The sequence below is a fragment of the Cetorhinus maximus genome, chromosome 19 (assembly GCF_964194155.1).
Source record: "Cetorhinus maximus chromosome 19, sCetMax3.hap1.1, whole genome shotgun sequence".
NCBI lineage: Eukaryota > Metazoa > Chordata > Chondrichthyes > Lamniformes > Cetorhinidae > Cetorhinus > Cetorhinus maximus.
Window position 1 is genome coordinate 38,669,821 of NC_135897.1, and position 114,059 is coordinate 38,783,879.

The 114,059-nt window shown below is 40.7% G+C and overlaps 2 protein-coding genes and 1 pseudogene across 4 annotated transcripts; 2 read left to right on the forward strand and 1 right to left on the reverse strand.

Annotated features, from left to right (window-relative positions):
• The first annotated feature begins 13,936 nt into the window (after positions 1 to 13,936).
• Positions 13,937 to 14,629, forward strand: LOC144694175 (NADH dehydrogenase [ubiquinone] 1 beta subcomplex subunit 8, mitochondrial pseudogene; annotated as a pseudogene).
• Positions 14,630 to 15,739: 1,110 nt separating this feature from the next.
• Positions 15,740 to 87,757, forward strand: gfm1 (G elongation factor, mitochondrial 1). Its single transcript, XM_078563749.1, has 18 exons — positions 15,740 to 15,905; positions 21,392 to 21,544; positions 23,492 to 23,624; positions 27,625 to 27,829; positions 35,069 to 35,185; positions 37,505 to 37,655; positions 38,023 to 38,177; positions 39,182 to 39,266; positions 42,304 to 42,441; positions 46,093 to 46,194; positions 48,924 to 48,980; positions 49,774 to 49,911; positions 64,813 to 64,895; positions 82,271 to 82,433; positions 84,141 to 84,285; positions 85,235 to 85,395; positions 86,352 to 86,405; positions 86,697 to 87,757. Exons 1-18 carry the CDS (start codon positions 15,831 to 15,833, stop codon positions 86,826 to 86,828), a joined length of 2,247 nt encoding a protein of 748 aa, XP_078419875.1. The 5' UTR covers positions 15,740 to 15,830; the 3' UTR covers positions 86,829 to 87,757.
• Positions 69,125 to 107,308, reverse strand: lxn (latexin). 3 transcript variants are annotated; one of them, XM_078563753.1, is made up of 7 exons: positions 107,223 to 107,308; positions 78,841 to 78,950; positions 71,079 to 71,147; positions 70,625 to 70,793; positions 70,359 to 70,495; positions 70,205 to 70,267; positions 69,125 to 70,081 (listed from the first exon to the last, which is right to left on the reverse strand). In XM_078563753.1, the coding sequence occupies exons 1-7, from the start codon at positions 107,239 to 107,241 to the stop codon at positions 69,494 to 69,496; spliced, it is 1,155 nt and encodes a 384-aa protein (XP_078419879.1). In that variant the 5' UTR covers positions 107,242 to 107,308; the 3' UTR covers positions 69,125 to 69,493. The 3 variants fall into 3 exon arrangements, with proteins under 3 accessions (XP_078419879.1, XP_078419880.1, XP_078419878.1); XM_078563754.1 differs by lacking the exon at positions 78,841 to 78,950; XM_078563752.1 differs by lacking the exon at positions 107,223 to 107,308 and having other exon boundaries at positions 78,841 to 80,107.
• Positions 107,309 to 114,059: the final 6,751 nt, after the last annotated feature.

Below are 114,059 nucleotides of genomic sequence, written 5' to 3' on the forward strand. Positions count from 1 at the left end.
TTTTGCTTTCAATCTTCCCTGCTTCCCTTTTTTGTTGTGTTCCTTGGAAAACTGCATGTTCCTCAGGAACTTGGAATCAACTCCTTTCAGGGGTTCAAATCGGTAAGAATTGAACTTTTTGATCCGTGTCCTATGCCACTTGCTGGACTGATTGTGGTTGGTGTGATTCTTGGACTTGTCCATGACTCTCAACTGATTGGATTCTTTGAAATTTATACCACACAGGTCTGATTGTACAAACTTGCATGTCACTCAACAAGAATCAGGTGTTCAGCTGCAAGAGGGGCCCAGACCTCAATTTATTTAAAAGGCCAGGCACCCAACTTGCAGATAAAGTCATTTTTAAGAACTTCTGCCTTTGTAATTGCTGAAAGGGTTGTGGAATACTGATGGAGGTGTGATGAGTTCCTGGATTTGGCAGCAAGTGTTGCTGCATTTTCATAGGGAGGGCAGAAGAATAGGTGACCAATCCACACAAAGGCTGCAACGTGTATGGCGACTCAGCACGCATGCCATCTGCTTTCCCTTTATGCCATCCCACCAAAGTCCTCATTGGAGTCCGCCATAGAAGGATGGTCTGTGACTTCACCCTCAGGTGAGCTGGGAAATGAACCATTCACAGAATTCTCCAGTCTCTGGGCACCTGACCCGAGATCAAAAATCTGTGCTAAAGTATCCACCTTGGCCAAGTTTTAACACTTGCTTCTGAGTTAGAAAGTATCAAGCTCTGGCCTCACACCAGAAAAATGAGCATACGCCTAGACTGACAGTACTGACAGAGCACTGCATCATCAATGATGGTGTCTTGGAATTTCAAATCAATAAAATAGCGAACAATAGCTCATCCTCCAGTAAATTAATCTACTTTGCTGATGCTTAATCTAATGGCACAGATTTTGTAGGCAACAATGAAGTGACAGCCTTCACCCATGACCTCTGGTGCTAAGCCAAGGGGAACTTGAGGCATCCAGCAAAAGTGCTATCATCAAGCAGGCTAAGCAACCAATCAAATTAAAGTATTCTCAGGCTGGAAACCAGAAAGTAAAATGCACTGAACTTCTTTTAATTAAAAAGTTTAGAGAGCAAAATAAATGATTGGAACAAACACATGGAACTTATTTAGAAGTGGAAATATCATAAACTCTAAAAACAAAATAAAAATGTGATCATTTTTTTATCATCATGGAAGAATTTGACATCCCACAAGTATAACCTTACTTTGTCAGGGACAGTGAGGCTGTCTTAACAGCAATTTTGAATTTACTATGCCGTTAAAATCCCATTTACACCTAATTCACAAAGGCACACTCGATCCTGCAAAATCCTCCTCACTAACATCTGAGAACCTGTGCCAAAATTAGGAGAACTGTCCCACAGATTGAGCAAGCAACAGCTTGATATTCTCATACTCACAGAATAATACCTCACAGCCAGTGACCCAGGCTCCTCCATCATTATCCCTAGGTATGTTCTGTCTCACTGGCAGGACAGACCCATCAGAGGTGTGAGCATAGCTGTATACTGACAGAAAAGAATGGCCCTGGAAGACCTCAACATTGACTCCAGACCCTGTGAATATTCATGGCATCAGGTCAAACATGAGCATGGAAACCTACTGATCATCACCTACTACTCACCCTCAACTGATGAATCAGTGCTGCAACATGTTGAACATTGCTTGGAAGAAGCATTAATGGTAGCAGGGTCACAAAAGTTCTCTGGTTTGGAGACTTCAATGTCCATCAGCAAGATTGGCTTGGTAGCACCATTACTGACAGATGGCAGAGTCCAGAAGAACATATCTTGATTTTCCAAGCTACCCGCCCTGTACTACCTTTATCCCATACTTCATTATCAGGGTCACCCCCTTTGCACCCACAACCACCACCCACTGCCCCCCTCCTCCATCTCGCCCCCAGTCTTCATCCCTTTTGCCTATCTTTTCTAAAAGTCAAGTAGCCTGGAATGTTTTGTCCCAACATTGGTCCTTCTGCAATCACATCTCCGTAATGGCTATTAGATCAAATTCATTAATTTCCATCTCCGCTATAAATTCATCCTTTTTTTGTGAATGTTTCACACATTCAGATATAATGCCTTTGACTTTATCTGTTTTCCCCTAATGTCACTTTGAAAGAACAGACTGGATATTTACATTTGTACATTCACAATCACGTACTTTTTTCACTACTGTTATCCTAGTTGTTATGGAAACTTGCAACTCATGATTTTGATGCCAAAATATTTTGCTGGAGCTTAGGGAAATCTGGTTTCACAGGAGGATTTGGGAGTCAGGGAATTCAGCACAGTGAGGGAGTAGGTATTAATTTGGTCTTTTCCAAAACAAGGAATGGCCTGAGAAGGAGCAAGAGACAGCAAGACCTCCGAGCTGAATTGCAAGAGTCATAAGTAAGCAGGTAAGTGATTGTTTGGCAAGACTGAAGGTTTTTTAAATCTAAGCTAGTACCAGGGAGATATTAGTACTCTATTAAATTCATTGCTTAACTATTTAAACTACTTAATTTAACTACAAATTATCATTGAATGGTCTTTCTAAACTTGAAACTCTAATTAGTTAAACCAAATACAATAAAGATGCCAGGGCTGGTGAGGTGTTGGAACTGTAGCACTTGGGAGCTGGTACGCACTAGTGTGATCCATTTGCAACAATACCTGCAGTAAGTGCCTGCAGCTCGAGGAACTTCAGCTCAGAGTTGATTAACAGGAGTCTGACGTGCATCAGAGATGGGGAAATGTACCTGAACACTTTGGTCCAGGAGGCAGTCACACTCTTTAGATTGGTTACTTGAGATTTGGTCGGTGGTCAGTGACAGGAGGGTATGACTACAAGTGAGGCAGGTATGGGGTTTCAGAAGGTAGTACTAGAGGAACCTCCGCCCTTGCCATTGTCTCAACAGGTTTGAAGTTCTTGCAGCTTGTGTAGACGAGAACTGAGAGGAGCAGAGAGGATGAGTAAACTGACTGCAGCATGGTGGTATACGGGGCAAATTCAAATGGGGAGAATAAAAGGGATGAGGTACTGTTCTCTGCAGCCGGCAGTTTGAATTCTGAAGGCTGTTTGCCTGCGCAGTGTCAGGGTTAAGGACATGTCCTCAGGAATGGAAAGGAACTTGGAATGGGAGAACAAGGATCCAGTTGGTGTGGACCACTTATGTATCAACAGCATAGATAAAACTAAGAGGTTCTACTAAGGGAGTATGAGCAGCTTTAGGCAAAATTAAAAAGCGGAACCACAAAGGTTACCACCTGAGCCATGAGCAAACTGGCATAGGATAAATAAGATCAAAGAGTTGAGTACATGGCTCAAAGGTTGGTGTGGGAGAAATGGGTTTTAATTCATGGGACACTGGCACCAGTACTGGGAAAATCGGAGCTATGCTGTTGGATGACCTTGACTTGAACTATGCTGGAACCAGGGTCCTGGCGAATCGGAAACTAGAGCTGTACAGAGGGTTTTAAACTAAATAGAGGTGGGGAGCATTCATGTGAGGGGAGATTTAGAAAGTTACTGAGAAAGGACAAGGCAATAGTGCAGGGTAGTGATATGGGTAATGACAACCGGAGTGAGATAGGAATGGACAAAGCATACAAACTTGAGAGTGCATCAGAAAATAGGGTCAGAGAAGGAGAAAACTATAAAAAGACAATTAAAGTGCTAAAGATAAGTTTGAAGCACTTGCTTCAACTTTCAGCCATAAATGCCAAGTGGATGATCCATCTCAGCCTCCTCCAGAGGTCCCCAGCATCACAAATGCCAGTCTTCAGCCAATTCTATTCACTCATGATATCAAGAAATGGCTGAAGACACAGGATATTGTAAAGGCTATGGGCCCTGACAATATTCCAACAATAGTACTGAAGATTTGTGCTCAGAACTTGCGGCGTCCCTAGCCAATACAGCTACAACACTGGTAACTACCCAGCAAGGTGGAAAATTGCCCAGGTATGTCCTGTACACAAAAAGCAGAACAAATCCAACCCGGCAAATTACTGCCCCATCAGTCTACTCTTGCCCATCAGTAAAGTAATGGAAGGGGTAATCAACAATACTATCAAGTGGCATTTGCTTAGCAATAACCTGATCACTGACACTCAGTTTGGGTTCTGCCAGGGCCATTCAGCTCCTGACCTCATTACATCCTTGGTTCAAACATGGACAAAAGAGCTGAACTCTTTTGTGGTGAGGTGAGAGTGGCTGCCCTTGATATCAAGGCCACATTTGACCGAGTGTGGCATCAAGGAGCCCTAGCAAAACTGCAGTCAATGGGAATCGGGGAAAACTCTCTGCTGTTTGGAGTCATACCTAGCACAAAGGAAGATGGTTGTGGTTGTTGGAGGTCAGTCATCTCAGCTCCAGGACATCACTACAAGAGTTCCTCAGGGTATTGGCCTAGGCCCGACAATCTTCATCAATGATCTTTCCTCAACCATAAGGTCAGAAATGGGAATGTTTGCTGATGATTGCACAATGTTCAGTACCATTTGTAACTCCTCAGATACCGTCCATGTCCAAATGCAGTAAGATCTGGGCAACATCTAGGCTTGTGCTGACAAGTGGCAAATAACATTCACGCCACACAAGTGCCAGGCAATGACCATCTCCAACAAGACAGAATCTAACCATCGCCCCTTAATGTTCAATGGCATTACCAATGATGAATCTACCACTATCAATATCCTGGGGGTTACCATTGACCAGAAACTGAACTGGACTAGCCATATAAATGCTGTGGCTATAAGAGCTGGGAATCCTGTGGCGATGAGTAACTCACCTCCTGACTCTCCAAAGCATGTCCACCATCTACAAGGCACAAGTAAGGAGTATGATGGAATACTCCCCACTTGCCTGGATGAGTTCAGCTCCAACAACACTGAAGAAGCTTGACACTGTTCAGGACAAAGCAACTTGCTTGATTGGCACCCCATCGACAAATATTCACTCTCCACCACCGACGAACAGTGGCAGCAGTGTGTACCATCTACAAGATGCACTGCAGAAACTCACCAAGGCTCCTTAGCCAGCACCTTCCAAACCCATGACCACTACCATCTAGAAGGACAAAGGCAGTAGGTGCATGGGAACACCACCACCTGGAAGTTCCCCTCCAAGTCACTCACCATCCTGACTTGGAAATATATCGCCGTTCCTTCATTGTCACTGGGTCAAAATCCTGGAATCCTTTGGCACCTGTGGTGCGTAACTCACCTCCTTACTCCCCAAAGCCTGTCCACAATCTACAAGGCACAAGTCAGGAATGTGATTGAATACTCTCCACTTGCCTGGATGAGCAACAAAACTCCAGAAGCTCGACACCATGCAGGACAAAGCAGCCCGGTTGATTAGCACCCCATCCATAAACATTCACTTGCTCCACCATCGACGCACAGTAGCAGCAGTGTGTACCATCTACAAGATGCACAGTAGCAACTCATCAAGGCTTCTTAGATGGCACCTTCCAAACCCACAACCACTATCATCTAAAAGGACAAGGGAAGCAGACACATGGAAACACCACCATCTGGAAGTTCTTCCAGCCACTCACCATCCTGACTTGGAAATATGTCACCGTTACTTCACTGTCACTCGGTCAAAATCCTGGATCTGGCTCTAACAGCACTGTGGGTGCACCTACACCACATGGACAGCAGCAGTTCAAGAAGGCAGCTCACCACCACCTTCTCAAGGACAATTAGGGATGGGCAATAAATGGATGGCTGGATGCTAACTGGAGTCAGGCCCACTGCCCCCAGAAATGGTGTGGAGGCAGCACAGGGCCACTGAGTGCTGCACTGGGCTGAAAGGCCCACCTTGGTGCTCTGGGACTTTGGTCCAGTTAAAATAAAAACAGTAAAGCCCTCTGCCCCTCACACCTCGTACCCTCTTAGATCTCCTCAATCCCCCCACACATGCCAACCCTTTCCCCCTACCCTCCCCATGGCCTCTCATATCCTCCAGGCCACCTCATGCTACTCTACCTACCCCCATGGGTCTTAATACCCTCCATGCCATCTTAGTGCCAACTCATGCCAACCCATGACGCTCACTAATCTCCATAGTTCTTTATAGTCCCTGTGGCAACATAGTGTCAACTCATGTCAACCCATGACCCTACACTCATCTCCATAGTCCTTTATTGCCCCTATGGCACTTTAGTGCCAACTTATGCCAACACATGCCCCCACCCACCACCGTTTGCCCTTACACCCTCCACCGTTTGCCCTTACACCCTCCATGCCAATTCATCCAGTATCCACTATGGACAGATATCAGGAGCTATGCTGAAATAAAATAAAGTTCTAAGTATCTATTACAGACTTCAAAATATCATAGAATCACAGAATTTTACTGGCACAGAAGGAGGCCATTTGGCCCATCGTGTCTGCACCGGCCCTCTAAATGAGCAATATGACCTATTGCCATTGCCCTACCTTTTTCCCATAACCCTGCACATTGTTTCTATTCAAATAATCATCTCATGCCCTCTTGAATGCCTCGATTGAACCTGTCTCCACCACACTTCCAGGCAGCGCATTCCAGGCCCAAACCACTCTTGTGTGAAAAGTTTTTTCTCACCACATTTGCTTCCTTTGCAAATCACTTTAAATCCGTGCCCTCTCATTCTCAATTCTTTTACGAGCGGGAACAGCTTTTCCCTATCTACTCTGTCCAGTCCCCTCATGATTTTGAACATCTCTATCAAATCTCCTCAGCCTTCTCTCTCCAAGGAGAACAGTCCTAACCTCTAAAATCTGTCTTCATAACTGAAGTTTCTCACCCATGGAACCATTCTTATAAATCTCTTCTGCAATCTCTCCAATGTGTTCACATCCTTCCTGTAATGTGATGCCCAGAACTGAATACAATACTCCAGCTGAGGTCTAATAAGTGTCTTATATGAATTCAGCATGACCTCCTTGCTCTTACATTCTATGCCCCTATTATAAAGCCCAGGATACTATATACTTTATTAACTGCTCTCTCCACCTGTCCTGCCATCTTCAGTGATCTATACACATATACATCAAGGCCTTTCTGCTCCTGCACCCCCTTCAAAATTTCACCCCTTCTTTCATATTGTCTGTCCATGTTCTTCCTATCAAAATGCAACACCTCACATTTCTCAGCCTTGAAATTCATCTGCCACCTATCTGCCCACTCCACCAACTTGTCTGTGTCCTTCTGAAGTTCTTCACTGTCCTCCTTGCAGTTTACTACACTCCCAAGCTTTGTATCATCCGCAAACTTTGAAATTGTCCCCTGCACACCAAGATCTAGATCATTAATATATATCAGGAAAAGCAAGGGTCCCAATACCGACCCCTGGGGAACTCTACTACAAGCCTTCCTCCAGCTTGAAAAATATCCATTCACCATTACTCTCTGCTTCCTATTTTTCAGCCAATGTTGTATCCACGTTGCTACTGTCCCTTTTATTCCATGAACAATAACTTTTCTCACAAGTCTGTTGTGTGGCACTTATTAAATGTATTTCCATCCATTGTTTTATCTCCACCTTTTAGCCTATTTTGATACCCCCCCCCACCCCACCCCCACTAGGGCTACCTGTCCCTTGCTTGTCCTGCTTTCTACCCTTAATGTCCCCATTAGCACATTTCTTAGCTAATATCACCACTGTCAACACCTCTTTGTCCTTTTGTCTATGACATCTTTTGGCAATCTCTACCTATCACTGACCCTCTATCCAGCTCTACCTTGTCCCACCCCCCCTTAAACCAGCTTATATTTCACCTCTTTTCTATTTTTCCTTAGTTCTGATGAAGACTCATTTGGACTCGAAACGTCAACTGTATCCCTCCCCGCAGATGCTGTCAGACCTGCTGAGTTTTTCCAGGTATTTTTGTTTTTGTTCTAGATTTCCAGCATCCGCAGTATTTTGCTTTTGCCTTTTGAAAGTCCATGTACACCACATCAACAGCATCACTCTCATTGACCTTTTCTATTACCTCTTCAAAAGACTTCAAAACCAAGTTAGTTAAACATGATTTCCCCTTTAGAAATCCATGCTGGCTCTTCCTTATCAACCCATATTTTTCATGTGACTACTAACTCTATCCCGAATAATTGTTTCCAGATCTATATCTATATCTAAAATAAATCTAATTGAGAAAACCCCATTCAATACATTTAAATCCCTTATAAAGCAAGCATTTGTGTTCATAGTCCCACATCAAACTCAGCTAATCACTTAGAAACACTTGGAGCTGAAAATGAAACTGTGAATTTACAGGCCTCAATGTGATAATGATAGGTTGTGGAAGCAGTCAAGCAGTACACATCCTATAATGATAACCTTTAGGCTGAGATAAGTAGACATCCGTTGAAATTGTAAGCACTGACTTTTTTTCAACTGAGAGTCACAGCAGCATCTTCTTCTAATATTTAAAGGGAAGGGGGTTTAAATGATTTGACAGCTTGATGGCTCCACAGACCTTGTCCACCTTTTATGTGCATTGATGTCTACTATTAAAGATCCCTCTTCAAAAGGTATCTGACCTCTCCAAAGAACTCCAGTAGGTTTAGACCTATTGCTCAAATTTGTAAAGCCCACAAGTTGTGTTTCAGAAACAAAAATTGCTTTTGAATGAAGGCAGCTGCACTTTTATAGTGCTACAAAAATACAAATGGCAACTCCAGAAGGTGCAGAGTCAAGTTGGGATACGTGAATGAGGGAAAAAGACACAAATGATGAGAACTGGGAAACAAAAATCGGAGAGGGAAAGGAGAAAAGCAGAACCAGAAATACTTTGAAGAGTTGCACAGGTGACTTGAGTTCAATATCAACATGTGCTTCAGGGAGACAAAAACAAAATACTGTGGATGCTGAAAATCTATAGCAAAAAACAGAAAATGTTGGAAATACTCAACAGGTCAGGTGGCATCTGTGGAGAGAGAAACAGCAACAATTACAGGTTGATGATCTTTTGTCAGACCTGGAAAAAGTAATAGATGTAATGGGTTTCAAGGAAATACATAGGCAGGGAAAGTGGGAAAGGTGAAAAATACAAAAGGGAAGTCTATGAAGAGGTGGAAAGCAGGATAGATAAATGATGGAAGTGATGATGCTGCAAGGTGTTGTAGGATGTTGGATACTTTTCAGTAAGTCTTAATTACGTCTTCGTAGTCTTAAGTAATTCATAAATACTTACAGTTAACCTACAAGAACTACGTACATATGTGCAGTAAAGGGTTCAAGGTAGGAGCTGTCTTCCCGCTTGCTTGTGCACACGGTTCTGTCCAACACTAGACTGACCCTTAGGTGCAGGTCATGTGTTCTCTTCCATCGCTGTGTGGGCAGTACTGCACTCTGCCCCACGTTAACCCTATATGTGCCAGACCCTTATACTACACCTCCCCCAAGTCTTTATCCAATGTATTTCAAGTTATTCGAGTTTGCCCATGTATTTATATTATTACTACCCCATCTCCGCCTTTCATGTCTCTGAATTCATAGGTTCAGATAGTCTGAAGGCCTTATAACTCTTCCATATCACATTTGCACTGCTGTTGGATGAGTGGTAGGTTTTGCTGCAATTAAACACCATCCAGGTATCCTTTCATCCTCTTTTTCCATCCCTTGGTACTGAACCACTCTTTTATCGATTTAGCAGTTATGGTGATAGGTCGTTGTTGATTTATCCCATTTTTCCAGGATGAATGAACCCTGTGTGCATCTCCGTAGCATTTTTCCTCTTCTTTTATCATGTGACTCACTGTGATGCATATGGAAGTGCACAACTCAACAATAGAACCATCATTCCCACGTGTTTCACAATTTTAGTCAAATTTTTGATTACTTTCTTCTTTTCCAGTTGTTTTTTTCAGCTTATGAATATTTTCAATGAGCTCAGCAACAACTCTGCCAAGTTAAGTTGTTTTTGTCTCAGAGTTACCTGCGGAACTCTTACATAAGTTCAGTGACTTCGCCTGGCATTCACCTCTTTTTGGAATCTTTCTGCCATGGTCACTGACTGCTCCTTTGACTCTTTCGATTCATTTGGTATATCTTCAATTTGTTCCGTAGAATTCACATTTTCTGCTTTTAAAGTCTGGATTTGCTCTTCCACACTGCGCATTCCATCCTTCATGTTGTTCAGATTGGACCGAAGCTCAAGAAGTTCATCAGTTTTGGTTGTTAATTCTGCTTTTAAGCAACTGTTCTGATTCATCAGCAAATCCTTCTCCATTTCCCAGCATTTTGCATGATGCGCACGAGAGACTTGTGATGCTTGAAGTTCATCAAGTTTTAATTGAAGATCCATTTTTGTTGAATTTGTTTCTACAAGTTCATCATCTAAGCATTTCAATTCCACTTTCAAGTATTCTAATTCCTGTGAGCAACATTCCATTGTTTTCATTAGTTTTTGTTTTTCCTTATCAAATGCATCTTTTACACGTGAAAGTTGATTCCCTACACTGATCAGTTTTTCCTTGGCAGAGTATAATTTCTCTGTGCTATCGTGTAAGCTCGTGTTCTGTAACTGTGCTTCTGCTAACTGTTTTTGAGACTCCTCACACTCTTTCTCTTGCCATTATAGTTTCTTGATTTTCATCTCTTCATAAATCTCCTTGGAAATGTAATGTTTTTCTCAGTTTCTTCCAAGGGTCCAACCATTTTCTTCAGTTCTGTAGTCTCTTTCTTGTACCTCTGTGATACCTCAGAAATGTGTATGTTCAGATCTTGGTTCATTGATGACTTTAGTGTCTCATGGGTTTCCAAGAGTATGTACTCAGCTTGAATTTGAGTTTCCAATCTTCCAATTCAGTCCTGATTCTCCAAGCTTATTTCATTTTCCTTCTGCAGGGTTTGTTTATTTTGGGTTTTATCAAATAGTTTTCCTTCATTCAACGCCAGCTGCTCACTTGCACTGTCAACTGCTGTTGCAGTTCAGGTAAGGTGTCGGGATTTCTAAAAAAACTATGGGAAAAATTTTCCCCATGTTGTGGGGGATGTGCGGGAGCGGGCGCAGATGGGCACGCCTCTGATTGGCGCCCCCAATCGGGAGCGTGCCGCCATTTTATGTGGGCGTCCAATTAAGGCCCGCCCAGCTTGACGTCCGCCAGGAAACGTTTTGCGCTCCCTGTGCGGGCCGGGGGGGGGAATTCCCTCAGCCGGGAGTGCGCTCTTTCGCGCATGCGCGTGATAGAGCCCACAGATCTCCCTGAGGCTATGTGCTGCCTCAGGGAGATCGGCTCCAATTTAAAGTTTGCAACACAAATGATAGAAAAATTTTCCTGACATGTGCTCTTATGTGACACTGTCACTTGAGTTGGGACATGTCCATAACTTTTATTGAAACCTTTATAAAAAATTTAAATACCCTCATGAAACCTCATCCCGCCCGTGGATGAGGTTTCATGCTTTCTCTGAAGCCTGCCAGGGCTCCCGGCCTGCCCGCCAACCTTAAGGTTGGACGGGCAGGTCCATTAATTACTTTAATTAGTTTCTCAGTGGCCTCAGTAGGCCGTTGACAGGTCGGCAGGCGCGCAGCTGACTCGGCTGCGCCCCCGCCGACCTGAAAATGGAAATGATGCGTGGTGATGTCGGGAGTTCCATCTGACGTCATTTCACGTCATTTTATGCGTTGGCGAGCAGGCCCCGCCCCTGCTCGCCAACCGGAAGATCCTGCCCTATATTTTTAAGACTTCTGGAAAGTATCCTGGCTCTCTGGCCCCCTCACGTGGTTTACTTGTGTATTGCCTTAATTTCTTTCACTGCTTTATGGGGGTTTTTCTGTGTCTTTTTTTAAGCTCTGCGCACCCACAAATAGAAGATTAAAATATTCGTCAACGACCTTTCATATTTCATCAAGGCTGGTTGAGGATTCATCAATTCACTGCATTAGGATTACTTCATCAGCAAGTTTACCAAACCAGTATAAAAGGGTATTAATTGGGACTTTTTCTGACTCGCTACTTAGAGCTGAGGTACATTAGTAGTTGAAAAATTCTCTTCTCCAGGACACACAATTTTCCATTAGGTTTGGCCCTTGGATGAGTTCAAACTGATCTGGTAAGTTGGATTTTTGATCCATGGTTAAAAATTTTAATGTGCAGGTTCATCTTTAAGAAGCTTCTGAAATTCAAGGTCGCATTGCTGTTTGTTTGAAGACAAAGGGTTTACTGCGCTTACCAGTTTCGGCAGGCTCCTAGCATTGAAAAGTTTTAAACAATGGCTGCTTGGATCGACTGGCTGCAGACTTCTCTGTTTCAGCGCTATGCTTTAGGGTCATGAAAGTGTCGAATCCTGGCCTTTGCTGGTCTTTAAAGCTGATTCTCTAGTCATGATTCTTCCAAATTACCTTTTTTTTCCTCATTTGGGAGTGAGCTTAGACACCGTGTTCAGACACTGACTCAGGAATCGTTTTTTTCTGATGGAGTTATTTTTTTAAATGGCAATTTCTGACCACTGAACTATTTGAAAGTTTCTTAGGACTTGCTGTGTCCTGGAATTTACAAGTTTTAGCTCACCCCTGCTAGGTCTGCTGACTCTGCACTCTGGGAATTTAAGCTCGACGTCTAAGAGATCCTATGGAGTTTTCTGCTGCAGTGAGGAATTTTAAATTTCTGCCTTCAGAGTCCAAGCCTTTCTTTGGCGCTTTTCCCTGGTGATTTTCCTCTGCGCATCGGCTTCTCAAGCTTTTCTTCAGGTCAGAATGCTTCTTCAAAATTTTCTTTAGTCTTGCAGGATTTTAGTTTTCCTCTGCATTTTTTGCGAGGATTTGGGTTTTTCCATTCACTGCTGCCATGTTGTGGAGTGTTGGATACTGTTCATTAAGTCTTAATGTAGTCTTGAGCTCTGAAGAAAAGTCATACGGACTCAAATATTTAACTCTGTTTCTCTCTCCACAGATACTGCCAGACCTGCTGAATTTTGCCAGTGTTTTCTGTTTTATTTCAGATTTCCAGTATTTTGCTTTTATTTTCATAGTCTTAAGTAGGTTAACTGTATGTATTTATTAACTACAGAAACTATGTACATATACACCAGCTGTGGCTCAGTTCATAGCACCCTCACCTTTGAGTCAGAAGGTTGTGGGTTCATGTCCCACTCCCGGAAAAAAAAAAGTCAAGAACTGTGAATGTACTCGAAAGAGTTACACAGTAAAGTGTTCAAGCTAGGAGCTGTCTCCATGCTTGCTTGTACAAACAGTTCTGTCCAACACTAGATGGACCCCTTGGTGGGGACATGTGTTCTCTTACATCACTGTGTGGGCGGTACTGTACTCAGTCCCACATCGACCCTACATGTTCCAGACCCTTGTACTACACAAGGCAAAAGGGGATGGTAGTGTGAGAAATAAGAAAACAAGATGATCTGGAGGTTTAGTAAATGGGAACAGCAGAATCATTGCCAACAGCTGCTGTCAAAAAAAGGAACAGATCTTGTTATCTACAATTGTTGAACTCAATATCAAGTACTGAAGGCTGTAAAGTGTTTCATCTAAAGATTGGGCCGGGATTTTCCGTGCCTGCTGGCGTCGGGCATGTTCAGTTGCTTGAGCGGACAATAAGGCGAGAAGGACAAAAATCAGTTTTAAGACATCGTGAAATCAGTTTGTGATCATCTGCTCCGCCCACCAATGGTGAGCCACGTTTCCCGTCATCAGATGTTGAGAACCTCATTGTAACACATCTGCATATTATTCTAAGCCCAGCCCACAGAAATTGTTCCCCCCTCACCACACTGGACCATCTGCCTACGTTGGCATGATTGCTCGCCGACGTGTTTCACAGCAGCATATAAAAGGTGAGCACTTGGTGGACTGCACTTTGAGGGGAACTCTGAGGTAAGTGCACAGCAACGTTACAGACCGAAGTTGAGGTGTGTTTTGTGGGGTGGGGTGGGGGGGGGGCAAGGGCTGCCCTGTGGTTGAAGGTAGCACACAAGCAGTGGGCCGAGGCGAGATGGCGGTGAGTGGCTCTTGGCTGCGCTCCTTTAGCAGGGGTGTAAGGAAGAGCCTGCAGCCGCCGGGGAGTTCGGCCTGTGTGAGGGCTGCCTCCAGTATTTCTAAGGACATGCTGCCGGGTCCGTATCCCAGAACACCAGAGGAAAGAGCGAAAGCAGCTAAGAAGTACAATATGAGGGTGTAAGATTATGAGCCTTATCCTAATGATGGAATGGGATTTGGTGACTACTCAAAACTACCGGATCGGTCGCAGCAAGAGCGAGATCCGTGGTACACCTGGGATGAGCCTGACCTGCGAAGAAACTGGGGTGAACCGATGCACTGGGATTTTGACATGTTCATTAGGAATCGTGTGGACACCTCTCCAAGCCCTGTGGACTGGAGTACTATGGTCTAAACCTTGGGTGGCTTTGTAGGCTTGATGCTGTTCATGTTCTTCGTTGGAGAGGTATTTCCTTCATATCAGCCCATGGCTCCTAAAGAGTATCCCTACAATAATCTGTACCTGGAGAATGGAGGAGCACCTGACAAAGAGCAGCCAGAAGTGCACAATTATAAAATATGACCAGTTTTCCTTGTCTGATTGTAAGGTGCAGATCATTTTGGAAATAGTCTCTTATTCTGTACAGTGAATAATTTAAGGTATGAATAATAAAATGATTGCCATCCTAAAAAAAAAGTAGCACACAAGCTTGTGCGAGGTGGGGCGGGGAGGTGGGCGAGGGAAGCGGCCACGCATTAGGGCAACCTTGTACAAAGTAACCATTCCTCTGCTGAGATAGTTCAGGTGCAGCCAAATTGATATGATTGGAGTCAGGCTCTAGCTTCTCTGCCCACTCAAGCCACGCAGAGGCATCAAAGTGTCACCAAGTGCTCCAGAGCTTTTCACCCCTTGGGCACAGACTACAAAGTAATGAGCATTTTAGTGGACTGCAGAACAGTTGGAGCTCGGCTTGGCACATTGTACCTTGCGAAAGCTGGCCGTGGAGCAGTCACTGGTGGAGATGCTTACAACCCCTGGCAATGTCATCATCCCAGTTTGGACCAGTCTCCCCCATGGTTCAAGCTAACAGTGCAGCCTTGCAGCGCATGTTAGGAGAATGCCTGTGCCTGAGCTGAGAGCACAGAATGCAGTCCAGTGGGCAAAGCTGCTGCCAATCAGTCGGGTAGAGTGGGGCGGAGGTGGTTAGGGTTTCGGGCAGCCATGCAACACACTAATATCTGGCTATGCAAGTGGTGGCCAGCATTCTCTGGGATGTGTTAAGAGGCCTTCAGACTTAACCAAGACAGGTTCTTAGTACACCTATGCTAACCCACGCATCTCTCTCTTTCGTTCTGCAGAAAGAGTACATCAGGATCATAAAGCCTGGTGACCTAGCTCTATGCCTTTTGGCTTACAGAGAGTGAAGACAACGGAGAAGAGAGCGACTGAGGTACTTGGCTGCGCAGAGGGAGGAGCAGTACCCTCTGGAAGAAGGGGCAGCTAGAGCACCCACACACATCACTGAAGAGCCACAGCGAGCTGTCCATAGGCTCTGAGAAAGGGGAAAGTGGGGCTGCGCTGTGTGGGACACGGAACTACTGCAGCTGGCAGGGGGCGCACTGTTTGGAGACAGAGAGGTACTCCGGCCGGCAGGGGACGCACACTGTGGAGACAGGGAAGCACTCCGGCCGGCAGGGGGCGCACTCGTGGAGACAGGGAGGTACTCCGGCCGGCAGGGGGTGCACTCTGTGGAGACAGGGAGGTACTCTGGCCGGCAGGGGGTGCACTCTGTGGAGTTTCTGGGGCCTCGGCCTGTCCAGGGGACCATCTTTCCGGTGCCGAGTGTCTGACCTTTCCCAGCGACTGGAGCCGGCGAGGGCGAGAGGAAGCGGCTGCCATGTATCTGCTCAAAGCGACCCTGATATTGGCTCAGGAGTCGGTGCGGGACGCGGCTTCCCTCAGGGTCCGACAGGTGAGATGGGCCCCACTGTGGGCCGGGGGCAGTGAGCGGGTTGTCACCCGGCCGGAGCCGGCACCTCTGTGCGGGGGAAGGGGCTGAGTGCAGCCCGGGGCGGGGATGCCGCTGTGTCGCTGCTCACGGGCGGCACGGCTCTGTCGGCTGGTCCCTATATCGGGATAAACCGTGTCTCGAAGGGAAGATTATGAAGGATTCTTCACCCCGGGGTTAATATGGATCCGGTGCTTACTGGGGGTTCCCAGTAATGTGATTCCTATCGACCGGCTCCCGGGCTCCTCTGGTTCCTGGTGGAACCTGCTTTTCCTTTCCTCCTTTTTCGGACCCTTTTTGTTCTCGTTCCCAGGCATCGATGTGTGGCCAGGAGGTGGTTTCACAAGACAAGTGGGCTCTGCTGAACTGCCCAACTGACTGAGTTATTCATATCCCAGAATTGAAAGTTTCAAAGGACAATTTGATCGTGAGAAATATTACAATAAATATTGAACATGTGCAACATTTACATTAGCTGTAGTGGGGGGGGGGGGGAGGTTACCGATTACCAATCGGAACAGGAACCTTTCCCCCCCATCTCTGGTCCCTAATACTCAAAACTGGAAGAAAGAATTTGCATTTATATAATGTCTTTCACAATATCGCGATGCCCTAAAACAAATGAGGCATTTGAAGTCTAGTCTCTGTTTCGATGCAATATCCCAGCACTGATCAGCTGATTCGGGATAAACTAGGGATTGAATCATGTTTGAGATGGCTCAGCGAGGTGAGAGTTGCTGAACCACTGGGAAAGCATGTCTTTGCTGTTTTTTAAAAAAAAAAATCTGACTATTTTGGAATTAGTTTGTACTAGTTCTGGCTTGCTTAGGCCTTAAACTCTGGAATTCCCTCCCTAAACTTTTCTACTTCTCCCTCCCCTCCTTTTAAGGTGGTACTCAAGACCATTTTTGACCAAGCTTTTGGTCACCTGGTCCTAATGTCTCATGTAGCTTCAATGTCAAATTTTGTTTTGTGAAGTGCTTTAAGATGTTTTGCGGCATCAAACATACTTTATAAATGCAAGTTATTAAAGTACTGACTTGGTTGTTTGTATAGAATTAACTTGTGTTCCTTAGTAGCAAAGCTACCTGGAAAAAAAGATTCACACCAGTAATGTATTTTGGCTGCACCATAAACACAGCTGGTGTACACCCCATCAAAAATAGAGACATTTCATGTTCTTTAAAACATTGTCATACTCCTTTCCATGATCACTGCAACTGGTGGGATATTCAACTCTTCAGCCATTTGAACCTCACTTGCGGTTGGAGGCTGTCTGATACATTTTGAGGATGATTTTTGCTTTTCTGTTGCAAGAAAATGGCCCCAGAAATAAACTGCAGCCCTCTGCACATTGAATCGCCACAACCTTTCTGTTGTTCCCTGTCAGGGCTGTTCCTCTATAGCAGGGGCCTGCAGCTTGCATGTTTTTTGTCTGTTCCTTTTATTTACTAACTTCTGTCAAATTATTTAAACAATTTCAATTTTTTTGATTCATTCATGGGATGTGGGCATCGCTGGCTAGGCCAGCATTTATTCCCATCCCTAATTGCCCTTGTTCTTTGAAGAGTCAACCACATTGGGCCAGGCCAGGTAAGGATGACAGATTTCCTTCCCTAAAGGACATTCATGAACCAGATGGGTTTTTACAACAATTGACAATGGTTTCATGCTCATCATCAGACTTTTAATTCCAGATTTTTATTGAATTCAAATTTCACTATGGTGGGATTTGAACCCAAGCCCCCAGAACATTACCCTGGGACTCTGGAATACCAGTCCAGTGACAATACCACCATGCCACCACCTCCCCTAAATAGCCTTAACCATTCACACAATTTCCCTTGACAAACTCCATCTCAGTTTGTTACTGAATTAAGCGTACCACACACCTGATGTAATATGCTATTGTATTGTAATGGAAAAAAAGTTAAACAGGAAAGGAGTAACACTTGGTAAATAATAATACAGTTTTTAGTGATTTAAGAAAACTTATTAAAAATAGGGGTCTCTTTTCAATCAGCTCAACATGTTGACAGATGTTATAATACCCGGAGAGGCCGATAACTTTTACAAAGAAATTAGAACTTCTCATGACTGAAAGGGTTACATGACAACATTTCAAGTTTGAAGACTTTTACTGTAGTGAACAAACTAAAAGCAACACTGACTAAATCCTATTTCAGTAAGCAATTTATACTCTAAAATACTGAAAAAAATTCCCCATGACTGAAAATCCCTCTCTATAGTTATATTTGATGCTGTCTCTTAAGTGTACACTTCATTCTCCAGGAACCAGTCCAAGGTTATTCTCAGCTCCTCATTTTACCAGTTGGATAACTTCTAATCCCCGAACTGACTTTCATGGTGAGGATTAACCTAGAGATCCCTTCCTTGAGGCAAAGCTAGGCAAATCTTCCAGCTTTATTTGAACTCTCACGAGATTAGTCTCTTCATTCCGTGCGTGAGCTCCCAACCACATTCTGCGTGGTGACTAGTAGACACTGGCTGCCTCTATCTCTCTTTCTCTGTCTCTCAGATTCTTGCAGACTGACTTCCCTGTGAAGTTCAGGAAAACCCACAACCCGTTCACATTGGCTTTCTATGGACTTTTCCCTCTCAAAGCCTGTCTCCATGGCAATGTGAATCACATGGGACTTGTAACCAAGTAGGTATGCTAATCAGCTGTCCTTTAGACCCCACAACTCCTTTTTTTAAAAAATTAATTGAAAATTTAAAATTTAACCATTTACTAAACTCCTATTGTTTTTTGTCTGGTATGTGGTCGTCATGGTCCTGGACTTGTTGATAAGGCTGGAGGCAAAACTGTTAGCAAACTCCCTTATGCTAACTACTTACAAGGTGGTCTCTATAGGAAGCTCTACATGGAACTATCTCTCCTAATGCTCTTATCATAAGATCTTACGTCACAGATGAAGTAGACATTTATTTACATATTTAACGTTAACACTTTACCGAAGGGCCTCTTCTGCCTTGTGTGATTCTGTGAACATAAACCTGACATTCCTAACATCTCCCTGGGACATGGAGACTAACAGTCTGTCCACTGTTGGCACAGCTGCTCTGGTCATTGTTTAGGTGCACCTTCTTCCTGGTAAGACAGTTGGGCCTCCTTTTAACCTTTAACAACCAAGCCACCCATGCTTGTTGCTGGGCAGAATTCAGATCAGGTCACATGACCTGCATTCCTCCATTTTACCCTGAATTAAAGAGAGTGTCCCAAAATATAACAATGTTACAAACTTGATATTTATGAAAATCAGTGTTACCATGTTACCTATTACCATATCTGAGTCTCCATACTGAGTGAAGGAAATCTCACACGTGAGTTTCTGTTCGCCTGATATGGAGTGTAGCTCTCCTGTAAGGGTCGTGTCACACACCTAAATGTAGAGTGCTTGGGCAAGCCAAGGCCCAGCCGTTCCTGGGTGTGCACGAAGGTGCTCCTGGAATTCAGCTACCTAAAATCATACACCCACCAGCACACATTACAAGTAAGCTTCCAGATGCTCCTGAAATTGCAATCCCAGTAACTGGTCCACTCTCTAGGTTTCACAATTAGCCCTGACGGTTAACAGTTAATAATAGTGGGGCAGCGATGACGTACTGGTTTTGTCGCTGGACTAGTAATCCAGGGTAATGCTCTGGGGACCCGGGTTCGAATTTGAATTCAATAAAAATCTGGAATTATAAGTCTAATGATAACCACGAAGCCATTGTTGTAAAAAAAAACCATCTGGTTCACTAATGCTCTTTAGAGAAGGAAATCTGCTGCCCATACCTGGTCTGACTTACATGTAACTCCGGACACACGACAATGTGGTTGACCTTTTTTTAAAAAAAAATTCCCTCTGGACAAGGGCAATTAGGGATGGGCAGTAAATGCTGGCCGAGCCAATGACGCCCACATCCCATGATCAAATAAAAAAAAAGAAAAGAATGTCCTGTAATACTGTGGACCTTTTTGGCTCAGGTTATTGATTTTCAAGTCTGCCACAAAGGCTTGCAATATTTCATCAACAGGGATGTTATCTTGGAGCCATAGGTTCCAGAGGCTCCTCATGAATAGTGCCAGCACCTTCCTGACCATTCCATTCAAGGGCAGAGCTTGAGATATGAAACTTCAGGACTATCTTCTTGCTTCGCTGCAACTCAAACTTGGTAGGCACCAGTGACCTTTTGTGGGAATTTTTGAGTAGGGGGTTAGGCCTTTTAACCTCTCAAGCCTGTTTCCTTTATTCAGTGAGACCATGGCTTTTGCGGCCTAACTTCATATACGCACCTTTGCCCAATATCACTTAATACTTTTAATTAGCAAAACATCTATCACTCTCTGATTTAAAATTAACAATTGATCTAACATCACTTACTGTTTGCAGCAGACAGTTCCAAATTTCTACCCTTTTGTGTCTAGAAGTGTTTCCTGATTTCAGTCCTGAAAGGTCTGGCTCTAATTTTTAGACTGTGCTTCCTAGTCCTAGATTCCCATACTAAAGGACATTGTTTCTTTCTATCAATTCCCCTTAATATCCTGAAAACCTTGATAAAATCTTACATTTTCCCTGGATGTTAGAAAGTTATGTTTTCCCTACTTCTCATTTAACCCTTAGAGTCCAGGCATCATTCTGGTAAATCTGTGCTGCAATCCCATGATAATGCCAGTATGACCTTCCTCAGATGTGATGTCCAGAACTGCTCACAATAAATCTGATAATTATAATGATGTTCTTCTGGTTCACTGTACTTTATGCATGTATATCTTTACAGAATTACACTTGTTGAAAAGTTCTGTCAGTGAAATGACTGCTGACCTCTGGCTTGATCATTGCACTGGTCATATTCTGATGATCAAAGGCCCATCACTATAAGGATTATCCGTTAAGGCACTTTTAAAAAATCACATGACTATCTATTTGTTATCTTTAATTGTTTTGTCATTAACTCGGTTTTAGTAAAATTTTACTTGTGCTTTTATTTACATTTCTCTTTGTTTCCTTGATCCTAAAATGGGATTGCATATCCTCAAGACAGTTTTCCTTAAATGCAAGTAAGGGGAGGGGTACCTACTGCATGGGTACTGTTTGGATTGGATTGACAACAAGGGTGTGTGTAGAGCTGCTGCCATTCACTCAGTACTTTGATTCCACTAAATACTGCTTTGAGGTAGCAGAATGAGATCTGCAAATCTCTGTATAGGGAAGCTGAAATGGAAAGGTCGTAGAGGACGTATCAGTAACTCATCATCCATAATGTTTTACCTTAGAGATTGGACTTGCATATTTCTTTTTGAATTTCAAACCATATTACCAGCATACAAGACCTTAAAAGGCAACAACAATTGAACAGAGAACCTGAGTAATTCAAAGAAGGTGCAAAATCATCTTTCACTGTTCAGTAACAATCAATATTTCTTCAATATTTTCTTTTAGGTTCTTAAAAACATCTGTCGGCAATGTTCATCTGGAATCTTACCTAACAAAATGATTCGGAATATAGGAATCTCTGCACACATTGACTCTGGGAAAACCACACTGACAGAAAGAGTTCTATATTACACAGGAAGAATAGCAGAAATGCATGAGGTACTGTGAATTTTATTTTGAAATGTTCAGATATATATAAAATATTTCTTAATCTGATGAATAACCAAGTTCCAGACAGTTCAAAAAGAAAGTTGAAGCTATTATGGCACAAAAGTAATTACAGGTTGAGTCGAGTACATAAAAGGTACTTTTGACGTGAAATTTCATCAGAAAAACTATTACAAGTTTCACTTTTTTCACCAGACTAATTCCTGTAAATCAATTAAGTTTGTTTGTTCTATTACAAAGCAATAAGCACTAAATTTTGCAGCCTTTCTCTTCTGTGACGTCATTTTAAAGCCTGACAGGTGAGACATGTTTGCTGGTTTCCAAATAAGTGTGAAATAATCCTGGAACCTCACTTGTGTGCTGTAAAAATAAATAATTTTAGGTGGATCATATTTGCTTGTTTGATCAAAAACAAGAAGCTGGTACTTAAGAGATCTCTGAAAAAATGATATGCTGCAATTTGTTAGCTTGTCTTGTAATGAATAATATTCTTTGGAACCCCACTCAATTATTACAAAATCAAGTGTCTCTGTGTTGTCATCGAACTTTGTCGTAAGTATATTCTCCCTGCTGTGAGAGTCACACATTCACTGTTCCTGGACACATATATGACATTTTCCTTTTTATGGTCCAAGGGCGTAATGCTGCTGTTATGACTCCATTCAGATTTGTTGCTGTTTGCACAAGGACAATCATCAGTTAATAGTGCCCTTCACAAGAAGCTACAGACAAGAAAACTCCCTAATATAGCTTGATCAGTAATGTAATATTTTCCCACGATCACATAAGCTTCAGCAAGTACCTCACATAATGCCATTGAGATAAAATTGACACAGCAGCACTTTAATTTTATCTTTTTTAACCGTTAAGGTAATTAAATTTGAAAGAAGTCTAACCCTAAGTTAGCAAGGCTTGTAAATAGCTTTATTTTCCCTCCTTGGAGCTTTTATTTTCTTAGCAATCCCTGATAATTGTTTTTTTAATTACCAACAGCAGAGAATGACAGTTCCGCACAACAGTCATTTATGGCAGCAGCAAAAATGCATGTAAATCCACATTTGTCAACTGGGACACAAATCTTTAATACATAACTACTTAACTACTGCCTGGCTACTCGATGGAGTTTAGAAGGATGAGGGGGCGATCTGACTGAAACTTACAGAATACTGAAAGGCCTGGATAGAGTGGACGTGGGGAAGATGTTTCCATTAGTAGGAGAGACTAGGACCCGAGGGCACAGCCTCAGAGTAAAGGGAAGACCTTTTAGAACAGAGGTGAGGAGAAACTTCTTTAGTCAGAGAGTGGTGAATCTATGGAATTCATTGCCACAGAAGGCTGTGGAGGCCAGGTCATTGAGTGTATTTAAGACCGAGATAGATAGGTTCTTGATTGGTAAGGGGAGAAGGCGGGAGAATGGGGTTGAGAAACTTATCAGCCATGATTGAATGGTGGAGCAGACTCGATGGGCTGAATGGCCTAATTTCTGCTCCTATGTCTTCTGGTCTTATGACTGCGCATCTGACTCTTATAGTAAGGAGAGCGCTCTGTATATGCTTGCATATGTGAACAGCTCCCCTTTTAACTGGTAAATTGTGATTGCATTGAAAATGTGGAAGAGAGCACCTACTTTCTTTAGATATGTAATGAGCTCTGCTTCATTTGAGATAGTATCCTTGAGAACCAATGGACTTCATCAGCACTTGTTAAACCTATACTAAAGTCCACAATGGTGTTCTAGGAAAACTCACCACATCATTCAAATGTCTGATTGAAACATAACTCAAATGTACCATAACCAACTTGTGTAAAGGCAAATTTTCTGGATTACAGATACAGCCAAAATCCAACCATTAATTCAGAATGAAGGTCATTTATAATACAGTCTTTAATTCATTAACTCTTCTGTGTTAAAGAGATTGTGTTGCTTCGAATTGGCAGGTGAAAGGAAAGGATGGTGTGGGTGCCATAATGGATTCTATGGAACTGGAGCGACAGCGAGGAATCACTATCCAGTCTGCAGCTACATACACAGTATGGAATAAAAGGAATATCAATATAATTGATACACCAGGTGATGTCTGAGACGAGGATTGATAACCTTTAAATGATCAAGTTGGAGCAGATTTGAATACATTGGAAGGAGAAAGAATGAAAGTAGGAATTTAATGATATGAGAAAATAATTGTGAAGAAGAGTGAAGGACAGTGAGAGATCTACAGTCATTTCTTTGGTACATTATGGAATATCTTCCCCGCTAAAAATATATATTTTTTTTTAGTCATGGTTTGGGCTTTGTTGCTTAAAATCTCTCCCATGGCTCCTCTTCTCCTGAAGACAGCATTTTGTAACGGGATGCACTGTTACGCCCAAATGACATCTTCATGTGTGAGCTTCTTGTAAGTGTCAGTGTGCATCAGTTTCCACATGTGCGCTGACAGCACCAAACTCTGCTCACCACCACCCCTCTTGACTCCACCGCTGCCTCTAAATTTATCGGACTTTTATCTGACATCCAGCATTGGATGAGCAGAAATTTCCTCCAATTAAATATTGAGAAGATCAAAGCCATTTTATTTGTTCCCATCATAATCTGTTCACTGACTCCATTCCTCTTCCTGGCAACTGTCTGAGGCTGAACCAGACTGTTGCGCAACCTTGGTGTATTACTGATCCTGAGATGAGCTTCTGACCACACATCTGTGCCATCACTAAGACTGCCCATTTCCACCTCATTAACATTGTCTGACTCTGCTCTTGGATCAGTTCATGTGCTGCTGAAATCCTCAGCCATGCCTTGCTACCTCTAGACTTTACAATTACAGTGCACACATGACTGATCTTTCACATTCTACTCTCCATAATGTAGAAGTCATCAAAACTCTGCAGCCCATGTCCTTAATTAGCACCAAGACCTGTTTATCCATCACTCCTGTGCTCACTACATTGACTCTGTTAAAGAATGCCTTGATTTTAAAATTCTCATCCTTGTTTTTAAACCTCCGTGAGCACACCTCGTCCTAACTCTATGACCTCTTCCAGCCTCATGGCCTTCAGAGATATCTTCTATTTCTGGCCTCTTGAGCATCCCTGGTTTGAATTACTATTGTTGTTTGTGCTCTGAAATTTCCTCTTTAAACCGCTGTACCTCCTCTTTTAAGATACACCTCAATTTCTAGTTGTTTGACCAAACTTTTGGTCATCTGCCTTAATATCTCCATAAGTGGCTTTGTGTCAAATTTATTTTATAATGCTGCTATAGTGTGTCTTGGAATGTTTCATTATGTTGACTGTGCTAAAAATAATCCATTATAATTTTACTATGGCAATGTTTACAGGCGAGATTAATTTAGTTCTCTCATCCACACACGTATCATTCCACGAATGTCATTGGAGATGAGAACCTGTTCTGTTTTCTCCCTGGGGGTTAAGCAGAAGTTCTACAGTTAGACTCTCCTTTATTTGAGACAAATTAATTCACTATAGAATAGAAATTGAATTTGGTACCTTTCTTGTTTGTTGGAAGGACACCATGCTGTGTGTTTACATATAGAGCTTTCAAGGTAATGTTAAAAACCTGCAAAAGTTGCTGATAATGAATGGTTATTGAAGTATCAGCAAAAAGAATTGTTTTCTTGTAAACATTTTACTTCCTCTTATTCATTGAACAATGGAATTGAACAAGTGAATTGGCAGAAATTTGTATTTATGTAGCACCTTTAACATAGTAAAATAAACCAAGGAGCTTCACAGGATCATCAAATAAAATTTGACACTGAGTCACATCAGGAGATATTAGGAAAGATGACCAAAAGCTTGATCAGGGAAATCAATTTTAAGGATTGTTTAAAAGGAGAGAGAGAGTTAGAGACTGGAGAAGTTTAGGGAGTTAATCCAGAGTTTAGGGCCTTGCCAAGGCCAGCTGACGGCATGGCCACCAATGGTGGAGCGAATAAAATCAGGGCTACACAAGAGACCAGAATTGGGGGAGCAGAGAGAACTTAGAAGCTTGTAAGGCTGGAGGAGATTGCAGAGATGTGGATAGGAAACGCTGTGGAGGGATTTAATCACAAGAATGAAGATTTTAAAATCCAGGCATTGTTAGATTGGGAGTTAGTGTAGGTCAGCAAGCATGTGGGTGATGAGCAATTGGGACTTGATGAGAGTTAGGATATGGACTGCAGATATTTGGATGAGCTAGTGGTTTCTGGAGGGTGGAAGATGGATCATTTAATTTTTTTACTCCTTTATATCTTGAGATTATTCCAGAAGCACTTGAATTATTTCTATTACAGTTAATCTGATTTGTGTGGAAAATGCACACAGAAATATTTGTGGAATTGTATTCAGCATAAAACGTGTATGCAAGATACTGTAGTGAAAGAGGGAAGTCTGATGATTTAAAACTAGCTTCTTTTACCTGTGAACAATGCCGCAGGAAATTAGGTATTTAGAGCATACTCTGTGACACTTAGCATGGCTCCAGCCACAGTTGGGAAGTACAGCATAGAATAGAGCACTGAAGACTGGGGGAGGGCTAGCAAATGGGTTAGTGAATGTTATAATTAAAATCATTGTCCCTCAATAATTTATACTTGTTATGGTTTATTTTCAGGCAACTAATTTTTAACTAACCCCCCTGCTCCAGAATAGTGGAATAAATGTATTCATTCAGTGCAAACATAGATCCATTGCCTACAGTTGTTGCTCTTTATGCTTCAAAGGACACTGAAGCAATACCCACCACTGTGTGTCAGTGACATAAAAACTGCTTGCTCATGTGGCTTAGTACAAGGCTTAACTGTAAAAAAAATTATTTGTCAGAAAATGTAGCTTTTTTTTAAAAGTACCAGTACTTTCTGTTTGCAAGTCTCCCTTTCCCCATCCCAGGTCCTAAAGTTAGTTGTCTGGAACACCGTTCATGATGTTGTAAACCACCAGAATGACAATGGTACATTGTAGAAACTGTAGTCTGCTAACTGGATGAGCCTCCTTATTTGCAAAGTAGATGATGCATGCCGTGAAACAGAGGAGGATTAAACTCTAGGCTGCAAGAAGAATTGGAGAAAGCTCAAGACAGTTTATTGATTCTATTAATTTATTATGTTAGACATTTTATTTTTAGTTTTGTATCTTTGGGTTGCTAAGAAAACAAGATGGTTCCTGGATCATTTCCTGCTTTTCTATCTGTTGAGTATTATTTAAATAAATAAATATTCGTGAAATATGATTTTCTTTTTCATGCAGATATTTAAGCTAGTCTGAAAGGTGTGAGGGTCAGTGTGTTATAGGTTTTGCACATATAATATTTGTGGTTGCATACTAGATTCAAGACTTGATTATACTGATGTGTATATATAATGAAGAAATGTGGATGATTTCTTTTTGGATCTATGCATACATTGCATAAAGCTTTATATCTGCATACATTTTATGTACAAACATATCACAACTAGTTTCACAATACAATGTATATCACAACGCTCAGTGCAATTGACTGTTGAGAAGTAGCCTGTTTTAGTTTGGGAATGCATCGACAATAGGTGAGAGAGGCTGTAATGAGAATAGTTTTGTTACTTTAAGTTTTCTGGTAATTAGTTCATTAGCTGTTTGTGGTGTTTTCCTGTGGAAGTCTAACTTTTCAAGAGTAAGTTATTGGTTATAAAACACTGGGACATCGTGACGATGTGTTATGGTGCTATATAAATGTTCACTCGTTCCTCTTTCTCAAATGGCGCACACAATGATTAAAACATGAACTGCCAGCCATCAAGTTACATGATTTTTGGATATGGAATTTCTTACTTCATTGCAGGCTTGCTGCCATTTGCATCCTACCCATTTTATTGTACCTCATGCTCATCTACCTAAGTTGAATGTTGTTTCAAATGAGTAATTTCATAAATTGATATTTGCATTTCTATATTTCTACATTTTTTTAGACATTATCAATTTGCTTGCGTTGTTTTCATTTTTCTCCACAGTACAGAATGTCAAAAATGGTGTGCTCTAGGCACGCTTGTACCACAGATGTTCTTGATCATTAAACACACTATTGTTTGCTGCTTTTACAGGACATGTTGATTTTACAATAGAGGTGGAGCGTGCACTACGAGTGTTGGATGGAGCTGTTCTGGTTTTATGTTCTGTCGGTGGAGTTCAGTGCCAGACAATGACTGTAAACAGACAGATGAAGCGTTACAATGTTCCATTTCTTACATTCATAAATAAATTGGACAGATTGGGAGCTAATCCTAATCGAGCTCTTCAACAAATAAGGTTTGTGCTATAATGTGAAAAACTTTGACAAACTGACTACTTAAATTTCTTATATTGTGATTTTTCACATGAACACTAGTATTTTCTATTTTCTGCCACTTCCTCCTGAACCTTCAGTTTCAGGCCAATATTTAAGTTGGGGGTGTGGGTAGATTATGTGTTGGGGGGATGTGCGGGGGGAAACACGACATGCGGTTTTGTGTGGCATTTGATACACATGGTTAGGCAGCAAGCTTGAGCACTGACTGTTTATCATGCATCATTTGATTTTTGCAGAGGCCTGCAGTAAACTAAGTTTGTACTTTATGGAGATGAGATATATATTGAATATTTGTATCCCGTGCTCAGACTTGGAAACTGACCATTTGGGGGGGGTCATGAGAAGCCATGGGGCTACTGGCACCCACAGAACTGTAAGGAATAAAGGAATGAACGATGTTAAGCTCCAATGGTTGGTTGGAACTGAAGACCAAAACCAAGACGGACTCCTTCAGATAGAGTTTAATTACTGGTCTTAAAACTCTCCATAGACAAAACAAAAACAGAATTACCTGGAAAAACTCAGCAGGTCTGGCAGCATGCTGAGTTTTTCCAGGTAATTCTGTTTTTGTTTTGGATTTCCAGCATCCGCAGTAGTTTTTTGTTTTTATCTCCATAGACAAAACTTGTCTAACCTGTTATCTCTTTTTAACAACCAAAATGGGTACTAAGCTTGTTAACTAATAATTAGCAATTGAGCTCCTTTAACTGTTTCCTTCCCCAACAAACTAGAGACGATGGGTAGATGAACACAGCACAGTGCAGGGAGACAAGATACAATATCCAGGGTGTGTGTACCACACTGGCAGCTATGTGTATCATCTACACACTGGCAGCAGTGTGTACCACCTACACACTGGCAGCAGTGTGTACCATCTACAAGATAGATTGTAACAACTCAACAAGGCTCCTTCCACAGCACCTTCCAATCCCACGACCTCCACCGTCTAGAAGAACAAGGGCTGCAGATGCATGGGAACACCACCACCTGCAAGTTCCTCTCCAAGCCACACACCATCCTGACTTGGAACTATATTCCCATTCCTTCACTGTCGCTGGGTCAAAATCCTGGAACTCCCTTCCTAACAGTACTATAGGTGTATCTACACCACATGGACTGCAGTGGTTCAAGAAGGCAGCTCACCACCACCTTGTTGGGCAATTAGGGATGGTTAATAAATGCTGGCCTTGCCAGTGTTGCCCACACCCTGTGAAAGAAAGAAGAAAAGGAAATAGGATATGGTTTTGATGCTGCAGTTTCACATATAATGAATCACTGATTTTGACCAGGTTGCTAGGGAAGTGCTGAGTGTAGGCTACATACGAACATATGAATTAGGAGCAGGAGTAGGCCACTCAGCCCCTGAAGCCTGCTCCGCCATTCAATAAGAACATGGCTGATCTGATTTTAACTTCATATTCCTGCCTACCCCCAATAATCTTTCACCCCCTTGCTTACAAAGAATCTACCTACCTCTGCCTTAAAGATATTCAAGGACTCTGCTTCAACAACCTTTTGAGGAAGAGAATTCCAAAGTGTCTCAACCTCCTGAGAGAATTTTTTTTCCTCATCTCTGTCCTAAATGGGCGCCCCTTATTTTGAAACAGTGACCCCCTAGTTCTAGATTCTCCCACAAGAGGAAATATCCTTTCCACATTCACCCTGTCAAGTCCCGTCAGGATCTTATATGTTTCAATCAAGCAGCATCTTACTGTTCTAAACTCCAGGGGATACAAGCCTAGCCAGTCCAGCCTTTCCTCTTAAGATAACCCGCCCAGTCCTGGTTTTAATCTAATAAACCTTCTCTGAACTGCTTCTAATGCATTTACATCTTTCCTTAAATGAGGAGGCCAATACTGTACACAGCACTCCAGATGTGGTCTCACCAATGCCCTGTATAACTGAAGCATAGCCTCCCTACTCTTGTATTCAATTCCTTTGCAAGAAATGATAACATTCTATTAGCTTTACTAATTACTTGCTGCACCTGTATGCTAACCTTTTGCGATTCATGCATTAGGGCACCCAGATTCCTCTGCATCTCAAGAGCTCTGCAAACTCTCGGCGTTTAGATAATATGCCTTTTTTTTTCATTCTTCCTGCCAAAATGGACAACCACATTTTCCTAAATATACTCCATTTGCCAGATCTTTGTCCACTCACCTAACATATCTATATCCTTTTGTAACCTCCTTATGCCCTCTTCACAGTTTACTTTCCTACCGGTCTTTGTGTCATCAACAAAGTTAGCAACTACACCATTGGTCCCTTCATCCAAATCATTTATATAAATTGTAAAGAGTTGAGACCTCAGCACTGATCCCTGTGGTACACCGCTCATCATGTCCTGCCAACCAGATGGGCTAGGTTTATTTCCCATAATGAAGACCAGACAAGCCACAAATAAATCAATATATGAAAACATCATGTCAAAATAAGAGTAAGCTTCTTATGTGGGTGGGGGTGGGGATATGGAATAATTTGAACATATATGAAATTTTGTACCACTTAAAGCATTGTCTTCAATAAATCACACGATGTAAATAAAGGCAGCCCGTAGGCCCATTTGATCTCGCCCTTTTGTTGAGATATTTGGACAGTGGAAAGGGTAAAGCAAAGATTTACTAATATAGTGCCAGAAATGGTATGTTCTGATTAGCTTTTTTAATAACCATATCAACTTGAGGTGCTGCCTTTGATGTTCTATGAGCCTGTATTAAGTTCCTCTATCCTTCCATAGAATTGAGCCTGCTCCCACTTACCGTATAATTACAGCTGTTATTTGTTTTACTGAAATGCATCACCTCACTGCTTATTCACTATATTATGACTATTTATTTTGGTTTGTAAAGCATTAACTATACCTCCTAATTTGGTATTTCAATACCATTCCCTCTAGGCCTATATCCAATGATTGATAGACGCAATGAACTACCCAAGAACAGAACCCTAAGGGACACCAGTCCCTGTTTTCAACCACTTAAAAAAAAATTGTCCTTTATTCCTATCTCTGCTTTCTCCATTCTGGCCAATTTTTAATCCAGTTTGCTCACCTCCCCATAATTCCATGCACCTTTAAATTTCCCTCGCAATTTTGCACTTTACCAGAGGCTTTACTGAAGTCCATGTATGCTTCATTGACTGCTTTTCTCACATCTACCCTACCATATCTGTTATCTACAGAAAGAATTCTTATGGTTTGTCAAGCCTAATTGTTCCTTTTGAAATCTGCGCTGGCTACTTAAAACTAATTTTCCTTTATCTAGATATGTGGTAATCTCATTCTTAAGTGTAGACTAAAAATTTTCCATGCCACATATGTTAAACTAACGATTACTCAATTAGATTCATCTCCCTTTTTAAAATGGGCATGAAACTGGCTTCTTTACAGACCTCCAGCACCCATCCACACCCAGTGGAGCGCCAAAATATCATTTTAAGCCATTTGCAATATCTTAATTCCTCAGCACACCAGGATATACCCTGAAATGCTGGCACTTTGTCTTCCATTAGCTTACAAAAATGTACATTTTCCCCTTCTCCTCAGCCACCTCACGCTTAGTAACTTCAAAATTAATTTCTTCTCTAATATCCTCTTTGGTAAAGATCAATGCAAAATACTTGTAAAGAACCTTAATTTTTTGATCATCCTCTGTATAGTGACAATCCTCTTCTCTTGATGGGTGGGGGAGAGTGTCTCATTTCACTTCTAACAAGGAAGGAGTCTTGCACACACTTTAAGAATTCCTTTTCCTTTTCTCCATTCACTCACTCTTTGTCCTAATCGATGTGGATCACTCCCAGAACAATAATTTTGTTATTTTATTCCTAGTCATTTCTCTTATCTGTGTGAAGATTTCATTTTTGATTTCCTTTCCACAATCTGGAGATCTGAATAGACTTCTAATATAAAGTAGTAGACTTTACTACTTTTTATTATCTTTGAACTCCAATCTTAATGATTCTTGTCTACATCGATCCTCTCTGGAGCATGTAATGTCTCTTTAAACAATATTGCTACCCCACGTCCTTTATCTTTTCTACTGCTCCTAAGCATGTTCTATCCAGATATGTTTATTTTCCATTTTTGTCCAGTTTGCAACCAAATCTCTGTTCATGCTGTTCATCTAAGTTTCTGCCACTAGGTGGCAGGTTGAGACATCCAAAATTGCCTCTAATATATGTGGCTGTTCAATACGCAACAGAGCTGCAAGTTGTATGACCAGTTAATTATTCTATGGGCATAATTTGATAGCTATGTAGTACGTTAATAAAATTTTACACTTAAGGGGTTGTTTCATTGAGAGCAGTTTCATAAGAATATGTCTTCTTTGTTTCTTCATTTGCCTTCTGAAGGAAATAAGAATTTCAGTTCCACAGGTGGTATCAAATAACTGTCCTTTATTTCCATACTTTGGGCTATTTTGAACCTCTGGATCAATGCAGTTAAGCCCAGTCCTTCCAGCAGAATTCACTAGCTAGCAGTCAGAAGCAGGTGTTGTAGTCCTATTTCTTTTATTTTCCTTCTGCCTCTTTTGGGATACCCTTCCTTCAGAATACCATGAAGTCATTGCCCAGCTTACCTCAGACCCAGAACCTGTTTGTATGGAGACAGTGCACTGCAATTACCTGCCGAATCATGAGGGCCATGAAACATTTGTGAACCCATCTTCTTTGGGGTATTTTTAAACCAGTATTTCTGAAATTTTGGTGTCTGAATGGTAGAGGAAATTCTATAAACTTCCTGTACTTTGTTTTGCTGTTCAATTTTCACTTAATGTTAGTGTTTGAAGCCTATTGCAAGAAATAAGAAGTCCCGAAATGATTCACAATGAATGGATAGATGGGCAAACTGACCATGACACCATGGTGCAAGAAGCCATTCGAAGTGGAGAGATTGTAAATGAGTGTGGTAGTGATGGGGGATATTGCAGTCAGGGGGATAGATACTGTTTTCTACAGCTGTCGCTGAGAATTCTAAAGGTTATGTTGCCTGCCCAGTGACAGGGCTAGAGACATCTCCTCGCAGCTGGAGACTAACTTGGAGTGGGAGCAGGAGGACCCAATTGTCGTGGTCTAAGTAGGAACCATAATACATTTGAATAAGCTTGAAAGTAACATACTTGTCGAAAACAAAAATCTTAAACTTAATCATTGCCAATTACATAGGCCTGAGGGAGACACTGGCTAAGGTTGCTTGGGTAAATAGACTAAAATATATGTCTGTAAATAGTGGGAAACTTTTAAAGGAATGATTCAAAATTTTCATCCAAAATACATTCCAATGAAAAACAAAAACTCAGCAAGAAAGATTCACTCTTGGCTTACTGGGCAAGTTAGGATAGTATTAGGTTAAAAGAAGAGGATTATAATGTTTCAAAGCATAGTAATAAGCCTGAAGATTGGGAGACCAGCAAAGGGCAACCAAAAAGTTGACAAAAACAGAAAAAAATAGTAGAGAGTAAACTAACTAGGAATATAAAAATGGATTGTAAAGACAGGAGAAATATCATGGGGAATTAAGACTAGAGACGTTGAACAAATAATATTTTGTGTGCGAAATAGAGTAACAAGGTGCTAATAAGAGTGAGGAACTTGAAATAATTCATGTCAGCAAAAAAAAAATGATTGGAGAAACCCAAGGGACTAAAAACCGGCAAATCTCCAGGATATGATCGCCCACCTTCTAGAGTTCCAAAAGAAGTAGATGCAGAGATAAGAGGTGCACTGGTTAAGATTTTCCAAAATTCCCCAGATTCGAGAATGGTGTCAGTGGACTGAAAGTTAGCTAACTTAACACCGCTATTCAGGAAAGGAAAGAGAGAGAAAACGGAACTACAGGCCAGTTAGCCTGATACCAGATGTAAAGGATAATGCAGGAATCTATTGTTGAGGAACTTTAACAAAGCACTTAGAAAATCATAGTGTGATCAGACAGAGCTCACATTATGAAAGGGAAATCATGTTTGACAAATATGAGTTTTTTGAGGATGTAACTTGTAGGGTAGATAAAGGTGAACCAGTAGATGTAGTATACTTATATTTCCAAAATGTCTTCGATAAGATGCTTCACAATAAGTTAATATGCAAAATAAGGGCTCATGAAGTTGGGGATAATATATCAGCATAGATGGGGGATTGGTTAATGGCAGGAAGCAGAGAGAATGGATAAACAAGTTATTTCAAAGTTGGCAAACTGTAATTAATGGAGTACCACAATGATCAGTGCTGGGGCTTCAGCTATTTAAAATGCAAATAATGGTTTAGATGAAGACACTGAAAGCAATGTATCCAAGTTTACTGTCAATACAAAGCTAGGTGGGAATGTAAGCTGTGAGGGCACAAAGAAACTTCAAAGAGATAAAAAGACAGGTGAAATGAGTGGGCAACAAGGTGGCAGAGAAGTGTAATGTGGGGATGTGTGAGGTTATTCACTTTGGTAAGAAAAGTGAATTTAAATGTTAACATTCAGAGAGACTTGGGTGTAACTCATGTATGGAGGACACCAAAAAGCTAGCATGCAGGTACAGCAAGCAACTAGGAAATGACATGTTGGCCTTTATTGCAAGAGGACTGGTGTACAAGAACAAGGAAGTTTTGCTACAATTCTACCAGGCTTTGTTGAGACACCTGGAGTAATGCACTGTTTTGGTTTCCATATTTAAGGAAGGATATACGTGCCTTGGAGACAGTGCAACAGAAATTCGCTAAATTGGTTCCTATGATGAGACACTGAGGAAACTGGACCTCAACTCTCTGGAGTTTAGAAGAATGTGAGGCAATCTTATTGAAACATACAAGATTTTGAAGGGGCTTGACAGAGTAGACTCTGAGAGGTTGTTTCCCTGGCTAGGGAATCTAAAGTGCAGGGGCACAGCCTCAGTGTAAGGAATCAATCATTTAGGCCTGAGATGAGAAATTTCTTCACTTATGGTTGTGAATCTTTGGAATTCTCTACTCCAGAGTGTGGTGAATGCGCCAAAGTTGAGTATGTTCAAGGCTGGGATAAATAGATTTTTGATCTGTCATGGAATCAAAGGGTATGGAGAGTGGGTGGGAAAGTGAAGTTGAGGAAGAAGATCAGCATGATTACTGAAAGGTAGAGCAGGCTCGAGGGCAATATGGTCTTCTACTGCTCTTGCTTCCTCATTCTCATTAACGAAGCAAAAATGAAAATAAACTTATTTTTTCAATTACAGATCAAAACTCAACCATAATACAGCATTTGTCCAAATTCCAATTGGCCTTGAAGGAAACCTTAAGGGAATTATTGACCTCATAGAGGAGCGTGCAATTTACTTTGATGGCCAATTCGGGTAAGAATATTTTTTAAATGTTCTGGAGAACCCCTGCTGGTTCAGATATATTTTAGATATCTAACCTCTGGAGATGTGTAAGTAAAGTCTTTGTATAAGTAATTCCAACCCTGTATAAATACCGGAACGGTAGTAGTAACATTTGGTTCATAAAATTACAATCTCTAAATAAACTGCCCTTCATTTTTAAGGTCGTTGGGAATTTTGCAGCTTTCTTGACTCCATAGGCCAAATGGTGTATTTTTTTTAACCTCAGTGTTAGGTTTGGCCATTATTCCTTAAAGAAGAAGCTTGAATGAAGTTTGAACTGAATGCCCAAAATTAAGTGATATGGGCTAGGCTAACTGCCTCCTGCAGTCTAACCGTTGACTTGTATATGTTTGCCATGATTATTTTGCTTCTATACCCTATTTTAAAAAGCAAGGGCCCCATAAATCTAGCTACTTTTCTGCTCCTATTTGAAACAGCACCATTTATCACAGATTTTGAGCCTGAGTTGGGTTCCACTTCAACAGATTCCCCCCCCCATGCACACATCTTGAATCTCCTATGATCAGCAGTTTACTTCTACTTAATATCTAGTTATCTGTTTGTGTGACATTTGGTGATAATGAAAACTCCTTGTTATGTGAACTGGCTAATGTAATCTTGGATGTGCCACGTCAAGCATTTCTCCTACATTCTGAAAGGTTAGCTGATGAACTTTTTAGCACGCAAGGGTAAATATAAATCAATTTATTTTTCATATGCAAATGAATAATGTAACAATTAGTGTTTTGCAACTTACTTTGTGACAAAAAATAAACAAGGGTGTCTCAGAATCTCTGTCAGCTTTCTCATTGAATTTAGTAAACTTTATAATTGAGGCCCCTCGTGTTAATGGCTCCCTCACGAAATCCTGCAGACTGATCCCAGACTGTGGCTTCCCTGTACAGCTGAGGAACAAGAAAGCACAAGGTTTTTCTTCCCACAGCTCTCCATGTTGAAGAGTTAGCCAAGTGAGCTGCCAATGAAGACAGTTACCACCCTTTCAGGAGTTGATTACAGTCGGTCAGCCCCACGTTGAGTATATATGAAGGCAGCTCCTACATATGCTATGAATTGTGATGAAACTCAAGTACTTACTTTAGTTTGAAGTTCAGAGGTTGAGAACTCCTGTTCAGGACGAACCTCGGGCCTCTTTTGCATGTGCCGGAAATGGCCACACATGCACAGTTTTTTTTTTAATATTCTTCAGGCCTGTACAGAAGAAAAGAAATGGCACGTAAAGGCAGGTCCGACGACCTGATGCGGAGCACCAATATCTTGTAGGTGTGCCAGGGAGCAGAACACAGGAGGGGGACAGGGAGATGGTTCCAAACTCCTTTTATTCTTCCTCCCAAAGTTGATCATCTCACATTTCTCCACAATAAATTTTACTCAATATATCTGATCAATTTGCTAACCTGTTAGTTGTGCTCCTGTCTCTCACATTTAACCAAGCACCCTATTTCCTTCCTGTCTCCAAATCAAAGTTTTTGATTTTGATATGCTCCTGTGAAGTGCCTTGAATGTTTGTTAAATATGCTATATAAATGCAAGTTTTTGTTGTATGCTCTATGGCCAAGTCCAGATTATGCACATAAAAATACTGTGTATTGAAAAGAGAAATGGTTCTAATATTGATTTCTGGGAGATGCCACTGATCACATCCCTCTGTTCTGAAAAAACATCTATTAATTATTACGTGCTATCTTTAGCTAACATCCCCTGGAATGTTTCTCTTTAATGCCATATCTAATTTTATCAACACACCTCTTGCTTGATACTTTACCAGACACCTTCTGAAAATCCATGCACACAATATTCACTGCATTTACTTTATCAATGTACTCTATTATTTTCTCCATTACATTTGTCAGACATGACTTGCCTTTTACAAATCTGTAATGACTGTTTGAGTGTATTAATTTTGTCCTATTTTATGTCCTGTAGACATTTACACACTACTGATATTAGGCAGACTGATCTTTAGTCACCTAGTTTATCCTCTTTAAATACAGGTGATATACCTTCAACCTTCCAATCCTCAGCTATAACATCCTTATCCAAGGCCTCCTGAAAGATTATGGTCAGAGTGCGTACACTTTCTGAACAATGTACTGATGTAATAGATTGACATACTATTTGAAACCTTTTGTTTAAATTTTAAATAGAAACACCATTTTTTGGTGATTTATGTTCAGCCTGTCCACTCAGCCTTTTCAACTGATAATGATAGATCTGTAGAATACTTTAAAGGATTTGCTACTTAAATGAGCATCTTTCTCATTTGCTTAGTCAGAATGTAAAATATGATGACATTCCTGCTGAGCTACGTACAGAAGCTGCAGATAGACGTCAAGAGCTGGTTGAGTGCGTAGCCAATGTGGATGAACTACTGGGTGAAATGTTTCTGGAAGAGAAACTCCCTACAGTTGCTGATTTAAAAGTGAGTTTTTATTGTTGGAAAAGGCAGATTTCAAGGAATGCAAACTTCAGCTTCTTCGAGGTTTCATATTTCTGGTACTGCATCAGTGTTTAAGAATGAAATGGGGAAATGACTATGGTAAATGATTTCACATTCAACATATTTAGATGTTTTATTTTGTGGAGCCCTTTATATCTTTCAGTTTGTTAGAAAAATATGGAACTAATATGCTAGGAATGAAGGAGTTGTTTTTAAGAACAAATGTTTTTTGGTTCTAAGGTAAAGGAATATTTTTAATAGAAAATCTGATTGACAGGTGGCTGTATTTTTAGATCTGAATACTAATTTTTTCTCCCCCCACCCCCATCACCCATCCATCCATTTGTAGGCTGCTATTAGGAGAACAACTATCAGCAGGCTATTCTCACCCATATTAGTGGGAAGTGCTCTGAAAAATAAAGGTGTACAACCACTATTGGATGCTATTCTAGACTATCTACCGGACCCTAGTGAAATCCCAAATTATGCCACTGTTAATCAAGAGTAAGTGCTTTATATTCATTATTTATTGATTATAAATTTACTGTGCAGCACATTCTTGTAACTTCTGAATCAATAGTCATGTTTTTATTCAATATTTGCCTTTATCCAGTGATGAAGGAAGATATCAACAATATTAAATATTGGAGATTTCACATTAATGTGCTATTCTTTAATTCTGTTCTCCCAGCAAGCAGTGGCCCTCTCAGAAAGCGAGGCTGCCTTTGACCTTCAAGCTTGGATTCCTACTCATGGATTTAGATTTCTTGTAGGGCTTCTATCAGTGTGTGATAGATAATGACTTATTTCTCTGTTATCATTGATGAGCTTTTAAATAGAGCTAGAGTACTACTTTGAAATGAATTAAAATACTTTAATGACAACTTAGATGAGTTTAGCACCACTAGCATAGAAAAATATCCCAAAATGCGTCATGGAGTGATAACCAAAAAATGGATACTGAATCAAAGTAGGAGAGGTTAGGAATGATGATCAAAATCTTGGCCAAAGAGGAGGATTTTAAAGATGTTCTTAAAGAAAGAGAGGGGAATCTATAAGTGAGAGTTTTGAGAGTGAATTTCCGAGTGTGGGGCCTAGGCATAGCCTCCAGTGGCGAAATGAAATTAGGGAGGAAGCACAGTAGGCCAGAGTCAGGGGAATAGAAGGTGGCGGTGGGGAGAGGGGTGGGCGTGGTGGTGGGAGGAGGGATGGGTGTGGTGGTGGGTCGGTGGGCATAGGACTGGAGGCGGAGCAGAAAGGCCATGAAGGAATTTAAACACTGATTTGAATCTTAAATTTAGGCCATTGTGGGTATTAAAACCCAATGTAGTTCAACCAGGACAGCAATGCTGGCTTAGTAGGACTTGTGTACGAGCATATGAATCAATTGGTCAGGGATAGTGTGTGGGCAGCAGAGTTTTAGATGCATTGATGTTTACATAAATATACTCAATGATAAGTGTGAGGTCCGAATGACAGATGTTACTTAAGTGTTTTGTTTCCTTCAGGAATTCTGAAGACCGAGTTAAAGTTCCAATGGACCCCAAAAGAGATGCTTCTCAACCATTTGTTGGCTTGGCCTTTAAACTGGAGGTATTTCTGCAATTTATAAATCATTCATTTATATATTCAAGTCCAGAAGGTGTTAGAGGATTGGTGCTCTTGCTTATAAGTTACTCCTCAAGTGAACAGGGTTCTAAAGCATTTTTTGAAAATCATATAAATTAAGCATGCAATGATAACCATTATTGACAGTAATTACACATATACTTAAGAATACACTTACAGTGATACCTTGTGAGTTCACCCAAAGAATTCAAAGCATGTTACAGTTGTTGAGCTTGAGGATTTTTTGAAGCTGATAAGACCTCATTAAATCCTGATGTATCTTTGCTAATATCCGTTCTTTTATTTTATGCAGTCCTGCTTCATGAGAATCCACCTGTTCTATAGAATTAACTCATTCAATTAAGTGTTGTCCCATATCAATAACTAGTTTTAACAAGGATAACTTCCCAAACGTTGTTCTAGCTTCACTTTGGCTGAAATGTCAATTAAATCATTCAACTGGAGACTGTTGTAGAATGATTACTGAACAAAGGCTACCTACAGCGATTTTATCACTTGACCGCATTCCTTACATAGATGTGCCCTTGGAAGAGTTAATATCCCTAGCTATTGAAGGAGAACTTTTTGATTTGATGTCATAACATGTATCTAGAGGCACATTTAACTGCCATAAAGATGTCTATTTGCCTGAAAAGTTGAAAGATATATGGTAGCTCTCAAGGTTGAGCAAACAAAGGAACCCTTAACAGCTAAACGCCTGGTAGAAATTTTAATTCCCATAACTGAACATTGCTAAAATGCACATTTATCCAAAATAAAGCCAACCTGTATTACATTTTTGTTCTCTAACAAATACTCATTTAACAGGCAAAAACTAATGGTTAATATGAATAAATTAATATTAAAAGAACTTTCCTTATAGAAGGAGTTCAAACCTCCTGGTCCTAGGGCTTGTCCTATTTATTAGATTCTCATAATGGCTGGGTTTATGAAGGGAAAATATCATTTTAAAAGAGTAGGATAAGTTTTAATTGTAGTATTAACTGTCTTAATACTGCAATTAGTAATCAGGTTCAAAATTACTAAGATAAAAGCACAATACTGCGGATGCTGGAAATCTGAAAGAAAAACAGAAAATGCTGGAAAATCTCAGTAGGTCTGACAGCATCTGTGGAGAGAAAAACAGAGTTGGCGTTTCGTGTCCATATGACCCTTCTTCAAAGTAGCTCTGAAGAAGGGTCATACGATGGTAATAGTAACGTGATACTAGCATTCAATTTTCTGTGGTCAGCCACTTTTCATAATTATTCACATCTCCAGGAGCAAATTCAGGCAGGTGAAGGTGCACACTTGTGAGCACACTCAGCTCCTGACCTCATTACAACCTTGGTTCAAACAAGAAGAGCTGAACTCTAGAGGTGAGATGAGAGTGGTTGCCCTTGACATCAAAGGCAGCATTTGACTGAATGTGGATCAAGGAGCCCTAGCAAAACTGGAGTCAATGGGGATTAGGGGGAAAAGTCTCTGCTTGTTGGAGTCATACCTAGCACAAAGGAAGATGGTTGTGGTTATTGGAGGTCAATCATCTCAGTTCCAGGACAACACTGCAGGAGTTCATCAGGCTAGTGTCCTCGGCCCAACCATCTTAAGCTGTTTCTTCAATGACCTTCCTTCCATCATAAGGTCAGAAATGAGGATGTTCGCTGATGATTGCACTATGTTCAGCACCATTCGCGACTCTTCAGATATTGAAACAGTCCATGTCCAAATGCAGCAAGACTTGGACAATATCCAGGCTTGGGCTGACAAGTGGCAAGTAACATTCATGTTACGTAAGTGCCAGGCAGTGACCGTCTCCGGCAAGAGAGAATCTAACCATCGCCCCTTGACATTCAGTGGCATAACCATCGCTGAATTCCCTACTAACAATATCCTGGGGATTACAATTGACTAGAAACTGAACTGGACTAGCCATATAAATACAAGAGTAGGTCAGATGCTAGAAATCCTGCAGCGAGTAACTGACCTCCCAACTCCCCAAAGCCTTTCCACCATCTACAAGGCACAAGTCAGGAGTGTGATGGAATGCTCTCCATTTGCCTGGCTGAATGCAGCTCCAACAACACTGAAGAAGTTTGACACCATCCAGGACAAAGCAGCTCTCTTGACTGGCATCCCATCCACAAACATTCACTCCCTCCACCATTGACGCACAGTGGCAGTAGTGTGTACCATCTACAAGATGCACTGCAGGAACTCACCAAGCCCCTTTAGATGGCATCTTCTAAACCCATGACCACTACCATCTAGATGGACAAGGGCAGAAGAAAGATGGGAACTCCACCACCTGGAAGCTCACCATCCTGACTTGGAAATATATCGCTGTTCTTTCACTGTCACTGCGTCAAAATCCTGGAACTCCCTCCCTAAGAGCACTGTGGGTGTACCTACACTACATGGACTGCAGCAGTTCAAGAAGGCAGCTCACCTTCCCAAGGGCAATTAGGGTTGGACAATAAATGCTAGCCTAGCTAGCGACTCCCACATCCTATGAATGAATAAAACAATAATAACAGTGAGAAATGTGATTAATTTCAACCCAAGTTAAAGGATTGCAGACAGTGAAAGTGAGGAAAATGGGCTGGAGGAATTTACACAAGTCAAGAAAGACTTATGACACTGATTTATAGGTATGGTTAAGTCGCACATGAATTGTGTGAAGTTTAGATATATGAAAGGATGAGATTTTAACTCACTTAAAATCCATCCATTTGTGCAGAGTTCAAATTGGGCCTGTTGTGAGAGATATTACTGAACCATCACCATTACAAAGATTATAATATAATTTTAACTTCTGAAATAATTAAAATTGTAACCTAAATGTTCATTTAATGTTGGACTGACAACGTGAATGAAAAGTGTATTTGACACTCTCTTTAATAACGATAACATAATTTAACCTGGCTGATAAAACATACTGTAGTAATGTGATTATAAAAGAGTGATACTTGTGAAAAGATGTAACAGTATCAATGCAATTAGTTTTCCTTTAACTTCTCAGGCAGGCAGATTTGGACAGTTAACATACATTCGAGTTTATCAGGGTATGGTGAGAAAGAGTGAAAATATCTACAACACACGAACTGGCAAGAAGATTAGAGTGCAGCGCTTAGTCCGAATGCATGCTGATCAGATGGAGGTATGGCTTCCAATCTAATATAGTTTATATTCTCTCGTCTTTCTGTCCATTGTTCAGTAAACTTTCTGGGCAGATCTTTTTGCACCCATGGTCTGTCCATTTGTCCATATCAATTATTTTGTGATACAAATAATAGTCACCACATTACAGGAATGACCTAATTGCTCTAGAGAGAGTACAGAGAAGATTTACAAGAATGTTAACAGGGCTTGAAAATTGCAGCTATGAGGAAGGATTGGATAGGCTGGAGTTGTTTTCCTTAGAACGGAGGAGGCTGAGGGGTGACTTAATTGAGGTGTACAAGATTATGAGAGGCCAAGATAGAAAGACCTGTTTCCCCTCACGTAGAGGTCAATTGCCAGGGGCACAGATTTAAGGTGATTGGTAGGATGATTATAGGGAACATGAGGAGAAACTTCTTCATCCAGAGGGTGCTGGGTGTCTGGAATTCGCTGTTTGGTTTCTTTTAAAAGGCACCTGGATCAGCATCTGAAGTATTGAACCCTGCAAGACTTGGACCAGGTGCTGAAAGGTGGGAATAGAATGGGTGGCTGTTTTTTAAGTAGTTTTTCTTTTTTGACTGGGGAATGGCCTCTTTCTGTGCTGTAACTTTTCTATGGTTCTTTCTAATGATAGCATGCTGGGAATTAGATCTGTTATTCAGAAAGATGATTAAAACTTAATGCATGGTGTTTGACCGTGGGATTTAGCTTAATGTAGATATATAGGTGAAACAGTTTGTGAAGTCTGGTGAATTTTTTTTAAAGTAAGGACTTCTTGATAATGGTAGGTTATATTTGGTTTTAATGCTCGGCATCCATCTTGTAAGCATGTAAACTGGAGTATGGCCAATTGATTTTCATACGTTCAGTACAGCACATGCGGTTATTGCTATTTGGTTACCTCCAAACCGATGAAGGCAATGTAAGAACTATACAATAATTAATTAAAGTTAATTGGGCCTTATTTCTGCATGCAGTTGGGAACATTTCTTTAATCTCTTTACGAGTTATTGAGTTAGGTGAAACCTTACAAAGTTAAAGCAAGTTCGAACCACATTATTTTCGCCACAAGTGATATCTCCAACCTTGCAGTGTTTTCTCAGTAAGACCATAAGACATAGGAGCAGAAATTAGGCCATTCGGCCTATTGAGTCTGCTCCACCATTCAATCATGGCTGATAAGTTTCTCAACCCCATTCTCCTGCCTTCTCCCCTTAACCTTTGATCCCCTTACCAATCAAGAACTTATCTATCTCGGCCTTAAATACACTCAATGACCTGGCCTCCACAGCCTTCTGTGGCAATGAATTCCATAGATTCGCCACTCTCAGGCTAAAGAAGTTTCTCTTCATCTCTGTTCTAAAAGGTCTTTCCTTTACTCTGAGGCTGTGCCCTCGGGTCCTAGTCTCTCCTACTAATGAAAACATCTTCCCCACGTCCACTCTATCCAGGCCTTTCAGTATTCTGTAAGTTTCAATCAGATCCCCCCTCATCCTTCGAAACTCCATCGAGTATAGACCCAGAGTCCTCAAATGTTCCTCATATGTTAAGCCTTTCATTCCTGAGATCGTTCTCGTGAACCTCCTCTGGACCCTCTCCAGGTCCAGCACATCCTTCCTGAGATACGGGGCCCAAAATTGCTCACAATATTCTAAATGTGGTCTGACCAGGGCCTTATAAAGCCTCAGCAGCACATCCCTGCCTTTATATTCTAGTCCTCTGGAAATAAATGCCAACATTGCATTTGCCTTCCTAACTACCGACTCAACCTGCAAGTTAACCTTAAGAGAATCCTAGACTGGGACTCCCAAGTCCCTTTGCACTCCAGATTTCTGAATTCTCTCCCCATTTAGAAAATAGTCGATGCCTCTATTCTTCCTACCAAAGTGCATGACCTCACACTTCCCCACGTTGTATTCCATCTGCCACTTCTTTGCCCATTCTCCTAACCTGTCCAAATCCTTCTGCAGCCTCCCCGCCTCCTCAATACTACCTGTCCCTCCACCTATCTTTGTATCATCTGCAAACTTAGCCAGGATGCCCTCAGTTCCTTCATCTAGATCATTAATGTATAAAGTGAAAAGTTGTGGTCCCAACACTGACCCCTGCGGAATTCCACTAGTCACTGGCCGCCATCCTGAAAAGGACCCCCTTATCCCCACTCTCTGCCTCCTGCCAGACAGCCAATCTTCTATGCATGCTAGTACCTTGCCTCTCACACCATGGGTTCTTATCTTACTGAGCAGCCTCCTGTGCGGCACCTTGTCAAAGGCTTTCTGGAAGTCCAAGTAGATAACATCCATTGGCTCTCCTTTGTCTAACCTGCTCGTTACCTCCTCAAAGAATTCTAACAGATTTGTCAGGCATGACCTCCCCTTGATGAAACCAGCCGACTTTGCCCTATTTTACCATGCACTTCCAAGTATTCTGAAATCTCATCCTTAATAATGGACTCTAAAATCTTACCAACGACCGCGGTCAGGCTAATCGGCCTGTAATTTCTCGTCTTTTGCCTCACTCCCTTCTTAAACAGGGGGGTTACATTAGCGATTTTCCAGACCTCTGAGATCCTCCCTGACTCGAGTGATTCCTGAAAGATCACCACTAACGCCTCCACTATCTCTTCAGCTATCTCCTTCAGAACTCTGGGGTGTAATCTATCTGGTCCAGGTGATTTATCCAACTTCAGGCCTTTCAGTTTTCCTAGCACCTTCTCCTTGGTAATGGCCACCATACTCACCTCTGCCCCCCGACTCTCTTGAACTTTGGGTATGTTACTTGTGTCTTCCACCATGAAGACTGACGCAAAGTACCTAATCAGTTCCTCCGCCATTTCTTTGTTCCTCACTACTACTTCTCCAGCGTCATTTTCCAGCGGCCTAATGTCCACTTTTGCCTCTCTCTTACCCTTTATATATCTAAAAAAACTCTTGCAATCTTCTTTTATATTACTGGCTAGTTTATCCTCATATTTAATCTTCTCCCTCCTTATTGCTTTTTTAGTTGTCCTCTGTTGGTCTTTGTAGGCTTCCCAATCCCCTGGTTTCCCACTGCTCTTCGCCGCATTGTATGCTTTCTCTTTAGCTGTTATGCTGTCCCTGACTTCCCTTGTCAGCCATGGTTGCCTCGTCCTCCCTTTAGAATGCTTTTTCTTCCTAGGGATGAATTTTTGCTGTGTCTCCCAAATTACTCCCAGAAATTCCTGCCATTGTTGTTCCACTGTCTTTCCTGCTAGGCTCATCTCCCAGTCAATTCTGGCCAGCTCCTCCCTCATTCCTCTGTAGTTGCCTTTATTCAACTGTAATACCGTTACATCTGATTCCAGCTTTTTCCTCTCAAATTGCAGGGTAAATTCTATCATATTATGGTCACTTCCTCCTAAGGGTTCCTTCACCTTAAGCTCCCTTATCAAATCTGCCTCATTACACGGTATGACAGAGTATTAGGTGAAATTATTTGCTTTTGCCCATGGTGGGGCTTAAACCCAACCTTCCAAATCAGCGCTGAAAGTGCTATCAACTGAGCCAACATCTGAGTGTTTTGAAAATTGTAATGAAGTGGATGAATTGGCATTTCACCTAGCTTTATTTGAGGAGACAGGAATAAGGTGACCAATTATTTACATGTTGTTTTTGTTTGTCTTTTATAGGATGTTGAAGAAGTTTATGCTGGTGATATTTGTGCTTTGTTTGGCATTGATTGTGCCAGCGGTGATACGTTTACTTCAAGAACAAGCTGTAATATTTCGATGGTAGGAAAGAAACATATAACAAAATCTTGAAGTGTTTCAGTTTCTCCAACAGTGATCAAAAGACTTCCTCCTCCCCAAGGGAATCCCTCTCACCTTTGAAATCCCATTTCAACCAACATGAGAAAAACACACGTGAAAGTGTGTGAATAAGAGCCGTCTGTGAGATCAAGTACCTTTCATCATGGATTTCTCTGTGATTGATCTCTGTCACCTACTGGAGCCCTATTGGCTGACACAGATCAGTACCTGGCAGTAATTCCAAATGGGAATAAATGGCACATTGAGGTTGTTCTCATTTAAACAAGCACCGCACTGTTCTGTGTATGTTGTACCTTCCTTTCTTCAGTGACTCTCTGATGATGATTGTCTGTGCCTCAGCAATCTCCTCCCCAGTTTCTCTAAGTGTCCTTCCTTGGTTCTTCATTTGTTTTGAGTCCTTTCAGTTTGTTTAGGGAGTCACCTCATTCGTATTGATTTAACTTTGTGGAGGATATGTTGTTTATGGCCTGAATTTTTCTCTCGCGCGTGATTGGCGGGCTCAGGAGCGGTCGGGAAATGGGCCTCATACCACGCTTTTACGTTGGCTGGCCAATTAATGGCCTTCCAGCGTGAAACGCATGCCGAAAAGCTCAGTGCTGCCGAGGTTGGGGCAGGAAGAGGGTGGGCGACGATGTCACTGCGGGCGCGCGCTTCAAGAGAGCTCCCTGAAGGCAGACAGCTGCCTCAGAGAGCTGCAGACCTGCAAATAATAAAATAAAGCATAAAAAAGCCGCAAAAAATGTCCGTGCAGCACAATCAAGCACCTGAAAGCACACCTCATAAAAATGCTGTGCCTGGATATTTGTTATTTTATTTCCTAATGGAGATTTCATCCCGCCCTTGGATGAGGTTTCATGAAAAATGTAAAGACTGGCCGATTGGCCCGTCTGCCAACTATATGGCTGGACAGGTCATGAAAAATCACATTCAATTGTGCCATTAATGGGCTTAATTGTCAGCAGGTGCACTTTCAACTGCCACGTGTGCCCGCTCAGCGAAATATCGCAGAAGTGTGCACCGATGTCAAGATGCTCGCCTGATGTCATCTCACGCAATTTTATGCCCGATCGGGTTGGGCACACGCCCGCCCACAGAACGTAAAACTCTGCCCTATGGCTTCTTCCTATGTGAATACATAAGGTAATATTTTGGCATATTTTCAGCTTTGCACCATCAGATTCAACCTTGTTTGCACTGTTTATGGTCCTCTCATTTTCTGTAGCTAACCTTTTATTGTTGTAATACTGAAAGAATTCTTTACTATGCTACTAGAATTCATATATATGCACCTTATTGTAGATTTGCTTCCTTTCAAGTCTGCTGGAGTTTGCTTTTGCCTAGTTCGTGTGGGTCAGGGTTTCTCTACCACTCACTTGTTTGATGACTTTGTGCCTTTGATCTACTTTTCTGGGATCTGGCATTCTTCTTGCACCCTCCCCTACTTGTCCAGTTTAAATGATTTTCAATTGTTACCTCAGTGCCTTCGTTCCCATATGGTTTTGGTGCAGCATTTCTTCCTGTGTCAGTCCTTTTTGCACTGAATTTATTCTCAGTTTAAAATGAAATTCATTTATTAACTCTGCCATTGAAGGTGGTCAGAGGTAATGTTTTGCCCCTGTTGGTTTGTGAACAATATGTCTCAAAAACTAATGAATGGATTTCAACAAAACTTGGTATGTAGATACGGTAAGGCCCAACAAAGAGCTGATTAATTTTTAGCGAAGATGCAGATCTGGTTCATGGAATTTCTTTAAAGGATCCAATCCATCTGTTAATATTGGGAGATAGGGCGAATTGACTTTTGAGAATGTTGTTGATTGTTTTCAAATGTTGTGGATTGTCACAGCTACTATGACGCAAATTAACACAGCTTTCAAAATATGGGCAGAGTTTTCAGAGCCGGTTGTTGGATGTGGATTAGCCTGACGCCACCTCAGTGAGATGGAAGCTCTTAATAAAAAGATTTATTTTTTCAGCTTTGTAGTTACAAAGCACCAACCAGGCAGGGAAAGCCTCAAGGAAGAGCTGCATAATTGTGATAATGTTGCATTAACACAGCGTGGCAAAGGTATGCACTCTACTGAGTGCTCTCTTCACTTGATTGTTGAATAAGAAAATGGCAGCACATCAATTCTCTTTTGATTTGAAGCTTCATTTGGAGAAATTGGAAATATCTTATGTTACAGAAATGTTAATTTGTAATCTTTTAGCATAAAACAATTTGCACACACTTAATTGAAATTTATAGTTACATTTTTCTTCTACTAATATGTAACATCACCAGATGGATAACTGCTCACATTATTGGGTAATAAAATCTGGCAACAATAAGAAATTTTATTTCTTGTCTCCCTATAGCTGTTCAATCTTTTAGTAAACTAGCTCTATAATAGTGAAACAGAACAAAATGATTTTTATTGACAAGAACCCAGTAGTCTATTGCAAAATGCATTTTATATTCTTCTGATCTTGAAAACAGTATAGTTTAGCAAGGGTCTGTGGGAGTTAAACCAAGTTTGATATTTTTAAGTCAAGACATTTTGAAATGTTATCTCTTGTGTGTAATACAGCATTAAAATAATTAAAAGGTTCGATACTGCTCTATAATCAAGTAACACGTAAATATAAGAATCTGAGATGTGAAATAGCTTATATTGGTAGTAATTGTTCTACTTTTAAATACAATACAGGAATCTATTCATGTCCCTGAACCTGTGATATCAGTAGCAGTAAAACCTGTCAACAAGGTATGTAAAGTTTTATGCAATATGCTTTGGCATAAATTTGGAAATTCAGGTTTTAGTCTCTGCATTGCAAAATTTTTGCACTCTGATTCTAAATGAAAGTTGAGAGACTCTTCTCGCCCAGTGTGCCTTGGTCGAGGAATGCATTTTTTTTAAAGGAGTGTTGATGTATTTTAATTTGAGTGTCAGATATGTGGCAGGAAAAGAATAACAATATGCAGAATCTGTATTCAAATGAGTGGATGGTTGCCTGAAGAACTTGAAGGCAGATATAGGTGCCAAAATAATTTGAAATTAGAGCTATGATGTAAAAATCACAGGAAAATGAAATGTGAGCTTAGGGCCTGTTTCCTTGAGTATGATTTAAATTGAAGTACTCTAGCAATGATACGTACTGAAGATTTCACTTTTTTGTTGGAAACATATCTGTTGTGATTATAAATATATATGTACTTGTTTCAAATATTTGAATGACTCAAAGTTGCTTTGTATCAGAAAAGATAGTTATAATTAGATATTGGACATCATCAAAAAGGCTTTTCATTGTTTTGAGAATTTTAGGAAGTTAGATAAAATTCATAGATACTTTAAGTTCATGGATTCAAAACTCAAAAATATTTCACTGCACCGTACTACAAATCTCTCAGGGTTGTTTGGAAATTGGAAAATCTCATTTTGCTTTCCAAACACAGTAGATATGTTGAAATTACAAATGTACTGTTTTGACTGAAGAAAAATATTTTTCAATGTTAGACGATAAGGAATACACTTTAAAGTATATTGTATTCTGTTTCAGAACGATCTGGATAAATTTTCCAAAGGAATTGGCAGATTTACACGAGAGGACCCCACTTTTAGGGTTACTTATGACTCTGAGAGTAGAGAGACAATTGTATCTGGAATGGGAGAATTACACTTAGAAATTTACGCCCAGGTATTTAACCTATTGTAACTTCATTTTAATTTTAAGATTTGAATTTTGGTGCAATTCATTAAATGTTTTGTGAAGTTAGGTTTCAATATATATGCATTTCAGGTGTTCACAGCACCTTTCAGATTGAACACAAATGTTTTTTCTGCTATTTGAATGGTTGTATCAATTTTTGAATTAATTGAATTTGTGATATGTTGAGGGAGAACTCTAAATTCAAACTGTCTTTAATGCACAAAATTTCTAATAACTGCAGATAGGCTATGCTCTTGATAGTTTATTTTCTGTAGTCCTGTTAAAATTTTGTTAGCATCTTTGATGAGCTGTTTTTTAAATCTTGAAAAAGCTGCTAGTTTAAATGCAATTACAATATTTAGAGCATTGCTTTCTTTCCCTCCCTTACTACTAGTCCTCATCCAGTTAAGTGGAAACCTAAGCAGGCTGTCATATGCCATCCACATTATCACTCCATGCGTAATATAAATTCTGATTCATATTTTTAAGGTATAGATATTGGAATAATGATGGCAGCCCTCTGAAATCGGCTGCATAAATTACACTGCCCTATAGATTTTTATGGCTGCTAATACATGGTGTGCTTTATGGACTGGTATGATTTATCTTGCCACCAATTTACCTAAGTGTAAAACAAGCCAGTACAACCTCCATCATTGTAAAATCATTATACTGGAATTTCTACGCTAACTTTATGAGCTGGAAAATATTTTTATATTGGATGAAGTATGATTCATTTAACTTGAACAAATTATATTGAGTTTGACAAAATTATTAACATAATTGAAATTTCTTTTGAGATTGGATTTTCTTGAATATATGTAAATCTGTTATATATCCACATGGCAGATTTGAGAACAAAGCCTGATTTTTTTTTTTCGTTCATGGGATGTGGGCATTTCTGGCTCGGCCATCATTTATTGCTCATCCCTAATTGCCCTTGTTCAGAGGGCATTTAAGAGTCAGCTATATTGCTCTGGGTCTGGAGTCACATGTGGGCCAGACCAGGTAGAGATGGTAGATTTCCTTCCCTAAAGGACATTAGTGAACCATATGGGTTTTTAATGACAATCGGCAATGGTTTGCGTTCATCGTCAGACTTTTAATTCCAGATTTTTATTGAATTCAAATTTCATCATCTGCCCTGGTGGGATTCGAACCCTGGTCCCCAGACCATTACTCTGGGTCTCTGGAGTACCACTATGCCACCACCTCCCCCATATATCTTCCACATTTTTCATCAAAGCATTTTGTACTGCCCTGAAATTTAACACACTTTTTTTAATACTGATATACAGATGTATTTCAAGAACAGCTTTACTCTCACACCTTGATTATTTTTGTTCATCTAATAAGCTCAGTTGTTCTGAATCTGGAAGGGAATAGACCAAATATCTGAGTTCTTCATTGATGTGTACCTTAATATTGACAGCAAATTACATTTGTATGGAGCCTTTAAAGTAATAAAGTGTTCCAAAGTATTTCTTGTAGGACAGAAAGAAGAACTGAGGAGTAGAATATGTAGGATATGGCTGAAAGGACAGTCAAAAAGACACATTTCAATGTTTTTTATTAAAGACGAGGGAAGTAGCAAAGCTGAGAGTTTTAGGGTGGGGCCAATATAGCTCAAAGCTCTGCCAGCAGGTGTGAATCCTTAGGGGAGAGGAGAGTTCAGTCCAGTCATAAAACTAGCTATCTCTCTTCCAAAAGTGAGTTCCAACCTCCTTACCGGCCATCCTTGCTGAGCTCATATGATTAGGGTCATCCCAACAGTCATGGACATGGATGATAGTGGGAATGTTCAAACTAATTTCAGTTGTCTTTAGTATTATGGTTTAGACCCTTTATTCAAATCCAACTCTACATTTCCTAGCTCTGTTATTTTGTGAATTGACCCCAAAAGAGTTGCATGTAATAAAAGGATTTGATATATATAACACCTAGATTCTTTCTGCAGCAAATCATAGTAATCCCAAAATGGGACATTACCATCAAAGTATGCTATCTTGATTATAGATAGCATATGGGGTTTGAAGCTCAGCTCAGTTATGATACTGAATTTGTGCACTGTCTGGTTCAGCCTGTGTGAACAATCTGGGAGAGAGCTAGAATCAGGATCAAGGTAAGGAACTGAATGAATTAGCCTCAGCTTTCCCTGTGCTCAACTAGAGTAAATTCTGGCTTATTTCTGACTTGGTGTCAGTTTGAGCAATCTGCCAAAATAGAGAAAGTGTGGAATTGAGAATGATGATAAATTAAGGTTGGGTGCGTCCCTAAGTATAGGCACTGACCCCTCTTCTGCGTGTAATGTTTCCAAAGCACAGCATTTAAATGAGAAAGAAGAGGGAGCCTAGGAAACCTTGACGTATTTTAATGTGACCATAGGATGGGCAGAAAACATGGTGGCTGTGTTGGAACAAGTAGGAATGAATCTGTTTCCAGGATATTTCCCAAAGGTAGAATGCAAATGAGGTGATGGAGATAAATGGACTGATCAACTGGATTGAATGCTGTGGAACATTTGAGGAGGAAAAGAAGTACATTGGGTGCCACCAGTGACAGTTTAATGCTGTCCCTGTGCAACGATTAGGGTGGAAACAGGATTGTGTGGATAAAAACTAGAGGCTTTGGGAGAGGGCACAGAAGTGAAAAGCAGCTTACAAATTTGAAAACCTGATGTTTTCACTTCAACATAGAGCTTTAGATCAAATGAGAAAAGTGCTAACTAAGGCCTCTGCAGGTTGTTAATATAAATGTAGATTTAAAAGGGGACAGCTCACTTTATGATGATTCATTTGGTAATGGCATACTTTTTTAAAAATTCATTTACAGGATGTGGGCGTTGCTGGCTAGACCAGCATTTGTTGCCATATATTTGACCATATATGCTGAGTTAGCTGACCTTAGCAAAGTGGCAGTAGGGGCATTACAATGCTCCTGGGCTAGAGAGAAGGGATTTTAACCACTGTTACTGCTCCTAATCATTATTCCTTGCTGTAAAATGCACCTGTGTGGGCATCAAACAAGGCCAAGATCAGGCTTAGCTCTAATGATGCCCATAGAGAAATAACATGCCAGCAACAGTATTCACTAATGTTGAATTTCAACCAGCCATGGGTAAGTTGCTGAAAAGCAATTGCTGCGCAAAATTGTGATGGAATCTGATGTGGGGAATGAAATAACTTTATATTAAAACTGATATTAAGATGTGCATTAACAGCTTTAAAAATAGACAAATGTAGTTATTAGCGTTAATAGCTTTAAGTGTAGTTGTAAGAACTCTTCCTAAGCATGATGGGAAATATAGCCAACACATAGGCAGGATGGGATGGCACTGTGGGAACCAACCTAATGGCCATCACAGCTTGGGCAAACAAGGCACTAAGGAGATAACAATAACAGATAGGGAGTCATTAAATCACAGACACGAACGCATTCATGCTAAGGCAAGAATGCCACAAATGTTAAGATAACAGGGGATATCTGCAGAAGGCTTTTGATTAAGTGATGCATGTGTAAGAGATTGTGTTTTGCTATAACCCAGATATTTAAATATGCTACACAGATCTTGTATTATTAAGAGAGGCACTTGGAAGGCAGTGAGGGCTGATCTCCCAGCTTATGCTGGGATAAAGACCTTGGTTGCTGGAACTCTCTCATTCGAGTGGTCTCATCTTTAAACCACAACAGAATCTGTGGTTTGAGACAGATACTATTTGAAAATGAAGCTGAGAATGCAAACTGACACTCCCAGTTTCTAAGGAAACTAAGATTGAAACTGAGATTGTAAACCAAAACTTATGGGAAGGCTGAAATTGGTTGAAACCATATTAAAGGACACAGAGCCATCACAGCTCAGAGGATGACTCCAGTGGTGCAGTACAGGCAGGCTACAGAAGATGGTGGCTAGGCTCAGAAGCTGAAAATAGGCAAATATACAGTTGCTGCAGTTGTTTTTTTCCTTGAAAATAACATTAGTGGATCGGTGCCACCCAGACAAGCGTAAGCAGAGGAGGTTCTGCAGACATATGCCATTTTTGGTGAAGACTGTGCCCATGGAACTCAGATTTGTTGTGCGCTGCTGTCAGGCAGGTTTCAGGCTAAATTGAAAAGATGAGCATCTGAAATTCTGAGGAAGATAGAGGTTTGAAGGAGTTTGTGACTGAGATTGATGATATGTATGCTCAGTGGATTGCTGAGCCAATTTGTAAGATCTGTCTTAATTGTATCTGCCATTTAATGTACAATTTATAGTTTATAATTGACTGCAATTTGCCAGTTAATTCATGTTTAACTTATGTTGATTTTGGGTTTTAGAGAATAGGCGGTTACCTTAGATAGTATTTAGTATTGCTGAAATAAGACATTTTGCCAAAGCTTTCATTGCCTTTCACTGGTTCATTCCTTGGAGTCAAGCTGCCTGGTTTAAAATTTCAAACAATGCTTGGCAGTTCACTGTCAGTCACCATTAACTGGTGCATTCTCCATTGCAATGCCTCTACCAGGCCACTTGCCAACCAATCAGCACTCTCTTCTCATACAGCATAAAGTTGTTGCTTCCCCTGACATTGGTATTCTTGCGATTGTCCTGATGAGTGCATGTCAAAAAGCTTTCACAAAATGTCTTTTTTCAGCAATGCTCAAGTTCTGTACTACCAAACAACTATAGTACTTAGTATTTGCTTTGTTTAACTCTTGTATGGTACAAAGTACTTTATTTTATACCATGGAACCTTGTGGTTTCATTGTTTCAGCAAATAACTGAGATTTTGGATTTTTTTTAAAAGAAAAGTTACTGGTCTTGACAGAGGTCATAACAAGAACCATACCTCAACAGATTTCAGATGAAAAGGAAGGGAATAAATTGGCAAAAAACCTGTTTTATGATTTCTAACTGATGGCCCAGTTTAGGTGAGCTCAAATTCATCCAGTGAATTTTGCTGTAGTAGGGCAGTTTAATGCCAACTTTTTTGAGGAGAAAATATCTTGAGGGGGAGCACTGTCATAGCTTTTGTTGATAAAGTGAAAGGTACTTGTAGTGTGTAGTTTGTGTTTAGACATAAAAGTGAAGATCTGGCAGAGGGACTTTGATGACTTAGGGACTTTGTTAATTGATATGTAGTTTCAACATGGACAATATAATGAGCTAAAGTTAGGGTCTGCTGCTGTGCCTTTTGCTTGTCCTGCAATTTAAATTTCTAATGTGTATTATTTATCTGGAATCATAGCAATTTCAATACAGAGAAGGCCATTTGACTTGTCATGCATGTGTTGATGTTGGATTCCCCACTAAAAGCTATTTGTAATCCTTTTTCAAGAATTCTTTAAATATTTTCTTTTTCCAAGTATTCTGAGTATTCCTCAAAACAAACGTTAATATCCTGCATTTGTAAAAGGATGACTGTTCAATGCTGAAATTCAAGGATTACCTTTCATTTTCTGTAATTTATCAATTGTATTTTTTAAATAAAAGTTAAGTCGCTAAAGTAAGTTCAATTAAACAAAGTTGCAGGTGTCAGAAGCTGGTAAAAATGAGTTTTGAGGCAAAATTTTGAGCACTTAATTATCTTAGATATCACGTATTTTAGCAAAGGAATATAAAATGTCTTTATTATTGCCATTACCTATAATGTGATATTGGTACAACTAAGGACTTAGTTCAGGATGCATAAGTCAACCTCTTTCTACTACATTATGCAACTTAGGGACAGTTGTAGATATAATGCATTTCAACTTCAAGAAAGTTGTTGTCGTTGTTATTAGAATGGGGGCAAACCCGAAAACGCTGAAAATGGATGTCTCTTAAAGAAAAACTATATTTGTTTATTTAGTCAATACAGTTCATTCTTATGACCAGTAGAAGCCAGTTTGTCTTCTATCTTCCCTCATGCTAAGTCCCTGTTCTTTTATTACACTTATTCTGAATCTGTCCCATTTCATTGTTATGTATTTCAACTGAGTATATGTATTGTGCATGATATTATTCATTATAGCCAAACTTGATTTTGGTAAACAGTGTTTCTTCTTGTGGGGAAGATCAAAACTAGAGGCTATCAATAAATTCATCAAGAAATTAAATAGGGAATTCAGAAGAAACTTCATCCAAAGAGTGGTGAGAATGTGGAACTCACTACCACACAGAGGCGAATAGCGCTTAAGGGAAGGCTAGATAAGCATATGAAGGCAAAGGTAATACAGGGTTATGTTGTTAGAGTTAAGGATGGCAGGAGGCTCGAGTGAAGCACACATGCCAGTATGGACTTATTAGGCAGAATGGCAAGTTTTATGTGCTGTATATTCTATATAACTTGATTTGACCAAAGCACAGGATTGTACACATTGATACAGAAGTTAGCTATACATGTCATAAGACCAAAAGATGTAGGAGCAGAAGTAGGCCCATTCAGCCCATCGAGCCTGCTCTGCCATTCAATGAGATCATGGCTGATCTGATAATCCTCAGCTCCACTTTCCTGCCTTTTCCCCATGACCCTTGATTTCCTTACTGATTAAAAATCTGTCTATCTCAGCCTTGAATATACTAAACGACCCAGCCTGTACAGCCCTCTGCGGTAAAGAATTCCACAGATTGACTGCCCTCTGAGAGAAGAAATTCCTCCTCATCTCTGTCTTAAATGGGCACGCCCTTACTCTGGGATTATGCCTTCTGTCCTAGACTCTCCCACAAGGGGAAACCTCTCAGCATCTACCCTGTCAAGCCCCCGAAGAATCTTATATGTTTCAATAAGGTCGCCTCTCATTCTTCTAAACTCTAATGAGTACAGGCCCAACCTACTCAACCTCTCCCCATCAGAAAATCCCTCCATCCCTGGGATCAACCTAGTGAACCTTCTCTGGATTGCCTCCACTGCCAGTATATCTTTCCTTAGATAAGGGGACCAAAACTGTTCACGGTATTCTAGGTGTGATCTAACTAGTGCCTTGTATAGTTTTAGCAAGACTTCCCTATTTTTATACTCCATTCCCTTTGAAATAAAGGCCGACATTCCATTTGTCTTCCATATTACCTGCTGAACTTGTATGCTAGCTTTTTGGGGTTCATGCACGAGACCCGTAAATCCCTCTGTGCTGCAGCTTTCTTCAGTGTTTCGCCATTTAAATAATATTCAGCTCCTCTATTCTTCCTGCCAAAGTGCATAACCTCACACTTTCCCACATTATATTATTATATTCTATCTGCTACGTGTTTGCCCACTCACTTAACCTGTCTATATCCCTGTCTGGACTCTTTGTGTCATCCTCACCACTTGCCTTCCCATCTATTTTTGTGTCATCCGCAAATTTGGTGATAGTACATTCGTTTCCCTCATCCAAGTCATTAATATATATTGTAAATAATTGTGGCCCCAGCACTGTTCCCTGTGGCATTCCACTAGTTGCAGGTTGTCATCCTGAAAATGCCGCCCCCCACCACCGTATCCCAACTCTTTGTCTTCGATTAGTTAGCCAGTCCTCTATCCATGCCAATATACTATCCCCAATACCATGAGCTCTTATCTCATTAAGGAGTCTTATGTGTGGTACCATATCGATGTCTTTTGTAAATCCAAATATATTACTTCTACTGATTTCCCTTTATGTACCTTGCTTGTTATGTCCTCAAAGAATTCTAATAAATTTGTCAGGCATGATTTCCCCTTCATGAGGTCATGCTGACTCTGCTTGATTAGATTATGCATTTCTAAATGCCTTGCTATTACATCCTTTATAATAGACTCCAACGTTTTCCCAATGACAGATGTTAAGCTAACTGGCCTATGATTACCTGTTTTTGTCTCGCTCCCTTTTCAAATAAGGGTGTTACATTGGCAGTGTTCCAATCCTCTGGGACATTTCCAGAATCTAAGGACTCTTGGAAGATTACTACTGGTGCATCCACTATCTCTGCAGCTATTTCCTTTAATATCCTAGGATGCAACCCATCAGGTCCAGATGACTTATCGGCCTTTAGTCTCATTAGTTTCCCTATTGCTTTTTCTCTAGTGATAGTTATTGTATTTATTTCATCCCCCCCCTTTTGCCCCTTGATTAATTAGTGTTTTTGGTATGCTATTAGTGTCTTCTACCATGAAGACTGATGCAAAGTATTTATTCAACTCCTCTGCCATTCCCTGGTTCCCCATTGTTATTTCCCCAGCTTCATTCTCTAAGGGACCTATATTGACTTTGGCCTTTCTCTTCCTTTTTGTATATTTAAAGAAGCTCTCACTGTCTGTTTTATTTTACTTGCTAGTTTACCCTTAAAGTTTATTTTCTGCCTTTTTTTTTGGTCATCTTCTGTTGGTTTTTAAAACTTACCCAGTGCTCTGACTTACCACTAATCTTTGCCACATTGTATGTTTTTCTTTCACTTTGACACTATCCTTAACTTCCTTGGTTAACCATGGTTGATTTATCCCCTTCCTACAATCCTTCTTCCTCACTGGGATATATCTTTGTTGTGAGTCATGAACTAACTGAGTAAATTGTGTTTGCCTAATTTGCTGGAGTTCTTTGAAGATGTGACAAGCAAAGTGGATAATGGGGATCCTGTACATGTAGTATATCTGGACTTCCAGAAGGCCTTTGATAAGGTGCCGCACAAAAGATTAATACACAAGAAAAGATCACACGGAATTAGGGGTAATATATTAGCTTGGATAGAAGATTGGCTAACCAACAGAAAGTAGAGAGTAGGGATAAATGGGTCTTTTTCTGGATGGCAAGCTGTAACTAGTAGGGTGCCACAGGGTTCGGTCCTCGGGCCCCAACTATTTACAATCTATAAATGACTTGGATTCAGGGATAGAAGGTACTATAGCTAAATTTGCAGATGACACCAAAATAAGGAAAGTAAGTTGCAATGAAGAAATAAGAAATTTACAAATGGATATGGACAGGCTAGGTGAATGGGTCAAAATTTGGCAGATGGAGTTTAACGTGGATAAGTGTGAGGTTATCCATTTTGGTCGGAAGAATAAAAAGGTGACTTAAATAAAGAGAAACTTCAGAATGCTTCAGCGCAGAGGGATCTGGGTGTCCTTGTGCATGAATCACTGAAAGCTAGTAAGCAGGTACAGCAGGTTATAAGGAAGGCAAATGGAATTTTGACATTTATTGCGGAAGGAATAGAGGATAAAAATAGGGAAGTGTTGTTGCAATTGTACAAGGCATTGGTGGGACTGCACCTGGAGCACTGTGCACAGTTTTGGTCCCATTACTTGAGGAAGGATGTAGTTGCACTGGAGGTGGTTCAGAGGAGGTTCACTAGATTGATTCCAGAGATGCGGGGCTTATCTTATGAGGAGAGATTGAGCAGTTTAGGCCTATACTCGCTAGAGTTTAGAAGGATGAGAGGAGATCTAATTGGGGTATATAAGATGCTAAAGGGGATAGACAGAGTAGATGTGGAGCGGATGTTTCCCCTTCTGGGGCATTCTAGAACGAGAAGCCATAGTTTTAGGCTAAGGGGTGGTAGATTTAAATCAGAGATGAGGAATTACTTTTCTCAAAGGGTCATGAATCTGTGGAATTCACTACCTCAGAGTACAGTGGATGCCAGGACGCTGAATAAATTTAAGGAGGAGATAGATTTTTAATTAATAACGGGTTGAAAGGTTATAGGGAGAGGGCGGGGAATTGGAGTTAAGGCCGAAATGAGATCAGCCATGATTGTAATGAATGGCGGGGCAGGCTCGAGGGGCTGAATTGCCTTCTCCAGCTCCTAGCTCCTAGTTCTTATGTTCTTATTTTCTTAAACGACTGCCATTGTTCATCAACCGTCTTTTTTGCTGAACTCCTTTCCCAGTCCACTGCAGCCAACTCTGCCCTCATTCCTTTATAATTCCCCTTATTCAAGTTTAGCACAGATGTTTCCAAACTAAGTTTCTCACTCTCAAACTGAATGCTAAATTCCACCATGTTATGGTCAGTTTCCTAGGGGATCTTTTACGCTGAGATCATTTATTAAACCTGCCTCATTACAGATTACCAGATCCAAAATAGCCTGACCCCTGGTTGGATCCACAACATATTGTTCTTGCTCGTGGCTACCTCTGCCAATTTGATTTTCCCAATCTACATGGAGATTAAAGTCACCCATGATTAATATACTGCCTTTTTTACATTCCCTCATTTCCTGATTTATTCTCTGTCCGACAGCATAGCTACTGTTATGGGGCCTATAGACTACTCCCACCAGTGTCGTTTTCCCCTTGTTATTTCTTACCTCCGCCCATATGGATTCCACATCTTCCAATCCAAGATCATTTCTTGCTATTGTACTTATTCCATCTCGTTCTAACAAAGCTACCTCACCACCCTTTCCTTCCTGTCTGTCCTTTCGAAAAGTCATGTACGCTTGAATATTTAGTTGCCAGCATTGATCTCCTTGTTACCATGTCTCTGTAATGGCTATTAAGATCATACTCATTAACCTCTATTTGTGCCGTTAATTCATTTATTTTGTTCCGAATGCTACGCGCTTTTAAGTAAAGAGCTATTAATTGTGCCTTTTTACCATTTTTCCCCCCTTTTACCCTATTTGCTGCTGTATTTTTTATGTTTGTATGTTCTGTCTCTTCCTGTCAGACTCTGGGTAACATTACCTAAGTAACTGCCCTGCATTGCTGCCATATCCTTTTGCTTTATAAGCCTACTTATCCCCTCTCCAAAACCCTCCTCCCCCTCTATTTAGTTTAAAGCCCTCTCTACAGCCCTAGTTATTCACTTTGCCAAGACACTGGTCCCAGCACGGTTCAGCTCCCCTCTACCCGAGCACTGAGGCCAGTCCCCCATGAACTGAAACCTATTCTTCCCACACCAATCTTTGAGCCATGCATTTAGCTCCCTGACTTTATTTATCCTATGTCAATTTGACCGTGGTTCAGGTAGTAATTCTGACATTATTACCTTGGAGGTTCTGCTTTTCAACTTAGCTCCTAACTGTTCATATTCTTTCAGCAGAACCTCCTTTCTAGTCCCATTGTCGTTGGTACCGATGTGGACAATGACAACTGGATCCCTCCCCTCCCACTTCAAGCTCCTCTCCAGCCCTGAGGAGATGTCCTTAACTCTAGCACTGGGCAGGCAATACAGCCTTCAGGACTCGCGCTCACGGCTGCGGAGAACAGTATCTAATTATACTGTCCCCTACCACTACTATGTTCCTATTTCTTCCCCCACTTGAATGGCTCCCTGTACCATGGTGCCATTGTCAGTTCGTTCATCCTCCCTGCAATCCCTGCTCTCATCCACACAGCTCGCAAGAACCTCGTAACTGTTGGATAATTTCAGGGGCTGTGGCTCTTTGAACACTACCCCTGGATCCCCATACCTGCCTCACCTGCAGTCACACTCCCGTCCCTGATCACAGACCAAATTCAAATTATCTAACCTGCGGGGTGTGACCACCTCCTGGAGCGAAGTGTCCAGGTAACTTTCCCTTCCCTGATGTGGCGCAATGTCTGCAGCTTGGACTCCAGCTCCTCAACATGGATCTGAAGTTCCTCGAGCTGCAAACACTTACTACAGATGTGTTTGCTCCAGATCACCTTGGTGTCCAGCAGCACCCACATGCCACAGCAGTAACACATCGCCCATCCTGCCATTGCTATCTTATTTTATTTAATTAATTACTCTGGTATCCTTGCTCTTCACACTTTATTGAAATTAATTATTTACAGCAGTCTCGATCTTATACTTAACAGGCTATTTTTAAGAAAGAGAAAATAAAGACTAGAGAGCTAAACACTAGCTATAGACCTTAATTTTAATCTAAAGACTAGAGATACTCACCAATCCAGCTCCCCAATCAGCTGCTCTCTGCACTCTTTTTAATTGAAGTCTCCCCCCCTCTGTTTTAAATAAAGTCTACATTCTCACCGACATCCAGTAACAGTCACCAGCTCCTCTCCAGCTCGATTTCTCCCCCAGTGTCCGAGCCCTGGGGCATGAGACAGAAGGACAGGCCTCAGGCTTCACTGAGGGAGACCGAGGAGGGAAAACAAACACAATTTTCATCTCACTCTCTGGGTGCTGATAAGGTGCGGCGGTGCCCAGATACTCCTCGGACAGATTCCTTCAAGCATTACCTACTCGGCCGGACTTTATTTGAGATTCAGTGTGCAGCGCGGAGGGATTGAAAGAGATGTTCGGTCCAGTGTATGTGACACCTCTAGTTTTCATAGATTTGCTCTTTCACAAGATATCATTTAAAATTTCATATATCTTTTGGTGAATTGTATTCATCACTTTGAAGAAAGCGGGTTGGAATGTGACAAATCTACTTTTGGCAATATAGCTTTTAGTTCAGGGAAATGTGTTCCAGGAACGCACTGAGATGACTGTTCCCAATTTTGTAACATCAGTTTATTTTATTTGAAGGATTAGCAAGCTCCCAGCATTGCTCTGACCTTGTACCATCAGCTAACCAAATGCTGACACTCAAAATCTGTCTGAACTATAAGAAATTGCTGCTTGGTTAGGTCCGGATATCAGGCAAGCAGGTTAACAATGCCGAGCATGGCAGTGGCTAAGAAATATGGTGAAGATGTAGTGTTTGGTGTCATCAGCATACATGTAGAACCTACTATATGTAATGAGTGAGTTACAGTTATACCTGCTTTTCTTTCCCCTCAATTACTGCCCTTCCTCCTCCAGATCTAGAAATGCCCATTTGCTAAAGTGAACAGTGGCTGGATAAAGGCAGTTATTGAAAAAAAATGGAAGTAACAGTTTTGCAATGCATAAAATCTGGCATAAACAGTGTGAAGACCCATGTAAATACTGAGCAAACGAAAGGCTGTGGCCCAAATCTTCCGATCAGCATCTGGTGCTGATCAGTCAGAAAACTGTGCACTTACCTGGTTACATTTAAAAGAGTCCAACTTCCAGAATCCAGAAGAGCTCCCTCAGCACAGGAATCCACGCAGAGACCTGTGAAGGGGATCAGTGCAGAAGACTTTTTATGGTACTGGTATATGATAAGTTTAAAGGTCCAGTCTAAATGTTAGTGAATGAGTGAGATGGGTTAGCTGGGTCGACTTGGGGGCGTTAGTCAAGTGGTCCAAGGGTGATCGGGTGGGGAGGTAGTCAAGTGGTTGGAAGGTGGTCAGGAGAAGCTAGTCAAGTTGGGGGGTGGTCAGAGGGAGTACTTGGAGGGGGTCGTCAGGGGGTCTGGGGTTGATTAAGGAGCTGGTTTTGTTGTTACCCTGATATTAGACATTTCCTGGGTAACTATTCAGGTAAGTACTGCGGAACTGTCCAAAGTTTCTGACTCTAACTCCAAGTCAGTGACACTCATGGAGGCTCCCAGGAAGCAGGGGAATTGCCCATCAGAAGTTGAAACTTCCCAGGCAATTCCCAAGGAGGTCTTGGGAAAGTCAGGACTTTCACAGGGTCCAACACATGTCCTCAGTCACATCTCTGGAGACCAGGAGATTTGGTCAAGGCAAAATACTGCGGATGCTGGAAATCTGAAACAAAAACAAAAAATGCTGGAAAAACTCAGCAGGTCTGACAGCACCTGTGAAGAGAAAGACAGAGTTAACGTTTTGAGTCCATATGACTCCTGATCTCCAAGGTTCAGGACTACCAGTGGGGCATTGTGAAATCAATTTTGTGTTATGATCAAGACAGGATTGAAATAGAGCGGCCAAATGAAAAATGAATCTCCTTCAACCTTTTTATCAATGATGTGTCTCTGCCCCAATTTCAGAAGTACTTAATGCACCCACATTGGAGAAATTCCAAAGTCATCATTATAGCCTGTCAGAGACTTAATTATTCTGTAGACCAAGGCCTCATAGGAATTTTGTTTACACTACCCAAACTCGTTTCGACTAGGATCTTGTGGGCAGCCATGAAAGCAGATCATCTTTCCATCTGTACTAGAATGTAACGTTGATTCTTTTTCAAATTAAATGTACTCATTCAGTTGAGCTTTAACAGCTGAATGGATAACAAAAATCATATCAAATTAGTTTTTGAAGAGCCTTTGCTCTTTCAGAAAACACGAGCAAGCTCTTGTTGTATCAGAGCAGACCTAAACTGAGCAAAGAAGCTTATTAAAGCTTAAGCTATTGCTGTAGTGATATAGTTGACTGTGCAATGCCCACGATGGCAACAGAATACCAGTGTGCAACAGCCTACACCAGAACTTCTAATTTGCAAGTCATAAATTTGTAGCCATGCCCCTGCATTGCTTCACTTGATTATAAATTCATATGTGTTGTGTTGTTTATGGTAGTTCCATTACTTCATTGCTGGGATGTGCCAGTAATAGGAAGTACATTTGGTAAACTACTTACATTATCATATTCCTGTTACAGATTGTTATATTGTTATTCATTGACTGACTCCTGCAAAGAGGAGTCATGGTAAGCTGTGACAATGTGCTGAATGGGTCATTTTGCTGTCACTATGTCTTGTTAATCAGCATGTCTCAAACAGAAAGTTTTAATTCTGAACGTCAGTGGAAAGCATCTATTTGTTTTTCAAGACACTTCCAGGCAAGTTTGCTGTTGATTTGTCGTGAGCACAACTCAGCTCATACTGGTTGAGAAAATTATCTGAGGTTTATTAACTTTGGCAGTACATATCTCTACATGTCAAACATTTTATAAGCTGCATGGTTTTGTTAAGATTCTGAGAGAATGGCATCTCATGAGCCTTCAGATTTGGGCTGTTGAATCTGCTTCCAGGTTTGATGATCTGACTGAAGTCAGGTAAATACTAGGAACCAGCTTATGAGCACCGGTCTCCCAAACTCGGGGCTAAAACAGTACCAGTATAAAAGAGGCTATATAGTTCTTATGGTAGTCCCTTTATATTGCTTTGAATGAAGCCATAAATGGTGTTTAATTATTTTATCTTCTGTTTGATATTTAGAGACTAGAAAGAGAATACAATTGTCCCTGTGTAATGGGAAAACCTAAAGTTGCCTTCAGAGAAACCATCTCTACCTGTGTTCCGTAAGTAGCTTCATAACTACCACTTTATTGGACTTATTTTTCATTAACTACTTTGGAATTTAAATTGTATTTTACTTTTGGCATAACTGAAGTTCGAGAGATTGATTTCCATATCTTGCCTGAGTTCCACATTCACTGCTTAATATTTTTGGAATCCTTTTTAATTGAGACAAATTTTACTTTTTATAAACAAAATCTTCCCGAACCTTCCTGGGGCATTAAAAAGCTGGGACTGGGCCATTCAGTCCTTGAACCAATACTGCTATTAAACAAGATCATAGTTGATCTGTAAGGGTTGATCTCCATCCACCTGCCTTGACTCCATATTCCTCAATATGTTTAGCTAGCAAAAATCTATTGATCTCAGATTTAAAATTATTAATTGATCTGGGATGTACTGATTTTTCGTAGGAGAGTTCTCCACACTTCTATCACCCTTTGCTAGACTCCACCACCAGTAGAAGAAGTTTCTATCAACCCTGTCAAGTTCTTTCAAAATCCTAAAAAGCTCAATAAGATTACTCGTTAGCATTCTTTCTTCTGGGGATTATAGACCTAGATTATGTCATCTGTTATGCTGATCTAACCGTTAAGAGACCTGCTAACATCCTAGTGAATCTGTGCTGCACTCCTTCCCAGGCCAATATATCCTTTCTAAGGTGGATTGTCCAGGACTGTTCAAAGTACTCCAAATGTAATTTACCAGGGCTTTGTATAGCTGTAGCAAAACTTCCTTCTCTTTACATTCTAGCCCTTCAGTTGTAAAGTTCCAGAATTTGATTCGTGTAGTACTACATTAACGTATTGATGTTTAAAAATCATAATCACTATTTGTTCAATTGGTGGGGAAAAAATGGATCTTGATGCTGGGAAATATATAGATTAAACATATCAGTGACATATTGGTAAAAAGTTTCCATTAAGTGGCAGTGCAATGGCACTGTGCATTCTAACATCAACACATAATGCCACAGTTAGAAAGATACAAGTCTGATATTGCCACACTGAGAAGTTCTAGCTGTGCCGTGTGTGAGAATGTGCAGAATGAAGATTGCAATACATTTTTGCACATACTCCATGAATAATGCTGAAGTAACCAAAAATAAAGGAGATACAAACATATGAAATAGGAGCAGAAGTAGGCCAATCAAGCCTGCTCCGCCATTCAATAAGATTATGGTTGATCTGTTTGTGTGTTGAATTCCACATTCCTATTTCCCCCCATAACCTTTGATTCCCTTGCCTAACAAGAATCTATCTACCTCTGCCTTAAAAATATTCAATGACCCCGCCTCCACAGCCTTCGGAGGCAGAGAATTCCAAAGTCGCGCAACCCACTTTTAAAAAAAAATATTCTCCTCATCTCTGTCCTAAAAAGGCAACCCCTAATTTTAAAACAGTGCCCCCTAGTTCTGGACTTGCCCACAAGAGGAAACATCCGTTCTGCGTCCACCTTGTCAATACTGTTCAGGATCTTATATACTTCAATCAAATCACCCCTCACTCTTCTAAACTCCAGTGGAAAGGAGCCCAGTCTGTCTAACCTTTCCTCATAAGACCAACCTGCTCATTCCAGGTATCAATCTAGTAAACCTCTTCTGAACTGCCTCGAGATGTTTACATCCTTCCTTAAATAAGGAGACCAAAACTGCGCGCAATATTCGAGATGTGGTCTCACCAATACCCTGTATAATGAAGCATAACATCCTTACTTTTATGTTTAATTCCTCTCGTAATAAAGGATAGCATTCCATTAGCCTTTTTAATTACTTGCTGCACCTGCATAAGAACTTTTTGTTACTCATTCACTAGGACACCTAGATCTCTCTGCACCTTGGAATTCTGCAGCCATTCTCCCTTTAAGTACAGTGAACAACTTCACAATTTCCAACATTATCCTCCAACTGCCAGATTTTTGCCCATTCACTCAACCTATTTATATTCACCAGCAACTTCCTTATAACCTCTTCACAACATACTTTTCCACCCATCTTTGTGTCATCTGTAAATTTAGCTACCATGCCTTCACTCCCCTCGTTTAAGTCATTGATATAAATTGTAAAAAGTTGAGGCCCCCGTGGGACTTCACTCGTCGCATCCTGCTGATCAAAACCTCATTTATGCATGTTCTCTGTTTTCTGCCAGCCAGTCAGTCTTCTATTCATGCTAATATGTTACCCCCTACACCATGAGCTTTTATTTTCTGCAATAAACTTTGGCACCTTATCAAATGCCATCTGGAAATCCAAGTGCTGCATGTCTACAGGCTCCCCTTTACCCACAGCACATGCTTCTTCAAAGAACTCCAATTAATTGGTTAAAAATTATTTTCCTTTCACAAAACCATGCTGACTGTTCTTGATTACCTTGAGCACTTGGCACGTCATAACATTCAAGGCTATGGGCCAAGTGCTGGTAAATGGGATTAGGTAGGTAGGTCAGGTGTTTCTCACGTGTCGGTGCAGACTCGATGGGCCGAAGGGCTTCTTCTGCGCTGTGAGATTCTGTGGTTCTGAGTTTCTCTAAGTGCCCATCTATAACCTCCTTTATGATCGATTCTAACACCTTTCCCACGACAGACGTCAAGCCAACTGGCCTATAGTTTCCTGTTTTCTGCCTCCCTCCCTTCTTGAATAGAGAGGCTACATTTCCCAATTTCCAGTCTGATGGAACCAGGGATGGTGCTAGACTTGGCATTTGTAGTATTGGATTAATGTAGAAGAGTCAACAGATCAAGTGGGCTGAATTATATAACTGTGGTGGATTGAATTGTATAACTAAATCATTAGAAAACAACTTGAAGACGACCTGCTAAAATTGGCCAGTCCACTCATCAGACAGCATCTTGACTACCACATCTAATTTTGGTTGGTAAGATGCAAAGGAGATATTAAAGTCCAGGAGATGGTCCAGTGAAAAGTAATGAAGTTGATCTCTAGTTGCTGAGGACTGAGTTTTGAGGAAACGCTTCAGAAACTTGGATATTGCAGTCTTAAAAGCAGGCAAATAAGAAAGAACTAAACCGTACAGAAAAAGCAAAGCTGGAACACTACTCCCAAGTTAAACCATGACAGTAGGACAAGAGGCCAAAAGTTTAAACTGCACAAAGTAAAACTTAGTACTGATGTTTAAAAAAAAATAGCTCCTCAGAAATGATTGAAACAGGGATCAGACTTTTGCACAGAATGTAGGAGGTTAGATAGTGCTGGAATTATTTGCATATATAAGGTGAGAATTTACATCCCTGTTTGGCACCTAAAAGTGTGTAGGTCCAAGAGGTATTTTTCTAAATGCAGATAAAAGAGATGACTCTGGGTAGGTGGCAGTCAGAATATTGCAACCACATGAACCAAATGAGCCCGTTCTTAACTTAAATGTAACTGACAACTTAAGCTGACACCAAAATTAAGTTACATTGTCATCTTGATACAAGTGGAACATGAGAAACAGCTCAAAGTGTGACTATGGCCATCAAGGCAGACCATCACCCATACAATGAACTTCTGTCCTGAGCGACCTATTCCTGGTGGCACTACAGCCAATCACATTGTGTCAACTGATCCTGTTGATTGGATTGCAAACTTTTAAAAAAAAATTCTGATACTATTCAAATTTAGAAATGCATACTTTTAGTACAGAGATGAGGAGAAACTTCTTTAGCCAGAGAGTGGTGAATCTCTGGAATTCATTGCCACAGAAGGCTGTGGAGGCCAGGTCATTAAGTGTATTTAAGACCGAGATAGATAGGTTCTTGATTGGTAAGGGGATCAAAGGTTACGGGGAGAAGGCGGGAGAATGGGGTTGAGAAACTTATCAGCCATGATTGAATGGCAGAGCAGACTCGATGGGCCGAATGGCCTAATTTCTGCTCCTATGTCTTATGTCTTAAGATTGTTAAATTGTCTGCCTATGTCTCTGTTTTTGGGAGAAATGGTTGTTGAGTGGAGGAAAATGTTTCGAGGTGACAGGGTTCCAAGTACCAGTTTTGGATATCTTGATTCACTGAAAAGAATTCATCCTCACACAAAGAATAAAAAACAAAAACAGAATTACCTGGAAAAACTCAGCAGGTCTGGCAGCATCGGCGGAGAAGAAAAGAGTTGACGTTTCGAGTCCTCATGACCCTTCAGCAGAAATTTTATCTCATACAAAGAATGATGGTTGAACCCTATCAAACCATATCAAATCTTCCAGCTTGCATGCAGTTTTATAAATCTGTTCACAAAGTGTTTTTCATTAAGCATTCTTTATTTCTAGATAGCAGTGCATCTTTCATTGATGGAGTGAACTGTTGAGATTAACAGTGGTTTTAATAATCTGACATTAAGGTACCTTATGGGCTTGACTGCAGTTTCAATATCTTGTGCCATTTAAATATATTTTTATATCAATAGTCGAAAATGCAATATGAAAATGTTATGGCAACATTAAAGCAGCAGTGTTGCATTCATTGTGAGTTACAAGTATTAATTAAATCAATTCAGATGCAAGGTTAGTAATATCCTCTTTCTCAGATTGTCGTCTTTAATGTGCCACAAGTACAATGGAAAATCATAATTTTCAATAAATGTAACTTGCCCTACATGAGTGGTTAGCACTCAGTTCATGAGAAAACCGTCCATAGCCGACCCTTCGAATCTCTCCGATTCCGTCCCTTCGAATCTCTCCGATCCTGACCCTTCGAATCTCTCCGATCCCGACTCTTCAAATCTCTCCAATCCTGAACCTTCGAATCTCTCCGATCCTGACCCTTTGAATCTCTCCAATCCCGACTCTTCAAATCTCTCCGATCCTGACCCTTCGAATCTCTCTGATCCTGACCCTTCGAATCTCTCCAATCCTGACTCTTCAAATCTCTCCGATCTTGACCCTTCAAATCTCTCTGATCCTGGCCCTTCGAATCTCTCCGATGCCGACCCTTCGAATCTCTCCGATGCCGACCCTTCGAATCTCTCCGATGCCGACCTTTCGAATCTCTCCAATGCCGACCTTTCGAATCTCTCCGATCCGGAACCTTCGAATCTCTCAGATCCCGACCCTTCGAATCTCTCCGATCCCGACCCTTCGAATCTCTCCAATCTTGATTCTTTAGGAAAACTTTCAGATGGAGACGACAAGCAAAAGTATTTCACAGTCAGAGATTGTTTGGGGTGCCACATCACCCACATAGAGCAAGTGACTGTTTCCTGTTCAGGCCAGAAAAAATAGCATCACTGAACATGTAATTAATGTGCTGGCAATGATCATTGTGAAAGGGATTTCAGTGGTCACTATAGAGATAATCAGTTTTTTTTTGTTGATTAATTTACCTGGGTTGGCAACTCATGGAGAAGAATTGTGTAGATAAACTGAAGAAATGTGTCTGTTCTTATCTGGAAAAGAGTTGTTTGGTTACTAAAACATTTGATGAAAATGCCGTAATACAGATATATTCAGGGGCAAGATGATATTTTAATTTCATACCAATTGGTTAACTTTCTGGATTCGAACCATATTATACTTCGTGACTTCAGTGGATTTTTTCCAGATGATATAACTGGCACTAACTTTTGCCAGGAGCCAGATTGGCATCATTTTAGGATCCACAAATCCAAAATTATCTAATATGCAGGGAGAAAATGAAACACGTTTTTGAAAAAATAAAATTTAGAAATCAAGTCACGAATTCTAAAAATCAGCTTGATAACTAATTCAACTGTTAAGTGACATGGGTGACTGAAACTTTGTACCTGGGATATTGTAGCCAACCATAGGGTACTTCTGTTTCTGCAAATTGAGGTAAAATCTATTATCTTTCTCGAAGGTGTCCTTCATATCATCTTTCAGATTGCACTTTAGAGCTGTGTCTGGATCTTTTTTCTTATGGAAGATTACATTAGCTGTACAGATAGCAATAACCTGTGGTGAGAAACAATTATTGTAATGTTGAGTTTAGTTCTTTTAGTAGTACATATAGCACTTGTATTAGCTGGATTGTGTTTATTTATATGAGGCAACTACTTATTCTAGTTCAATTACTTGTGTTTAAATGGGCAGTGAAAGATACCAAAGTTCTGTCACTTAATCCTGGTGCCAAAAACACATTATCAAAAGCAGAAGATATGACTAAAAGTTCATTTGTGAGTCATTTAGACAGTGAATGTTGCATGTGAGGCATAACCATATTGTTACTATTCTACTTACGTTTGAAGAGCTTTCTTGATTTTTCACTTCAAATTCTAGGTGGTACTTGTGTACTATATTCAAAATCACCTGGAGAGAAAAATAATTTATTTGGCTGGGTTTATGTTAGGTCAAGCTTGATATTAACAGTATTTTAAAAAAAAATAATTTACAGGATGTCACAGGCTAGGTCAGCATTTATTGCCCATCCCTAATTGCCCTTGAGAAGATGGCGGGGAGTTTCCATCTTGAACAATTCAATTCAATATACACAATTCAATATGCATTGGTCAGAACATTTTTGTACACTTGGCAAATTGTGCAAAATTAGAATATATGGGTTTAAATCCTGTTGATACGTTAGGGAGTGCAGAGCCAAAAGGTTGTATTGAACTCTGCACAAGGTACTTTTAAATTGGATGTGCCACAGTCCTATAGAATCGGTGAAATAAAATCTATCATCACTAAAGTTCAAGTTAAATTTTTCTAAGCACTCCAGTTGAAGTTCCTCCATGATTTTATTGTAGTTCACCATCTGTGTGTTGTCTATCATGGTATGTAATAATGGCAACAAAAATGACTGTTTAAAAACAACCTCCACGTGCTTGAATTAAACATTGGGAATAATACGTAAAACCAATGTGTTCAAATGACATTCCAATCCATGACAGCCATGACGATATTGCCAAACCAACCTAGCTTTTCCTTTCGTGATTCATAATACCATACATCCTGTAATACAATGTACTGTACTGAATGCTGATTGGTTGTTAAGCTTTTTCAGCTGATAGAGAAAGGATATCAACTGAAAGGCTAGACATTTCAGAGAATCTGAGGCATTTGAATCAAAAAAAATGAAAGTATTCAGACAAAAAAAATCCAGAATATGTATTATATGACCCCTTTACTGTAATTAAACATCCCAAGCTACTTCACAGAAGCATTGCAAAGCGAAATTTGACACTGAAATCGGGAGATATTGGGGTAGATGGCAAAAGGTTTGGCCAGAGTTAGATTTTAAGCAGTGTTTTAATGGAGGATAGAGCCATTTAGGGAGGGAGTTCCAGAACTTAGGGCCTTGACAGCTGAAGGCACAACCACAAATGATTAAAATTAGGGATACTCATGAGGTATATAATTAAGCGAATCATTATTGTGAAATATGGAACCTTTTATGATTCAAAACTTATTTTCAACAGCAGTCATTGGCAGAGAGCAAATATGATCAAGAAGTGCATGAAAATCACTGATCATTAAGTTCAAAATAAGTGTCTAACAATGACAATCAGCAACAACTACAAATTTTAAAATGTGAACTAATCAAATCACTCAGTTACATGAAAATCTTTTTCCTACATTTTTCACTTCTCAGCTAAGCTGAATGCTTGCGACTATAAATTAGGTTTGTAACATGCATAGGCACTTGTTGTATGAATATAATTTTAGTTTTGGGGGAAATTAAATTTGTAAATGTAAGGTAATGGAAATTCTGGGATTAAGAAGTTGCCAGATCACCTAAAAGTATTTACACATCAAAGGTCTGACAAGGTCCAGGTTAGAAGTGCCCCTTTCTGAGTCTTGGTAGAGACGCTGGGTGGAATCATCCCAGATTTGCACTAAATGCAGTAGCGGGCGAGTAAAACGATGTTTTACCCACCGACTGCAATGGCGGGTTTTCACACTGTATCGTCCCAAACACACAGTTGCCATGGCGGGCGGGCTCTCATTTGCCTACCCGCCGTCACCTCGCGCTGCTTCATCAAGCTGGGTGCTATATGTAAATTCCAGTTGGGCGCACACACCTCAGTGCTTCCAGCTCACAACTACAGCAGGGAAGATGTTCACGGAAGGCAAAAAGACTGCAGCCCCCAGTTTAGTGACGCGTCACTGGAACGCCTTTTATACACCGTGGAGGTCTGCCGCGATGTCCTGTAGCCCCACTCCAGTCGCAGGATGGGCAGTGGCGTGACCAACCAGGCTTGGGAGGCTGTGGCAGTGATGATCAGTGCCAGTGCTGCACAGAAGAGGTTGGCCATCCAATGCGGATAGAGGATGAATGATCTCATCCATGCAGCCAGGATATGGCAACCATCTCATCACTCTAAACTCACACACTCAAGCCCATCACACATTCACTGGCATCTCACTCACTGCTTGCTCAAGGGACATCACCACCCATTCTCACAAACATATCCTCACGTGTCCATATGGCCTCATCTCCTCTGGAGGCTGCCTCCTCAGCCCTCACCATCTTGAGGCCACTTGCACAGATCAATAAGTGTCCCCACAAATACACTGGGTTACCCTCTTTCCCCAGTACAGTTCTTGTCCTGCAGCTTCTTCCCTTGCCTGAGGCCACTTCTCCACCTTCGCCAAGCAAGCACTAGCCCTGCAGCCATTGAAAAGCCACCCACATATGACTGATCTGGTAGCTGGAGACCTGCCTGTGAGCCCCTCTAAAAGTGATGTGGTGTTGTCTGTGAAGCCTGGTACTGATGACTGCGAGTGCTGACCAAAGCAAGGTAGGCAAACAAACCATGTGTGAAGTGCAGCCTGCCAGGTGCATGTCGCTTATGTGCTGTTGTGAAACATGTTGGTGTGTTTTCCCACTGATGTGGGAAGATGATCCAGTGGCCAGGCCTAATAATTATATGCTGATTTATTACAATGAGGTTCCCGACATCCGATGGTGGAGATGGCCCACCATCAGCGGGCTGAGCAGACAATCACAAACTGGTTTCACACCATCGTGAAACCGATCACGCCATGTTGTCCGCTCATGCCACCGACTACGCCTGACACCGGAGGGCACGGAAAATCCCAGCCGATATGTTTACAGTTGCCTTCATGAGGGATTTAAATTATTCATGTGGATCCCATATCAAAGAAAGGTGTGAAAGCAAATGGTAAACAAAGGGAGATCTTAAAGCATCCATATACTTTCAGTTCAAAGAACTGGCTTAAAATTTAAGTTAGTAATTGAAATCTGTACTGGGGAGACCCCAGGTGTGGCACATTGCCATGGGGATAGATTGCAAGAAGGCAGTTTTTTGTTTTGGGTTTATCTGTGTTTTTCTCACACAAACAGTGCATCAACTTGGAAGGCTATGAGAAAGCAGTGGTGTATCTGCTGACAGCCAGAACAAGGGGCAGAGAGGCCATTAGGAACCAGGGGTGTTCCTAAATTGGAGTCACTAAGCAGAAATCGAGAGTGGGGTCCATACTCAGAATGAAAAGTCTAAGTTCATGAGCGATTACAATTGTCAGATCTGCCTGGTAAAGCTAGTGGAAGAGATCGACAGTGGAATCCTCACAGAGAGAGCGAGCCCTGGGAGCCTGAGTGCCAGTCTGGGAAACTGGGGAGAGTCAAAGTGAATTTTTCAGAGCTGTAGCATGCCTTAATTTAGTCTCAGGAGAAGTGAAAGAACCCTGAAGGCCCTGGAAACTATGGCGGAACAGTAGGGTGGAATTAAAAACAAAACAGGAGTGGTCTGTTATTTTTGGGTTTAAAGTCTAAGAGTTTATGGAATATTTGTAGTTAAATTAGTAGTACTTTGTTTGATTCTTGTACAGTAAAAGTTTTTGTTTAAACTGTGAATTGTTGTGTAGTTTCGGGTAATAACTGGGAGTTTAAATTTCTTTTTAAAAGTTAATGGTCTACATCGAGATCATGACGATCTCAAACTCTACCATCTAGAAGGACAAGAGCAGTAGGTGCGTGGAAATGCCATCATCTTTAAGCTGCCCCCGCCCTGAGTCTCGCACTACCTTGAGTTGGAAATATATTGCTGCTCCTTCATTGTCGCTGGCTTAACTCCTGGAACTATGAAATTACCTTGACCAAGTGGACTGCAGTGGTTCAAAGAAGTGGCTCAGCATCACCTCCTTAAGGGCAATTAGGGATGTCAAATACTGATCTTGACAGTGAAGCGCACATCCTATGAGTTAATTTTACAAAAACTGTTCCAATTTCCTGGCTTCGGTCGACAGCATGAATGATTGGCTATTTAGCTATTAATTTGAAGATCAAAAAGCAAATCTAAAGGCACTGTATCTGAATGCACAGAGCATTTGCAATAAGGTAGACAAATTAACAGTGTAGGTAGATGCAAACGGGTGCGATACGATTGCGTTTACGGAGACATAGCTGCAAGGTGACCAAGGCTGGAAACTGAATATCTTAGGGTATTCGATATTTAGGAAGGGCAGGCAAAAAAGAAAAAGAGGTAGGTGGCGTTGTTAATTAAAGATGAAATCAGTGCGATAGTGAGAAATGATCTTGGCTCAGAAAATCTAGGTATAGAATCAGTCTGGGTAGGGTTAAGAGGCAACAAGGGGCAAAAAAACGTTAGAGGGAGTTGTCTAAAGGCTTCCAAACAGTAGTAGTAAGGGAGGGGTTGGCATTAAACAGGAAATTAGAGATGCATATAACAAGGGTGCTACAGTAATGGGTGACTTTAATCCACATATAGACTGGGCAGACCAAATTAGCAACAATACTGTGGCAGATTAATTCCTGGAGTGTGGACAGGATGGTTTTTTAGACAAGTACGTCGAGGAACCAACTAGGGAACAGGTTATCCTGGTATTGGTTTTGTGCAATGAAAGGGGTTAATTAATAATCTTGTGTTGGGTCCTTTAGGGAACTGTGACCATAACATGATAGAATTAGGAGGGAAAGTGAAGTAGTCCAATCTGAAACTGGGTCCTAAATCTAAACAAAAGAAAGATATGAGGGGTGAGTTGGCTTCGATAGATTGGGAAACTTCATTAGAAGGCATGTCAATGGATAGGCAGTGGCTAATATTTAACAAACAAATGTATGCATTGCAACAGTTATACATTCCTTTCTGGCACAAAAACATAACAGAAAAAGCGGCCCGACCATGGCTAACAAAATAAATTAAGGATAGTATTAGACCCAAAGAGGAGTCATATAAAGTTGCTCGAAAAAATAGCAAGCCTGAGGATTGGGAGCAGTTTAGAATTCAGTAAAGGAGGACCAAGAGATCAATTAAGAGGGGAAAAAATAGAATGAGAGTAAAGTTGCAAGGAACATAAAAGCAGACTAAAAGCTTCTATAAGTATGTAAAAAAAAAAGATTAATGAAGACAATTGTAGGTCCCTTACAGTCCGAAACGGAAGAATTTATAATATAGAACAAGGAAATGGCAGAGCAATTAAACAACTACTTTAGTCCTGTCTTCATGGAGGAAGACACAAATAACTTCCCAGACTTGCTAGGGAACTAAGGGTCTAGTGAGAAGGAGGAATTGAAGGAAATAGTATTGCTAAAAAAATGGTGCTGCCGAAATTAATAAGACTGAAAGCCGATAAATCTCTAGGGCCTGATCATCGACATCCCAGGGTACTAAAGGAGGTGGCCATGGAAAAAGTGGATGCATTGGTTGTCATCTTCCAAAATTCTATAGATTCTTGAACAGTCCCAGCAGTTTGGAGGCTGGCAAATATAACTCCACTATTTAAAAAGGAGGGAGGGAGAAAACGGGGAACTACAAACCGGTTGGCCTAATATCAGTACTCGGGAAAATGCTAGAGTCTATTATAAAGGACGTGATAACAGGACACTTAGAAAATTTCAATAGGATTAGACAAAGTCAACATGGATTTACCAAAAGGAAATCACGTTTGACAAAACTCCTAGAGTTTTTTGAGGATATAACTAGCAAAATAGATGAAGGAGAACCTGTGGATGTGGTGTATTTGGATTTTCACAAAACTTTTGATAAAGTCCTACATAAGAGTTAGTGTTCAAGGATGAAGCACATGGGATTGGGGGTAATATTTTGGCATGGATTGAGAGTTGGTTAGCAGACAGGAAATAGAGAGTAGCAATAAATGGGTCTTTTTCGGAGTGGCAGGTGGTGACCAGTGTGGTACCACAAGGATCAGTGCTTGGGCCCCAGCTATTCACAATATATATCAATGATTTGAATGAGGGAACCAAATGTAATATTTTCAAGTTTGCTGATGACACAAAACTAGGTGGGAATGTGAGTGGTGAGGAGGACGTTGAGAGGTTTCAAGGCGAGTTAGAGAGGTTGAGTGAGTGTGCAAATACATGGCACATGCAGTTTAACGTGGATAAGTGTGAAGTTATCCACTTCGGTAGGAAAAACAGAATGGCAGAGTATTATTTAAATGGTGATAGATTGGGAAATGTTGACGTACAAAGGGACCTGGGTGTCCTTGTACACCAATCGCTGAAATCAAGCATGCTGGTGCAGCAAGCAGTTAAGAAGGCAAATGGTATGTTAGCCTTCATTGTGAGAGGACTTGAGTACGGGAGCAAGGATGTCTTGCTGCAGCCATAAGGGCCTTTGTGAGACCACACCTGGAGTATTGTGTGCAGTTCTGGTCTCCTGACCTAAGAAAGGATATACTTGCCATAGAGGGAGTGCAGCGAAGGTTCACCAGACTGATTTCTGGAATGGCAGGATTGTCGCATGAGGAGAAATTAGGTCGACTAGGTCTGTATTCACTGGAGTTTAGAAGAATGAGAGGGGATTTCATTGAAAGGTATGAAATTCAGACAGGCTGGACAGACTGGATCCAGGGATTGTGTTTCCTTTGGCTGCGGGTCTAGGACAAGGAGTCACAAACTCAGGATATGGGATAGGCCATTTAGGACTGAGATGAGGAGAAATTTCTTCACTCAGGGTGGTGAACCTGTGGAATTCTTTACGACAGAAGGCTGTGGAGGCTAAGTCGCTGAATATATTTAAGAAGAAAATAGCTTTCTAGACACTAAAGGCGTTAAGGAGTATGGGGAGAACGCAAAAGTATGGCATTGAGACAGAGGATCAGCCTCGATCATATTGAATGTCAGAGCAGGCTTGGAGGGGTGAATCACCTATTCCTGCTCCTATTTTCTATGTTTCTATCAAGCGAAAACTGACTAATTGATATATAGAAGACTTGTTCAAAAACTGTTCGTACAATTTGTGCAATGTTCAAGCTGAAACAATGGATAAATACTATAATATTTGGTTTCATTATTTAGATTTCTAAGGTGGAAGTTTAAACAGTGTTTCAAGGTTGAAAACATGTGAGAAAATTCTTAGTTGCTAAGTGCCATGGATTAGAATACAAAATGGTTTTTGTACTGTTAAATAGCCCAGCCCACTCTGACCTTCGCAGGATAGAGGAGTTTTGAGTTTTCCTTAGTTACCAATATCAGCAAATTTCTTCATAGATTTTATTTATTATTGTTTTGAAATTGAATACATTGAAGTGGTTGAAATTTGAAAGCAATATTCTGCTCCAAATCCAGCACCTATCCTTCATAAGCTTACTGAAGCAATGGAGTTTAATATTAAACTGAAAATTGTGTCAGCTAAAGTCACTGATATAAACTAGTGAGCACATCGTAAGCTTCTTTTGCTAAAAAATGATTATTGGAAATTAGATATGGTCTGCTCCTGAGTTCCCATGTTATTCAAATTAATGTATCTAGCTTGCATACAGGTTTCAATTCAGCAACTTTTCTAATAAACAAAGGCATTTGCCATCTCCCTGTTCATGTGCTTTGCATTTTAATTCTGTCCTTCTGGTTTTAACTGGAACATGTTGTATGAAACTTATAAATAATACTTGTGTTTCAATTTGATAGCCGCAGCACATTTAAATTAGTTTCTATATTTTATAGCATCTATTAGAGAAAACATAAGGACACTAAAAAGATCTCTTTCAACTAGATGTTCAGAAAGCAAGTGGCTTAAATTTGTTACTTGTACTGTTTCTTTTTAAAAAAAAATCTTACCTCAGTATAGGCTTTCTTCAGCTCATGTAGTTCATAAACTCTATTTGGGGATCCATAACGATAGTTTAAATAATGAACGGCCACACTTGCAGCTTGTTGAGCAATGCGGGCTTTTGTAGGAATTTCAACAGCAGTAACTGAAAGGTCTAAACGATCTGTTATTTTTGGCATTCCATACGATAATGGTAAGAAACAAACGATGAAGCATAGCAGTAAGTACATCTTTGAGCAAACCCAATTGTAAGCTAAACTGAGCCTTTACTGTGTGGAAGATATAGCTTCAGCAGTTGCGTCACAGCACCCTCACAATCTTAATGATTATATATTCAAGTAATAAATGCTCATGTTTCATGGACTTTGTCACTGTCCAATGACTACTTCCAACAAGTTTACACTTCTGCCTTTAAGCTGGATTTAACTTTACTGCACTTGATTAATATATTCTGGAATGTAATGCTGACTTCATTCTGCTAATCTTGTTTTCAACAAAAAAGATTTCCTCTAACTTTTGAACTTGAGCCAAAGTTCATGTTCAGAGTCTCAATGTTTTAAAGTGCTTTTCCCCATTTAATTTATCAGTAGTGAGAGGAAGGAATATTGTTCTGTGATCATGTTAATTTCCACAACTTTTTGCTTTTTTAATTACACAGTTATGTGTAATGATAGTTGCAATTTAATTTTCCCTCATTGACCTTTTGTAATACATGTTCAATGTAGTGAGTAAAGTGGACCATTTTAGAATGGTCAAAAATTTTGGGAGTTTAGCTAGTATTTCAAAAAACTGATGCAGTTTACAGGTGTTCCTGTCTAGTATTCCTATTTTGTGTTAGTTTAGAAATCTAAAACTAATTTCAAATACAAATCATTTGATTTGTGAATTTGTTATTTCAAAAAGAGTATAGAATTAGTCAGAAATTGGGAAAAATAGATCATTTACAATCTGGTGTGTTCAGTAGACATTTTTGTACCATGAGTCCAGTGCTCAATGAATGCATCTGAAACCTGACATTTATTGGAAGGTTTAGCTTTGTGTGGGTCAGTTTAACTGCTGACTGTACCCTTGTGTGGATATTAGCAGGGAATCGTGCTCCAAATCAGTGAGTAATAGGCATCCGCACTGAAGAATTAAGTTTTATTTCATCACTGAATATTGATCAAGAAGTTTTCAGTTGACTGTTGTGCAATTTGTTCTAACATGATTCTTTAAATTGCTAACCAGATGAATTAAAATAAATAGAGATGAACTATTAAGATTATCAGAAACTATATTGTTGGACTGGAGCTCTGAGGTTTGAAATAGAAAACATGAGCCCTGTTAGCACATGATGTTGCCACTGGTCATGCAATAGAGCACAATGCTTTTGATTTAGAGTTTTGAATTTGATTAGTCACATTGGGGCTTTTCTTCAGATATTTGCTTATCTGAACTAGCTACATTGCTGAGAAGGAAATAGGAAAAACCTATCTGGGACTTATTCTGGCAATTGATTAGTTTACTTTATAGTGAGAATTTCCAGCTTTTATCCTAACTTTGATTCTAAATCAACCATGATATAAGGAAGAGCCATGTTTTCAGTTGTTTTCCTCTTTTGCAACTTGCCATTCCTTTCTCCCATTCTTTATCTGGTTTGCATGGAGTGTTGGACATGGTTCTCTCAGAGAGAATCAATTTATTTTAATAAAGCAGCAGGTTAGCAAGAAAGTGAAAATGTGAGCAGTTCCCCAAGTTGGAAAATTCTGTTCCAGTTTAAATCATCCATGCTAAACTTTTTGTTGGTTATGAGTTACAGAAGTTAATGTTAGAAGACAGTTCCTGATATTCTCACTACATCTTCCCCAAGTGTCAACAAGTTCTTGCCTTTCATTTTACTGTTTGTAACTGATGGTGGAAAACATTCCAGAAGTTACAGTGATTACTCAAACCTTTGTGAGCCCTGTCAAACTATCAGCCATGATGTTATTGAATGGTGGTTCAAGCTCGAGGGGCAGAATGGTCTTTCTTCGTCGTCATCTTGAGTTCTCTGTCCGCTGGCAGGTCTGACCCACAGTGCCGTAATCTCCTCCACGGATGATAGGGCAAGGAGGCAGGTCCTGATATAACCCCAGCTGGAATGGGGATCAAATCCAGTGCTATTGACATCAATCTGATCCACACAGGCCATACAGCCAATTGACCCCCTTAAAGATTCCAAGCTGATGTGCCAACATACATTTTACATGCATGTTGTAGCCTGGAGCAATGGATGTTGATGTTCGAGGCTTCAGTTTCTTTCCATCACATGGCTGACCACGAATCTCTCCCGTTCTTACCGCCTGCCATTGGCACCTGTTGGAAGGATTTACAAGTTGATGCTCAGCCTGTTTGGCCAAGTTATGAATGCACCTTCCTTGGCCATCAAGTCCTGGAGTGGAACTTGAACCTGGGGCTGCTGGCTCAGAGGCAGGGATGCCATCCACTGCGCCACAAGACCTCCTCCGAATGGTCTATGCCTCCTATTTCTTATGATGCCAGTATTTTGTGCATGCCAAACGAGCCAATATGTGTCAGCTCTGTAGAAAAGTTAGGTTTACAGGAAGGATATACTATAAAGATCATACTATTGCTAAATGATTAATTATTATAAAAAGAAATAAATGTTTTTTTAAAAATAGTGTTGTTACAGTGGGGCCCATTCCTTTGGATGCCTCCCTGCCTGGAGGTAACTCTACAGTCCCAAACACCATCTCTACTTTTAAATGCATTTTTATATAGCTTTTTCACGCTCCCAGGATCTGGCTGCAGGATAAAACTAATCTAAGATATCCTTCATCTTTAGGCTCAAATATTACCACTGTATAATCAATAAAAAAACAAGTCCAGTATCTGCACCTATCTCATAATAGATAGCCTAAACTAACAAAGCAGTCTGCTTGATTGACACCAATCCACCACCTTCAACATTCGCTCCCCCCACCACTGGCGCACAGTAGCAGCAGTGTGTATCACATACAAGATGGACTGCAGCAACTCACCAAGGCTCCTTAGTCGGCATGTTCCAAACCCATGATCTCTAACACCTAGAAGGACAAGGGCAGCAGATATCTGGGAACACCACCACCTGCAAGTTCCCCTCCAAGCCACACACCATGCTGACTTGGAACTATACTGCATTTCTTCACGGTCGCTGGGTCAAAATCCTGGAACAAGCTAACAGCACTATGGGTGTACCTACACCACATGGACTGCAGCGGTTCAAAAGGTGGCTCACCACCACGTGTTCTCAAGGGCAATTAGGGATGGGCAATAAATGTTGGCCTTGCCTGTGACTCCCACATCCCGTGAAGAAATAAATAATTTTTTACTTTTTTTTAATGAAAAGAGAAATGTTTTACTTTTACAGATTATGTACAGAATTATTTTTCAAGTTATGTTTTTCATTTATTTTTCTAGCTTTGAATTTACTCACAAGAAGCAGTCTGGTGGTTCAGGCCAGTACGGCAAAGTTATTGGTGTATTAGAACCTCTGGACCCTGAAAACTACACCAAGTTAGAATTTGCTGACAGAACTATTGGAACAAATGTACCAAAGCAGTTTATACCAGCCATTGAGAAGGTAACGGATCTGATTATCTCCTTACTTCACCACCTCCTGCATCTTAGACTGACTTCTGTTTGCCTCTAGTAATATTGCCAAATATCCTAAACTATTGTACCTCGAAACCTTGGCTTCTAGTGGGGAGAAATTAATAATTTTATAATTTCTTTCAAGAGAAATTGAATCAGAATAATTGCTGCCCAGTACTGCCACGAAACTAAACTTGTGAAGTTTGCCAATAAAATATAGGGGAAGCCTGTCAACTGCATTGTACTTAACAGGAAAATTGGGACTATATCTAAATTTGGGACAGAACACATGAATTTTATGGCAATAAAAATATTAGCTGGGTTTAACCAAAACAATAAACCACATTCAGTTTTTTTAGCCTGTATATAGTTGTAATTTAGAGATAAGCTAGGGGAAATGGTCGTGCAGTCAATTTGCCAACCTCTCCTTTCCCGATTGAGTATTCAAATCCACCCAAACTGATGGAATGAGAATGGTCTCATTCTCTATAAGGATATAGCGTGAAATGAATGCGGGCATTGCTAAGCTGATTCCCAATGAAAACACAAAGCAAAGCTTTTCATTTATTACTTAATTGGCATTTTGTTCAGACCACAAGATGACTGATGGGGGAAATAGAAGAAATTCACACTGGTGAAAATGGACCTGGTACTCCTCAGAGGGTTGTCCAATTGATGGCATATTATGGAGGGAACATGGCTCTTCAGCTAATCCGACCTAAGTGAGCCGTATCTTGGTCTCAAGAACAGAAAGTGAAAAAGTATCTTATTCCTCAGTAATCCTTCCTTGTGGGCATTCGTTCTTTCACATCGACATAGGGAAATAAAATGTATAAAGTCCTTTATATTTAGTCTTTAATCCAAAATCCATTTCATTTTAAAAAACAATTTCAAAAGAACAGCTTGTAGTTCAGCAATTTGGCTGTCTGTAAACCAGTGCTCCACTTGGCATCATCAACCCATCCTTAACTGAGAATGAGGCACAAACTGAACCAATTTACTGGTTCTCTATTCATCCCAGCTGATAAGAAAGTAAGAAATAATTGTATTAAAGAAATCAATCCATGACTTGGAGCTTATTTAAGGCAGGGATATATTTTGGGCATGAGATGACATCACAATGATCTCAACCCTTGATGTGCTGCAACCTTTACCATCGCAAGTCACAGCTCTTGAGATTGCAAGCTGTAAATGTTTTGTATTTTAAAATTATTAAATAGTATGGCATATGTACTGAGTGAGACGGTGTTCTAGAAATTTTTGGATTTTTTTCATTGACTGGCAATTATATAGTTAGAAGGAAGATGGTTATAGTTCTGTCATAATCATTGCATATGACTGTTTCACTCTGGGTCTGTATTAGTTATGGCACTTCTGCTGAATTGTTTTGGTACAGTTTACTTAATTTGCCCACTTTTAACTTTTACCATTTTTAGTATGTGACGCCAAAGCCAATTGCAATGCCTGCATCATTTTTCTGACTGACATCTGTTATTTCAGTACAGGAAATGGACTAACCTGGGACCACCTTGATCTGTGTACCTCTTTTTTAATAAATTGAAAGGGAAATCTAAAATATATAATAAAATATTCAGGTCTGTACCATGCTTCAAATCAATGTTGTTTAAAGCGATAGCTGTACAACCAAAAACATGTTGTAAATGTCATAATAATGTGCTATGCATTATTTTGGCAGGGATTTCTTGAAGCTTGTGAAAAAGGTCCGCTTACAGCTCACAAGATCTCCGGAGTACGATTTGTATTGGAAGATGGTGCTCATCACATAGTAGATTCCAATGAAATCTCTTTCATCAGAGCTGGAGAGGGTGCCGTCAGACAGGGTTTGTAAAGCTCAGAGAAACAGCTAATAGAAACACAAAATACTAACAATAAATGGTCTCAATACTCTTCCCAACTCCTTAGAAAATAAAGTGTTAGTGTAGCTTTTCATTGCAAAAACAGGTGGTGTTATTGCAAGTGATTTCCTTTCAACAAACGCTGATTTAGTTTTGTAGATTTTCATACTGAACCTGTATGTCTTTATGTCCATAGATGGATAATTCACATCCTGGTAACTTCAAAACTATACATTGGACGTTATATCAAGCAAATGCCAAAAATTACTACTTTAAATTCTTTTTACAATGGGAACTGTGTGTGCATTTATAGATGGAAGATTATTTGCAAGAAAATGCAATTATATTACAGAACTAATTTTGTAATTTCTTATTTTATGTCATGTTTCGCATATTACTTTCACTCCAATTTCATGTTTGTAATGTGTATGTATAAGCCATGTGGAATCATGAAAGTAGTATTTTACCTGTGCTTCAGATTTTAATATTCACACCAGAGGTATTTTATTGTGTCATAAGGATGCTGCCTGAGCTTTTATGGAAATCAGCATGATCAGAAATCTTGACTGCACATGAATTCTTCAGCATTTACTTTCACAAACTGTTTGTGAAAAAACCAGCATATTCCCAGTGCTTTTACAGGCTGATCAGCTAGCATCTAAACATAAAAGAAATAGATATTTTGCAGGTGAATCTTTCCAGCTAAGTGTTACAAACATATCTAATGTAAAACTTCATATACATATAGATTAGAGATTAAATTGAATATGTGAACAGGCAGGAATGGAGCAGCTGGCCCATCAAATTTACCTGAAACTCATGATGTCGAGAGTACCTTGACTAGACCCTTCCCAATTCCCTGCAGGTGTGTAATCCCGGCACTTACCTTATGCGTGAAATAATTGTTTGCTTTTTATTTGTTTCTGTTGCTTAGCTATGGAGAAGACTAGTGTGGTTATTCTGGAGCCCATTATGTCAGTGGAGGTTGTTGCACCAAATGAGTTTCAGGGAGCTGTTATTGCTGGAGTTAATCGTCGACATGGTGTTATCACTGGCCAGGATGGAGCAGAGGGATACTTTACACTTTATGCTGATGTATGTACATTGCATTGCCTAGTTTTATTTCATGGAAAATTGCTGATATCACTATTGAATAACCATAGTCACATTTTGCCTTATGTAGATATTTTGTTTTGTTCAGCTATTCACTGTACATTCGTGATTGTGTGACTACAAAACTATTTCAAATAAATGATGGTTAAATAAAAAATACTACTTTGGAGAATGTTGTGAAAGATAGAAGGAATTTAGAATAGTGTGGGAAGAAACATTGCTTTTTGCAGTGGCAGTATTGGCATTCCCTGATCATGTGATATTAATGGCCCTTCAAAGTACTGGCATCCTCCTGCTTTCCAAAACAAAAAATAATTTTTAAAGTGCTGCCCTGTAGATTTTTGGATATTTTTAATCACACTCGAAGGATGGGTTTTTTTCATTCCATGTTTGTCTTTTTCTATCCATGGGAAATTTACTTGTTTGAGTAATAATTGAACATGGTAGAATAGAATAATTTTCACATTTAGGTATATTCAATTTTACTGACAATTGATGGAAAGGTCCTAATGATATTACATAAAGAGCTACAAACACGTGAAGCCAATCTTTGTTTTGGTTTCAGTAATAAATAATTCTGGTGGGAATTTCATGTTGGCGTACAGTATTTAGCATTTCATTTTTGTTGGTAGAATGCGACTTAGATCTACCAGTAGATCTAACATCCGAGTGCTAAGTCCTATAATAATCTTCACAGGATACCTATATGATTATGCTGTCAAAAATATCAGTTAAACAGCCACATATGGGAATTACTAACTTTCTCTTCAGAATTGTTCATTTCAACAGTTTTTGTGGTTTACTTTGGTTGTCTTGTCAAGTTATACAATAGCTCATCCTTAGCTGAATGAGAGGTAATAGAACTTGACATGAAGAGCCAGCTACTGTCAATATTGTCATCATACAAGACTTAAAAAATGTTTTTACTTGTTTTACAGGTACCACTAAATGACATGTTTGGATATGCCACAGAACTGCGATCTTGCACCGAGGTATATCATCAAGCATTTAAAAATGCCTCGTTGACATAGCTTTCAATTTCATCGCTTGCTCCCCTGAGGCTACTCATTCTCTTAATTTCTTAAAATAAATGTTTGTTGTAACATTTGTTATTGGTGATAAATAAAGCTTCAGACTTCATTTATAATTGATATAATGAAAAATTATGACGTGATCATGATTGAACTGATTATAATTACTACATGTAAATAGGTGAATATTTTCAAAGGTTTTTTTTAAAAAAAGGCAAGCTTTGTTATAACCTCTTTAACTATGTTTTCCAGGGCAAAGGTGAATACACAATGGACTACAGCAGATACCAGCCATCCCTGCCCAGTGTACAGGAAGATCTGGTCAATAAATACCTAGAAGCAACTGGCCAACTACCAGTTAAAAAGGGAAAAGCCAAGAACTAAATGCCATTGTCAGTTGATTTTTCAAGAATGTTGGCATCACTTTGGACATCCTGATAACTGTTTCAAGAACGTAAATACGCTATTGTTGGAAGTGTTTTGTTGGTGACACCTACGCATAGAAATTCCTTAAGATTATTCCTTTGATAAGACTTACAGCAATCGCTACATCTCATGAACTGACATTTATCAAACTGTTGTCTAGTTTTTGAAGGATTTATCAGGTTACACACTGACATTTATTTCTTCATATTGTAGCTCCAAAAGCAACTGTTTTATTATTGCAGGTGGAAGTTAGCTGATACCTTTTTGAAAAGGGTGTGTTATATGTGATTTCAAAAATTGCTGAATGACTGAAAGAATTGCATTTTGATATTTTTTCTAATGATGAGCAATTCCAACCCTGTCCCCATTGTACATTTTTCCTGCTCCAGGCATCATTTTTTTGAAATACAAAATCCAGAAGCGAAGCATAAAATATCCTCCAGTTATCATCTGTATTTTAATTGAGTACAGAAATTATCAGTTAAATTTCTCTTGGATCCAGCACTGATTTTAGAAATCTGATCAATTTTTAATTTATATTTCTGTTAATTTAGGGGAGTGCTACATTCATCAAAAAAAGTTTGGGAAACAACTATTTTTAAGAAGGGAGAAGAGCCACGTTTCAGTACATTGACCTCGTGCCAGTTAGGCATGCATGTGCTATTTATTTATTTAGATTATTTACTATATTCTGTTTTAATCTACAAAAAAAAAGTTTCCTTAAAACTATTTGATAAAGACTCTGCCCTTTTAAAAATGCTGTCATATAAAAGTGGAATATTTTTTATCTGGAGTTGAAAAATCAAGTTTCCCAAAATTTGTGACCCTTGTGCTTTTGTCTTTTGTAAACTGGGAAGATCTTTATAAAGTGTGGATCTTTGTTTTTATCTTTTGAGTTCACTGGCAACATAGATTCAATCATGAAACTAAAAGGAAGAATGACGTAGATGGTGAACTTTGTTAAATGAAAAGGTTCTTTTGTTTGTGATTATTCCCTTAGATTACCAAAAGGTCTTTTGTTTCTTGCAAGCTGTTCAAGTTTTCTTCGGTGTGCTACATGCACACGAGCTGTGAAGTGCACACGTGCCTGTTTTCCAATCTCCTGCCACTGCTATTCTGTGCCTGCTGCTTGGAAATACATGAAAGTGGGTCTTTGAAACCTAGCTCTCCAATTTTTCCAGCACTCCCTATGACAATGATTCCCAAAGTATTTTCCAATATATTCCCATCTTAACACTTTTAGTTTAACATGACTCTAGATGCCAACAATAACAAAACCGATAAAGCAGCATAGTAACATTCAGCATGTAATTTTTAAAGCTCTCACATTATAGATCAACAATGCATCATATAAATATGAAAATCTGTGTTGGAAAAGTGCTTTGTTGAAATATTATTTTATGTACACCAGTCCATTACTTCATCTGAGCTGCTCCACCTCATGGACCTTGGCCAGGAAGCAGATGCAGTGCAGGTTGAGGGCCATGAGATGGCTGATATTAGAACCCAGGTCATTCTGCAGTGCTGGGTTGATGGAGTTGGGCTCAGCAGTGGAAGCATTGCTGCCAGGTTCATCGTCGGGACCGGGCTTCAAGACTCAGTGAAGCGGCCACAGGTAGGAGCCCATGGCCTGAAGAGAGAAACCGAGAGACAAGTAGGGCTAAGGCAGGGCCAGACACCGCCTGAAGGAGGGGGGGAGCTCAGCCTCGGTCTCACGTCTGCACTGTTCAATTGTTTCGAAGCAAAGTAGCATTGTGATTGGCTTCAGGGTTTTATCTTTTTGAAAGTATATGCTCACTTTGAATTCTTGTGAATTCCTTGCTCTCACCACATGATGGGAATCATTGCCCTTTTGAGAAGCATCTGACCTGTAACAGGAGTTTCAACATAAAAGAAAACACTAGTTTGGCATATTGGTGCATCAGGGTGCACTGCGCTATGCCTTGATGGCCTCAGCAGTTTAATAAATTGTCCATTCTGTCATATCTGCAGAAATATTTTCCTCTCCGTTTGTACAGTTAAATTCCACTAGTGAGACAGAAATAGACCACAACTGAGATTTTTTTGGTAAAATAGTAAGAAAACCAAAATTCTTATTTTTTCTATTGAGGTTTTGCTTCTGTTCTAAAATATTTGAAGTTCAGCATTTTAAGTATTGCTTTATTTGAACACAGCTATGCTTTTAATGGATTCTGGTCTCTGTTACACATCTTTTATCCTATGTTTCTTTTTATTTCACTTTTTGTTACCTGATTTTGTCATTGAATTTCATAGTTTTGACACCATAAGACATAGGAGCAGAAGTAGGCCATTCGGCCCATTTGCTCTGCTCTGCCATTCAATGAGATCATGGCCGATCAGATAATCCTCAATTTCACTTTCCTGCCTTTCCCCCCATAACCCTTGATTTCCTTACTTGCTTGTTGCACCTTGTTTTGCACACATTGGCTGCCATATTTGCCTGCATATCAATGCCTACTCTCCAAAATGCAATCCATTGGCTGTAAAGTATTTGAGATATCCTGAAGGCTTTATAAGGAATTATATAAAAGCAGGTTTGTTCCTTCTGTAATAAAAACAGAAAATGCTGGTAAAACTCAGCAGAGCTGGCAGCATCTGTGGAGAGAGGAACAGAGTTAACATTTTGAGTCCATATGACTTCAGAGCTGAAGAGTTTTTCCAGCATTTTCTGTTTTTATTTCAGATTTCCAACATCCGCAGTATTTTGCTTTTATTATATTGTTCCTTCTGTCCTTCAGCCAGGTATTCAATCCATTGAAAGTACTCGAGGTAGATGAAATACTTCAAACTGGTGCAAACTTCAACAACAAAATTATACAATTTAATCATGAAATTAATGAAAACTTTCTGTTCTGTACCACAGCATCCCAAATATTTTGCAGGATTATCCAGGACTATATTTTGTTGTAAATTATGTCAATTTTTACTATTTTACGTTTTTGGAACCTACCACAGAACTCAATTTTAAATCACATTTGTAAATTTTCTGAGTTCCCGCTCAGTTATAGAATTCTGTTTATTTGCATGTTACCTAACAGGATATCAATGTGGTAGCTAAAGGATCACTTGGAGATAAGGGGGCTTGAAAAGTCACATTACTGTATGTTTAGCTAATCAATTTTTTTCATTAATTTGGAAGTCACAGGTAGTACAACAGACCTGAAACATTAACTCTGTTTCCCTCTTCACAGATGCTGCCTGACCTGTTGGTATCACTTGTCCAAATGAAAAATGTTCACCTCCCACTTCTGCATTTATTCTCATTTCAGCTGCCAGCAGAGTTTTTCTCAGGGCTCTAGAACTACCTGTCAACACACTTTGCACCAAATGGTTGCTTTCCTGGGAGATATCCTTTGCTCTTCATTGAAAAGTATCATGGATCATTTGCATCCATGTGAGACAGGGTCTCCATTTAACACCTCATCCAAAAGACAACATCTCCAATAGTGCAGTACTGCACTGAGGTGTCAGTATGGATGACATATTCAAGTCTCTGGATTGAGGCTTGAACCCACGATCTTCTGACTCAGAGGAAAGAGTGCTACAGCTGATTCAAGGTTGACAATGTAAAAGTGAATACAATGTAGATTAGGATTGATTTGCTCTCCAATTTCTCCTTGCGGCTTAGACCATAAGACGTAGGAGCAGAAGTAGGCCATTCAGCCCATCGAGTCTGCTCCGCCATTCACTGAGATCATGGCTGATCTGATAATCCTCAACTCTACTTTCCTGCCTTTTCCCCATAACCCTTGATTCCCTTACTGATTAAAAACCTGTCTATCTCAGCCTTGAATATATTAAACGACCCAGCCTCTACAGCCCTCTGCGGTAAAGAATTCCACAGATTGACTACCCTCTGAGAGAAGAAATTCCTCCTAATCTCTGTCTTAAATGGGCGACCCCTTACTCTGAGATTATGCCCTCTGGTCCTAGACTCTCCCACAAGGGGAAACAACCTCTCAGCATCTACTCTGTCAAGCCCCCTAAGAATCTTATATGTTTCAATAAGGTCGCCTCTCATTCTTCTAAACTCCAATGACTACAGGCCCAACTTACTCAACCTCTCCTCATAAGAAAATCCCTCCATCCCTGGGATCAACCTAGTGAAACTTCTCTGGACTGCCTCCAATGCCAGTGTACTTTTCCTTGGATAAGGTGACCAAAACTGTTCACAGTATTCTAGGTGTGGTCTATTAGTGCCTTGCATTGTTTTAGCAAGACTTCCCTATTTTTATACTCCATTCCCTTTGAAATAAAGGCCAACATTCCATTTGCCTTCCCTATTACCTGCTGAACTTGTATGCTAGCTTTTTGGGATTCATGCATGAGGACCCCCAAATCCCTCTGTGCTGCAGCTTTCTAGAGTCTTTCTCCATTTAAGTAATATTCAGCTCCTCTATTCTTCCTGCCAAAGTGCATAACCTCATATATTCCCACATTATATTCCATCTGCCAAGTTTTTGCCCACTCACTTAACCTGTCTATATCCCTCTGTAGACTCTGTGTCATCTTCACCAATTGCCTTTCTTTGTGTTATCCGCACACTTGGCGATAGTACATTCATTTCCCTCATCCAACTCATTAACATATATTGTAAATAATTGTGGCCCCATCACTGATCCCTGTAGTTACAGGTTGCCATCCTGAAAGAGCCCCCCTTATCCCAACTCTCTGTCTTCTTTCAGTTAGCTAATCCTCTATCCATGTTAATATACTACCCCCAACACCATGGGCTCCTATCTTATTAAGTAGCCTTATGTGTGGTACCTTATCGAACGTCTTTTGGAAATCCACATATATTATATCTAATGGTTCCCCTTTATCTATTCTGCTTGTTACCTCCTTAAAGAATTCTAATAAATTTATCAGGTATGATTTTGACCATGAAGCCATACTGACTCTGCTTGATTATATTATGCATTTCTAAATGTTCTGCTATTACATCCTTTATAATAGACTCTAACATTTTCCCAATGATGGATGTTAAGCTAACTGGCCTATAGTTATCTGGCTTTTGTCTCCCCTTTCTGAATAAGGGTGTTACATTACCTCCTGGATCAGACTCTGCACTGCTTACAGTTGCTTTCCCTATTCACATAGATCACAGATTCCCCATAGGAAGTGCTGCACTCTTTTGGCTCTTTCATTTACATTAAGTTCCTGTGCAAAATCCCAAAGTGCTGGCATGGTTTTGTTTGTCGTTCGCAAAATCTAGCCTAATATATTTTAACAGAAATAAATCTTTTTTAATTATTTCACATATTTAGTGCCTGTTTCTTTTTCTCTTCTAATTGATTCAGTGGGATGGAGTGGGGGGAGAGAGGAGAAAGTCAAATTCCTTGCTGTAATTCCCAAGAAACCAGTGTTCAGTCCAGTCAATTCTTTGCTCTTGTGGTCATTTTAGTTTAAGCGTCATGGAAATTGTATCCAAATAAACCACTCTTTGTTTTAATGAGGATTTTAATGTACTCATCATGCCATGATCCACAGTTCTGAAATTGTCAAATGTGTAATTTAAAATGTCTTACTTGGAAGACAGCATTATTAGTAACATGAGTTTGACTCATGAGTTAGGAAAGCTAATAGAATGCTATTATTTATTGCAAGGGGAATTGAATACAAAAGTAGTGAAGTAGTTATACAGGGCATTGGTGAGACTACATATGGAGTACTGTGCAAATTATTGGTCTCCTTATTTAAGGAAGGATGTAAATGTGTTGGAAGCAGTTCAGAGAAGGTTTACTGAACTAATACCTGGATTGGGCCGCTTGTCTTAAGAGGACAGGTTGGACAGTCTAGGCTTGTATCCACTGGAGTAAAAGGTGAATTGATTGAAACATATAAGATTCTGAGTAGTCTTGACAAGGTGGATGTGGAGAGGATGTTTCCTCTTGTGGGAGAATCTAGTACTAGGGGCCACTGTTTAAAAATAAGGGGGTGCCCATTTAGGACAGATGATGGTTTTTTTTTTCTCTGTGGGTTGTGTGTTTGGAACTCTCTCAAAAGGTGGTGGAAGCAGAGTCTGAATATTTTTAAGGCAGAGGTAGATGGATTCTGGATAAGCAAGAGGGTGAAAGGTTATCGGGGGTCAGCAGGAATGTGGAGTTGAGATTACAATCAGATCAGCCATGATCTTATTGAATGGCGGAGCAGGCTCAAAGGGCCAAATGGCCTGCTCCTAATTTGTATGGATCACAGGAATAAGGTTTAAGTAAGCTTTAGTTGCAGGTCACTTGGCCTGATTGTTTTATTTGTGGCAAGAAATAGTTCACTTATTTTATCTACCTCCACTGCAATTAGATGAGGATCATAGGTTCTAATGTGTTATGTGCACTGACTGCTTTGTTTTAATGTTCACTTACTGCACTTGTGATTTTAGGACACTATTTCAGATCAATTGGTGATGAAGCACAGTACAGCAAAATGGGTAATGAAAAATAGCTGGTAAATGTTCCAGGCATCAAGGTCCACAGCTACTTAACCTTTTAGTTTTTCATTGGCAGTGTCTGTAACGCAGCAAAGTAGTGTGCTTCACATTTCTTGTTTATTTGTTCATAGGATGTGTGCATTGCTAGCAAGGTCAGCATTTATTGCTTATCCCTAATTGCCCTTGAGATGGTGGTGATGAGCTGCCTTAAACTGCTGCAATCTGCATAGTGTAGGTCCTCCCACAGTATTGTAAGGTAGGAAGTTCCAGAATTTTGACCCGGCAACAATGAAAGAATAGTGATATAGTTCCAAATCAGGATGGGGTGATTGGAGGGGAACTTTCAGACAGTGGTATTCCAATGCATCCACAGCCCTTGTTTTAGGTAACGGAGGTCACAGGTTGGAAGGTGCTATCAAAGAAGTCTTGACAAGTTGTTGCAGTGCATCCTGTAGATGGTACACATGGCAGCCATAGTGTGCCAGTAGGAGACAGTACTGTTTATATTGGTGACAACTCTGAAAAATGCATTTGGCAAATTGGTTTGGCAGCAAGGATTGGGATGCCCAGATAGAATGACCGTGCTCCTAATTTGTTACTACTTTAGAATAGTTCCTAGAGTGTGCAAGACATGCCTGAATAGCAAAGAAAATAGGATGATGTACCTTGTAGGTTCTTTATCATTCTTCAAATGATAGCAGTGCTTACACACCACAATCATTACTGGCCGTCCTCTCTGGCCCTATGAAATTATAATTGTTACTCTGCGCTTAGGTAGTTTAGAAGGAAGTAGTTTTGGGACGGTACAGATCAAAATTAACTTGGCCATTAAGTAGACCTTGTGCCTTTACATAGGGTCGGAACCAGGTTAACACCATGGGGAACAAGCCTGGTGGTGTCAGAACAAAAAAAATGATTCACCTGAATCAACTATGATTATACAAGTTCCTATGATGTACAATGGATGTGATCAGTGAAAGAACAAACCAATTTAAGTTCAGTAAACTTAGTTTATTCCTCAGTGAATCCAATAAGACTTCTATGGAACACTGCACACCAATATGGAATTTATAGCACAGAAACAGATCATTTAGTCCATCTGGTTTGCGCTTATCGTCCATATGAGCTGCCTCCTCCCACATTATTTCATCTAACCTTTTGCATATCCTTCTATTCCTTTCTCCCTCATGTACTTATTTAGTTTTCCCCAAAAGACATCTATGCTGCTCATCATAATTAACCGCTCTGAGTAAAGAAGCTTGTCCTGAATTCTTTATTGGATTTATTAGCTTAGTTTTGGACTCAATCATAAGAGGTGACATCTTCTCCATGACTATCCTATCAAAACCCTTCATAACTTTAAAGGTCTCTATTAGGTCACCCCCCCCCACCCAGCCTTTTCTAGAGGAAAGAGCCACAGCCTATTCAGTCTTACCTGATGGTTATAAGTTCTCATTGTTAGTATCATTTATTATAACTTGATGTCATGAAAAGGCTCAGGTTTTCTCAATATTGTTTGGATGTTAGTTATTTTTCTTGATGTTCTTGGTTAGGTTGGAGAACACATCTACCTAAAGGGTAAGAAAGGATTGTTGTCATTTATAAGTTTTAATTTAGCAATTGTGAAGTTATTTTTGTTACAGATTTTAAAAATTCACCTTTAATCATTTCTAATTTCTTTACAGAAATTTCATAGGTTGAGTGCAGGGAAATTCTTTGTACAGTAATTATGTTCTTTTAAAGAGTTTCATCCCTTCCGTGAGGTTTAATAGCCTATTCTGCAGTGGACAACTTTGCATGTTGACAGCTGTTTCAAATGCTAGTTTTATCACACAAGGACAACCTCACTTGCAACAAGCAACATGACAATCACAGAATCATTAAATCTCAAAAGAATCAGCTTCATTTTCCATCAAAGCAACTTGCAATATATTGAATTAAGCCAATTTCAAGTTAGATAAATATAAAGTGACGGATATTGGAGTATTTCCATACAATCAGAAAATTGACTATAAACGCAAAGCAAAATTTTTAAAAATAAGCTCTCTGGTGTAACTGAAACATTCAGAAAAATTGGGCAGAATTTTCCGGTCGGCATGTGGGGGTGGGCCTGACATGCTGACGTGTAAAATGACGCACAATGATGTCAGGCGTGCGTCCCAATGTCATCATGTACCATCGCAATATTTTGTTTGGCGAGCACGCACCGGAGTCAGCTGCGCACCCGCCGAAATGTAAATGGCCTATTAAGGCCTTTAAGAAATTGATTGAGCCACTTGTGAATGCTGCCTGTCCAACCTAAAGGTTGGCGGACAGGCGAAAAGCCCACACAGCCATTGCGTTTTTCAGGAAACCTCATCCATGTCACGAGGGGGACATGTTTAAATAAATTTTTAAATCATTTCTTTAATATCCATTCAATCTCCCTGAGGCAGCTCTGTGGAGATTGCTGCGCCCTTTCGCACACATGCGAAAGAGCGCTGGCCCCGATTCTCCCCCCACCCGCACAGATAGCGCTACCGGTCACGTATTATGCTGGGGGGGCCTTAATTGGCCCGTCCGTATAAAGTGGCGGAGCGGAGCTGGTCACGTGTGGCAATCAGATCTGCTTCCGCCCAGGAAAAATCCTGCCCATTATTTTTGAGAGAGATCTTCCTCAATCATGCGATGAATGTTTTACCTAACAAGTATAGAGCCTATAATAAACTAACTGCAGAGCCAGCTATTTAAATTGCATATTTTATAGAGACTTAGTGAGTATTTTTAAGGTAGCATAATCATTTGACTTCCGGACATCAAAATTACATTAATTTATTCATGAAAGTACATAAACTGTTTGGTTGCAGGATAATTTTACTTTGAGAACACTTCATTTTTAGAAATCCACTTTGTCAATTTTCTGGTTTAAAATATCATTCATGCTGTGTTCAAACTGTAACTATTACAAGTTACCAATGGTAATATCATACAGTTGCATGTTTTTTTGATGCCACCAGGGGGCTCACAGAATCTGAATTGTTACAGCACAGAAGGAGGTTATTTGGTCCGTCGTGTATGCTGGCTCTCTCATATGTGAATGAACAGTTCACGTAGTGCCACTCCCCTGCCTTTTCTCCATATCCTGTACATTCTTCCTTTTTGGATAACAAGCCAATTCCCTCTTGAATGCCTTCGATTTAACCGATCACACTATAAGACAATGCATTCCAGATCTTAACCAGTTGCTGCCTGAAAAAGTTTCTTCTCATGTCTTCATTGTCTCTTTTGCAATTACCTTAAATCTGTGCCCTCTCGTTCTCGATCCTTTCACAAGTGGGAACAGTTTTTCCCTAATTGCCCAGACCCTTCATGATTTTGAATACCTCGATCAAATCTCCTCTCTTGGATGAATGAATTGAAAGTCTTTATTTTCAGAAAGCAGTTTGTTCCTTTCCTTTTGAATTTCCACAGCAGAATGGAAGAGAGTGAGAATTCATGTGGTATACCTTTCCTAAAGTGACAGCAGTTTTTACCTTGGGTAATATTACTGGATTTTTATGGTTAAAAATCTAAAGGGAGCTGTTGTTAAGTAGTTTACTTGTGTGTTCTGACCGAGTGAGTTTTTGGGGAATGTTTTATAAGACTGTTTTTAACTGTAATTTTAATCTTGTGTGTTGAAGTTTTTTTTTCTTCTTGTTAATCTTTTAATTTTAAAATCCCAGAAGTATTACTGGGATTCTTTGTTTCTGGGATCAGTAGTTTTCCCCTCGTTTTCAGAATTTAAAAAAAGTTATGATCAGTAAGACGAGCTTCCCTCTGGGAATAGGCTTGCTCAGTGAATAACATCAGCTGCCATTGTAACAACTGTTCTTCTCTTCCTAAACCCCTCTTATTTGTTGTCTCTCACCCTAACTTTAAGAAATTCCACAAAACCTATCTTTTCAAGCATTTATTTATGACATTCCTTAATTCCGCATTTTGTCGCCCCCCCCCCCCCCCACCAGAAGTAAAGAGCATAGGGGGAACTAAAAGAACAAAAAAAAAATCAGTGTGAATTTTTGCATTTTCAAAATCAGCAACTGAGCCTGACTGACAAATTCTGAGCATTTTGCAGTGTGATCTCCCTTAAGATTGGCCAAACGCGTTTCGAAGGTTAGCCACCTCAAAGTGGAGATTTCTATTCTGTCTGTCCTATCTAGTTTGAAACCTAGATCACTGAGGAGAGAGCGTTCTAACAAATTGCATCACTCATCCTCTATGGTATGGTATGAGCCTATATGCTAGTTTGTCATTCTTAGTTAATGCCATTGTAACTTTTTGTACATTAAGCCTTGTCGATGTTCATGAGCATTTCCATTTGAAATGATGTCAAACTTCTTTCTATTTTTACTTTGTGTATTTTATGATCCTGCTAGCAGAATATAATGATTGTTATGTCTGGCAGATTAGACATCAGGATAAGTGCAGCAAATGTTGGCTTTTTCACAGATCAGCAGGATATATATATCAGTTTAGTGTGCATTCATTGTGTAATTTGCAGTGAATTGGGTCTACGGTCATTACTTTCACATGTTAGATATAGGAACAACATTCTGGGGAGTCTTTATGGACTACGAACACTGTTATAAATTAAAACAAACGTCACAATTTATTTCTAATTTATTATATTGAATTTACAGAATTATGACTCAAAAGGTTAAACACTGCATGATATTTCCCTTTGTACATAGCATTGCCCTTTTAAAGTCAGGCAATGCTGTTTGGAAAAGCAATACCAAAAAAAGTATCGTATTAATTTCCCTTAAGTCAACATTTATCTTGTGTAGTGGCATAGTGATTGTGAAAGGATATATATTTATGAATTTAATTACAATGCTCACTTTCAATAAATTGCAGTAGCAGTTTTTAAGAATACAAATTATACCTTTTCTACTTCGGTGTACAAAATACTCTTCCAATTCAAGGGTATAAATTATTTAACATTGCAGTTGCCTATGTTGTTTTCCCCAAATGTACCATTAGTATTTATTTCTCACTGTTTAAATGTTAGTATGTTTTTAATTTAGTTAATTTTGTTACAGTTAATATTACATTCAGAGTTCAGCATATGTTTAATTTTAATTTTTATGTTCAGTTCTTTTTTGTATTGATGACTGGGGATCTGGACAAATAGCACAATTCTCGAGCACTAAATTGACTCAAATTATCTGTTTGTTTTAAGAATGTCAGTCTATGCCCATAATTTCTCCCCAAGTACACATTTTAACAGGGAAACTGACTTGTTATCAGTTTTTATTATTATAAATTGAGTTGTAAATAAATAGTTTGAGAATATTGGAACTGTACTGGCTCATGGTAATATATTTTTGATTTTCTTAATATGAAGTTTATCTGCAAATTGTGAGTTAAGTTGAAAAATAAAAGAAAAAGGATATGAATTCAACGCTTCAATAATTTACTCCAGTAATTTGTAGATTTAAATAGCAGCAGTGCATGGGCTTACAGAAACAAGAGTAGACCATTCAGCCCTTTGAGCCTATTTTGCCATCCAGTTAGGTCAAGGCCAATCTGTATGTCAACTCTCTATTTCATCTTTGCTCTATATTCTGTGATGCCATTAGCTGACCAAATTCTCCCTGTCTCAGTCTTGTAAACTCCAATTATCCGTCACACTAATTTTGAGATTATGTCCCCTTGGTTACGCACAAGTGGAAAATGGTTTTCTGTATCTACCTTATCAATAGGTTTTACATTTTAAACACCTCAATTAGATCATGCTTCAATCTCAAGGGAATATTATTTTTCAAATTGATAGTCCAATACCCACAATGCACAAGTCAGTCCCATGGAATTCTATTTTAACTATACAAACTGCAGCAATTGGATTTAATTCTCCTGCTTCAAATAAGATATATTGATGAAGATCCAACCCCGCCCCTTGCTTATCAATTTAACACAGTAACAGTTAGAAGACATTTACTTCCCCATTTACTTCAGCTGGTCAATTGGTAGGGAAGACAGGAAGGTCCTAGGGCAGGATTTGGGACCCTGATGTTGGGACCAATAGGGCTCCAAGCCCGCACTTGCCGGCAGTGGGACTGCTTAGCAATCTTTCTGGAGTTATCCTCCTAATTGGCCGTGAGCACCTCAACATGGAGGTATCCTCAGAGAGGTAAATTTAAAGGTGGACAGATGAAGCAGGCAGGCCTCTTCTGATGGCCCTTTGGGGCCGCAGCAAAATGGCGGAGGGGTGGGAAAATCATTGGGCCTTTAATTATTTCACTTGGCTGCTGTCTATGTTTGTCTTTCAGCCCACCACCCGGGGCTGGAAAATCATGCATCAAGATTCATTTTCTAATCTGCACTAAATGAGATTATATCAACTCGTCTAGTGGTAAAGGCATTGCAGTTAGTCTTGGTGGTCTGTAGATTGTTGAGGGAAAAAAATCAGATTGGATTCCTGCTCCTGATCACTGTCCAGAAACACTGTTGCTCTTGTGTGTATGGATTTTAGGTAAGAACAGGATCAGGTATCAGGCTCAACTGTGATATCATTGAATCAAGCAAACTGTTGATGCTTGCTGTCTGGGGTCACCCATAAATAATTGCAGTTATCGTAGTAACCCTGCACAATAATAGCAATCACTGCACAATAATACTAAACCCTGCAAAATGCCACTAATGCTGCTAAATTCTAAACCTTATAAAATTGCTTCTAATCCTGTTGAATAATACCATACCATGCTGAAAATTGAATGGGTATGAAATGTCATGATGGAGAACACTTAGTAAGACAAAGTGAAAGGAGGGCTCAAAGCACAGGGTATAGTTGAATTAGCAAATGTATTCACTTTTCCTGACCTGGTTAGGTAATTAAACCGCTTTCTACATTGCATCCATGACATACGAACTAGGAGCAGGAGTAAGCCACTTGGCTCTTCAGGTCTGCTCCGCCATTCAATAAGATCATGGCTGATCTGACTGTAACCTCCTGCCTGCCCCTGATAACCTTTCACCCCTTTGTGAATCAAGAATCTATCTAGCTCGGCCTTAAAAATATTCAAAGATTCTGCTTCCACTGCCTTTTGAGGAAGAGAGTTCCAAAGACTGTCGATCCTCAGATAAAAAAAATTCTCATCTGTCTTAAATGAGCAACCCCTTATTTTTGAACAGTGACTCCTAGTTCTAGATTCTCCCACAAGAGGAAACATCCTCTCCACATCCACCCTGTCAAGACCCTTCAGGATCTTAAAAGTTTCAATCAAGTCACTTCTTACTCTTCTAAACTCCAGTGGATACAAGCCTAACCTGTCCAACCTTTCCTCATAAGACAACCTGCCCATTCCTGGTGTTAGCTTATATATGGGCACAATGCTTCTGCTTGTTATCTTTTCAGCTACCTCCAACCATTCTGTCTTGGTGAGAGGCAGGTTTTTATTTCTCCCGTTGCTGGGAAAGATATGTCCCTCTCTTTCTGACTGCCGCACCACTGACGGAATTTGATTGGATCAAAGATGACATTTGGTTCACTTTTGAAAACATATTTGTTAAAAGCTTTCTCTGAAAGCTGCTTCGGATTTCTAATGGCACTGACAAGTTCCAGTGTAAAAGGCTGTAGGAAGGTCAGTGGGCAAGTATAAGTGCAATGAACGTTAGGGCTGTTTGCTGCTGACTGCAAAATCCAAGCCAATATCTTCTGGAAAGAGAGAATTGGTAATAAAAGGAGTAACAAAACTTGTAATTATGAAACAAATTAACAAGTATCTAAGTACATTATCTCCAGACAAATTCTAACAAGGCTGAGCTAGTTTACTGGTTTGGACAATTTAATAAAAAGATGACTATGCTTGCAATACAACATAACACAGCTAAGGAATGAGGTATCTTTCCTGGTAATAGTTTATTCAGTACTGACTCATTCAAAGATTATTAATTGCAGAAAACTTTTGCTTTATTTTATGGAACTGTTTTTCTTCCGTACTTTAAGAAAAAAGTTGACACTAACACAATCATTTGATAACAGAAGTATATAGGTCAGGGGATGATTGATTTCTGGTTGCCAGACAACTGAAGCATGAGTTGTCCTAGATACCTAATCTCATACTAGCCATGCTGAGAAGTTCCTAAGTGATCCAGGCAGCACTTTACCACTGAATAATTTTCTTCGTCAAATTCAATTCACACCTTGGATCTGGAGAATGGAGACCTCAAGTACACCTGACAGGCTAAAAACATGTTAAGAACTATTTATAGAACCTGATGTCTTGGCACATAATACTGTAGCAGTTGAAACAGTACCCCAATTTGATTTTTAAAATATACAAATTTAAGGATAGTAATCAAATTACATATTAAACTAATACCCGTTAGCTACATGCACAGTGACAACCTTCTGTCTCATAAGACGGTGAGTTTCAGCCATGGTGGTCAACTCTGTGTTAAGCATCACCTGGTGTGGCTCAGGAGCCCCACTCTGGCATGGCAGTCTCTGCTGCATTTGCTGCAGAGGAAGACAGTGAGCTGAGAAGGTGCATGATTCGCTGGTCTCTGTTTTCTCTGGGCCCTCTTCTCGGCCAGCTGAGCTTTTCGTTTCTGCTTGCCTCTTTCAATGTCCTTCCAAATAGTCAGCCTCCAGAGGTCATGGTTGTCAGTGACTGTTGTCAGTGTCAATGCCTGCCATCTTCTTATCTCGCCTGCAGGTATGGGCGACCAGGAGGTTGTGATTCAGAGGCCAGTTCACCATACAGAAGGTCCTCCTCTGATTTCTCTGTTTGTTCCCGTTTATTCTTTATTTTCCTTCTTTAGTAGAGATGCAGGCTCTTTCTTGTTCTTAGTTAAACCAGAAGTTCTCCAAACATTTTCCTCTTTTGTTGGGGGTAGGATCATTGAGTCACAGTTGTACTTTTAAAGCTTTCATTTCTTGCCCTGGACAGTTGCCACAGGTTTATGAATCTGCTGCGGTCTGTGCAATCACAGCATGGCCCAACAACTGTTCTCTGTTGTATTTCATTGAGCCGTAACTTCCGATGGAGTGGCAATTGAGTTGGATTGCCACTCCGCTCAAAAACTCTTACCTTGAAACCCAGCTGATCCTATCTCGCCAGATCTTCTGACTCAAGCTGGGTGAGATCTGGGCCATGCAATACATCCCTGGGGCCTAGTGTTGAGAGTTGCAGAGTCACAAGTAAGGAAGACATGACCCTATTTTACATCACTAGCTGCTGTAAGCCAGGTAATTTTAAAGGTCCAGCCAGATTTGAAGGTCCTTGACAAGCGCGGGAGAAGGTAAGTATGTAAGGTACATACGAAATAGGAACAGCAGTAAGTGGGTAGGATTGTGAATTGAGGGGGCGGGTGCTTGTTGGGTCAGGTCGGTGGGGACCTGGGGTAGGGGTTGGTGGAGGGTTGGGTCAGGCCTGAGGTCGGGGGGGAGGGTGGAGAGCGGAAGGTCCCTGTGGGGGTGGGCGGGAAATGTCCCCATAGGAGTGGGGATTTCCATGACAATGAGGGGGATATGTCCCTGCGGCAGTGGGGATTCCCATAGACGCAGGGGAGAAATGACCCCGTGGGGTTGGGGAATCCTGTGGGTTGGAGAATACCTGTCGGGGGGGGGGGGGGTGCGAAGAAGAGTCCCATTAGGGGTGGGTGTCCCATAGGTGGTGGTTATGGGACTGTACAATAGTTATCCAGAAGCTAGAATTGGTTTTAATTCTTCTAATTGTTTCTGGGTAACTATTGATGAAACACAGTCAGAATCATCTGAAATTTGCAACTTAAATCACGCTTTTGGATGGTTCCCAATGCAGGGTAATTGCCATGCATACCTTACCTGGGAACTTGCCGGGGGAGGGGAGGGTGGTTCCTCAATGCATCTTTGGGGCACTCCAGCGCATCTTTGGGATACCCCACAAATACGATGTCCTGGAGCAGAAGAGGAAGTTACATGGCCATGTTTTCTGGATTTCTTGATGCTGACCCTTTTTCTCTATGAAGAAGTTGATCATAGCAATCTATAGCTTGCCAAAGTTCTTTGAAGAATCCAGGTTAGTCACAATCAGTTAAAGTACTGACTTGTGCATCTCTTCACTTTTCCCCATATTCTGCACAATCAGTTAAAGTACTGACTTGTGCATCTCTCCACTTTTCCCCATATTCTGCTCTTCTGCTTCCTGACCCAATTTTTCTGTAATCGCAATCATTTCTTGAACTTTCCTACCAGCTTCTGCCTTCTCAGTTTCTTTCTTTTTCATCATGTCACATATCCTTTCTTCACCCGCTGCCAGAAGTTCTGTATTGATTTTTGTTTCAGTATCTGCTTCTGATTGCACAGCTCCTAATTTGCTAAATCCATTCCTGAAATTCCAGTATGCTTGTTTGAAAAGGGGCATTTCTTTACAAGTATCATTCTGTGATTCCTTTGGAGGGGTGGCTTCCACAAACGTCCTCTCTTCTATTTCAGGGTCTTTAGCCTTTAATTCTTCCTCAGTCTCTACAATGTGTTTCCAAATCTCCATTTGCAGTTCCACATCTGCGAGTTTAGGGTTGGGCTCTATACCGACAGCATCCTCCGAGTTACTGCCACTTTGAGTCCGACTTTTACACAAGCATGCAGGTGCAGCAAGCAGTTAAGAAGGCAAATGGTATGTTGGCCTTCATTGGAACAGGACTTGAATACAAGTGCAAGGATGTCTTATTGCAGCTGTACAGGGCCTTGGTGAGACCACACTTGGCTTATTGTGTGCAGTTTTGATCCCTTACCTAAGAAAGGATATACTTGCCATAGAGGGAATGCAACAAAGGTTCACCAGACTGATTCCTGAGATGGCGGGATTGTTGTATGAGGAGCGATTGGGCCGACTAGGCATGTATTCACCGGAGTTCAGAAGAATGAGGGGGGATCTCATTGAAACGTATAAAATTCTGACGGGGATAGACAGACTGGATGCAGGGATCATATTTCCTCTGGCTGGGGAGTCTAAAACAAGGGGTCATAGTCTCAGGATACGGGGTAGGCCATTTAGGACTGAGATGAGGAATGTCTTCACTCAGGGTGGTGAACATGTGAAATTCTCTACCACAGAAGGCTGTGGAGGCCAAGTCACTGAATATATTTAAGAAGAAAATAGATAGATTTCTGGACTCTAAAGGCGTCAAGGGGTATGGGGAGAGCAGGAGTACGGTGTTGAGATAGAGGATCAGCCATGATCATATTGAATGGCAGAGCAGGCTCGAAGGGCCAAATGTCCTACTCCTGCTTCTATTTTCTATGTTTCTATCTTTTTACTGACGAAGATCCCTGCTCAAGCACAGAGTTGGCAACAGTGACGCAAGGGAACTGCCCCGAAACTCTATCCACTTCCTTGATCATTTCCACATTGCCTGGTTTCAAATTCCTCTTTGACTCTTTTGCGAAGGTTTGGAGTTTGCATTTCACTCTGCTTAGCTGTGTCTTGCTTTTAATTTGTATCCACATGTTCTTCTGGTTTTCTGTCACTGTGTCCAAGACAATTGTGTTCAGTGCTGACTGTTGAGCACAACATCACTAGCCTAGGTTGCTGGCTGGCAATAAGCGGTGATTTCCTTCGACGAATAGGCTTTTGAAGTTCCTTTGCTCTTTCCAATTCTGCACCTGGAACTTCAGTGTGCTGTATCGCAGAGAGTTCTTTATTTTCCTTTGGTTCAGAGTTTCCACCCATGCATCCTTCTCCCTGCAAGAGCCTTTCGAAAGAGACAGTTAACTTCTTCCAGCAGCTAGTGTGCGGCAATTTCTGTGCAGCACCGACACACTGAGATCTTGGAGATTTTACTGTCAAGACCTTGCTGTTTTCACACAGTGGAATGTTAACCATCTTCCTTTGTGCAAGGTATGACTCCAACCAGCGACTTCTGTGAGTCTCTCGAATTTCCATGGCTGGTGCTGTTGTTGGAGCTCCATTGCGCCACCTGGATGGTTGACTGGAGTCTCTTCCATTTCTAGGACGTACTCGGAAATGGAGTACATTGCAAGGTACCAATGACAGGGTGCGTTTAAAGGCTCATCACCCAGCTGCGCCTCTTGCTCCAGTGGGCTCACAGAAACTCTGCTCTGAAGAGTCTGCCTCCTGCTGGCTCTCTTCCCCACCTTTTATTGGCAAATGTCTGGAGAATCAGGACAAATCCAACCTGGCCAATTACTGCCCCATCAGTCTACTCTCGATCATCAGTAAAGTGATAGAAAAGGTCGTCAACAGTGCTGTCAAGTGGTACATGCTTAGCAATAACCTGTTGACACTCAGTTTGGGTTCTGCCTGGGCCACTCAGCTCCTGACCACATTATAACCTTGGTTCAAACATGGACAAAAGAGCAGAACTCCAGAGGTGAGGTGAGAGTGACTGCCCTTGACAACAAGACAGCATTTGACCAAGTGTGACATCAAGCAGCCCTAGCAAAATTGGAGTCAATGGGAATCGGAGGAAAAACTCTTTGCTGGTTGGAGTCATACCTAGCACAAAGGAAGATGGTTGTGGATGTTGGAGGTCAATCATCTCAGTTCTAAGACATTACTGCAGGAGTTCCTCAGGGTTGTGTCCAATGTGAACCATCTTCAGCCACTTCATCAATGACCTTCCTTCCATCATAAAGTCAGAAGTGGGGATGTTCGCTGATGATTGCACAATGTTCAGCACCATTCGCAACTCCTCAGTTCTGAAGCAGTCCATGTCCAAATGCAGCAAGACCTGAACAATATCCAGGCTTGGGCCGACAAGTGGCAAGTAACATACGCACCACACAGTGCCAGGCAATGATCATCTCCAACAAGAGAGAATCTAACCATCGGCCCCTGACATTCAATGGCATTACCATCGCTGAATCCCCTACTATCCTGGGGGTTACCATTGACCAGAAATTGAACTGGGCCAGCCATATAAACACTGTGGCTACAAGAGCAGGTCAGAAGCTAGGAATCCTGTGGCGAGTAACTCACCACCTGACTTCCCAAAGCCTGTCCACCATCTGCAAGGTACAAGTCAGAAGTGTGACAGAATACTCTCCACTTGCCTGGATGAGCAGCTCCAACAACACTCAAGAAGCTTGACACCATCCAGGACACAGCAACCCACTTGACTGGCACCTGATCCACAAACATTCACTCCCACCACCACTGACACACAGTGGCAGCGGTGTGTATTATATGCAATATGCACTGTAGGAACTCACCAAGGCTCCTTAGACAGCACCATCCAAACCCACGACCACTACCATCTAGAAGGACAAGGGCAGCAGATAGATGGGAACACCACCACCTGGAAGCTCCCCTCCAAGCCATTCACCATCCTGACTCGGAAATATATCGCCGTTCCTTCACTGTCGCTTGGTCAAAATCCTGGAACTCCCTCCCTAACAGCACTGTGGGTATACCTACTCTACAAGGACTGCAGGGCTTCAAGAAGGCTGCTCACATCCACCTTCTCAAGGGCGATCAGGGATGGGCAATAAATGCTAGCCAGCGATGCCCACATCCCATGAATGAATTTTTAAAAACACCCTGAGTGTCTTGAGTGCAGGTCCCAGGGGTGTCTGCCTGTCGCTCCTCTTCTCTTTGGGTGCCCGAAGGCCCTTGTCTGATCCCTTCAGGAGAAGGGGCACCTGGATGGAGGTCAAGGTGCCCTGTCCCCCTCTCGCATAGCCACAGCGAAACCTCGCCCATAGATACTGCAATGGAGTGAAAGTCTGCACGCATCTCCGGCAGAAACTGGTTGTTCACACTGGGACGAGTGTCTCCGTGGCATCTGCCACCCTCCCCATGGAGACCTCAAGGCTCACACATGTCAGTAGCACTTCATCAGAGAGCATAGAGAAACCCTGCCTGAACGAACTAACTCTGGGCTGCTGGAGGGTGCAGGTGACCACTGTGACGGCTCTACAGGTGAAATGTCTTGTTCACCCTCATCATCTTCGCTCATCCGCAGGCTGCAGATGTGTGGACTCAGGCTTGGGGTCTGGCCTCGTCGTCGTCATGGTGGCAATTGCGAGAGGAGAGAGTAAGTGACTGCATGGGCTGCCTCCAACATGGCACCGCGCATGAGCCTTAAGTTTCTAAATAGGGACATTAAGCATTGTTCCTTCTGGGATGGAGGCCAGAAGCCGACCTCGCCATCTCCATAAGCTCAGTCCCGATCCTCCCCTGCCAGCTCAACAGCCCACTCTTTGTACGACGTCAGGTGCCGGAGTTCAGTCATGCCCCCTCCTGTGCTCCCTCTCATGCGTTATTTGTCCTGCACAAGGAGAGAAAATAACAGCACTTGGAATGCAGGTGGCACATGTGCTGCCAATCGACAGCAGCAACCCTCCGACTACTATCTGCCATATGAAAGCTCCACTGCACCAAGACCACTAGGATTCTCTGGCAGCACTCTCCAGAACATTGAGCTCATGTGCATAGAAGAAATAGGTATGAGGAGACATGGTGTCCGTTGCGCTTGCTGGTGTCCTCTACACCAGACCCCCACTTGCCCTTCCACAATATGAGCTCTCTGTGTGGCAGGGTCAGTGACCTAAAGTCGCCTCTGTACCTGCAGACTAGATGGACTGCAGTATGACGATGAGGAATCAGCACTTCACGTTGAGAAGCCCTTTGTGCATGGGCAGCACCAATGGTAACTTGTCCACTGAGGCCCATCACTCAGTTCCCACCCTGTGAGGTAAGTTGGAGCAATAGAAGATTCCCTCACCCTTTTCCTGCACTCCAAAGCTTGTTAGGAATTAGACAGTTTAAGTAAATTAGATTGGTACTTGTAGGTGTTAGGAATGAGATTTAGTTTTAAATTTTAAGTTTGATTTGTATTTCTGTAGCTGTGTGTTAAAAAAGGTCAAATTGAGTTTTAGTTTCACTTTTAAAAGATGCTTGCATTTTTGAGAGCGAATTTACAACTTAAGAAGTTAAATAAACAGGAGTAGAAGAATTGGGCTGTGGCCTAGTAACAGGGGTCCAGAGAGGCAGGCCCCTCCCACAGACTCACAGAAAAACTAAAGAAACAGCAGTTTTAAGTTTCAATTTGAAGCCAGGACCCAGAGGGACTGGACACTGAGAGACGGAGCTGCAGATTTCCCAAAAGAACCAAAAGGTCCGAAGGCCAAAAGAGTGAGACAGAAACAGTAGGATAAGCTGCTGAACACGTTTATATTTTGAAACTTAACAGAAAGAAAAGAGAGCTGCTCATTTTGGAAGTTGTGTCAACTAAATATTTACTAAACAAGTGCAAGATTGAGTCAGTTACACACTCTCAATCCTGAATAAGAAGGCTGTAGGTTTCCGCTGCAGAACTTGAGCACAAAATCTAAGCTTACACTTCAATTCCATATTACGGGTATCCTACATTGCTCAAGGTGCCTGCCATCTTTTGATAAGACCTTTTAAACAGAGGCCATCTGCCTTTTTAGGCGGACATCAAATTTGCCATAGTTCCTTCTAAAAAAGAGCAAGGGATTTTCCTGTGACCTAACCAATAAATATCTCTTAGCCAACATAACCAAGCATTTATCTCAGTGCCATTTGTGTGCTAATGGGCTGTTGTGTAATGCTATCTAATTAACAACAATGACTGCATTTTAAAATATGATCATTGTAAAGAATTTTGAGATGTTCGGAGGTCTTGAAAGGTGCGATATAAAGGCTAACTTTTCTTAAAGAGATCAGATTGGAATTAACTTCATACAACAGCAGATGGGAGCTGAGGCAATCGTACCACTGATAATGTTGACAATGGCTGAAAAAACTGATGATTCTTCAGTAAAGCAAAAGAATTTGAAATGGTAAATTAATGTTTTCTTTGATGGAATTTAATGTCCTTGCATGACAAGAAACCTGGCCCGTCGGAATCATAATCAGGGAACATGGCAGGAGTAAGGCCCAAAGCTCCAGCAATCATTGAGGTAGCTCAGATGGGGTAACCTTGGGGTTAATTTTCAATTTTGCCATCTGTTGTTATATGAAGTTAATTCCAATCTAATCTCTTTAAGAAAAGTTAGCATTTATATCGCACCTTTCAAGAGCTTCGGACATCTCAAAGTTCTTTACAGACAATGATCATATTTTAAAATGCAGTCATTGTTGTTAATCAGATACACACAGCAGCCAATTTGCACACAAATAGCACTGAGATAAATAGCTGGTGATGTTGGTTAAGAGATAAATATTGGTTAGGTCACAGAAAACTCCTTTGCTCTTCTTTAGAAGGAACTATGGCAAATTTGACAACCTAATTGAGTGGATCATCTATCTGTTGTAGAGCCTGACCAATTCTTGATCTGTTTGTTTGAAATGGCTTGATAATTGAGAGATTTCTGCAATGAATGGGCAATCCCTTGTTCTAGGTAAAATTTTACACAGGCAGTAGGGTAGCACCCCCACTCCCCCAAGCCCCCAGTGTAAGAGCCCACCTTTGCATGGCCAGGAAGCCCCTAGCCAATTTTATGGCCGTTGGGCCAATAATTAAGTCAGGCTGAGAGTTCCACAGCCCCCAACAGGGAAGACATTCCACTTCTGAGAAGTGCCTGCCATATGATCATCAGTGGAGCCAGGCACCCAAGTAAGTGGGAGGATTTCGCCGGGGCCTGGTAGGACACAGGGCGCCCAAACAGGAGGGACCTCCTGCCTCCAAAAAGTGGCCACAACTTTGGGGCCTCCCTGCCGCAGGTAAAGTACCAGTAGGGGTGGGAGGAGGCTCCTAAGTTGTCATTAATTGGTAAAATTATTTAATAAGTGGAGGTGAGTAGGTGCCTCCATGATGTCACCTGATTTTACATGCCCCCTCATCCCCGCAGCTTGTTAGCCTGCTCCCGGGGGGGGATGTAAAATTCCACCCCGAAATTCTCCACCAGAGCTCAGTTTCTCTGAATCTAGTCTGTCAAATTCTTTGAGATATTCAAGAAATTTGATCACCTGTAAAACTTCTAAACTCAAGGGAATACACACAATGTTTATGCATCCCTAATCCTGTCCTCATAATTTAACCCTTCCTAACCACAATAACCTCCTGGTGAATCTGCACTGCACTCCTTCAAGGGGAATATATCTTGCACTTGTCAATACGGACTGAGTCTGCAGTATGTACAACTCATAGGATGCACGGTAGTAACCCACTAGGCTTACTTCAACAACACTTCTCAGCCCTGCGATCTACCTTAAAGAAAGACAAGAGCAGTAAGATCATGGAAACAACATCATCTCTAAGTCAGACGCCATCCTAATTTGGATGTTTACTGACATTCCTTCATTATCATTGGATCAAGATTCTGGATTTATCCATGAAAACTCCATTCCCTAGTTACTGACTCCAGCCCTCTCCCTGGAATTAGTGTGAGATTAAGCCAGTCTGTTCACAATCTTGGTGTCACATTTGATCCCAAGATGAGCTTCCGACCTCACATTCGCACCATCACTAAGACTACCTATTTCCATATCCATAACATCACCCTGTTTCAGCTCATCTGCAGGGGAACCTTCATCCAAGCCTTCGATACCTCTAGACTCAACTGTTCCAATGCACTCCTGGATGTTCTCCCACATTCTAGCCTCTGTAAACTTGAGATCATCCAAAACTCTTTTGCCTGTGTCTTAACTTGCAGTAAGTCCTATTCCCCTGTTACGCCTGTGCTCACTGTCCTACACTGGCTCCTGGTTAAGCAACATCTTGATTTTAAAATTCTCATCCTTGTTTTCAAATCCCTCCCTATCTCTGTAATCTCCTCCAAACCCACAACCCTCTGAAATATTTGTGTTTCTCTAATCCTGGTTTCTTGTGCATTCCCAATTATAACTGCTCCACCACTGGTAGCTGTGCCTTCAGTGCCAGCCCCCAAGCTCAGGAGTTCCCTCCCTCCGAGTGGTTCAGGTCTGGAATGCACTGCCTGGAAGTGCGGTGGAGGCAGATTCAATCGGGGCATTCAAGAGGGCATTAGATGATTATAGAAACATAGAAAATAGGAGCAGGAGTAAGCCATTTGGCCCTTCGAGCCTGCTCCGACATTCAGTATGATCATGGCTGATCATCCAACTCAATAGCCTACTCCCACTTTCTCCCCATATCCTTTGGTCCCTTTCGCCTCAAGAGCTATATCTAACTCCTCCTTGAAAACATACAATGTTATGGCCACAACTACTTTCTGTAGCGAATTCCACAGGCTCACCACTCTCTGGGTGAAGAAATTTCTCCTCATCTCAGTCCTAAATGGTCCACCCCATATCCTCAGACTGTGACCCCTGGTCCTGGGCTCTCCCACCATCGGGAACATCCTTCCTGCATCTACCCTGTCTAGTCCTGTTAGTATTTTATAGGTTTCTACGAGATCCCCCCTTATTCTTCTGAACTCCAGAGAATATAATCCTAACCGACTCAATCTCTCCTCATATGTCAGTCCCGCCATCCCAGGAATCAGTCGGGTAAACCTTCGCTGCACTCCCTCTATAGCAAGTACATCCTTCCTCAGATAAGGAGACCAAATCTGCACACACTATTCCAGGTGTGGTCTCACCAAGGCCCTGTATAATTGCAGCAAGACATCCCTGCTCCTGTACTGGAATCCTCTGGCTATGAAGGCCAACATACCATTTGCCTTCTTTATCGCCTGCTGCACCTGCATGCTTACCTTCAGCGACTGGTGTACAAGGACACCCAGGTCTCGTTGCACATTCCCCTTCTCAATTTATAGCCATTCAGATAATCTGCCTTCCTGTTTTTGCTACCAAAATGGATAACCTCACATGTATCCACATTATACTGCATCTGCCATGCATTTGCCTACTCAGCTTGTCCAAATCACACTGAAGCATCTCTGCATCCTCCTCACAGCTCACCCTCTCACCCAGCTTTGTGTCATCTGCAAATTTGGAGATATTACATTTAGTTCCCTCATCTAAATCATTAATATATATTGTGAATAACTGGGGTCCCAGCACCGATCCCTGTGGTACCCCACTAGCCACTGCCTGCCATTCGGAAAAAGACCCATTTATTCCTACTCTTTGTTTCCTGTCTGCCAACCAGTTTTCTATCCATCTCAATACACTACCCCCAATCCAATGCGCTTTAATTTTACACGCCAATCTCTTATGTGGGACTTTGTCGAAAGTCTTCTGAAAGTCCAAATAAACCACATCCACTGGCTGCTCCTCATCAACTCTACTGGTTACATTCTCGAAAAATTCCAGTAGATTTGTCAAGCATGATTTCCCTTTCGTAAATCCATGCTGACTCTGTCCGATTCTGCCATTGTTTTCCAAGTGCTCAGCTATTAAATCTTTTATAATGGACTCTAGAATTTTCCCCACTACTGACGTCAGGCTAATTGGTCTATAATTCCCTGTTTTCTCTCTACTTCCCTTTTTAAATAGTGGGGTTACATTAGCTACCCTCCAATCTGTAGGAACTGTTCCAGAGTCTATAGAATCTCGGAAGCTGACCACCAATGCACCCACTATTTCTAGGGCCACTTCCTTAAGTACTCTGAGATGTAGATTACCAGGCCCTGGGGATTTATCGGCCTTCAATCCCATCAATTTCTCCAACACCATTCCCCTACTGATACTGATTTCTTTCAGTTCCTCCCTCTCACTAAACCCTGTGTTCCCCAACATTTCTGGTATGTTAATTGTGTCCTCCTTTGTGAAGACAGAACCAAAGTATGTATTTAGCTGGTCAGCCATTTCTTTGTTCCCCATTATAAATTCCCCTGTTTCTGACTGTAAGGGACCTACATTTGTCTTCACCAATCTTTTTCTCTTCACATACCTATAGAAACTTTTATAGTCAGTTTTTATGTTCCCCGCAACCTTACTCTCATACTCTATTTTCCCCTTCTTAATCAATCCCTTGGTCCTCCTTTGCTGAATTCTAAAGTGCTCCCAATCCTCAGGTCTGTTGTTTTTTTCTGGCCAATTTGTATGCCTCTTCCTTGGATCTAATACTATCTCTAATTTCCCTTGTTTGGCCACCTTTCCTATTTTACTTTTGTGCCAGACCGGAATAAATAATTGTTGCGCTCTTTGAACATTTGCCATTGCCTATCCACCACAATCCCTTTAAGTAATGTTTCCCAATCCATCATAGCCAACTCGTGTCTCATACCATCATAGCTTCCTTTATTATGATTCAGGACCCTAGTCTCAGAATCAACTACGTCACTCTCCATCTTGATGAAGAATTCTATCATATTATGGTCGCTCATCCCAAGGGGCCTCGCACAACTAGACTGCCATTTATTCCTTTCTCATTACACAATACCCAGTCTAGGATGGCCTGTTCTCTAGTTGGTTCCTCAATGTATTGGTCCAGAAAACCATCCCGTAGACACTCCAGGAATTCCTCCTCTACGGTATTGTTACTAATTTGATTTGCCCAATCTATATGCAGATTAAAGCCACCCATAATTACAGATGTTCCTTTACTGCATGCGTCTCTAATTTCCTGTTTAATGCCATTCCCAACATCACCACTACAATTTGGGGGTCGATATACAACTCTCACTAACGTTTTTTGCCCCATAAGTATTTCTCAGCTCTACCCATACAGATTCCACATCGTCGGAGCCAATATCTTTCCTCACTATTGCGTTAATTTCCTCTTTAACCAGCAATGCAACTCCACCGCCTTTTCCTTTTTGTCTGTCCTTCCTAAATACTGAATACCCTTGAATATTCAGTTCCCATCCCTGGTCACCCTGCAGTCATGTCTCTGTAATCCCAACTATATCATACCTGTTTACATCTACTTGCGCGGTTAAT

Excerpts from the sequence above, each read along its gene's own strand:
- gfm1 (XM_078563749.1), top strand. The coding sequence starts at position 15,831 with ATGTATCTGCTCAAAGCGACCCTGATATTGGCTCAGGAGTCGGTGCGG. Across the intron at positions 37,656-38,022 it reads CTACAGTTGCTGATTTAAAA|GCTGCTATTAGGAGAACAAC; the intron begins GTGAGTTTTTAT and ends ATCCATTTGTAG. Across the intron at positions 85,396-86,351 it reads ACTTTACACTTTATGCTGAT|GTACCACTAAATGACATGTT; the intron begins GTATGTACATTG and ends CTTGTTTTACAG.
- lxn (XM_078563752.1), bottom strand. The coding sequence starts at position 79,062 with ATGTACTTACTGCTATGCTTCATCGTTTGTTTCTTACCATTATCGTAT. Across the intron at positions 71,148-78,840 it reads TGAAGAAAGCCTATACTGAG|GTGATTTTGAATATAGTACA; the intron begins GTAAGATTTTTT and ends TTTTCTCTCCAG. Across the intron at positions 70,794-71,078 it reads ATCAAGAAAGCTCTTCAAAC|GTTATTGCTATCTGTACAGC; the intron begins GTAAGTAGAATA and ends TTCTCACCACAG.